Source organism: Falco cherrug, chromosome 3 (genome assembly GCF_023634085.1).
Source record: "Falco cherrug isolate bFalChe1 chromosome 3, bFalChe1.pri, whole genome shotgun sequence".
NCBI classification, from domain to species: domain Eukaryota; kingdom Metazoa; phylum Chordata; class Aves; order Falconiformes; family Falconidae; genus Falco; species Falco cherrug.
In genome coordinates, this window is record NC_073699.1 from 115,800,487 (window position 1) to 115,923,945 (window position 123,459).

General features: G+C 54.0%; 7 protein-coding genes across 17 annotated transcripts; 3 read left to right on the forward strand and 4 right to left on the reverse strand.

Annotated features, from left to right (window-relative positions):
• The first annotated feature begins 3,906 nt into the window (after positions 1-3,906).
• On the forward strand, positions 3,907-37,531 carry WASF2 (WASP family member 2). 3 transcript variants are annotated; one of them, XM_005433081.4, is made up of 9 exons: positions 3,907-4,011; positions 20,856-21,009; positions 24,994-25,128; positions 25,652-25,805; positions 26,926-27,043; positions 28,220-28,350; positions 29,923-30,078; positions 31,864-32,387; positions 32,864-37,531. In XM_005433081.4, exons 2-9 carry the CDS (start codon positions 20,880-20,882, stop codon positions 33,019-33,021), a joined length of 1,506 nt encoding a protein of 501 aa, XP_005433138.2. In that variant the 5' UTR covers positions 3,907-4,011; positions 20,856-20,879; the 3' UTR covers positions 33,022-37,531. The 3 variants fall into 3 exon arrangements, with proteins under 3 accessions (XP_005433138.2, XP_027669591.2, XP_055561071.1); XM_027813790.2 differs by lacking the exon at positions 3,907-4,011 and adding an exon at positions 19,769-20,551; XM_055705096.1 differs by lacking the exon at positions 3,907-4,011 and adding an exon at positions 20,622-20,645.
• Positions 37,532-41,213: 3,682 nt separating this feature from the next.
• Positions 41,214-45,924, reverse strand: GPR3 (G protein-coupled receptor 3). Its single transcript, XM_055706177.1, has 2 exons — positions 45,804-45,924; positions 41,214-45,106 (listed from the first exon to the last, which is right to left on the reverse strand). The coding sequence occupies exon 2, from the start codon at positions 45,088-45,090 to the stop codon at positions 44,104-44,106; it is 987 nt and encodes a 328-aa protein (XP_055562152.1). The 5' UTR covers positions 45,091-45,106; positions 45,804-45,924; the 3' UTR covers positions 41,214-44,103.
• A 2,291-nt stretch (positions 45,925-48,215) lies between these two features.
• CD164L2 (CD164 molecule like 2) lies at positions 48,216-54,470 on the forward strand. Of its 2 annotated transcripts, none has more exons than XM_055706178.1 (6): positions 48,216-48,557; positions 50,396-50,500; positions 51,082-51,159; positions 51,367-51,435; positions 52,135-52,300; positions 52,754-53,856. In XM_055706178.1, the coding sequence occupies exons 1-6, from the start codon at positions 48,473-48,475 to the stop codon at positions 52,767-52,769; spliced, it is 519 nt and encodes a 172-aa protein (XP_055562153.1). In that variant the 5' UTR covers positions 48,216-48,472; the 3' UTR covers positions 52,770-53,856. The 2 variants fall into 2 exon arrangements, with proteins under 2 accessions (XP_055562153.1, XP_055562154.1); XM_055706179.1 differs by lacking the exon at positions 52,754-53,856 and adding an exon at positions 53,863-54,470 and having other exon boundaries at positions 48,218-48,557.
• A 1,930-nt stretch (positions 54,471-56,400) lies between these two features.
• Positions 56,401-65,885, forward strand: MAP3K6 (mitogen-activated protein kinase kinase kinase 6). 3 transcript variants are annotated; one of them, XM_055705645.1, is made up of 28 exons: positions 56,402-56,877; positions 57,373-57,512; positions 58,199-58,222; positions 58,643-58,830; positions 58,948-59,116; positions 59,297-59,403; positions 59,526-59,696; positions 60,026-60,138; positions 60,291-60,450; positions 60,578-60,728; positions 60,930-61,037; positions 61,106-61,155; positions 61,274-61,369; positions 61,683-61,767; positions 61,850-61,983; positions 62,062-62,189; positions 62,290-62,426; positions 62,586-62,691; positions 62,848-63,005; positions 63,112-63,292; positions 63,369-63,531; positions 63,813-63,978; positions 64,077-64,262; positions 64,400-64,505; positions 64,751-64,979; positions 65,069-65,321; positions 65,442-65,518; positions 65,627-65,885. In XM_055705645.1, the coding sequence occupies exons 1-28, from the start codon at positions 56,577-56,579 to the stop codon at positions 65,679-65,681; spliced, it is 3,942 nt and encodes a 1,313-aa protein (XP_055561620.1). In that variant the 5' UTR covers positions 56,402-56,576; the 3' UTR covers positions 65,682-65,885. The 3 variants fall into 3 exon arrangements, with proteins under 3 accessions (XP_055561621.1, XP_055561620.1, XP_055561619.1); XM_055705644.1 differs by having other exon boundaries at positions 65,644-65,885; XM_055705646.1 differs by lacking the exons at positions 64,751-64,979; positions 65,069-65,321; positions 65,442-65,518; positions 65,627-65,885 and having other exon boundaries at positions 56,401-56,877; positions 64,368-64,503.
• Positions 65,884-72,454, reverse strand: SYTL1 (synaptotagmin like 1). 4 transcript variants are annotated; one of them, XM_055705649.1, is made up of 16 exons: positions 71,894-72,454; positions 71,089-71,346; positions 69,819-70,079; positions 69,345-69,490; positions 69,155-69,266; positions 68,811-68,850; positions 68,376-68,463; positions 68,087-68,181; positions 67,602-67,727; positions 67,356-67,522; positions 67,170-67,272; positions 66,901-67,062; positions 66,750-66,828; positions 66,575-66,674; positions 66,287-66,492; positions 65,884-66,169 (listed from the first exon to the last, which is right to left on the reverse strand). In XM_055705649.1, the coding sequence occupies exons 3-16, from the start codon at positions 70,028-70,030 to the stop codon at positions 66,030-66,032; spliced, it is 1,776 nt and encodes a 591-aa protein (XP_055561624.1). In that variant the 5' UTR covers positions 70,031-70,079; positions 71,089-71,346; positions 71,894-72,454; the 3' UTR covers positions 65,884-66,029. The 4 variants fall into 4 exon arrangements, with proteins under 4 accessions (XP_055561624.1, XP_055561623.1, XP_055561622.1 ...); XM_055705648.1 differs by having other exon boundaries at positions 71,089-71,138; positions 71,894-72,453; XM_055705647.1 differs by lacking the exon at positions 71,894-72,454 and having other exon boundaries at positions 71,089-71,459.
• A 4,737-nt stretch (positions 72,455-77,191) lies between these two features.
• Positions 77,192-86,334, reverse strand: TMEM222 (transmembrane protein 222). Of its 2 annotated transcripts, XR_008731203.1 has the most exons (7): positions 86,183-86,334; positions 83,714-83,798; positions 82,898-82,929; positions 81,800-81,896; positions 81,504-81,634; positions 80,138-80,482; positions 77,192-79,985 (listed from the first exon to the last, which is right to left on the reverse strand). XR_008731203.1 is itself a non-coding variant. In XM_055703753.1 (6 exons), the coding sequence occupies exons 1-6, from the start codon at positions 86,296-86,298 to the stop codon at positions 80,395-80,397; spliced, it is 549 nt and encodes a 182-aa protein (XP_055559728.1). In that variant the 5' UTR covers positions 86,299-86,334; the 3' UTR covers positions 77,192-80,394. The 2 variants fall into 2 exon arrangements, 1 of the variants encoding a protein (XP_055559728.1); XM_055703753.1 differs by having other exon boundaries at positions 77,192-80,482.
• Positions 86,335-86,900: 566 nt separating this feature from the next.
• On the reverse strand, positions 86,901-118,773 carry WDTC1 (WD and tetratricopeptide repeats 1). Of its 2 annotated transcripts, XM_014284942.3 has the most exons (17): positions 118,400-118,772; positions 117,299-117,361; positions 111,032-111,179; positions 108,819-108,902; positions 107,855-107,901; positions 106,494-106,605; positions 105,853-106,040; positions 105,021-105,203; positions 104,608-104,702; positions 103,435-103,550; positions 102,227-102,302; positions 100,836-100,932; positions 99,492-99,665; positions 96,027-96,262; positions 95,480-95,648; positions 94,866-95,058; positions 86,901-94,715 (listed from the first exon to the last, which is right to left on the reverse strand). In XM_014284942.3, exons 3-17 carry the CDS (start codon positions 111,137-111,139, stop codon positions 94,518-94,520), a joined length of 2,076 nt encoding a protein of 691 aa, XP_014140417.1. In that variant the 5' UTR covers positions 111,140-111,179; positions 117,299-117,361; positions 118,400-118,772; the 3' UTR covers positions 86,901-94,517. The 2 variants fall into 2 exon arrangements, with proteins under 2 accessions (XP_014140417.1, XP_005433133.1); XM_005433076.4 differs by lacking the exon at positions 117,299-117,361 and having other exon boundaries at positions 118,400-118,773.
• Positions 118,774-123,459: the final 4,686 nt, after the last annotated feature.

Consider the following 123,459-nt stretch of genomic DNA (forward strand, 5'->3'; position numbering starts at 1 on the left):
CTGCCACGCTGGCTTGGGGACCCGGCGGGCAGCGGGTGCCCTGGGCACCCCACACACCCTGGGCACCTCGTGCGCCCCGTGCACCCCAGGCACCCTGTGCCTCCCATCCAACCCATGTGCCCTGCTGCATCCTGTGCACCCCAGGCACCCTGCGCATCCCACTCACCCTGCGTACTCCATGTGTCCTGTGCATCCCAGGCACCCTGTGCCTCCCATCCAACCCGTGTGCCCTGCTGCATCCTGTGCTCCGCAGGCACCCTGTGCCTCCCATCTATCCCACACGCCCTGCTACATCCTGTGCATCCCACACACCCTGAGTACTCCGTGTGTCTTGTGCATCCCAGGCACCCTGTGCCTCCCATTCAGCCCATATGCCCTGCTGCATCCTGTGCACCCCAGGCACCCTGTGCATCCCATCCAACCCATGTGCCCTGCTGCATCCTGTGCACCCCAGGCACCCTGTGCCTCCCATCCATCCCACACGCCCTGCTGCATCCTGGGTACCCCATGCATCACATGCACGCCAGGCACCCTGTGCCTCCCATGCAACCCGTGCGCCCTGCTGCATCCTGTGCATCCCAGGCACCCTGTGCATCCCACACCCTGTGCACTCCATGTGTCCTGTGCACCCCAGGCACCCTGTGCATCCCACACACCCTGCGTTCTCAATGTGTCCTGTGCACCCCAGGCACCCTGTGTACCCTGTCCACCCCACATGCCCCATTGCATCCCATGTGACCCATGGACCCCAGGGCACCCTGGGTATCCCACATGTCCCATGCATCCCACACACCCCGTTCATCCCACGTGCCCCATTGCATCCTGTGTGCACCATGCACCCCTGGCACCCTGGGCATCCCACATGTCCCACACATCCCTGAGGCACATCCAGGTGCCCCATGTACCCTGTGCATCCCAGCACCCCATGCACCCAGGCACCCCAGCTCACAGCTGTGGTGCAGATTGATACCAGGTTGTTATGGTCCATGGGAATCAGGGGTGCAGAAGCCCAGAGCACACCAATGGGTGCATGTTTCCAGAGCATCCTTGCAGCTCCACTGCTGACAGCCCAGGCTCCTTCCCTGGAGGATGCAGCCAAAGCTGCTTTGCCCTCGCACTGACCCTTGTGCCACGCTGCCACATGCTCACACCCTCAGCCATTTTGTGAGATGCAGGGGAGCAGGACGGAGGAGCTGGGACAGGGACAGTTGGCAGGGGAAGGGGCACCCAAGGCTCCTTGGCAGAGGGTGGGTGACTCCAGAGAGCTGCTTGGCTGCCTTCCCCAGGCGAGGCCATGGCCTTGTGCAAGGCTGGGGTGGCACCTAGGCTCTGGTAAGTTGCCATCTCCTCCCTCCCATGGAAGATGTCCCCCTCCCCCCGCCGAGATCACAAAGTGAAAGGATGATACTGGCCCTGCTGGATCCCACCTCATTTTTGGCAGAAACAAAGCCCAGGCTGAGGGAAGAGGGGCTGTGATGAAGTCAGAGGGGGCAGCAATTTGTGCCAGGGTCTGTCTGGGGTTATCAGGGGCTTGGATGTGGCTGGAGCCCACCTAGGAGGGAGGTGTGAGGCAGAAGCTGCCCCACTGCCCTTCCCTATACCCCAGAGCATCATTTACCTGCAGCAAAATGCAGGGAGGCACCTGGCAGGCGCAAGCATCCCTCTTGCAGAGAAACAAGTGTCAGGGGGTACAGCGGGGGCGGGGGGTGGTGTTGGATCCTGCAATTTAGCAGGTATTATTCGGCAGCTATAAACAGAGCCTCTCACACAGCCGGGGAGAGATAAAGGTTGCAGTGCAGATACAGATTAGGTGGTTCCCTTGAGGCTGTGACACCTTGAGATAGAAGCAGATCTTCTTCAAGGGAACGGCTCGCTGGCAGCCTGGAAAACCTGGAGCTGAGCAACCTCCAGCAGCACCTTGGCCCTTGCCTTGCACCCATGGGGGGGTGTGGGGGTGTGTTGGGGCAGCACGGGGAACCAAGGGGTGCTGGGGGCACCGGCAGGTGCTGAGCATTGTGCCCAAGGTGGCTGTGCGTGTGGGGAAGCGATGCAAAATGAGCAGAAAATGGCTGTTTGCAACACGCGCACGTGCCTGTCTTGTCCAGGAGCCAAAGGAGACGGCGGCCACAGCGGAGAGACCCCAGCAGCGGGCAAAGGCTGTGCCACAGGGCAGAGGCGGCAGGAGCTGTGGACAGAAGGGACCAGCACGGCACACACCGGAGTGACTCCCTGGCAGCTCCAGTCAGGGCTGCTGGCGATGCCCACTGGCGATGCCCACGGCTGTGGTGCCCTCCACGGCTACCGTGTGGCTCCTGGCAGTGCCGACATGGATTTGTTTGCTTCCCGGTGGGAGTGATGGGAGCACCAGTGATTTACTCCCTGTGGTTCGGTTTAAAGCACGAGCACCGAAAAGATAGATGTCTGCACCCCGTGCCCTTCTTCCTGCCCCCGCCTGCTCCCCCTTCCCTCTTCTGCAGGTACAGATGAACCCAGCACTCAGCATCGGCAGTCAGGTAGGGAGGAAAGTTTTAACAGCCAGGTGCGCAGGCAGAGATGTGGCATGCCGCGTGTTGGTAATTTTTGATGAAGTCTTCGCTCCCGCTGTCGTTGAGGGGGCCGTTAGCATCGCCCTGGCTCTGCTGAGGAGTGGGTTGAGCTGCAGGACGCTGCCGAGGTCAGCCGAGCTCGAGGCCGGGCAGGGAATGGGATTTTCTGAGGCCCCATGTGCTTGGCCATGCTACCCATGGTGTGACACCCACCTGCCGCAGTCACAAGGTGATGTCCTTGTGGGACCAAGGCACACTGCAGTGTCCGCTCAGTGGGACCCGTCCCCGTGTGTCGTGTCCCCCCATACACACGCTGCCAGCCCCGTTCCTTAAGCCAGGCTTGTTTAACCCGTGACTTGACTCCCTGCCCTGTCAGGCCATGGGGAGGAACCCAGGTAGGAGCCAAAATCAGTGTCACCCAGCTGCTTCCAGCGGCCATCGTCCCTGCATGGCCAGCGAGAAGGGCAGCTGGCTGTCCCCATGGCAGCGACCCCCACCCTTGGTCAGGGCTGGAGGTGGATGAGGTGCTGGGGACCCCCACCCTTGGCCTGGGGGCTGGAGGTGGATGGGAGCTTGGGGACCTCCATGCTTGCTCTGGGGGCTGGAGGTGGACGAGGGGCTGGGGACCCCCACCCTTGGCCTGGGGGCTGGAGGTGGATGAGGAGCTGGGGACCCCCACCCTTGGCCTGGGGGCTGGAGGCGGGTGGGGGCCCTTCAGGTTTGCAGCAGGACAGGCAGCTGCCAGGCCCCGGTCCCGCTCGGCCCAACACTCGCACTGTCACCGCAACCCCCGCGCCCCACTGCCACCTCCCACCTCTTCCCCAAAGCCCCCCAGCCGTGTCCCCTCACCCCACCCCTGCCCCATGGCCGCGCCCCCCGCCCCGCCCAGGAGTGACACCCCCACTCCCCCAGGTGGAACTTTCCTCGCAGGGCGTGAGACCATAGAGGTGAAAGGAAACACCAAAGGCGAGCTCGCCGAGGGGGGAAGCAGGGGAGACACAGACGCCTTTCCTCTAAAACCACCTGGCAGAATATCGAGCTCTGGCCGTCAAAGACTCAGACAGATATTTTTAAAACGTTTTGGCTGTGCTTGGTGCCGTGTTTCTCCCCACTTCCTCTGGAATCAGTTCCAAAACTGTCCCGGGTTCCCCCCGTCTATCTCCCCTAATAATACGTTCCTCCCTGTTTACTCTCTTTGCGCGGCCGGCTTGGGTGGGGTTCTTCTCCTGCGCCAGTTTCGTACGCAAGTGGCGTAGGGCGGGTTTGATAGACAGCTAGGGATAACCAATAGCGCGGCAACGTCTCTGACTAGCTAGCCAATGGCGAAGCGGACCGGCGGCCGGGAGGAGGCGGGGCGAGACTCAATCAGGGCAGGGAGGGGGAGCTGTGGAATGGCGGACGGCCGGGCTGGCCCGCCCTGGTGGTAACGAGCTGAGGGGGACGGAGGGGACAGCCGCGGAGAGAGGTGAGTGCGCGAGGGGCGAGCGGATGCTCCCCGGGCCTCCCAGGCCGCCTCTTCCTGGGGAAGAGAGGGGGAGGCGCTGGGGTGGGCCGCTAGGCCCTTGCCAGATAGTGAGCTATGGGGCTGAGCCTGTCACTGTTTCCTGCCACATAGTGAGTGCCCGCCTGGTGCGGGCCCCGGTGCCCCGGGCCGGGAGGCTTGGGGCGGGCCTGGGTCCGGCCTGGGGACGGGGACAAGGAAATGGCTTCGTCCCCGGGCTGACACTTGCCCAGCCCCTCCCGGGGGCCAGGGCTCAGTGCAGGGTGTGTGCCTGGGCCGGGCTGGCCGGAGGGGCTGGGGCAAGGGGGAGGGCTGGCCTGCCCCGGGGGTGGGCAGAGGCCCGGGCCGGGGTAAGGAAATGCCGGGCTCCCGGGCTTTCCCGAGGCCTCGCCGGTGTCCGCTGTCCTGGGGCCGTTACGGAGGGCTGAGTCAGTGGGGAATGGCTTGGGGAAGTTGGGGAGAAGGGGGGTGCTGCAGGGTCCCCTCTAAGGGGGCAGCAGTGGTGCTGTGCTGGGGGGTGGGGGTCCCTCCCTTTCCGGGCTGGTTGCAGCCTTTACTGCCTGGGTTTGACATCAGTGCTTGTGAAAGCGTGTGCGTGTCAGCGTACAAAGTCTGGCTGGCTCTGAGCTGGTTCCCTCCTTGGTACAAGTTCTGGTGTTTGTGCTTGTGGAGTGTTGCTGCAAAAGCAGCTTCTCCCTCTGGGCTGTCTTCCTGCCCCACAAGTGGGTGCACCCTTCAGTATGTCTGCGTGTACTTTAGAGGTGGGTGTAAGCCCCTTGACTAGTGAGTAGCCACCCGAGCACGTAAAATCGAAAACTACTTGGGGTAAGGTTGTGTGGATGCTGTAGCATGCTTTGGAAGATGTTTTACCCGTTATTAAATCTCTAGGTGTGCTCTGAAAACAAGCTTTGGAGGGTGTAATGAGATATGGTCAGGTCAAATGCATTGACCTCCAGGTGATCTCAGACCATATTTCTTCCAGAGAAGAAATAAGTTGTTAGGGAATGCATTTAGGTTTGTGTTGGGGTCACTCCTTTGGGATACAAATAACCTGTGTCCTTCGGAGAAAGGTAAGAGATAGCAGCTCTTCCCTGTTAGCTGTTATTTGACCTGAAGGACCTTCCTGTGGTACGATTTTTTTTTTTCTGTCAAAAGTTTCACATTTGGTATTATTGTTTTACTTTCATTAGTAGCAACAACAGAATTGGGCATCTCTACATAGATCAAGCCACTGGTGGGACTGCGTGGTGTGTTAATGCCAGGAGTAGGCCTATTCAATAAGATGCTAGAAAATACTGAAAGTCTGTCTTTCAGCACTGCAGATGCTGGTGGGCATGAAATTATAGTGATAAAAAAACTCTTAAGTACAGTACACTGCCTGTAGACAGGGTCATAATTGATTGAGCCCTCTAAACCTCAAGCTTGTGTGTCCTTTCCAAAGATTTGTGAGATGGAAAAGCTGAAAGCAAAAGATGTGGGAAGTCAGCTCTGTGTGTGTGTGTGCTTCCCTGTGACAAAGCTGATGCAGAGTGTTACTTTATGGGAAGTACCGAAGTCTGTATGCTTGGTCACACGAAGAAGGGGAATAGTTATATTTTCCACCCATTTTAAACATCTGCAGAATCAGTTGCTACTAAATGCTGCAGGAATTTAAAATGCTGCGTTGCGACACTTTTCATTCCGATTTGCCCCTTATTGACCTTGAGTGGGTTTTTGTCATAGAAACCGATACAGAGTATAATCCAAAACTTGGTTAAAAACAAACCAAAGCTAACATCTATCCACTGAAAACACAGCATGTTGATAAGAGTGGCTTTGAAAATCCACTTGCATTCACAGCCAAGGACAAGCTTTATCCAGGAAGTGGGGTGGAGCAGCCCAGGCATTCCAGTTCTGTGCATTTTTGGGTTTTTTGTTGGGTTTTCTTTTCTTTTGGAAGGATTGTCCTTGAAAACATGAAGTTTGACAGAGAGAGCTTGACCCAAGCTTTAAACCCCCACCTGAGGCTGATCTTTGGTCAAGCTGCAGTTGTCAGTATGGTTCCTGGGTGGGTTGGTGACAGTAGGGATCAAACCCAGAACTTCCATCTTCCAAAGCATCAGTTTCTGCTTGGGTAAAAGCCTTGCTCTCTTTGGGGTGAGGAGCAGGTTTACCAGCTCCCTGTGCAGCCCAGCTGAGACAAGGTGAAGCCTTGCTGTACTTTATAAGTATGGGTTGTAAGAGGATAAACTTCCAGGGGTGAACTGAATATAAACTTTTCCCTAAACTGCATATTTTTACTGCTTTTAAAAAGAAATGTGATGTCTTTTATCTGTCTGGTAATAAGTCCAAAAAGTAAATGCCCCAAATTCCATTTTATTTATTTAAAAAAAAACAACCCAACCCTAACCTTCTGATGGCTCATGCCGGTCGGGCTCCTTCCCCTTCACAGCTGTGAAGATAAAACCTTTCCAAGCTGTCTGCTGCTGATCAGGTTTTTCCAAGCCGCTGCATGATGCTGTTAGCAAGACCCCTGCTCCATTTCACTGTTCCCGCACCCCTGTCCCCAGCCCTGCAAAAAATCAGCAGCGCAGCAGAGCAATGCCGCTGCCTGATCTCAGCCTGCGGGCTCACGCCCCGTTTCTTACTTTAGTTTCTGTCGGGTCTACAGTCCTAACAAATCTTTCAAACGCTGGTTTTAACAAAACTATGCTGGGGGTGGGCAGGAGGGTGCAGGTTGACGCTGCAGGAAATAAAGAAGGAAATAACGTGTGTTTCTGGCTACTTTATTTTGTAGAAGTCCTGTTTGAAATGTGCTCTGAAGCGAGTGGCTTGCTGAAGAAGGGTAGAGGCTGGAACTGCAGCCCTTGTGTCTTCAGAGATAACACTGCTGGAGTCTGAAGTAATGAGTTAATAGTAAAGTTCTTTTAAGCAGAGTATAAAACTGGTTTCCCTATGAATAATGTGACACACCGAACAGAAATGGTGTATTTTTAAGTTACAGCTCAGAAGATATTTGTGAGCAGTGATTCATTAAAAAGAATACAACCTTTATGATAACTACCAACCCAGTTTCTCAGCATGCTTTGAATGTATCTCATTCTTCAGGGCTGGTCTAGGAAAAGTTGATTTCATTCACAAAGGTTAGATAATCGTCTGGTGTGGGTGGAGGGGTTAAAATTTCAGTGATTGCCTCATATGCATATAGTTACAGCAGTAAATCCATCTCCTGGTTTTTTTTATTTTTTGTGGTGAATAGAGAAGGTTCTTAGGATTAGTATTTCCACAAAATCAGGTTAGTTTTCTTTGACTGACTGTAATAAGGAAGATTTCAACAAGTGTAAGACTCTGCTTTAATCCTTCCAGATAAAACTATCTTTTGGGCTTTCTGGACTCAAATATTTAATAACTTTAAATGTAAGGTTTCTGTTTGGCCTCTGCTAGGTTTGATGACAGTACTTAGCTCTCCCTGGGTCATCCAGGTGAGCAGTATATGTTGCAGCATGTGCTGCACAGGTCAGTCACAAACCAGGAAAAGGACTGAATAGCAATTGTGTTTGCATGTGTGATGTATAAAATTCCCGCTGTCCCCATACGGAAAGGGATGCCAGCACCTGGCAAAACCACGCACTGCCAAAAGCTCCTTCCGAGGGTTAAAATAGCCAGAATAGGCCCCTGTCTGATGGCTTAGTGCTGGGCTTGCTCCTTTATGTAGTTTCTCAAGTAATGCTGTGCAAAAAGCACAGGAGGCAAGCCAAAAGTGACAACTTTCACTGTGCAGAAGCCTAGGAAAGCAAAATGCAACTATTTTCCCAGGCTGTCTTATGGTGCGTTACTGTTTTCGGCAGCACTCTTGCTTCTAATGGGATCTGTAGTAAGAAATTGTGTATTTAGTCTCACTGTGCAAGGATAAATATTTGTGAGATCAGGCCCTTAGTTACCGTAGATTAACATTTATTTAAATATTTTAGGTATTTATAAACACTGGATTTAAAAAAAGGCGTGTGGAAGTGGCTTCTGGGTAATAAGCAAATGACTGCTCAGAACAGAACCACCCTGGTGACATTTACTTCCTTTGTATTTTTGCAACTCTGTGTAATAAAAAGACCGTGTGTTTTCTTTTTGAGGAGGGGAGGCTACCGGTGCTGCTGATCAGGCTTCCCTGCAAAGGGCGTGCTTGCTAAGAGGAGCTTCTACAGAAGTTTATCAGACTCAGGCCTGATTCTGATTTATATAAGACTTGGTTTTCCATCTGAAGGTCTGCAGGATTTTTTCTTTCCCTGCCTGGGAGGCAGTAGGGGGGAGGTCCCCTCCCAGAAGAACTGAAACGTGAACTTCCACGTTATTTTGTTGAGCAAGCAGCGCAGCGGCAGTGCAAGGCATTAATCACATTCTCCATCCTGAGCTCGCCTTTGCTGCAGTAATGGGCCTGGGAAATAGTTCCTGTAGATCCTACCCTAATTCTTGAAATAGCAGTAAAGCTTTCTGGTATTATATTGCTACTGGAGAAGTGGTGGAGCGTAGGCATATCTCAAGTATGCATCTGCCAGGGGCTTTGAGGAAGAAAAAGGACCAAGAATCTCAATTCTGTCTCCCACAAATGGGGTTGCTGGTGACCTGCTCTGTTCCTTCTGTGCCTTCTGTGTCATCTCCTCTTCCAGAGCAGTATCCCAGCCCTGTTTTGGGGAGAGGTGGTGGTTTAAAGGATGCTGTGGTGCCAAGAGAGGAAGAAGGGAGATGCCTGTGAAGCAGCAGCATTTAGCATTTGTTCTTGAGGGCTTAAGTTTCTGCATGGGAGGCTGTTGCTGTGCTGCCGCTTCAGAGGAGCTACTCTGAGATCACTGGTGACCTGTTGACTTGGAGGTATTGATTCTACTGTTGGAAGTGGGGCACAGTCGAGAATGGCATGGACAACATGCAAAGAGTTGTCCGCTAAAAATAATTTATTCTTACTGCTGCTGTCAATCAAACCTAAACCATGACTTTATTATTTTGGTTGCTGCTGAAAGTGCTCAATAAGCATCGAGAGCTTCTCTTATGTTGTCTGATGATGCAGCCTGATAACCTTCTTCTCAGAAGGTGCATGTTTAATGAGAGTGGCGATGCATTTGTTTGAACAACTCCTTTATGAAGTGAAGGCACACATAGCTTTGAGATTAAAGTCTCCTAATTGTAAAGTGGAGGGCATAAAAGGAAGCGTCTTTTCACCTAGCATATGATAAGTGCGGGAGTTACTGCCCTGGGATTTCATGGGTGCCGACTGTTTAGATGAGTTCAGAAGCTGATGAGACCAGTTGATGGAAGTGAAATCCATGAAGGACAACAAAAGGTAGTGTTTGTTTCCGTGTGGTCTTAAGGTATGGTGGGATGCTGTGGTGTGAAAAAGGACAGCAGAGAGAACTGTTGCCCTGTGCTTGCCTTGTTCTCATGGTCTTTTTCTTTACACATCTGATACCTGGCCACCAATGGGCAGAGGATGTTGATTTATCTGGAGGCTGGATGACCTAGCATGGCTATTCTGAAGTCCTGTGGCTTAGGGTTTCTTGTCTTGCTTGTTCGCTGATGTTTCCGATGATGTTGCAGAGCAACCTGCCTCTTCTGAGCCTCCATTTCTCCCTGCTCATAAAACTGGGCTAATGACTCTGACCTTTTGTTTGTAAAGCAGAAGGAAGAGGATCAACAAAATACTGGGAGCTTATTTACTATCATTACTGAAATGATGAGCAATGCCACTTTGCGGCACTTCAAAGAGGCTTCGCTTATAAGATGCTGGAAATCCCTAGAGAGAGAAAATGTTTCAGATGGAAAAGGAGGAGGGGGGGGCTATTCCTCCCATTCTCATCTCGGAAGTGTACTCTCCAGCAAGGCATGGAGGTGGTGTCTCCAAGCCATCTCCCCTCCCAGCCGGGCTATTTAAAATAGCTGCTGACAGTCTTTGCTTTTTTTCCGTAAGAGCCAGACGGACTGGTGTCACTGATCGCGTAGGAGTGAGTTCTGCGTAAGTTGTTCACATGCTGTGGAGTTTTGTGAAGTACTTTGTTGACCTATTGTATTACCACTAATAAGATTGAATGTGGTTTTAATTTCTCATTTCCTCTTTCACTGGATGCCCTTTTCCTACTTCTTAGAGTCTTACTTCAAGTCTGTATAGCAAAAGTCTTTTTCTGTTGCTCAAAGAATGAATGATGCTTTGCTTTCAGGCAGCTCCGCACTGGAGGGCTTTAAGTGGCATTCAGAGGAGGCTATCAGCCACAATATCTGATGTATTGGTGTAGCTGCGGTTCATGCATGGAGTGTAAAAAATGGGATTTAATTGGGAGGGAGGGGGAATAGCGGCCCTGGCTGAATGGATGGGTGAAAGTTCCCCGACCACCCCTTAGCCCAGCAAATAGTTTGTTGAGTGCTTGCCAGAGCGGAAGCGAGTTCCCTTTCAGACACCCTGCTTTTGTGCACCGTAAGAAAAAGCACACACTCTTATGGTTTCGGCCTTGCAGCTGCAAAAAAAAAAAAAAAAGTGAGAGAGAACTCTGCACACACCCAGATCCTGTTCTTTCAATACCAACAGCTGCTGAGCTGATCCTTTGCTGGAGGAAGGCATATAGCTATAAACACAGCTTGTGAAAAACCTTTACCTTCTGTCTAGGGCAGCATGAAGTAACTGGCCGCTTCCCTTTTGGAGGCTAAATTAAAAAAGCGTCTAATTAACTTATACAAAATAGCCTTTTTGGTTGCTATTGAGAATACAATATTGTATCAAGGAGGTTACATCTAGGGTCTGGCTTCACATGAGAGGTTTCCATAAAGCAGCTTATTATAGACCTTGTGGTGAGCTTTGATAGAAAGACTTGCATCCTTAGCATCCCTAATACGGTCTAATCTCTCTTCTCCCAAAAACATCACTTCATTGAACCGATCGTTTCAAACACTCTGAAATAGTTTTGGATGCTCCATAGCCTGGAGTTTGCACTGCAGATTACATAAGGTGAGATCACTGCTGGGCTCAGAACATGCAAAATGGAAACAACTACAGCTTAAAAAGAATATTTTTCTGACTGTCCCAAGGAGATTACATAGGCATTTGTCACCAAGTCCAAGCTGAAATTTGATGCTGCTCTGTCAGACCAGGGGGGCTGATTGAAACACTAGGGCTTTGCTGAAGTCTGCCTGGAAGGTTGTCCAGTCCCACTGGCTGCGTGGATGGAGAAAGTGAGTCCGAGGATTGTCATGCTGTTGAGCAAAACCAGAAGACTGCTACTTGCAGCTTCCTGCAGCTCTGCCTGAAAATTCCAAATGGCAACCTGGGATCATGTGCCGTGCCCGTACGTTGCACGCACAAAAGCCAGATTTGGTGTTGCTGTGGAGTTGCCTTGCTGGGCACCTCTACAGAACCACTGGTAATCCCAGCTCTGGGGCAGATCCCTTTTTCCCTAGCCCTGCTGGGTCTTCCCACCCTCGGGCAGGACAGACCGTAGGCGTGGGGAAGGAGAACTGCCTGGAAAACCTCAGACACGTGGTGGCTTTTGGTACTGGTGGGGTGGAGGGCTGCCTGTTCTGAGTTCATAGTGGTACCCATCTCACTTGACTCCTGAGATCCAGAAAGTATATTCATGGTTTTAATGTGGCATCGTATGTATTTTTTTTTTTAACTCTCCACAATAGAAAACCCATGTGTTATTTTGACTTCATTAAGACGCTGTTCATAAACCATTTTAATTTAGGTGCTCAAGGCTGTTCTCTTGTTTTTTTGTGATGGAAATCCCAGCAGATATAACACTTCTGGAAAATATCAGGGAGTCAGTGTCTTTTTTTTTTTTTTTTTTCCCTTCATGTCAAAGGTTAACTTAAAATATTAATGCTGCAAAGATTCATTTAAGATATTAAAACTGTTCAGGCAAGAATACATGTACATATTGTAATTACTTCCTTTTTCTTACAATTAAAGTAATTGGATTATATTTAATGAGCTATTTACATTTAATAATTAAGAAAAGACTTATCTTTCCAGTATTCCCCAAGTGCAGCAGAAGGGTGGGGGCACTCAGAGCTGTGATATAATTATCTAGGCGTGAGTTGAAACTGAAAGAGCAGTTGAGCTGTATAGAAAACACTTGGAACTGGTTTGTTCCTACTCTATCATTAATCAAAATAGTGTGTGTTAAAGGAGAGGAGGCTGAGCTTAGCTGCAAATGAGACAGAGTTTATCTGCTGAAAAGGAAGGTTAAAATATGTTCAGACTTCAGGAATAAGTCATTTAGGAAAAAAAAACCCACACCCTCTCTTTCCGTATTAATTACTGAGCGCTGCCCTAGAATGAAAATGTGCTGATGTATTGTGAGAGCTGTGCTTTGCACCGAGCGCTTTGTTAGTGCTAACAGGCACAAGCCTTTCCTCTTGCTGGAGGAGGCTGGTGTGAAGGAGAGGAAGAAAACATGCTATCCTCATTAGCAGTAATTCAGCCTGGGAATGAGCGATTCAGCGGTGTTTGCTTTAGCAGCCGTGCACCATTTGCAGAAGTTGGCCCGTGGTTCTGCGCAGGCATCCTGCAGCGACAGCATGAGGCTTGGGTACCTGCAGCACCTCCAAATGAAGCTGGTGGGAATGGTGCCGCTTGTGTTGCCACCTAAATTGCATCTTTTCTAGTCAAGACCTTTTGAAGTGAATTCAGTGCTGTTACAGACTTCAAGGCTTGGAAAATGAGATCTGGTGGTTTTTGTCCAGAGCTGCTTTTGCCTGGGTTGGGACAGAAACAAATGGATGACTTTGCCAATGAAAGCTCCTCAGCCTTGACCTTTAGGGACTGGTTTTTGGGGCAGAGTGGCAATCCTGTTCTAGTAGACATCTCTTGCTGGGGTTGCTGTGGCTGCTGACCCTGGTGGTTGTTACTGGTTGGGGGACTTGTTTCCTGGGACAGGTTGAGACGGATTCCTTTGGTCTTGTTGGCTTTGGACAGTGGTTTGGGCTCAGACCAGGTGTTGTCAGACCTCCTGCTGATGGACTGAAACCTGCCTGCTGCCCAGGCCCCTCCCCACATACTCCAAAAATGTTTGAGAACCTGTAGTGGGGTTTCTGTACCCAAGTACACCAAAGCTACCTGTTGATTGAAGCTTGCAATGCTGCTCTGTGTTGTCACTGACCTTGCATCCTTGCCAAAATTATTCATAGGTTTAACAGAAAGCATTCTGCTCCCTTTGCTGCTCCTGTTTCCTAGGAAGCAGCAAAGCCAGAGCTTTTCTGGTGCTGAAGGAGCCCTGCCTCTCTCCTGATGTATATCCTCACGGCAAAGACCTTGAAACCTTTCTGTTCCAGAGCTTTAATTCCTGTTTAATCAATAGTTCTGTATTCTGAGAATCAAATCCCTGTGACAGCTCTCTTTAATTGAGCTAAACTGCCTTTCTCTTGTCACATCTCTTCTAGAGTTTTATTTAAATGCATTTGTTCTGCCTGTATCCTAGTCAGGTATTGATAGGAACACCAGGTGACCCTCTTTGTTTAACTTGTTTTTCAGCTAAATGAATGGAAACATTAATTAGGGCAGTGGTGTGGTTTTTTTAGGAGTAGGAAAAGCCAAGAAGTCTAGGTCAAACTGCTGGCTGTATTTGCACGCCAGCAGAAGCTAGGAGGATCTGTATGTTCTCCATTAGTGACACCCCCATCCTTCCACCCCCAGCTTGATTTCTGCCAGCAGCTTCGAGCGAGTCCCTCTCCAGGAGAGCAGGCTGGCATTTATTCCAGCAAGATCATCTTCACTAAAGCTGATAACAAAAGTTTAAAAGGAAGAGCCAAATTTTCAGTCACACCTGTGCAATCCCCTTGAGGGCAGTAAATGATGATGATAATGTATGAGCCAGACAAAAAACACAGAAAATGGCTTTCTGAGCCTCTTTTGCATTTTTCAGAACCAGCAGACTAGAGGAGGGAGGGGGGAATGGGGGGAAGGGGGTGGGGGGGAAGAGGATTTTTACTCTGGGAACTGAGCGGGCTGGATGTTTGTTGTCTCAAGGACTCCACAGTGCAAGGTACAATGCTTCGTTATTCTGCAAGATCATGGCTGATGTTTCCTAGTGTCAGAGCATCACTGTGGAAATGTGCGGCACCGCTCTTGCCCCACGCTATTGCCGAAACACTTCTTTCGTAACGCTGGCAGATCGTATCTGCAAAGTTCTCTCGAGTTGGTGATTGAACTGGATTATTAACATACAGAGGGGTCGTGTGCGTATTTGTGCTATCGGCTAGCTGTGTTCTCCTGAAGGCCCTGTGTTTTCTGTAGGTCCTGCTTCAGCAAAGCTTTTGTGCGATGGTGGGTGAAAACACAGCCTGCGCTTTCAGTCTGAGCGGCTGGTAAGAGATGGTGGGCAACGTTTTCCCTGGCGCTTGGAGGTGTTTTACCCGTGCATCTCTACCGTGGCTTTTGGGGAGAATAGACCACTGTGAAAGGAAGCAGCCCTGCAGCTGCCCTTCACTGCTGACTCCTGCTCAGCTGCTGGCAGGCTGGGCTGTTAATGACAGATGAGCCTGTGACGCGTTTTTGGGAATGAATACTTGTTACAGCTGGCGGGATGGAGTAGTTTGTGGCATCACATGGCAGTTTGCTCTATAATTTTACTCCCTATTGCTCGGATGCCGCACTGATTGCTAGGTCTCTCTCTGAGCATGGAACTGTAGCATTTCTGATTGCTGCATCCCACTTCTCTGTGGCTGCATTGTGAGCTTGGATATAGCCCTGAGCACTCAGCAGAGCCTTCTGCTGAATTTTTCCACCCCCCCCTCAGTTCTGTGTGTGTGTGTGTGTGTCTGCTGCTTCCCTTTCTGCTAGTCTTTTGGGGTTACATAAAAGCCAGTCTCTTTCTGGCCATTACAGCTACATGGGGGAGTAGTTACTGCTGAGAGAAGCTTGAAATTTGAAGCAGAGTTGTCACAGACATTAGAAAGAACAGTCAGTCTGCGTTGGCAAGCTACTGAGTTAAGTCTTATTTCATACTGATGGGAATTTCAGATCTGATTATCTCCTTTCTCCCTCATTCCCAAACCTGCTGGTGTGTCTAATCCCCCGATGGGTACTCCTAAAGGCTGCTCTCCAAGGCGCTTAGCTGAAGGCTTGGTCTCCTTGACTATGCTGCTTGTTTGTGTCCAGGCAGAGGATTTTTGTGAGCCCTGCTGAGGGCAGGGTGATTGGTCACCCTGATGTACTTGCAAATCAAGCCTAATTTCCCTCCCCTTCCCCAAAAATGTGCTCTGTCCTCCTTAGGTGCTTTGTGCTACACCAGACACTATGACAGATGATATCTCTGCTGGGGTCCAGATTTATTTGCAGATGGTCCCTGATCTAAGAGGTTGTGTGTCACATTGAGTGGGGAATTACCCAGGTGACTCCCAGTAATGCTATGCTAGCTGGTCAAATACCAGGGAGGAGAACCTTGCCAGATCTCTCCCTCCAACTCACCTGTTATTTACAGCTCTTTGTGTGCGTTGCATACACACATCTCACCTTGTAGTCCTGCCTGCCTTCTCCTCTGCACCACCGTGTTGACTGTGCGATCTGCCTGCTGTACAAAAAAAAAAATAAAAAAATGAATAGGCTGGTTCCTCTCTTGCTGTGCAGTGCTGTTTTCTGCTCTGCTCCAAACTGCTTGTTAAGGAGTATTTGCTCTGAGTTGCTGTTTTCAGTTGAAAGAACTCGTGTTGGAAAGCAAATACTCAATCCCAAAATGTCCCTGTATTGCTTCTCAATACTTGTAATCAAAGTCTGTCTCCTTTATTGTTCGTAACAATTGTCCAATTCTACTGTGCCAGCCCTATTTATTAAAAATAGTCAATAAGATGCAGCTTTGTGCAAGGGGGTTATAGACTGGCAGTTCTTGTTTGAAACAAACCAATTGTACTTGATTCTAATCCAGAACTGGGATTCCTGAGTGATCTGCTACAGCAGAGCTCATGGGGAGAGCGGTCAATGACTTGCTGATAAGAAATCTTAGAGCAGTGCACTTATCTTGAATGTCATAGAATCCTAGAATGGTTTGGGTTGGAAGGGACCTTAAGGATCATCTAGTTCCACCCCCTGCCATGGGCAGGGACACCTCCCACTAGAATTTACCTCGTGCTTTGCTTGAAGTGCTGGGATTTGGAAAGGCAAAAATTGCAAGTCACAGTTTTGGAATTGGTTGGAGTTTTTTTTCCTCCCCTTTACGAGCCTGTGTTGCACCACGCTTGTTCCCCAGTGCCCCACGAGTATTTACAGAAATAATTACTGAAGTCAGAATCCACTTAAAAACTGGTGAGCAAGCCATTGGGGGCGAGAGCTTATTGCGGAGGGAGCTGCGTGTCAGATCGGCAGCCGTGCAAAGCAGCACTACACGGGGATCCTGCTTTCTTGGAGGAGTACAAGGTGTCAGAGACCACTGTGTCCGTGGTGGGAATGCCCAGGAGTTGATAGGAACGGTGATGGGGAGCAAAAGCCCAGTGAATCCTGGAAATGAGTTGCCAGTTGTGGCTGGAAGATTGGTAGGAATGTAGGAGTGGTGAGCTCAGCTTCCAGGGCTTTTGTCGTGCTCAGCAAACTTCTTTCTGGGCCGGCGCAGGGCTGTGGAGCGGGCCAGGGCTCGGCAACGTGTGCGTAAGCATTTTGGGAGAAAGGAAATTATGAGGAATTCTGGCAATGCCCGGCTGGAGGTGGGGCAGCATACAGCTGTGGGGAGGAGAGGGGGAAAGAGCTACAGGGCGAAGCTGGGCCTTTCGGATGGTTTGGCTTTTAGTCACTGCCGTCATAACAAGGCTTGGAGCCTTCTTTGATTCAAGCCGTGACTTGGAGACTTCAGAGGAAATGCTTGCTGTGAGCAGGTAGGAAGGTTCTGATTCAAGTGGGAGAGAAAAATCATTTGTTACGGTAACAAAAGCCCTTACTTCTTGTTTTTAAGAAGGTGTGAAGCACGGCAGTTGGGAGGATGAGGATTTTGAACATCAATTGATGCAGCAGTGTTTGTGGATTTGGCACCTGAGCAGCTTCAGCATCAGCCCATTTCCTTACAGCTCTCCCAACCGGTGTTACTCTGCAACCAGCAAAGATCACTTAACTTCTTTCCTCACATAGCTAGCGCTGTGTTTCAGTTGGATGCCTTTCTTTGTTTTCCATATTCATTAGAAATCTGTTGCAGACAGTTTTCTGTTTCTAAGAGGCAGTTTCCTTTTACTTTTAACATACTTGATCTCCTCTCCCATTACAGTGGCATTGGGGCAGGTCACCCATGCCGTGTGTTTCTGGCAGCTGCTTAAAAACAGCGTGTAGACCCCAAACTCTACTGCTGAAACAAATTTAATCTTCAACATTAATAAGCAAATGGAAACACTTATCTTTGCCTGATAGATAAGGATTTTTTGGCCTTGCAATTCATTTAACTTGCTTCTGAATGGTAGGATTTAGTTATAATGTATGGTCTGCGGTAGTTACGTGACAGTGACTAATGCTGATGACCAGTCTGGCTAGCTGGGGTGGAAAACTGCTGTGCTGTCATGCCCTGACCACTGAAAGTAAAGCGGTTCTGGATGGCCCTTGCTTGGTAGCATGCTGTCAATTGGCTTCTTAATGACTCTCTTAAAGAATAAAAGCAAGAGCCTCCTGGAAAGCTTTTTTAGGTCTGTCCGTTCCTTGTTTCATTTACTGTGCATCTTCCCTGCCCCCAGCCGTACGCTGTGTGCTGTCTCCAGGGTTTTCCTTCCTCCTTCTGCCTCTGCTCTTGTACCTTGTCCCTTCTCCACACTCGATTTTCTGCCCCACCTGACTGCTGTTCTTGAAATACACTGCTTAGTTTCCAATCCAGTCTATTAATCTTTGTCCCACCTACTCGTGAGGCATGAAGGTTTTACAGGAGCCCATTAGCTGTTACCTCTGTACCTACCCTCCAAAGACATGGAGAAAAACGTTCTTCTGGGGCCAGTGACTGCTCTTTTTGCTAGTGTTGGCACCAGGCTCTGGTTGTAGGTCCCAGGCTTCCTATCTGCCCGCCTCGCCCTACAAAAACATCTGAAACCTTGAAGCTCTTTGCCCTTCCGCTCAAGGGAAGGAAATTTTGCTTCAAAATGCTTCTTATCCCAGAGGCTGCTGGGTGAGCAGAAGGGTGGTTGTCCACAGCCCATCCTGTCCTCTGTGCCTCGCTCGTCTCCAGTGCTCCGTGGGGTTAATCTCTTGGTGTGACTGCTGCTTGCTGGATCCTGACTGGTTTTAGGAGCAGGAACACGGCAGCAGAGCCGTCCAGTCGCCTTGAGAAGAAGCGGTGCTGCCGTACTCTTGTGAGGAGGGCTGTCGTAGCGATCACAAGGGCGAAACTCTTGATTCTGCAGTGGAGTGTGGCAAGCTGTGCTGGGAGGGTGGGGGTGGCTGGCAGGATGAGCTAGGCTATAAAGGGAGTGCTTTTCTTAGCCCTTATCTCTGCTGTCTTGCACCGGTGCAAATTCATACTGTACGTGTGCTGTACCATTGTTATTTTTCCAAAAAAAACCCAAAAAAGCAACTTTCAGCACTAGTCCTTGCTCTTAGTTTCAAAACATGCGTTGCAGGCAAACACTTTCAGTGGGGATGCATGTAGACAACATATTCTGAGCCTTTGTTTATTTGTGGGTATTTGGGGCACTACTCCATTTTCTGCCCTGTTCTCCCCGTACTTGCGGAGGTTACTACTATCTGTGCCTGTCTGACCCGGCTGCACGCTCACATCTCAAAACCCACCCACCCCCCTCTTTACAGGCTTATTTTTCCTCTTGCTGTTTTCCTTCTGTCTGTCCTGCACCTTGGAAGGTTTCCAGCCGGGCTGGGTGGACGGGCTGTCCACTCTGGCCCTGCAGATCCCACCGTGCGTGCTCGCGGGCTGAGCCCTGGGGAAGCACGGGGGAGAAGCTTGATGCAGGCAGCCTGCAAATGCTGCCTTGTTTATGAGAGCTGCTTGTTGGTGCAGACTGCAGTCTGGGGGGAGCTGGGAAAGTTTGTCTGGCATAAACCGCTAAAGCTGACAAAAGATTGTAGGGCTTGGGCTGTAATCGATAAAACACGGGGTATTTGGAAGCGAAGGTCAGAGTCCTTCCTTAGTTCACCCTGTTCTTTAAATATCCCAGCAGTTACTGATGGCTGCTGCAGTGCTTGGACACGGTGAAGAACATCATGGGCTTCAGTCCTCGGAGAGCCTCTGCTTTTATTTATTTGGATGCAGATCTCACACCCCTCTCCTGTGAGGTGTGCGGTTTTGGGGACCCTTTCCTTGCACAGGAGCCAGCATGTGAAATCCCTCATGTAGAGGCGTTGCAAAATGGCAACCTACATCTGCTTGTCTGGGAGATATCCCAGCGCCTGGTAGCTGCTGCTCTTGAACTCCTCTGCCTTAATGGGTCAAATTTAGCAATTCAAAATCTGGGTTGTGAGGTAATTAGGAGGGATAATGCCCACTTCTTCCTCTTAACACCCTGATAGAAAAGCATCCAGGAAGGACTCCTGGACCTCAAAGATAAGCTGCCAGCTGCCACAGAGACTATCAAAGGGTGGCTCAAAGTCAAGAGCAAACAGCTGATTTTTTATGGTTCTTGGGTTTTTGCTGTTGGTGACAGGAAGCCATGTTCCCCAAGCTGTTAGCTTCCTGTTTTATTTTTACACCCAGCCCAAGCAGATCAGCATGCCTATCACATGGGAGCTGGCTGCTTCTCTTGGGTTGTTCCTCAGCTGACCTAGAAAAGTGATTCTTTCCCCTTCTAAATTAATCAAGAAGTTGGGATGTATTTGCTTTCACTTAGTCTTAAAGATTTCAGGCATGTATCGTGCTCCTTGTTCTGAGCTGTTTACCCAGGTTTCCTCCTCTCTTTTGGAGGCAGATGATCTGAGAGGGAGCCGTTTGTTGCTTCCAACGTTTCAGCCTGTTAGCAAAGATGATTTTTGTTAGTTCAAGGCACTGACCTGCACATAAAAGAGTTTTCTGTCCAAAGCATAACTTCCGGACACTTATGTTTTTGTCTTTTATTTTATTTTATTAATTTTTTTTAAAGAACTGGAAGTTTGTCCTGACTGTTGTACAATCAATCTTGACTTCTTTCTGAGCACACTCCAGTCCTGCATCCTGATTAGAGCTCCCTCAACTTTAAACTGCCGTAGCAGGAAAACAATGGTCCAGTGTAAACCTTGGCCCCGGGGGATTTCCCAAGGGAAGAGGGGTGCAGCCTGCAGGATAAGGAACAGTCACCAGAAAGTTTCCTGGTCAGCTGCAAGCGCTTCCTGTTGTTTCAGGAGAGCCCTGCCTGCTGCTCTGGGAGGGAGGCACCAAACCTGCTTTGGTGTGCCTGGTTGTTTTGGGGTTTGGTTGGGTGTTCTGGGTTTGTTTGTGGTTTTTTTTTTGTTTTTTTTTTTAACATCTCCAGTCTTCATCCACTCAGTTAAATCTCAGTTTAATTTATTGATCGCAAGTCTAAAATTTTTCTGAAGAAGAGCTTGTAAGACTCGCCAAAGACGCCGTGCGTGAGCACGGGAGGAAGGAGACTGCTCAGAAGCGGCGGATGGGTAGGAAGGGAACAACGGCTGTGGTAATGCCAGCAGCACCTTGCGTGTGGGCGAAGATGTGCAGTTTTCCATCTCTGCCTCTGTACCTGAGCTGGTGGGGCTTCGCTGTCACTGCAAGTCGTAGAACAGCAGGGTCTTTATTTCTGATGAACCGATTTTATAAGGGTGGGGAGGGGGGAAAGAAGGCTTATAAATAAAGCCATTTGAGAGCAGGAAAAACGAACACCATGGCTCTGGTGTGCCTGGAATTTGCGGTTGAGTAATCCTTTCCTGTTTCTTTTTTGGGTTGTTTTTCATCTTTCAGAACAGTGCCTGAAGCAGGTCCACCATGCCGTTAGTAACGAGGAACATTGAGCCAAGGCACCTGTGCCGTCAGACGTTGCCTAGCGTTCGAAGCGAGCTGGAATGCATGACCAACATCACCCTGGCAAATGTCATTCGACAGCTGGGCAGCCTGAGTGAGTACCATGGCGAGCCTGCGCGTTGCCCTCAGGAGTCGCTAGTGCTCTTTATTTAGCTCCCTTTCTACTCTCGTGTTCCTATTTCTCCCCCATCTGCCTTCCCTGGGTAATGCTAAAATGTTTTCCTAAAGAAATCTGATGCTAATTTCATATCCCTGGTCCCACTGCCTTCCTAGCTAAGAGAAAATGGGGAGGGGGGTGTGTGTATGTGTGTGTGCGTGCGTGTGTGAGAGGCTGCAGCGAAACTGCAGATGGAAGGATGGAGCACAACTCAGGCTTGTAAAATGGGAGGCTCTCCGAGCAGCCAGGATCTTGTGTCAGAGAATGTGCCTGTAATTGCACGCGCTACTAAATGGAGCTTGACTGTGTTGAATCTACACTGTGTCAGTAGTTTTGTTTTTTTTTTTTTAATGAAAGATAATTAAAGCGCACATGCAGAAGCCGCCTGTTTGCCCCTGCTGTTTGTTGCGTTGCAAGACCCAAAGTCCCCAGCCTGAGCCAAGCGTTGCCTCTGGAGTATTGGGGGTTTGGGGCCGCTGGCTCAAATGGCAGCGCGAGCTATAAGCGATGCCTAGCTCAGCTCTCCAGTGGGCTGACCGATAGCCTTGTGAAGGCTGGAGGGAAAACATGGCCTTACATGCCGTAGAAGAAACAAAGAATTATTTGTGGTCTCTCCAGGATGAGTCCTTACTCTGTTGAAATGCTCTGGATTCTGATTAGCCACCTTTGCCCTTGAAGCCAGACTTTGAAAATCAAATTAATATATTGTTTAGTGGCTCTGTGGTGTTTGCAAGCACTTCTGCTTGCTCTGCAAAGCAAGCCCCTTGTCTTCCACCGTAGCGTGAATGTGGCAGGGAAAGTTTCGGTGCAGTCTCTTTCCAGCAGTGAAGACCATGGCTGTCGCTAAAATCTGGGCCTGTGTTTGCTGCCAGTCGGTATCACATTCTGTTGGGTTGTAGAAATGTCACTGCACAGGCAAGACCAGTCTCCCTGCTCGCGTTCAACTGGCCGTTGTTGTTCATTTGTTAAGTCTCATAGCCAAGATGGTCGTGGAGTGTGAGTAAAATCCATCTCGTGCATGTGAAATGATGAGGAAGGAGGCAGTAAAGCTGTGCAAATCTCAGCTGCGGAGGAAGCTAATCCCAGTCCAAAGGCACACAGTGGGTTAGTGTGACAGAGCCGTGGTGGGATCCTTCAGGTTTAGACCTTCTTTGCACAGCTCAGATATTCAAAGCTTCTCTGCTTCTACCTCGTCAGAGAGGGTGAAGTGCTGGAAGCCAAACTGCAGCCTGGTTTCTTTATTGGGAAGGTACCCTGGGAGCCTCGCTGGCGATGTGGGGAGGGAGGTGCGTGCCGCTGGACCAATGGCAGGTTCCTTGAGGAGAGTGCTGGAGGGGAAACTCGGGAGAGGTGGCTCTTGCTGACACTTGCGTGCTTGTCTGTGTGCGAGGGGAGCGAGGCGGGTGGGGAGGAAATGCTGAGCACCATCTCTTATCCGCTTCCCTAGGGTCAGCAGTATTTTAAATGAAGCAATATTTAGGCTAACTGCTACAGAACGCTCGCGCCCAAATGACCAAACTCCTGCCCCCTCCTCCTTTTCTCTCTCTTACTTCTGAAAAATAAATCCGCTCCTTCCTCGTACGTTGAATATTACAGGAATGTAAAGCAGGTTCAGTAGGCTGTGACAGCCCTGTCAAGTGAATAATCAGCCATGCCTAGTGCACCACAGTCTCTTTACAAAGATGCAAACATAAATCTTGTCAAACTTTCATATTCCAGTGAGTTTACCCTTCGTTACTATCACAGCTGGTAGCACTTTGTATAAGTCGACTGTGCGTTTCTGTGTGATTTTATAGAATCCACAAGCTAAAGATGGAAAGACCTATTAAATCATGCTGTCTGTCTTCCTGCCAGTGCATGACAAAGATAATTCTGATTGTAAGCTGCACTTTTGCAGTCAAAGTAACTAAACCAAAAAATTAATCTCTGCCTTACCCCATCTAAAAGTGTACATGAAACACAGAACGGTATGTGGCATGCTGGATGGTGACTGTACAGGTGTGCTGACACAGGCAAGGGAATATGGAGCATCCCTTCTTCTCCCTCCAGTGTTAAGACTGGTATATGCAGTGCTGTTTATCTATTATTTTATGCTTGAAATGTCAGTGTTGCAAACAAAAAACTTTATTTTTTCCCTAGCACTTGTTGCAGTTCCTAGTGAAATAGAGAAATTACTTTCAGTTCTCATTAAAGTACAAACCAAATTGCAACTTTCTCTCTTTTTTTTTTTTTTCTTCTTTTTTTTTTTTCTGAGCTGTTGCTGGGAGGTCTCAAATTATCCCGTAGATAAATGTTCGCTCTCTGGTCGAACAGGAGGTCTGGTCTTGCGCTGATGTTGAACACTGAGAGCACTTTATGAAACCTGGCTATGGCAGGAGCTACTTGGCCCTTAGGTCTGCAGAAATAAAATCCTTCTCGTGAGTGTGGGGAAAGCTGGTTGGGCTTGTTAATGAAGCGTATATGGAGTTTGTATTGTCTAGGAGAGTGGAAGGAGAAGGTCAGCTGAAGTTAACTTCTAGCATTTGCTTTCTACAAACACTTCAAGCTGGTATTGCCACCAGAAGGGGTGGAGGAGGTTGATTTTTAACCTGGCTGGTTCCCCGTACTTGGCAGTGTAAGGAGAACTGCATGGGAGTATGAACAAGTAGCTGATATGTCAGTTTAGATAGCTGCGAGTATTTTTGCAGCTGGGCTTCGGGGGATGCCCTCGCATTGCCTTGTGGAAGGGGTGCTTGTCTTTTCGATGTGACTCATTGCAGACAACCAGATTTTTCAAAATTGCTGTTAAAGTTAGGCTTCCAACTGGTTATCCTTCCCTGAATGTTGGAGGGGATCTTTAGGAGTAACAGATTCCAGAACAAACTGTTGACCATATGATGATGCACTTCAAAACCAGACTGCTTATTGGGAGCAGCCTTGTACTCAACAGCCGTGGCTGGAAATGTTTCCCATCAGTGGGAGCTCCATGGGCCTGTGTCTGCTGTCAGTGCCAAGTCTGTTCTGATCAGCCTTGTCCTCGGAGTGGTTAGGGCTCCCTGTCTTGGGTTATGCCTGAGAGCAGAACAAAAAGACTGTTCTCGTCATAAGTTCGTAGGGTTTTTTTTTTCCCAGTTCTCCCATCTGTCTACCTGTGGTCATCTCTTGTTGCGTGCATAGATTTTTAAACTCTTAAGGACAGGGGATATCTTTTTGTTATGCTTCTAAGTGGTGCAGCGAGCTCCTCATCCAAGCCCCTAGGCACTCTCGCAGTCCAAAGGATGGATGATGTTTGTCATAGCAGCCCACTGGGCAATCCAAGCTGTTAAAGAGAGAATATCCTTGTTTGAGAAGTTCCCCTTTGGTTTTGATTTAGAATAAACGTGAATGCATCAATTTTTCAGACACTGCCACCTGAAGGAACAAAAGGGTCAGTGCTTTCGTCTGTGGTTGGAGCTCAGGCTTTAGGATCAAGGACTGGGTCTGCTCTCTAGTTCCAGAGTACTTTGAGCTTGTAAATATGTGCCAGTTACCCTGGAGGCAGGCCTGCTGGAGACTGGGAGCCTTTGAGATTCTCCAGAGCAATAAAAATCTAACTGTATTTGCTTGTGTAATAAACACGACAGCAGAGAATCTTAAAGGACCTACAGACCCATGCAGATTCAGACCAGTACAGTGTTGTCAGCCCTCTTTATTTCGTTACTTTAACAATGACTTGAAAGTATGTCTTGATTGTTTCTTTATTGCTTGAAGATCCCTTGGAAATGTCAGGTTTTGGTGGAGCAGAGCGTTTTCTTCCTGGATGTTAAACTCAACCCTGACAAACTTGAAAAGAAGCGTGGCTCGGTCTGTCTTTCTTTCTTCTTTCTTCAAGAACGCCCACTGGGAGACTGAATATGGTCTGATGCGGCTCACAAGGGTAATGTGGACACTTTAATATTCCAGGTAAATTTGCAGAAGACATATTTGGAGAGTTGTTTACTCAAGCCAACACCTTTGCCTCACGGGTGAGCGTTCTAGTCGAGAGAGTTGACCGCTTGCAAGTCAAAGTCACTCAGCTGGATCCCAAAGAGGAAGAAGGTAATGGAGTGGAGCGCAGTCCTTGCAGACCAAGCATGGTATAGGTTCTCATTGAGTCAGCGTGGTTGGTTCATGCACACAAAATGAACATGACACTGCGATGGGTGTTGGAATGTCTCCTCTTGGCCTAAGAGGGACAGTTTCCAGAAAAAGCACCGTGCTGCTCATGTCATGTGGATAGCCTTTCTGGCTGAGTCTGGATTGGCTTGTTAGCAAAGTCTCCGTGTGGAAACTGGCTTTTCAGCAGTTTGATAGCGGTGCGCTTCTCAAGGCTTGGTCACAGGAGTTCAAAACCATATCGGCAACTCTCAAGAGAGCCGTGTCTATACAGCAGTGGATCTTGGCACGGCATGATCTGAAATTTGCTGAGTTTCCCAAGAGATCTGTGGGAAAAGGAACCTGACCTTAAGAAGTGCTAAGCATGCCAAGAACTCCAACTGAAATCAGATGTTCACTACTTGGTCTTCAGTGTCATTGGCCTGGGTCAGGCTGTTCTTCACTTGCTCTCTCCTCTTTCTTACAGTCTCCCTACAAGGCATTAACACCAGGAAGGCCTTCAAAAGCTCCACTACTCAGGACCAGAAGCTCTTCGACAGAGATTCTCTCCCCGTGCCTGTCCTTGAAACCTATAGGACCTGTAATACTCCTCCACCTCTCAACATTCTCTCACCTTACAGGTATGGCTGCAATACCTTCTTGGCCCGTTGCTCCCTTGCGGAGGAGTACCTCTTCCTCCCAACCTGCCAAGGAGGTCATTTCCCACCTGTGCTGTATTGAAGTAGCCGTTTACAATGGGAAATTGAGTTGCTAAACCGAGATCCACCAGGAAATCTCCGTCCTCCGGATTACATGAAACTTTGCTTTTGGGGCTGTACAAATGAACGTAGCTAGAAAATTATATATTTGGTTACCTGCTGTCAGTTTTGTGACTGCCTTGGGGCAAGGCTTGGCTGGCACTGCATAAACATGCTAGGTGTTGTGCAGATGATGCATTTTTCTTGTGCTTCTCTGTAGCCCCATGGCTCCTCTCCAGAAAGCCGCAGTGCAAACTGCAGAGCATACATCTGTAAATGGCTCTCACCCAGGTGGGTGCAGCTGACTCCTGTAGATCTGGAGATGCTTTCTGTGGCCTTCTGTGCCTGGTCCGAGACATCCGATGTGACCTACGCTGGCTATGTACTCAGTTCTCCTGAGCAGTCCCACTCTGATTTCATCTTGTAGGTAGTAGAAGTAAAGGGGGTCAGAATACAGAGACTTAGCCCACATCCATAAATATCTTTTGAACAGGTAAAAAGTAATTACAGATAGCTGGAGGCAGCTGTCTTCTGCCAGACGCGGCTGCACTGCAAAGTAGGAGGAGAGTGTGTGTGTGTGCGCGCACTCACTTGTGAGTTTCAAGGACGCTGCTGGTCTGATTTAGGGTTCCTGAGCTGGAGAAGGCTTGTTGGGTTTTTTTTTCACACCAGAAATACAACAGAAACAAGTGGGAGTTGAAGTGAGAGACCTGCTGCTCTCCTGGTGATTGTTCAGAGCAGTTGAGCCCTTCAGGTGCTGAGTGATGGGGAGTTTGTGTGAGGGCAAAAGCAGTGGCAAGTGGGAGAGCCAGGAAGAGTGAGGCTGTGGGTTTGCAGCCTGTTCTAAAATGGGGGACAGAGGCGAGAGCGGTGTGTTTGACCTACTCGCTGCAGACTTTTAAAACTGTCATCTGGGGTTGTGCTTTGTGTTTTCTTTGGGCTTCAAACAGATGCATGACTTGGTTCCTGTTTGTGTGTTTTTCTTTCCCCCTCCCTGTTCTAGGGATGATGGCAAAGAGGCGCTTAAATTCTACACAGATCCTTCATATTTCTTCGACCTTTGGAAAGAGAAAATGCTTCAGGACACCAAGGATATTATGAAAGAGAAGCGGAAACACAGGGTGAGGAAATAGGAGATCTCTGCCCATAGAGGCATGTCAGGGAAGCATAGGAGGTGGGAAGTGTTAATAAATCTTGGGCTCCAAAGTTGCTATCCAAAATCCAGGTTTTCTCTCTTAAACTCTTTAGGGATCAATTCAGTGAAGTTTTTATCTGGTTTGCTCTCATCCTTGTTAATTAAAAAAAGAAAACAAAGATACCCTTAATCTGTTTTTCCAAATGCCACTGTCTTTGTATGGTTATAATGGCTTAATTTGTAGTCCTCAAACATAGCGCTGGTGCAGTCTGCAGGGGAGAAAGTTGTGTTGGAGTCTTTTCTGCACTTCTGATGCTGCAGAGGGGGTCTGGTTGGTGTTGAAGCAGTGCAAATCCCACTGCCCCAGCACTGCAGCGTGTAGAGTGGTGTAATAAATTCTACTGTGGAAGAGTAAAGAAAGGAGAAAATGTCCCTTCAGGAGTGCAAAACTAGGGCCTGATGTTAAATCAGGGGCAAGCAGGAGGCTTAACAAAACCGTTTAAGCTGAAAATGCCAGGTAGAGTTGCTGGTTTGGTTGCCTGGGGATTTGGACCCATGTTTACCAACACTGAAACTTACACCATAAAAGATTCAGTTTGAGCATACTTTATTTAGCTTTTGAGCAACTGGAGTATTAAATATCAAACCAGATCATGATTTTTCAATCAAAATAACACAGGAGAGATTTAGAGCACGTTAGAATGCAGAGCGCAAGGGTGGCTAAAGCCCGTTTTTTTGTAGACGGGTGTCCATATTGCACCCCAAAGCACTTAACAACAGCAAGGTGATGGTGAGATTTGGCAGTCTTGACACAGAGGCCAAAAACTGAATTGATATGGGAAGCTGAGCTTTCACTCTGCCCTCAAGGTGGTCGTGCCAGGGAGTAACGATGGCATCGTGTCTGGGCTGCACCGGGGAAATCTGATGTCTGTCTGTTTTGTTTTGGGGTTTTTTTTTTGGGTTTTTTTTTTATGCTATCTGTGCTCCAGCTTCTTTGTATGGGAGATCTTTGGAGCTTGCAGCAGTTGGGAAAGTAAATTAAAAATCCTTGCCCTCTTTGAGAATGTATCTTCTTGAAACTGCTATGAGTCTGTCATATCCCTCCCTATTCCCAGTGAGTTTAAAGCGAAATAAGGCTTCTGTCTGATTCCTCCTCCCTTAGAAAGAGAAAAAAGAGAATCCGAACCGAGGAAATGTGAATCCGCGGAAAATCAAAACCCGGAAAGAAGAGTGGGAGAAGCTGAAAATGGGACAAGAATTTGTTGAGTCAAAGGACAAACATGGCCCTGCTGGGTAAGCAAGTCTGGGGCTCTCTGCTCAGCTCCCCAGTGAGGGGGAGCGGGCGGGCGTTGTTGATTGTAATGCAGTTCACCCTGCTCTGCAGCTTCTCCAGATCCGCTGCACAGTGCGGATCGATACTGCCACTAATCAGATTCTCCAAAGTAAATCCGTCTGCTGATTTAAAATTTGCTAAATACATCAGGGAGCTGCACGGTTTGAACAAGGTGGCAGGAACAGCTTTTGTAGCAAGTCTGCTGTCGGCTGCCTGTTTTGTGGGCATGGAAGTGTTGAGAGCTTTGGCTCCCTACCCCATCACGATGCCCTTCCCATCACACCTAGCCTCTGGGCCGTACGCTGAGGAGTGGGGTGGCATCTCGGTGGTATTGTGTGACTGCTTTGTTACATTTCGCAAATGGCTCTTCACACCCTAAAGTTGAAGCGGGGGCTGTCCCCATCCAAGTATTTCGAGCTACAGATCTCTCTTCAGCGCTTCTGGCTTGGGAATACATTTAACTTTTGACACCAGCAAGGCTGGAAGCAGACAGAATTCCCCACAATGCACTTCTCGCTTGCTCTCTCCTTGCAGCTTCCTTTCATACAAGAAAAATCTCTCTTTAAATCACACTCTCCAGCTAAAAATAAAACTTGCTTTTAGTTTAATAGGAGAACAGGTTTGGTTTCTAGCAGAGGAATCGAGCAGCACAACAGCACCGTTTTCTTGCTCCTCTCTTCTCTCATGTGAGCATGTTCATGCATTTGAATTCACTTGAGGTCCAGAGCGCCCACGAATGGGGTGGTTCCACCACCCCACAGGGAGATGAGCTCATTAAAAGTTCAGTGTGAGAGTGGTCTCTTGCTCTGGTACCATTTCAGTTTTGGATACTTGCTTTTAATGGCATCACTGTTTCTTGGGTTCCTTTTTGATATTCTATTCTCAAGCTTATTTTTTGGCATCTTTGAGTGCCTCTTTTTTTTTTTTTTTTTTTTTTTTTTCTTTTGCTATTGATGCCCACTGTAACTGGGAGTCCTTCAAGTCCAGGTTGGTCAAAATACTTTTATAAGTGGTTTTTTTCTATAATCAAATATTAAGAAAAATATTTTTTTATTTTGGTGTTTTCTTGTTCACTAAGATATATACTCATGCTGTTCTGGTGTGTGATAGCCATCAACAAACATGAGAGCATATGGACAAATTCTAGCTGAAGAATTATGCAGAGCAAACTAAAACAGCTGGACATGGTTCTTCAAATAGGATGCTTTGAGAAATAGAGAGTTTTTTATTTTTTTTCTTTAAATATTGCTTTAAGGTTTTGTGTGTCCTGTTGTGGTGGTTGATAAGGTCCCACCTAACAGCAGGTCCCACTGTGCTGGGAAAAGCCATTCCTGCTAGAAAACCTCATTTCTAAACCTTGCAGGTTGATCCATCCACGTGGTTAATATGACTGCTGGTCGGTGGTTGAACTGCTGCACTGTGGTTTGTTGTAACCCTTCCAGGAGGCAAAGCCGTTGCGAGCGAGGGGAAAAATGAGCTTTAGACACTGCCTTGAACTCTTTAAATAAATTGCTTGCCTTGCTTTCACTCAGGTACCCCTCTAACATGGTGTATCAGAATGGCAGCATCGGTTCAAACGAAAGCATGGACGTGAACTGCTACCCGCCACCGCCGCAGACTGACTCTATTGTGCCACCACCTCCTTCGTTCCCAGATGACAGCCTGCCTCCACCCCCGGTGGAATTTAGGTAAGCCTACGGGATCCCTTCTGTCACCAAGGAGTAGTAGGTGGTGTAAAAGGATGACATGAGACAGGCTGAGATAGTTCAGCATAGCTTCCTAACGGGTGTTGTACGGGAACCAGAATGCTCCTGTCTGGAGGGAAAGTGCAACTGCAGGCAGGGACGGAGGCACAGGCAGCACAGCTCTCCGTAAATCCCAGCCACTGCTGTTGTTCACGTATAGAAGGGGAAAATGGGCTTGGGTGAGAACTAGAGTAAATTTACCTTGCTTTCAAAAAGACCAGGATCCCAATTAATGGTCTGGCTCCATTGCATGGGTTTTCCAATGCAGTTGCTCCAGAGCGTGTAACTTACGTTCCCGATAGAGCTTTGCAAAGAGTGGCTTCTTTCACCCTTTTTATTTATTTATTTTATTTTTACCGTTTGCCCTATGATCTTTGACAAACACACAACATGGGCCCTGAAGATGTAGATGTAGTTAAATTTAAAGGACTTGTGCACACCAGCTGACTTCTTCCCAGAGATGCTGGTGCAAGTTCAGGGCAGCTGCTTTGTATCAGATGAAATGGTGACTTCTAGTCACCTCTAGAGATGAGAATTATGTTCCAACAGTGGCTCAAGACGCAAAGAGTGAAACAAGAGAGTAGCCTTTTTTTTTTTTTTTTTAAAGGCAGTAAAATAGAGTCAAGAGTAACAGGAGGAAGTGTGTCTGATAGATGGGACTGCGTTAGCTTGTCTCCATCTAATCCAAAGGCAGCAACGCTGCAGAAAAGGCTCTTCTGATGTGTCAAAGAGACCAAGCACTCCACTCTGCAGCATGTTCCTCTAGGGCAGAGCAGAGCAGAAACGAGCTTTCAGATGAAGCTGACGCTGCCTTATGCAGTTGCTTAGATCTCTGCTTAGCCACAGAGATCTCCCCTCTCTGGTTTTGTTTTGGTGGTTGTTTTTAAAGAACCCTGGGAGCTAGGTTTGATCTCCAGTAGTCTGTCTTGGATCAGCACTGTGCACTGTTAAAAATGGTGACGTTTTTGTGGCGAATGCACTTTATTTTTCTGTCTTACCATGGGAGGGGATGTCACTTCAGGGCTTCCTTTACACATATGTAAGATATTACAGTGTCTTATGGGCAGCAGTGTTTTCTGGTGTAAACACGGCTTCCATAAGTGGGAGAGTCAGTCACTCATGAATCGGTGTTTTCCTTAAGAGCACATTGGGTTTCCTTGTCTTCCTCTTCACTCCCCATGGCGAGCTATGAGACATGGCTGCTGCGCTCCAGCTCTGAGCCATGGAATCCAGTGAAGAGATCTGTTCCTAGCAGGTGTTCAGAGCATATGCTTTCCTGGCACACCCACCAGTCCTTGTGCGATTTATCATGGTAGATGTCCCCGCTTGGCGTGTCATAAGTCTGACCTCAGCATGGAGGGGTAGCGGCTTTCATTGCTGCAGGAGCTCTTAAGCCAGGAGGCAGCTCTGGGCTCAGACATGACGCCTGGCCTCTGGCGGAGAGGTGAGATGGCTCATGTTCTTGTCAGCCTGGGAGATGGGACGAATGATAGCATTTCTGCCAGTCCCCAGAAGCTTTCCTTTGTTCTCGTGGTGTAGGCCAAAAGAAACACTGCGAGGGAACTAAACCCAAGAGTGAAGTCTCATGGAAACACCAGTTAAAGCTGGAACTTAGATTTTTGTCTGGACTGCAGCAGTCACACATGATTTGCATTAACATCGAGATTGTACGGTCTAATCTGGCCTCACAGCTAATAGCCTTATGTCTGTCTCCTTCTGTTGCAACAGCTATCCTGTAGACAACCAAAGAGGTTCTGGTTCTGGAGGGACCAAACGATCCAGCCTGGTTAGCCCAAGCCACCCGCCACCAGCTCCTCCGATCGGATCCCCCTCAGCGGCCAGGCCGGGCTTTGCTCCTCCTCCGGCGCCACCTCCGCCACCACCATCAGTGATAGGAAGCACCCCGCCTCCACCGCCCCCCTTGGGCTTCTCGACCCCGGGAACCCCACCACCACCCTCACCCCCTTCTTTCCCTCCTCACCCTGAGTTTGCTGCCCCGCCACCCCCACCGCCCCCTCCAGCAGTCGATTTTTCCAACGTGCTCCCACCTCCGCTGCCTCAGCTGGGCAGTGGGAGTGCGCCGCCTCCCCCGCCACCACCACCTCCTCCAGGCCCACCACCTTTGTCTTCCAGTGGCCTGGATGGTCCCCCACCCCCTCCTCCACCCTCAGACACCTCCTCCTCCAAGCCCAAGTCATCCCTGCCTGCGGTTAGCGATGCCAGGAGTGATCTACTTTCAGCTATTCGTCAAGGTAAGGTTTTGTTTCAGTACCAACTTTCTCCTTTGCTTCTGTAAAACCCCACGGTATCCGAGTGAGAGCCGTCACACGAGCAGTGGTGCGACTGCCTCGCTGCTTGAGACCTGTCCCTTGTGGTCCTTCCTTGTCTACCCACCCTGATGACCACCTCAGCAGGTTTTCTGCCTCCGCCTGCAGTTTGGAGACTGCAGCGCTGGAATTGGTGTGGTCGGTGCTTATGAGTGGATTGAATGGCAGTGGTGTTAACCCCTCAGCGGAGCACGGAAACGATTTGCTTCCCATTCCACCTGCCCACCCAGCCTGTCTTGGCTGTCATTCACCATCAGTGTTACCCCACAGCATGTCCAGTACTCGCTGGCAGAGGACAGGCTGCCTTGCCTAGAGGATTGTGTCAAAGGGATGGCTGCTTTGAAGATTTCAGTGTGACCAAAGCCTTTGCATGATCCCCTCTGTTGCCTTCTTCCCAACAGGCTTCCAGCTCCGCAAGGTGGAGGAGCAGCGGGAACAGGAGAAGCGGGACGTTGTAGGCAATGATGTGGCAACGATCCTGTCACGCCGCATCGCTGTGGAGTACAGCGACTCTGAGGATGACTCTTCGGAGTTCGATGAGGACGAATGGTCGGATTAACCACAGTCCCATCCCCGTCTCCCCCTTCTGTCCTGGGTTAACATCTTAAAGAATCAGGTGGCCAAACCTTCCACCACTTCCTTTTTCATCCCGTAACCAAAGATGTGCCAAGGGTTTTCAGACAACCAGCAGCATATCTCCCTTCTCCCTCCCCCTCTGGCTTTGGCAGGACTTTGTGCTCTGCCTTTCCAAAAGGCATCATGGACGCTGAGGATGCGGTGTTGGGATTTAGCTGGAGGGGGTGTAACGGTTGCTTATTTAAAAGAGAGCTAAACCTTCAGATTCTCGATGCCACCAGGCAAAGCACATATAAACCCTCCATCCTGAGGGATTTTTAAAGTAAAGATGGATGATCCTGTTGTGGCCGCGTGGCCTTTCAGATGAAGGACATTTTCAGCTAGTTTTCTCATTGCAACAGCAGACAGTTGATCTGATGGCTCTTCTTTTCCAGTGAATACTGGTAGTACTGCAAGAAAATGGGCTTTAAATGTCAGTTCTCTGCTGCATCCCACTGTCAAATAATCCGGTTTTGGCACTAGTGCACAATTCTTTCCCCTCTGACCCCCTAGTATTATTTCCAGACTACCCTGTGTGGGGTGCGCTTCCTGGCTCTAGGGCTGTGGAGTGCATTGGGTGCAATGTGAGGAGGGACTTTTTTTATTTTAAAAGCTGCCTTTACCTTCCTCAAATCTCCTGGACTGCTTTGCCAAGTCTGCCGAAGGAGACTTGCACAAAGGGATGCAAAGCCGGGGCAGAACAGTTGCTCGGCCTCCCGCTTCTGGGAGAGCAGAGCTGCTGCCCCACTGAGACACATCTGTGTGGTCAGCACTGAGCGGTGGCGAAACTGCCCTTTGCTGATTTCTCCAATTCATGCTGAGAGTGTGTTTAAAAAAGAAAAAAAAAAAAATTAAAAAAAAGTGCCTAGAGCAGGGAGATGGTGTGGGGAGGGGTTCTCTGAACACCAGCCGCTTTGGTTGCCTTTGGCCTGTTCAGGGCAATGCTGCAGTCACTTTGAAGAGGTGCTTTTTCTAGCCGGGTGACCATGCTTTTTACACAGGGACTTGAGTAGCAAATGCTGGTATTACCTTTGCTTCCTCCTCCTTTCCACCAAAGGAGGGGAGTTTGTGTGCCTAAAAATTTCTTCTGTGTGAATTGAGTTGCCCGTCAGTTAACATCGGACCTAACCTCTACGTTGTTTCCTGAAATTTTGTTATTCTAATTCGTTAGTTAATTTTAAGAAAGCATTTCTTCTCACTAACCCTATGAGTTCCTCGGCTGCTCACTACAGATACAGTACTGGCAGGGGGAGAAAATGGTGAACTTGAACTAGCTGACCTAGGTTTTATTGCTTTTTTTTTCTATTACCTTACGTAGAATATAAGCGTATCTTGGAAACCTAGAAACAAACACCCCTGATGTTACAGACGTGTATTTTAATTTGGACATGACTCTGTCAGGGTCATGCAGGAAAGCAATTCCAAAGCCTTTTGGAGATCGTGGGTCCAGCTGTTGTGGGGTGGGACCACCTGCATGTCCCATTAAGACCAACTCTCCAACCTCTTTGCCTTTCCTGTTGTACAGTATTTTGCCAGCCTGTGCCTGTTCTTCTCTGGCTTGCCTTGTTTAATGATGTTGCTGGTACCTGGAATGCTAGGCCCAGCCCGAGGCGGCCACGTTGCTGGAAATCCTTCTTGGGGTTTGATTGATGGCTTCAGTTGGTGCCATTGGGTTCTTCCTGATTTCTTGTGTGTGCACATTTTTAATCTTTGACGGCGCAGATGATGGCCCGGAGGATGGGCTTTTCTGGGGTGTGGGTCAAGCTGAGATCCAGTGCGACCCTGAGAGATTTACTGGATCGCTACACCGTCAGCTTTTGTCTGCAAATCAGCTGCTAGGCAGGATGCAAAGGGCGTAGACAGCGAGGCATCCTGATGGGCTGGGAACATCTGAGCAGCGCTAGTTCCAGGTTCTGGAAGAGGGAACAGACCCCTCGAGTGCTAGTGAGCCATTGTGCAGTGGAGGGACTTGGAAATGCAAACTGATTACTGCTGCAAGCTGCGTAAGGGGGGTTAGAGGAGAATTACAGCCTCTTGTTTTTCTGCTGTTTCTGTAAGCGTCCTCCTCTGGCTTCTCTCGGAGACAGGTTCCTGGGGAAAACGGACCTTTAAGCTAACCCGGGCTGACAGCGTTATCACACAGGGAAGCGAGGAGCTCGCAAATGCCAAACCTGGGTTAATTTTAAATTGCCTTAACTAGACTTGGCCCCTGTTGGGAAAGGGGAGCGAGTATTCCTGTCGCGTGAAATACAGAAAAGTGCCATATTCTCTGTGACCCAGATGGATGGTCTGTCAGGCAGGGCCGTGCCTCAGGGCATTAGGGACACGGTTGCCCCATGCGCTGCCTGTTGCACAAGGATGCTGTGTGGGCGATCTGGCATGGCTGCGGGTGGAGTCGGCTCCTCCGACCGCCTCGCCTGCTTGCAAGGTCTTCCTGGCAATGGGAGGGATGCTGCTTTGTCCGTGCAAGCCTGCTGTAACCACCCTCTGCTTTCAAACTCCCATCCCAAGGTGAGAATCAAAATGGCTGGATCTTAAACAGAAGGGTTGTGGACTGGTAGGAAAGATCGGTTGGGGTTTTTTTATGGTTGATTTTATATTTTTTTTTTTTTCATCTCCATTGTTTGCAAAAAGAAGTGGTATGAGCCTAGCGTGGAGATCCCTGAGAAAAACTAGTGTAAAGCGACCGTCTTTGAGTATCGTTGCAAAATCACAGAGCACTGGGCCACCAAGTAAGCTTAATATTTCTTAAACCAGTAGGGGAAGAGGAGAGGTGCCAAAAACAACCTTTGCAAGACAGAGCAGCTGTGCCGTAACTGCAGGCTGCAGCCCCATGTAGACCGAGGGCCTGTGCTGGGCTCCCCTGCCATCTTTGTCATTTCATGTTAACTTACTCCTTCCTCCCCTTTTTTTTTTTTTTTATTCCCGTGTAAGGCTGGGTTGAACGGCACGGCGGGCGAACCTCAAGCATTTCACAAAGCCAAAAGCGAGAGCTGGCAGCTGGGGTCCTCCCCGCTCTCCACCTGCCCGGGGGGAGCCCCCGTCTTTCCATTTCAGCCCCGAGCCGTGTCCGTACGGAGGTGCAGAGCCAGAGCAGCCATTTCATCTGTCCTGGGAGCCGTTCGCTGGAGGCGTGCAAGTTTGGGCAGGCCTTCCCCTTCCCGGCGCCACGCTCCTGGTTAAACATTCTCCCGGTGTCCTCGCCCGCAGTGCTTGGCTGCTGCTCCCGGCAGCCTCTCCCCCGCCGCCCCCCTGCCCGCTCGCTCGCAGGGAAAGCCTCGTCCCGGCTCCCCGGGCTCAGCCTGGAGCCTCATCCGCAGTCGGTGACCTTCACTGCTTTCTCCTCCTTATCAGACCCAGAGCACCAGACCAGAGCGAGGGATGGGGCTCCTGGAGGTCCCAGATGGCCGAGAAACTGTGCAGAGTGTCGTTTCAGGGAAAGGATTTTTTTTTTCTATTTTTTCTTCAGTCCATGAACTTATTTAACGTGCCTCTTTTGAAAGTACCTGCCCTTGACGGGCGCCGGAGGGGAGCTGGCTGGCAGGACCTTGCGTGGGGCAGATGCAGCTGCCCCAGCTCAGGTTTCCTTGCTGTGGGATTTCGGGGGGGGGAGGTGTGTGTGTGCTTTCTTCTCTTCCTTTTTAAACAAAGCCTTGAATTGGGAAGTGGATCCGATTGTTTTTATTACTGTATTAACATTCATTTTAATTCATTTCAGAAACTAACCCATTTTTCTTCCTGATTAGAATGTCGTAGAATTAGACAAGCTGTAACCCTCCTGAAGTGCCTTATTTTCCTACATGATATAAATATATTTATAAGAGTAATTATTCCACTTGTATCTTAGGGGTTTATTGCTGAGCAGATGTGGTGGGAGGAGAGATGGGAAGCACCCTTGAAGGACCCAGCCAGGCTGGGGGTCGGAAGGGTGATGTTTGACGGATACTCTCAGGGTGCAGGGGGTTACTCACTTCAGACCAAAGGAGTTTCAGCAGTGAAACTCTGCTTAGAAAAAAAGAAAAAAGAAAAAAAATACCACCCACAAAACAACAACCTCATGAGCAAAATACTGTAGACTTGTTTGGTTTTCTTACTCCTGCAAAATAAACACTGAGGGCCAGATTCTGCTGCCTCGCGTGCACGGGTGCAGCAGGCGTGAAGCTGCTGCTGCTGGGGGAGCGGAGCCTGGTCCGTGCCCGTACCTGTGCATCGCGGCGCAGACTTGCTGCCTCCTGTTTTCCCATGTAATGTCTGTCTGTGCTTTTCCCTGTCGGTTGCTGTGTAAGCCAGGCTTTCCTGCTGCTTTTTTTTTTTTTTTTTTTTTTAATAATCAGCTCAGTAACCCCTGGATGAAGATCCCCTTTTTTTTTTGTAATGTACATGTAAAAAAAAATAAAATTTTTTTTGATTTTTTTTTTTTTTAACTGTAAACTTGATAAAACCTTTCTCTCTGATCAGTGCCTGCGTGTGTTCCTCCGGGCATGTACTGGGGAGCTGCGGTGTGGTTTGTGGCACATGGACGTGGTTGGTTGGGGGCAGAGGGGCTGCTGCGACTTCTCTGTGTGGGACTTCGTCTGCCCAGCAGCACGGGGAGGTGCTGGGGCACCTGAGCAGCTGGTGCCTGTGCACCTTATGTCCTGCAGTGCATCTTCCAGGGTGTTGGGGTGTGATCTGGGGAGCCTGGCTGCATTCTGCATTTCAGGGAGGGCGCCCGGGCTGTGTCCTGTCCGCAGGTGCCTGGGCAGAGCGCTGAAGAAGCCAGCGGGTCCCAAGCTGTCTTGCAAACACCATCCGTGCAGAAGCCTCTTGCAGTACCGAAATGCAGCCGTGCCAAGGTGGGTTGAGGATTATCGATGGTGGTGGTTAGTGCTGCCGGCGGTGGGTAACAGCGCCAAGGAAGCTTTATCCAGGAGGAGCTACCAGCCTCCCGGGTGTGCTCCCTGCCATACGAAATGAGCCCATGCTCCATCTTGCAAGAGCAGAGCTGCTGCAGCTGGGGTGGGAGGGGGCTGCTTCTGCTTTTTTTTTTTTTTTTTTTTTTTTCCTCTCCTTTTTTTTCCTCCATTTCAGCTGCTCAAGGTCCCTTCTGCAGTTAATCTGCCTGGCCCTAGCCGCAGCAGCGATGGCTCCTGGCCCTGTGTTCAGGTGCCTTGTCTGGGCTCGGTACGTGAGCCTGTTGTGCGGGTCTATTTTCTTGCCGGTCGGTGGAGAGCAACAAAAGGATCCGTCCCTGCTGCTCCTCGTCCCTGCTTTTACTGCGAGCTTTGCTCTGCCAAATTCCCTTGGCTTCTAGGAGACACCCGTGCGCTCGCTCTGCAGCGCTGTGCCTTTCTTGGCTGACAATAGTCCCTGGCTGCAAAACCTCATTAGATTAATTGGCCTTGCCAGCTTCTGAACAAGCAAGCCCTTTAGTCGTGCTGGGGCACGGAGGGCAGGGGAAGGAGGGATCTCTTGAGCTTCCACGCTCCCTGGTGCTGCGTGTCCTGGCTCTTGGCTCTGTCTCGAATCCGGGAGGAGCAGCCGGCCCCCTGGCTCCCTGTCTGGATGGGTGCAGCTGTGGCCAGGGCTAACTTGGTGCCTCTGCTTTTTGGGGGTACACGCTAGCACTGTGGTTTTGGGGTACCAGCCCTTGAAAGTCATCTTTGGGGGTTGAGGGAGGTGTGTGTGTGGATAGTGGAGAGCGTTGTTGTGCTGGTTTACCTTCCGAAAAGACAGGGAAGTGCCAGGTGTGCCTTCCCAGGTAGCCCAGTGAGGAGATCAGAGGGTCCTGTGCTTCGCCCTCCACCTCCACCCGGTGCCGGGGGGAGCTCCTGGAGCCCGGGGAGCCCCCCCTGGCCCACGCTGTGCTTCTCCCTGGCGCGGGGTCTGGCTGGGTGCAGGAGGAGAAGCCCAGCCAGCAGCGTGAGGAACCGGGTGCTGGTGCTCTGGACGCCCGAGCCCTTTCCGTGAGAGCAGTTTCCTACGGCGGAGCTGCTCGGCCCGGGGGGAGTCTCCGGGGCACTGCGGAGCCTTGGCACTCTGGCCTTGGCCCCAGCCTTTGATGTGCTGCCTCTGCCTCTTCCACCGCGCTCACTCGGCAGCGCATCACAGCTGGCCGAGCTCCGGCTTCACAGGAGCCCCTGTCTCCAAAGACCTATTTAATTTTCTCCTTCAAGGTGGTGTCAGCAACACCCAGAAGATGCTGCCGGCTGCCTTGGACGAGTGGGCTGCGTGTCCTTTCCACCACTGACGTCAGCTTCTCTCCCTTAATTCCCCCTCTGGGACCAAAGCGAGTGCAGGCGCTGCCAGCTCTGATCAGCGTTAACAGCCTGCTCTCCCAGTGTGTGGCAGCGCTCTGCCTTGCCAATGTCACCCCCGACTCGCGCTGCCTGCCTTCGCCAAGCATCCCTGGGTGGTGGGAGAGCACTCCCCTCTTCCAACTCCCCGGGAAGGGCCCGCTGCCAGCAGAGAGTCCCCATTTCTTGCACGTAGGTGTGCTGAGATGGCAGCTCAGCCCCTGTAGAAATGGCTGACTCCTTCTCTCTCGCTCTCTTTCTGCCTTTTTTTTTTTTGCTTTTTTTTTTTTTTTTTTTTTCCTCCCTCCTCCCTGCCTTTGCTGTTGCCTACGCGGTTGTGTGGGGAAGGCAATCGGCTCCCGTGCTGCGGATGGCTTTATCTGTAACTCTTCCATCTGCTCACAGCAGCTCACAAATAACCACGGGGTGCCAGAGGAATTATGTATTTGGAGCTCAAGTTTCTGCAGTCTGGCAGGGCAGCAGCTCTGCGCTGGGCTCATCCGCTCCCGCAAAGGCCAGCGCCTGCATGTGGAGCGCTTACGGCAGCCGGCGCGGAGCTGGGGCTGCGGCCGGGGCCAAATCGTGCTCCCGGGGCCGTCTCCAGGCCTGGGTGAGTTGGACAAAGCCCCAGCCCGAGCCAGCGTGGGGACCTGGCCCTCGGCAGCCTGCCCAGGGGGAGCAGAGGGTGCTGCGGGTCCTCGTGGTGTGAAACCACCTTCTGCCTGGGACCTTGCAGCGGGGTGAAATGGGTGCTGCATGGTGCTGGAGACCAAGCGGCTCTCCAGCCTGCTCTTCGCCATCTCCCACGCGGAGCAGTGCTTTGGGATGGGCTCTCCTCCCCAGGACATGCCGGCTGATGCCTCCTGGTGCCACGGCTCCGGGGGTGGCTGGGGATGATGCTCCACAGCCGGAGCAGCACAGGGAACTGCCTCCCGCTGCCCTGCTGCCTTCGGCATTTGGTAAAACGCTTACAAGCAGGCCGCGTTTTCTTCATTTCCTGCCTGCTCCTGCTTCCAAGGAAACAAAATCCCCCAAGCCAGGGCTGAGGTTTCTCATTTAAATGTAACCCATTCCAATAACCAGAGCTGCTCAGCCTCCCCATGGCCCAGTGTTCCCAGCCTGGGTGCCCACGGTGCTGTGGGGGGGAACATCGGGGCTCATGAGCTCCACTGGGATGCAGCCATCACGGGCACCCCAGTAAACAGAGACCCGTCCCTGGGATGCGGTGTGGGCGATGGGCAGCTCTCAGCTCTGCCACGGGCTGGTCAGTCAGGGTCCAGGGTACTGGCGGGAGGTTTTGGGGTAGCAGCAACCTTCCTCCCCCCTCCAATCTTCCAAAGCCCCTGTGTTTTTGGTACCAGAGCTTGAGTGGAGGCTTCTCAGCGGGTGGGGGGGGGGGGGGGCTCTTGCCTGGCAGGGACCAGCCCTGGCTTTGCTGTGGTTACTGCCAGCGCTCTCGCCTGGCATCGCTGCTGCCAGCAAGGTGGTACAGGGCTGGTGCTTGCAGCCGCAGGCAAGCCCCCACTGCTGCCAGCAGGACAGGAGTTCCCACAGCAGAGAAGGGGGGAAAAGCCTGCCCAGAGCCCGCCTGCCCTCACTGCAGCACAGGCAGCGTTTGGAGGCAAGAGGCTGCCTGCGGCTTACAGCATCTGCTGGGAGCCGTGGTGCCGGGCAGGGGCTGCCAGATGTGCACGCACAGCTGGGGTCATGGCATGCCCACGCCTTTATCCTGCTCACAGCCTCTTAGCTCATAATTTAACCCCAAAGATGGGCTGCTGGTCCCCTCTGAGCCCCTCCTGCACATCAGTGGCGTGGGGGTGGCTGCTTGGCACTCAGGCGCCTTCTCGGATGGGTTTGGTTATTTATTTTTTTTAGACCGCCGCTTTCTGCATCTTTCTCCACCAAAAAAGGGAGCAGGCTGGGCCCTGCTGCGGGCTGTTTATCTCCCTGCTCAGTTCTGCCTGGTCCATCCCCAAAGGCCTGGAGCAGCTGGGAATGTCTCCAGACTCAGCGGCTGGTGTGCCGGGAGAGAACCAGCACCGCGGTGGGGCTGGGGTCCCAGCTTCATACAGCCCCACATTCAGCCTCGGCTTTCCTCAACCATCCTGGCAGGAGAGAATCGGACACAGGTAGGAGCCGAAGGTGCGTTTCCCAGCTGGGAAGCAGCACACAGGGCAGCCACGTGCTGAGCGATGGCTACCACGGTGGCTGATGGTAGCGGGGGACAGGGCTGTGAGGGGTGACATTCTCAGGGGACCCGTGGTGGTGAGCACGAGGGCTCCCAAATCACTGGCTGTGGGGGCAGCTGGGTGCCAGCAGCCCCTTTGCCTGATGTGGTGACATGTGGCTGGGTTGGTGGTGGCTCTCAATGCCGGGCTGTCCCTGTGGGCTCCCCCCAGCCCTGTGGGCTCCCCCCGAGGTGAATTCTGCCCCTGCCAGGAACAGAGGGCTGCAGCCCTGTGTGCACCATGGTGGGTGGGAGCCTTGGGGGGGGGGATGTTCCAGCAGACCTGCATGGTGCTGCCTTAATGCCGTGTGCCTGCACACGGTGTGGTAAACCGTGGCTCAGCACCCTGTCCCCAGGGGAGGTGGCAGGGACCCTAGGGAGCAGCAGAGACTGGCTGGGGCTGCCCAACGTGGAGAAGAAAGGGGCTACGGCCGCTCCCTCTGAAGACATCAGCAGGGGAAGCACGAGGAAAAGAAAAGCTATTTAAGCTGCTGTACAACACTGACATAAGAACAACCAGGTATAAACGGCCCGTGAATAAAGCAGGGCTGGGAATTACAGGATTTTTCACTGCTGGGGGAGGTGGGCTTGGGAATTATCCCCTGGCTGCAGGATGGAGGGTCTCAGCTCAGCCCTGGGCCACAACGGGTACCTCCAATGCCTGGGCTTTGCTCCTTTCCCCCTGGCTTAACCTCAGTGGGGACAAGGGGAGCCCCGAACTCCCCAACCCCATCCCCAGCGCTGAGCCCAGCCCCTGGAGAGCAGATATTGGTCCGCGGGTCCTTCAGCCTCCCCACAGCCCCATCTTCCCTCGACGCTTGCTGCCATAACCCCTTTCCAGCACTCCTCAGCTGAGAAGCAGAAGGAAATCTTTTATTTCCTTTGCAATAAACAGCACCAGCCCTCTGGGCTGCCACCAGGTCCCAGAGCCCAAGGTGAAGCGAAGCCTCAGGGGCCGGCACAAATTCTGCATTGCAGCACCCAGCCAGGCGCTGGCTGCTCTTCAGCCCTGGGCTCTGCCATATCCCGGCGTGTCTGCTGATGCACAAATGCCTGTAAGAAACCTGCTGCTCCCTGACCGGGGCGGGCAGGGGCACGGGGGGCTCTCGGGGCGCAGAGCCCTGCTACCGGAGGGGACAAGCTGCCCTAATTAGCTTTGCCATCATTAACCCTGTCTTCCCTGCAATGAGCGCTCTGTGCAGATAGCATGGGCAGCAACGATGGGCATCCCAGAACGTATTTGAGTGGTGGCTCTTGCAGCACGGGGACCTTGGTGCAGGGGTCTCGGGCAGACCCTCCCTGTGCCACCCTTGCCAGGAGAGGGGCCAGGGTGCAGGCAGCTGCCCGGGATTTTGCTGTGATGGAGGCAGCAGTAACAGCTGGATGCAGCCCCGCTGCCTGCTGAGCGCTGTGAGGATGAGGATGGCCAGGGCCTTCAGTGCTGCTGCCCTGGGGCTGGCTCCTGCTAACAGGATGTGATGGGTGGGGGGAAGTGCTGTCACTTGGGATTTCTTATCCAAGCATGGGGAAACGGAGCGGGGAGAAAGCCCTGCCTGGGCTCGGGGACCTCAACCTGCTGCCTCCCCCCTCCCTGGGAGACACTATCCCAACCCATCCCCTCACCAGCACCAAACAGCCACACCTCGTATCACAAATTACTTTTATTCCCCCACCCCCCCCGGTTGTAAACAAGAAGCAGCCCCCCCCCAACCCCTGCTCTGCAGCACCCACCAAGGGGTCCCCATTCCACAAGGCCTCTTCACATCCATCACATACACCCACCCCAAAATGTGCAAATCCAGTCCCAGTGCAAAGAAAGGCTTTGGTGGGGGAGCCCTGGGTGCTGGGGGAGGGGGGGCAGCACACAGGGGACCCCGAAGCTGTTGGGTTTGGGGGTGCAGGGCCTCCGGCAGCACCCTCTGCCCAAAGGCAGTGAGCACTAGAGGGCAGCAAGCCCCAGTGCTGGGCCGGCAGGAGGGAGGCATTAAAATCATATTAAATAATAATTAAAAATAAATAAATAATAAATAAATGGATGGACAGCTGGGAGAAGGGGGTGGGTTTGAATCCCCTCCTCCTCTGGCAAGCGAGTCTCTCCCCTCCCTTCCCCAATCATACAAAATATATTTTAACTATCTGAGGTAAATAATGAGGCTGTAAAAAAAGGAAGAGGGGAGCGAACGTTACCGGCATCGCACCCCCTTAAAAAAATAAAGCATCATAAATAGTTTTAAAGAAAATATGAGGATCTGCTCCCTCTCTCTCACGCGCGCACACATAAATATAGATTATATTATGGATAAAAAATATGTTTTTCTCTCCTGCAAATTCAAAAAGTGGAAAAATAGAGGAAGAGAAGGGGTTGTGCCCCAAAAGGACGGGGCTGGGAAGAGCTTTCTGATTCTGTGAGCTCCTGCCATGTGTCTCTGGGAATGAAAAGGAGGTGGGGGGGGAAAGAAAAAGGAAATCCCCCAACGGCAGTCGGTAAGTGAAAGGTGCGGAGAGGCGGGGGAGGGGGGACGTGTCAGACGTCACTGGGGGAGCGGGACCAGAAAGGCATGGTGGAGGAGAAGCACCCGCAGCAAACGGTCCACAGCACTTTCTGGATCTCCTGGTTCCTGAAGGCATAAATGACGGGGTTGATCATGGAGTTATAGGTGGCGGGGAGGAGGGTGATGTAGGTGTAGAGGGCTGGGTAGCTGTAATCCCCCAGGAGGCAGTAAATGGCGAAGGGCAGCCAGCATGAAGCGAAGGTGCCCAGGATGACAGCCAAGGTGGCGATGCCTTTTCGGGTGGTGACATAGTGGGAACTAGCCAGGAAATGTCTCTGGACAGCGATCTGGTGGGCGTGCCGGCAGACGATCTTACAGATCTGCACGTAGAGCTGGAGCATCACCGCAAAGACCATGAAGAAGGAGACGGAGAGGATGATGAGGTGGTTTTTCATTAGGGGCTTGACGACGCTGCAGGCAGAGGGCTCCTTCAGGCAGTTCCAGCCCATGATGGGCAGGAGCCCGTAGCAGATGGAGGCTCCCCAGGTGAGAATCAACATGATGTAAGTCCTGGTGACCGTCCTCTCCGAGTAGTAGGTCAGGGCGTTATAGAGGGACAGGTAGCGGTCGATGGTGATGGTCAGCAAGCTGCTGACGCTGGCCGTGAAGGAGGTGACCAGGAGCCCCACCGTGAGCAGGCTGACCGCCTCTGATGGGATGAAGTAGACAAAGGCAAAATGCAGGATCAGCCCCAACCCGGCCAGGAGGTCAGCTGTGGCCAAGCTGCCGATGAGGAGGAACATGGGAGCCCGGAATGTCGGGGTGTAGAAGATGACCACCACCACGATGGCGTTCTCGCAGGAGATAATGGTCCCAGAGATGCAGAGGACGACATCCCATGGGTTCAAGGCGAGGGGTTGCACCACAGACTCCAGGTCCAAGGAGGTGCCACTGCCGTTCCCAGCCGCCAACCAGCCTTGGTGGCCTCGGCTGGAGTTGAGGGGCCCTTCCTCCATCATGCTGGCGGAGGCTGACCTGCCACAGCCAAAAGCAAGAAAGCGGCCCCCTCAGCACCCGCTGCCCGCAGCGGGGAGCCACCCAAGCTGTCCTTGTGCCACCGGCCAGGGACAGTCCTGCCTCCTCCCCAGAAAAGTTGTCTCTGGGAGGAGGGGCAACGTGGCGTGTGTTGAGGGGGTGCTGTTTGCTCAGAGGGGGATTGTTCTGGACAAGGTGGTTTGGTCTTAATTCTTTTGCAAGCAAAGAAAAAGAAATATGTGAATAAAGGCGGGGGGCTGGCGGGGGGGATGGAGGGGGGGTGGTGGAGGCGGGGGGAACCCCCGCTCTGCCCACGTTAGTGCTGGGGTTCGTGCACTGCATGATTCTGGTGGATAATACAGGGGAGCAGGACCGGCACTGGCTCGCCCCCCCAAACTGACGGGATCCCAAGCAGCAGGTGAAGGGGGCAGCCATGCTACCCCCGGGACGGGCACCCCGGCGCGGGGAGGCTCCCTCCCGACCCCGCTCCCCCACGTCCCCACAACCTGGGGGGTCCCTCTTGCTCTTGCCTTGGGGTTCTGCCCCTCCCGGGGTGCCTGGGCGGGCAGCACAGCCCGGGGGGGTGTGTGGGGGACACACGACATCTGCCCCTTACCCCCTTTCCCATCGCGCTGCGCTTCGCCCCAGCGAGCTGCCCCCCCCCCCGGTGCCCCCCTCCCCGGTGCCAGGCACTCACCTGCCGGGATGCTCGGCAGCGGCCCGGGCTGCGCTGGGCTCCCCGGCCGGGGGCCCGCTGCCATGGGCGCTGCCGAGTTATAGTGACCGAGCCCCGCCGGGGGGGGCCGGGGGGGTGACTCACCGCCGCCCCCCCCCAGCCCCGTTCGCCCCGCTGTGACGTCAATGGGGCGCCGGAGCCAATCAGCGCCCCGCGAGGTAGCGCGGGCGCGCGCGCGCCGCATAGTAATCGCGACGGGGATGGAGTGGCCCATTCATAAAAACAGCCCCCGCCCCCGGCCCACGCCGCCCCCGGGACCCCCCAGCCCGGGTTCCCCCCGCCACGTCCTTGCGCAGCCTGTGCAGGGCCGTGCTGCGGGGGGGGGGGGGGGGGGGGCGGCGGCGGCTTGGCCCGCTAGCCCCCGCCCCACTGCAGAACTCCGGGGGCTCCTCTGAGCGTGGGGTGTGGAGGGGGCGGCCCGAGGGGGCTGGGGGGGCGAAGCTGGGTCCTTCCCGCTCCGCACAGCCGGAGGTGCGCAGCCCCCCTCCCCTGGCTTCCCCGGCGGGTCCCCGCGGCCCGGCTTTCCCGTGGGGACCTGCATAATTCATCGCCGGGAGAACCGGGAAGGCCCGGCCCGGCCGCGGGGGCGTTGCGGGAAGGGCGGCGGGCAGGGAGCCCACCTCCCCGGGGGGGGGAGAGGAAGAAGGAGGAGGAGGAGGAGGAAGAGGATGAGGCAGAAGGCGTGCGCACCCCCGGGACCCTGCTGGGACTCTTCCCCCGCGCCGGTGCCTCGAAGCCCGCAGCCCCCCAGCCCTTGCCCGGCCCCTCTGCCAAAGCACGGCGGGCCCCGGGGCACCCGGGCCGGGCTGCGGCGCTGCCGGGACCCCGCGGGGGTCGGGAACCCCCGGTGCTGCTGTGCCCGGCCGCGGCCGCCCCCTCGGCTCGGCCCGGCTCGGCTCGGCCCGGCCCGGCCCGGCGGGAGCTGTTCGCGGTGCTGAACGCCGCCGCCGGCGCGCCCCCCCCCCCCCCGGTATCTCCGGCGGCTGCGTCCGCGTCCCGGCGGCACCGGGGGGACCGGCGGGGGGACCCGCCGCAGCCCGGGAGGGTGTCGGTGCCCCGGGCACGGGGCTGGGGGGCTGCGGGGGCGGGGGACGAGCGGCCCTGGGGGGCGAATGCGGGGCGTGTGCGGGGCGCGTGCGGGGCGCAGGGTGTTCGACGGGCTGTGCGTGTGCGGTGTGCAGGGAGTGCGGGGTGTGCGGGGCGCAGGCAGTGCGGTGAGTGCGGGGTGTGCAGGCAGTGCAGTACACAGGCAGTGTGCAGGGTGTGCAGCGCACTGTGCTCAGCAGCAGTGCGCGCAGTGTGCACAGGATATGCAGGGTGTGCAGTGCGCTGTGCTCAGCAGCAGGGTGCGCAGGGAGTGCAGTGCGTGCACACACGGTGTGCAGTGCAGTGTGTTCAGCCGCAGTGCATGCTGGGGGTGCAGTGCGTGCAGTGCGCAGGGGGTGCAGTGCGCAGGGGGTGCAGTGTGTGCAGTGTACAGGCAGCATGTCCAGTGAGAGCAGCGTGTGCAATGAATGCAGTGTGTGCAGGGTGCACAGGGCGCTCAGTGCACTGTGCCCAGCAGCAGTGTGCGCAGTGTGCGCAGGATGTGCAGTGTGCGCAGGGTGCACAGGGCGCTCAGTGCACTGTGCCCAGCAGCAGTGTGCGCAGTGTGCGCAGGATGTGCAGTGTGCGCAGGGTGCACAGGGCGCTCAGTGCACTGTGCCCAGCAGCAGTGTGCGCAGGGTGCGCGGGGTGGGCAGGGTGCACAGTGTGCGCAGGGTGTGCGGTGCACTGTGCCCAGCAGCAGTGTGTGTAGGGTTTGCAGTGTACGCAGTGTGCACAGTGTGTGCAGTGCACTGTGCCCAGCAGCAGTGTGTGCAGTGTGCGCAGGGTGTGCAGGGTGCGCAGGGTGCGCAGGGTGTGCAGTGCACTGTGCCCAGCAGCAGTGTTTGCAGGGTCCGCAGGGTGCGCAGTGTGCGCAGGGTGCGCAGGGTGTGCAGTGCACTGTGCTCAGCAGCAGTGTGCACAGGGCGTGCAGGGTGCGCAGGGTGCGCAGGGTGCGCAGGGTGTGCAGCGCACTGTGCTCAGCAGCAGTGTGCGCAGGGTTTGCAGGGTGCACAGTGTGCGCAGGGTGTGCAGTGCGCTGTGCCCAGCAGCAGTGTGCACAGGGCGTGCAGGGTGCGCAGGGTGCGCAGGGTGCGCAGGGTGTGCAGCGCACTGTGCTCAGCAGCAGTGTGCGCAGGGTTTGCAGGGTGCACAGTGTGCGCAGGGTGTGCAGTGCACTGTGCCATGCAGCAGTGCGTGCTGGGGGTGCAGCGCTCGGAGCCCCCCGAGAGCAGGGCAGCCCCGGCTTTCCCACAGCCACGACAGCGTGCAGGCGGCGCGGGGGGACACAAGCACCTCTGGAGCGGACCCCCCTCCCCCCGGGCCGGGCCCCCCGGGGCGGGGCGGGGCGGGACGAGGCGGGGCCGCCCCTGCCCGCCCCCGCCGCCGCCGGGGCCGCCTCCCGCGGGCGCGCATCTGCCCGCGGCTCCGCTCCGCTCTCCCGGGAGCTCCGCGGCGCCGCAGCCGACACCTCCCGCTGGGACCGGGCCGAGCCGAGCCGGGCTGAGCCGCGCCTGGCTAACCGAGCGCAGCCGGGCCGGGCCATGGCCCCGCCGTGCGCCGGGGCGCTGCGCTGCGCGCTGCTGTGCGCGCTGCTATGGGCGCAGGGGCCCGCTCCCACCTGCGCAGGTACGGCCGGGGAGCACTGGGGGGACCCGCGGCCGGAGGCGGGGGGGGAGGAGAGTTTGCATCTTTGGGGCAGATGAACTTTTTTGGGGGGCTTTTTTTCCAGGGGTTCCCCTTGCCCCGGCCCCCACGGGACCCCCTCGCCCGTGGCGGGGCCGGGAGAGCCCCGCTCCCTCGGGTGGCCCCGCTTTGAGGGGTGAGTGGCTCCGGCTTCTGCTCCCAGCCGGGGGAGCTGGGACCCCCAGGGCCAGGAGGGGTTCCCGATGCGGGGCAAACCGGGTGCGGGGCTCCTCTCCGGTGAGCGGGTGGATCTTGTGGCGGTTTCGGGGAGGGGGGGGAAGCGGGGAGCAGAGCCATCATTCTCCTGCCCGGGGTGTCTGCAACTCCGGGCATTAATTATGCAAACCCCAGGCTTGCTTCTGCTCCCCTCCTCCCATCCCCCCGCAGCTCAATGGAGATATTTCCACCCTGACTTGTCCCACCGGGACCCACGCGTGTTCCCAGGGCACCCGTGGGGCTGGGGATGCCCTCAGCCAGCCCCGCTGCCCCCCTTTATTTGCCTCTCCCTCCCCACACCTGAGGGCAGGAGCGGGAGTTGACAACACTTAAACGCGCACAAACGCCTGTTCCTGTGCCTGCCGCGATAAAAATAACTTAAATTATAAACCTGCCTGAAACCCTTGTGAACAAAGTCCTACTTTCCCATTGGCTCCCGGCAGGTCTCTAAATGCTGGAGGAGGGGGCCCGGCGGCGTGGCCACCACGCCGTAGCCATGGCAATGGTCCGCAGCATCCCACTTTGTGCCTTACGCCACCAGTTGCCCCCTTTGCTTTTGCTGGGGGGGGGGGGGGGGCACTGGGAGCGGGAAAGAGCCTCTGCTATCAGCCAGGCATGGCCCCAGTGACCAGCAGGACCCTAAAAGCTGGGGGGGGGGGCGAAGCTGCCCACCCCAAAGGGGGGTGGTGTAGTAGGAAGCCCTCTGCAAAGTGCTGGTGGCAGGGCTGGTGTGCAGCCCATGCGGTGAGGCCAAGTGCAAGGCTGGGGTGGTCCCTGTGTGGCAGAGAGCCCTGGGGAGCTGGTCCAGGGGGGTGCCAGTCCCCAGCCCCCTCCTGGGAACTCTGTGGGGGTTGTTTGTCCCCTGAGAGCCTGGAAGCATGTCCAGGGTGGGAAATGGCTCCCAGCTCTTTCCCAGGATGGTGCAAACGTAGGCGTGGGACGCAGCGAGGTGCAGGCAGGGCCCGGCTGCAGCTCCCCGTTGCAGCCTCCCTCGCTGACAGTCATTGCTGTAAATTAATGATGAGCGTGTGCGTGTGGGAGAAGAGCTCATGGCAGAGCAGCTCCGCAAACACTGGAGTGACTCACCGCCCTCGCTGGGGTGATGGGGAGCAGGGGGTCCTGTGGGACACTGGGTGGGGGCAGGGGGCTGATACTGCTCAGGTAACCCCAGCCAGGCTGCTGGGAGCAGCTGAGCTGGTGCTGCTGCCTCATCTCTTATAAACCTCCACCAAAAGATCCTGGGCTGGGTGGGCTTGACCTGCACTGTGGCCCACCATGGCTGTGGGCGATGGGGTGAGTCCTGCGTGTCCTGGGTCACTGTGGATGCTGGGGGCTGTGGGGCGCAAGATGTCCCCTCCCTGGAGGGCTGGTGGTGCTACAAACACACCTGCAGCCTGCTGGGATGGGTCTGTCAGTGGGCTTGGTGCTTCAAGAAGTGCCTTCAGCCCTTGTGCTGCATCAGGAGAAATCCTCCTCCGTGGAGCAGAGGGTCCAGCCCTGACCCCAGCTGATGGGGGGGGGGAAGATGCTGGCCCTGCCCTCACCCTTTTGCCCGGCTTTGGCAGGAGAGTGCAGCGAACTGAGGTCCTGTGAGACATGCATGGCCAGCACCACCTCACACAACGCCACCGGCTGCATCTGGGTGGGCTGCGGGACCCCCGAGGAGCCAGGTGAGGGGGTGCATCTTGCGGGGACAGCAACGGGCTCCCACAGCCAGAGCTTACTCCGGGCCTGCCACCAGCCTTCCCCAGCCCCTGTCCCTGGGCTGGGGCTGTGTCGGGATGGTGCTGGCAGCTCAGCACCCTAGGGTGCCTGGTCCCAGCTGCCTTCCATGGCCAAGGTCCATCTCACCTGACCTATCCTGGGGGCAGGCAGGTGACCCGTGCCAGCCCAGCAGGGTGTGGGATTTTTGTGTGTGCTACTCCCAGCCACGCTGGGCTTGGACTAATGCTGGGAATCCTCCACTTTGCCCTCCATGGAGATGAGGGTGGAGCAGCACCAAGAGATGGAGATGGGAGAAAGCTGGATGTTGATACTTGTTTGGGGCTCTTCCCTATGGGGATGTGGATGCAAGCCTGAGCTTGCAGCCCCTTGGCTGGATGCCCACCCCTGGGAATGAGTCCCTCACCATCCCAAACCCTTGGGTGCCCAGGGCAGCCCTGACCCCAAATGCCATCGTCTGCACTGGGTGCCTCTGTGGGATGGTTTGCTGGGGGGTCCCTTGGGAAAACCCTGCTCCCTCTTCCCGCAGAGACAGGGAGCTGCGTGCAGAGAGGGGCAGCAGTGCGGGAGACCTGTGCACTCTACAACACCAGCACCTTGTGTCGAGGTAACTCTGCTCCCCTCCATGAAAGCAGGTCCTGCCAGACCCCAGCAGCACCCCCAGACCCAGCAGCCTTTGGGACAGAGGTGCTGCCACAGGTGCTGGGGCCGTGGGGATGAGATCCCACCCCCAGGACAGGGACATGGGACAGAGGATGCACAGTGATGTCCCTTGACAACCCTTTTTCCCCCCTCCCTCTGTCACTGCCTCCAGCAGCACTGAAGTCCCCCACCGAAGAGCCTCCATGGTCCCATAGCAAGGAGCCGGCAACACACTCCCCAAGTGAGTGGGTCTGGGGGGGTGGGAGGTGGTGGAATGGGGTGGGGGGTCCAGGTGCCCCAAGGAACAGCGGCCAGTGGGATGGGACAAGCCACTTCCCTCTGTGTTTCACGTGCCCTTGGGAGGGATGAGCAGAGCTGCCCTTGGGGTTGCATCTGCCTTGGCTGTGCCCCCGGAGGTGCCAGCGCTGTCCCCGGGGTCACAGCTCCATCCCCATCCCCGCTCTGCCCTGAGCAATGCTGCCGTGGGCCTGGGGGGTCGTAACACCCTGCAGCCCCCCCAAGAACCATCCCTGCTGCCATTCTTGCTGGGAAGTGCTGTCTCCAGTTGGGCTGGAGCAGAGGCTGGGAGCGGAGAAGGAGCCTCTTCCAGGAAGCAGGAACTGGAGAGCACTGGGCTAATTACAGCGGGTAACCGGAGCCCAGAGCCCTCTGAATTATTGATCCCACTGGGATCTTTTTGCTGCTGGCTTCTCTCCCATGCGGTGCTGGCTGCTCTGGCATGGGAAGAGGCCAAGCCTGTCCCTGCATCCACATGTTGGTGGGGACATCCCAGCCCCAGGCTGGGAAATAGCCATTCCTCCCCATGCAGCTGCTGGGGTCTGCGTGGACCCCACATCCCCTCTCCTTGGCACGAGTATCAGTACCCAGGGATGCCAACAGCACCTGTAACCCCCCCCACCCCATTCTTCTCTGCCATTAGGGACCACCACCACCAGCGCCCCATTGACAGGCAGCCCTGAATTTCACCCGCCTGGCTTTGACACAGCCAGCTTCATCGGTGGCATCGTGCTGGTGCTGAGCCTCCAAGCCGTGGTCTTCTTCATCGTCAAGTTCATCAAGTCAAAGGACAGCACCTACCAAACGCTGTAAGGCTCCCGTGCCCCCAGCCAGGAGGGAGGGGGGGGGACCCACACCGGTTCATGCCTGGGCCAAGCCCACCCTTGAAGCCATAAATGGGGGTCAGCCCCAGTGCGTGGGGCTCCGTGGCCCGTCTGGCCGTGTCCTGTCTCGCAGCTGAGTGTTGTTTCCCGTGGCTGTTCGTGCCGGTCCACCCTCACCCAGTGGGGGGATGATTTGGGAGATGGAGGGGTTTGTCCTCCCTGGCCTGTCCCCTTGCCGGTGTCCGGCTGTCCTGTCACCTCCTCTGTCTGTTGCTGCCTGGCTGCATCCTGGCTCTGAGCCCCTTGGGGAGTGCAGGACCCCAAATCCATCCCTCTGAGGCTGAGCCAAGTGGGGGCCTGTGCTCTTCGTGTGCCTGGGGCTCGCTGTGTCTAACGTGGGGGGCTGTGCCCCGTCTCTCTTTCCTTGCACGCTGCCAGAGAGGACAACCAGTAGGTTCTGGGTGCTGGCTGCAATGGGGAGGGGGCTGCTCCCATGCACCCCCTGAGCTTCACCCTTCCCTCGCCCCTCCCTGGGGGCGGGATGGCGTGGTCCTTCTCTCCTGGTTTGCATGAAGGGGGTTTCCCAGCTGGTTTGCTGTTTTCCTGGGAGTTGTTAGCAGTGGAAGGGAAGGGGGTGTCCCTCCTCGCCCCCCCTTTCATGCACGGAGCCCCTGGTGGGACACAGCTGATGCACGGCCCCTTAGCACATCCGTGCCACCCAGGCGAGGTGGCCCTGACTCCCCCAGCCCCACGGCGGCAGGGTGCAGCCCCAGCTCCCCCTGAGCACCCTCAGCAGGATGGGAGCTGCAGGGTCTGGTTTGGCCCCAGTTAAAAAGCACCTAGCAGCACCCCCCCCCCCCCCCCCCCCCCGGGCACCCCCTGCCCCATTGCTTCCCCACAGCCTTGGGGCTCCCTGGGAGGGGGGCTTGGGGTCTCCTTTTTCCCCAGTGGGCTGTCAGGTGCTTTTTCCCTTCAGCATTTTGGCTGGAGCACCCAGCCCCCTGCTCTGACTCCCCCCAGCCCCTGCCCACCCCGGCCCCCCCAGCCCCTTGGTGCCCACTGGAGAAGCGGAGCCAGGGCTCGCTGTGTGCTTTTGCTGTGCCTCTGTGTTGCTGTGGGGGTGTACGGGGGGGGGGGTCCCCAGCGCCCCCCCCCCTTTCTGTGTGCTGTTTTGGGGAGGGGTGTGCGTGTCGTGTGCTGTGGGGTAAGATTTGTAGCTTGGGCTGCCCCTTATTAAACTCTGCGAGGTGGTGTCTGTCTCATGTCCGGGGGGAGTCTGTGTAGCTGGGGGGGTGGGTGCCGGGGGGGGCACGGCTGCAGAAAGCCTGTGTCCCCCACCCCTCCCCTGTGGTAGCTCCCACCCAGTTCCCAGATGCAGGGCCAGCCCTTCCCCATGGCATCGCCACCCACGTGGGTGCAGCAGGGTGGTCACTGGGGCACCCCCTCCTGCACCCCACTCTCCGGGGGCTGCGAGGGGCTGGACCCCCCCAGGGCAAAGCCACCCGGGTCCCTTTCTGCTACGCACTCTTCTCTGTCCGCTGCCCCAGGATCTGAGGCCACCACGCGCCCTGGGCTGGGGAGATGCTGCCCTCGTCCTCCCTGGGGCAGGCGGAGAAGATGCCAGAGCTGCCGGTGTCCCTGTTCACTGCCGGTGTCCCTGCCTGGTGCTGGCATCCCTGTCTGGTGCCAGTGTTCCTGCCTGTGGCCAGACTGTCCCCTGCAGGGCCCCACACCACAACTATGCAATGCTGGCTCTGCCCCGGGGTGCCCGCTCTGCCCCAGGGGACACCAGGGTGGGAGATCTCACCCAGGCCTGGTCCCTGTCCCCACAGCGCGGCTGGGGATGCTCCAGCGGGGGTTGCACCCAGCGTGGCCACAGTTGCACCCTCTAGCTGCTCCCTGGTGGGGGCCGAGCAGGGTGGAGGGGCGCAGCTGGGCGCGGGGGTCCCATCCAGCCCTGAATCCCAGCCTTGGGGTCCCTCTGCCTGTGTTTGGCAGGAGCCTGGGGGACCCAGGGCACCCCAGGGGATCAGAGGACACGTGGCCATGGCTGGCAGCAGCGTGGCCCTTTGCTGGCCAAGCCCCCAGCCCCACGCCAGGCAGAGCCGGAGCTGGTGCAGGGGGGACAGAGACTCAATAAAGGATTTTCCTCTTATTCCCAGTGTCCGTGTCATTGTCACCTGTCACCCCAGAGCCCTAGTGGTGGGTGCTACCCCGGAAGATTTTGGTTGCAAACCCTGTACCTGCAGCTGGGGACGTGGCTGTGTGGCTGGTGTTGGTGGGTGGCCCTGAGTGACTCCAGTCCTCCCAGTGACCAGGGGAGGGGAATCAGTATGGGGATGGGAGATGCCATGCTGGAGGACAGAGTGACTCCAGTCCTCCCAGTGACCAGGGGAGGGTAACTGGTATGGGGAGGGGTGATGCCATGCTGGAGGACGGAGCAACAGGACATCGTCCCCTCCTGTCCTGGGGGGTCTCACCCCGTGGTGTCCCCCCCGTGCGGGACACATCCCCTTGCCTGGCCCCAGGGGGCTGCGGTGGGTAGAGGGGCGGCTGCAGGCCGAGGCTGGAGGAACTGGGGGAATTTCTGGCCTGGGCTCCCCTGCTCAGGATGAGGGTGGGCAGGCGGAGCCGGGGCTCAGGGGGAACCTCTGTGGCTGCATCCAGCCCCGCTGAGGCCCTTCACCCCAGGGATGGTGACGGGGAGGGGGGACACCTTCCTTCCCGCGGTGGCAGGGCAGGAGGCTGGGCAGGGTGCATGCCACAGCTGTGGCACCCCAGCTCTGCCTTCCCCGAAGTGGCAGCGGGGGCGAGCGGCAGCCTGGGCAGGCCCGGCTGCGTGCCCCACTGTCTGGGGGGCTCGGCATCCCCCTCCTCCCCCTTGCCCAGGCTGGTCCGGCTCTGCTGTGGGAACAACACTGGGATGGCTTGCCCGCCTGCACGGTGGCTTGTCCGCCTGCGCAGTGGCTTGCCTGCCAGCATGGATGGCTTACCTGACTATGTGGTGGCCTGCCTGCCTGCGTGGATGGCTTGTCCACCTGCACGGTGGCTTGTCCGCCTGTGCGGTGGCTTGCCTGCTTGCCTGGTGGCTTGCCTGCCTGCACGGTGGCTTGTCCGCCTGTGCGGTGACTTGCCTGCCTGCACCACAGCCCAGCCCAGGGTGCTGTGCCAGCCTGTCCCCTGCATCTCACCACGGACCAAGACTTTCCCAGCTGGGGACACTGCACTTCAAAGCCACGGGTCGCAGCCCTGCCCGCCGCCCTGCCTGCTGCCCCCTGCCCTGCCTGCTGCCCCCTGCCCTGCCTGCCGCCCTGCCTGCTGCCCCCTGCCCACCCTGCCTGCCCCGCTGCCGTCCCCCCGCCAGCCGTTTCCACCCCATCTCCGTGCCGCGGCCCCTCGCCCCGGCCAGGGGGATGCGGTGGGGGTACGGGGGGGCTGCCCGGCCCCGGGCGACTTCGGGGCCGTTAATTCAGCTGCGACACGTGCCGGGGGCAGGAACCGGCCCCGGCCCCCCCCCACTTCCCCTTCCCCTTGCTCCCGTTTCACAACCCGCCCTTTGCCACCCGTGCCCGGGGCGGGCAGGACCGGCCCGAGGGAGGCGGGGGGGCGGGCGGAGCCACCCTTGACTCACGGCCGGGCCCGGCGGAAGCGGCGCCCGGTGCCCGGGGCGGAGCGGGGCGGAGCGGAGCCCGGTGCGGGGCAGCCCGGGAAGGAGCCGGTGAGCGGGGCGGGCCCGACCCTCCCGGTGCGAGCCGGCCCGGTAGGGGGCTTTCCCGGGGGACACGGGGCTGCCCGGAGCGGGGTCTGCCGGGGGGGCACGGGGTTGCCCGGTGCGGGGTGTCCCCGGAGGGAACGGGGCAGCCCGGCGCCGGTTCTCCCGGTAAGCAGCAGGGCTGCCGGTGCGGGGTGTCCCCGGGGGGGAACGGGGCTGCCCGGTGCGGGGTCTGCCGGGGAGGGCACGGGGCTGCCCGGTGCGGGGTATCCCTGGGGGGGACCGGGGAGGTCCAGTGGGGAGTATCCCGGTAAGCAGCAGGGCTGCTGGTGCGTGGTCTCCCGGGGGGGGACCGGGGCTGCCCGGTGTGGGGTCTCCCGGGGGGGGGCACGGGGCTGCTTGGTGCAGATTGCCCGGTACCGGCTACAGGCTCTCCCGGGGGGGGGCATTAGGGCAGCCCAGTGGAAGGTTAGGGGCTTTCCCGGTAAGGACAAGGACAGCTCGGTGTAGGGTGCGGGGCTGTCCCCGTGCTCAGCGTGAGCCCCCACCATGGACCAGCCCGCTCCAGCCACGGAGGTACCAGGGCCCCCGCCGGTCACCGGGAGCTGCTGGCAGGACCCGCTGGCGGTGGCGGGCACAGCGGGCCGCCCGGTGTGCAGGCCCCGGGGCCGAGCGAGCGGGCGGCGGGCGCTGAGCATCGTCTGCGTGCTGGGCCGGGAGCCAGCCGCGTGCCCCGCGCTGCGCAGCCTGCGTGACGCCTGCTGTCACCTGCGGGCACGCCTGCACACCCTGCCCTTCGGCACCCTGGCGCTGGGCGACACCGGCACCCTCGACCGCTTCTACAACGCAGGTGAGGATGCGACCCGCTCGGCCGGTGATGTGCCTGGCTTGGCCCCACCGTGGGGTTTCTGTCATCCTGTTTTTCCTGCCGCTCTGCCTGGTTATCCCAGTTGGCCGGGAATATCTGGGCCGAGGCTTTCCCCAGCCCTGTGCAGCTCCCGGTGGAGCTCTTCCAGCTGCGCACTTGGGTGGTTCGCTGTTTGCTTTTCTGCATTCCTCCTGTTTGCTTTCCAGGGTGGCTGGATGTTTGCCGGGATGTCTCCCTCCCTAGTGTTAAACGCGCGGGTGTGATTTTTGGAGACCGTGCTTTTCCTTTGCTCAGGGTTCAACCCCGTGCCGGTGGGCCAGCGGGTGCCCCTCACCGTGGCCTTGGGTGCTGTGATGGCAGGGCCATCCCGTCGCTTAGGGGATGCGGACCCCCAAGGCCAGGGTGGTTGGTTCCTCTGCCCCGTTAATTAGGGGTCTGGCACCGGTGCCCTGAGCATCCCTACCGTCCTGCCTGCAGATGTGGCCGTGGTGGAGCTGAGTGACTCCATCTGCCAACCCTCCCTCTTCTACCACCTGGGCGTCCGTGAGAGCTTCAATATGTCCCACAACATTCTGCTGTGCTGCCAGGCCGACCTGCCCCTCCTCCAGGCCCTGCGGGTCAGTGGGGACAGGGACAGAGACACCCCCCCCAGCCCCCTGGGTGCTGCTCTCTGGGGTGGGAATATCCCCGAGTGCCTGGAGCATCCGCACCGGCAGGAGGGGGATCTCCATCCACCCCACCCCCCCGAGCCTGGCTGAGTTCCCATGGTCTCATCCTGCTCTGGCAGAGATTTCCCTGTGCCTGGATGGGATGAGGAGGGGGTGGCTGAGGCCTCCAGTGAGTCCCAGAGTTGGGTCAGGGTGCTTCCCTGGCCCCAACCAGCTGGGAATCTGGGAACAGGCTCTTTTCCCTGGGGAAAGCTGGTTCCTTGGAAGCAAAACCCTCTGCACGGAAGGGGCCAGTGGGAGGGATTCTTGCTGCTTGGGGGGAAAAAATGGAGCTGGGAGCACATCCAAATTGTCCCCAGGCATCACCCTGACTCAGGGAGCCCCAGGCACCCGTTCAGAGACTCCTTCCCTGTGCTGGGTTTGGAGGAGAAGCCGGCTGCGTTTGCAGCCCTGCCTGGAGTGCGGGGGGGTCCGCACGCAATGCTTGTGGTGTGGGGGCAACTGGCTGCCCTCATGGCTTGGCCCTGGCATGCCTTGTTAGCCCTGGATGCTTTCCATGTAACTCCTGAAATCAGCTGATTTCCTTTGCCGGGGAATCTCATTAAATCCCTCCTCCTCCTCCTCTCTCTCCCCAGGAGGACATCTGCCAGAAGAACTCGGTGTGTCTCTTCCCCGCGCTTGCTGCCGCAGTGCTGGGGGGTTCTGAGCGCCTCTCTCCCCCTAAGCTGCCTCCCCCCGGCCTCGGAGGGTGGACATTGCAGACAGGGAGCGAGACTTCTCCCCAAGTCTGAGTTGGAGGGGGCCTCATTAGCTCAGAGCGAACGCCAGGAACAGCAACGTGAGGGGGTAACGGGTTTTGAAAGAACCAGGATTGTTCACTCTGGAGTATAATGATGGCAGTCAGGCAAAGCTGGTTTGTCTTTCCTTGCTAACGAGCTATGGCAGGTGGTTGTGTTAGCGTGGCCTGTGTGGTCCAGGCAGCATGGGCAGGCCTGAGGGGAGGGGGCTGGGCTGGGGCACAAGGAGAGGGACTCTCAGCTCGGCTGGCACAGCCGCTCACCCCTTCTCCCCTCCCTCAGGACCTCTGTGGCAGCTACACCTTCATCCCCTACGCAGTCACCCCCCAGGACAAGGTCGTCTGCTGTGACGACAGGGCCATGAAGTGCCCGACAGAGCTTTTCCAGCCCAGCTTCGAGGCGGAGGATGCCTTCACCCCGCTGGCAGCCCGGCTCGTCCAGCTGCTGGAGGGGATCCCCACCAACTCCTGGTACTGCTGCCCACTCCCCTGGCTGCGGGCAAACCCCCATGCCCACCTGGGCTGGCAGGGCTTGGCAGAGAATTGCCACCACCCCAAAAACTCCACGTCTCTGCCCCCCGTGCCCAGTGGGTATTTTCGGGAGACAATCCGGCGGGATATCCGGAGGGCACGGGAGATGTACCGGGGGGAGCAGCTGAGCCGGGAGCTGGCCCGCATCCAGCAGCGCCTGGACAGCGTGGAGCTGCTCAGCCTGGACATCGTGGTGAACCTCCTCCTCTCCTACCGCGACGTGCAGGTGAGGGCTGGGGGGTCCCGGGGACCTTATCATCACCCTGGGGAGTGCTCCACAGCCTGCCCTTGCTCGGAGGAGCTTGCAACCCCCAGGGTTTGGCCAGTCTGGGGAGAGCATCACCCCCTGGAGCTGGGCACAGGCAGCCTGGAGGCCACCGGCTCAGCCCCGCCACTGTTACCGCAGGATTACGATGCCATAGTCTCGCTGGTGGAGACTCTCCAGGCGCTGCCAACCTGCACCGTGGCCGAGCAGCACAACGTCCGCTTCCACTACGCCTTCGCCCTCAGCCAGTGAGCAGTGGGGGGGGGGCGACACACACATGCACCCCGACATCCCAGTGGCACGGAGCTGGGGGGTCAGGGACTGAGGTGCTGGCGGTGCCGTTTGCCGAGCACCGGGGGTGTGTGTGCAGGCGTAACGGTGCCGGGGACCGGGAGAAGGCTCTGTCGGTGCTGCTGCCCGTGGTGGAGCGTGGGGAGGGGGCTGCGCCTGACCTCCTCTGCTTGTGCGGCCGCATCTACAAGGACATGTTCATCAGCTCCAGCTTCACTGACACCAAGATGAGGGACCAGGCTTTGTACTGGTGAGACTGGGGACAAGGCTGGGGGCAGGGCTGGGGGCTGCCTGCCTGCCTGTGCATGCCCCCGTGTGGGGGGTTTGCAGGGGCTCGGGGGGGGGGTTCTGAGCAGCGCAGCCCCATGTTCAGCCCCCTCCAGCAGCAACGCAGAGGCAGGTGATGCTAATTCCTGCTGGGCTTTTATTTTTTTTTTTACTTCTTTGTGGTTTTCTTCTGGTTTTGGAGTGCACCCCCATCATAGGGGGCAGCTCAAGGACCCCAAGGCAGCCACGTTTGGGCTGGTGGAGGGGCGGGGCGGGCGGTGGTCGTGCCCTCCACCCAGCATCTCTGCCCAGGTACAGCAAAGCCTTCGAGGTGGAGCCGAGCCTCCACGCAGGCATCAACGCTGCCGTCCTCCTCGTTGCTGCCGGCCACCAGTTTGAAACCTCCGTGCAGCTGCAGCAGATTGGTGGGTGCCCACCCATGGGTCAGGGACAAGGACCCACCGAGGGATGGGGACCAGGAACTGGGGTCCATTGACATGGAGGCGCTCGGGGGGCAGCTGTGCCTGGGTGCAGGGTTGCCAGTAGAGAGGTGATGGGCTCCTGCTCCCGTGTCCAGGGGTGAAGCTGAGCTGCTTGCAAGGTCGCAAGGGCAGCCCGGAGGAGCTGTGCTACTACTGGGACGTGGGCTTTTGCCTTGGAGCCGGCATCTTGGCCAACGACCTCAGCAAAGTCATCCAAGCTTCTGAGAAGCTCTACAAGCTCAACGCACCGGGCTGGTATGGCATGGCACGTGCCCACCTGGGCAAGGCTGGGTCTGCGATCCCCATTGTCTGTGCCCCAGGAGGGGGTTTAGGGGGTGTTGGGGACATCTCTCTCCTCTTTCACCCCCGCATGTCCCTGCAGGTACCTGGTCTCGGTCATGGAGACCTTCCTGCTCTACAAACACTTCCAGAGGAGCCCACAGGTCCCCTCTGCCCGGCAGGAGCTGGCTGATTTCTGGCTGGGCTTCCTCCTCAAGGCATGCCAGCCCTTCGTTGCCACGCCACACTGCCCGGTGAGGGGCCCCACGGAGCTGACCCCTCCTGCCCAGACCCCCGGCCATCCCTGGGGACCACTTGGTCATCTGGGCTCACCAGGGGTTTGGGGAGGCACCAAGCAGCCCACCGGTGCCAACCCAGGTGGGAGGATGGGGATGCAGGGATGCGGGCTGGGGACCTGGTGAGTGGGCTCACCCCAAAGCCCCCCTCTGCCACAGGTCCTGGTCCTGGAGCTCAGCAAGGTCCTGCAGCCAGCCCGGCTGGCACTGCAAGGTGGCACAGAGGAGCCTGCCCTGATGCTCACCCTTGTCTGCCCCACAGAGGAGGTAGGGATGGGGATGCGGGGGATGGGGGTCCCCAGTGCCCCCCTCCTCACCTGCCCCTTCTCCTGCAGAAAGCAGCATCAAGCTGGACCTTTGCGGCCACGGCCATCCGGGGCGTCAGGTAAGTGTGTGCCAGGTGCCCTTGCTGGCAGGACCCGGGATGCCCCCATGTGCCCACAGCCCCTCTGCCCACCCCATCAGCCCCAGTGCTGACGGGGTAGGGGGTCCTTTCCCTCCAGCATCTGCAAGTGCGACGAACGGGGCTGCTTCCTCTACGTGATGCACGCAGAGGAGGATTTCCAGCTCTACTTCCCCTCCCAGCAGCACTGCCAGTGGTGAGCAGGGTGATGGGGGGCATGGGGATGCCCACATTGCTGACGGGGGCATGGGGGACCCCCAGCCACTGCCCTGGTGAGCAGGGAGGGGTGGGAGCATGCTATTTCTTCCTTACCTTAAATTTTGGGGAAAGGGGTGTCCTAGGGACCCGACTTCTGCAGCTGGGTCCCACAGAGCAGGGTGGCACAGGCCCCCCTTGTGCCACTGGTGGGGGACAGACTGGGAGGGGGAGCAGGAGCCCCTCTGTTCTGGGGGCTCGGGGGGTCTCCAGCACCCTGCTGGGGCTCAGGGCTGTTGTCCTCCCACCGGCAGGTTCTGCGACCAGATCCAGTCCCTCCTGGCCGAGCAGGCGGCGGGCAGCGAGGAGGTGCCCAGCCCCACACAGCCCATCCTGGAGGTAGGATGGGGGCACAGGGTGACATGGGGTGACATGGAGCGCTGGGTGGCAACAGGTTGCCGCCTCGCCTCTCTGCCCACAGTACAGCTATGAGTACTCGGAGGCGGGCGAGCGGGTGGTCCTGGGCAGGGGGACATATGGGGTCGTCTACGCCGGGCGCTGCCTCAGCAACCAAGTGCGCATTGCTATCAAGGAGATCCCAGAGCGGGACAGCCGGTAGGTGCCATGCCAGGGGGTCCCAGAGGGTCCCGGGGGACCGTGGGCAGCCCCTCACCCTGGTGTCCTGGCACGCAGGTTCTCACAGCCCTTGCACGAGGAGATCGCCTTGCACAAGCACCTGCGGCACAGGAACATCGTGCAGTACCTGGGCTCCATCAGCCAGGGTGGCTTCATCAAGATCTTCATGGAGGAGGTGCCAGGAGGTGGGCAGCGCTGGGATGGGATTTGGGGGTCGAAGGGGGACACGTGGCCAGATGCATGGCCTAAACAGGGATGCTGCACCCCTCTGTGCCCCCTCTCCAGGGAGTCTGTCATCCCTGCTGCGCTCCAAGTGGGGACCCCTGAAGGACAACGAACCCACCATCGTCTTCTACACCCGCCAGATCCTCGACGGGCTCAGCTACCTCCACGATAACCACATCGTGCACCGGGACATCAAGGTGAAGGGGGTGGGAAACCACCCATGCTGGGGGCACGAAGCCTGACCCCTTCATCTCAAGGAGCACTGTGGAGCCCAGAGCCCCTGGGGTGATTCCCTGCTCAAGCTCCAGGAGCTTTTTGTAGCTTGGTTTTATTTTGGGGTGCCCTTCTCGCACCAGGGAGACAATGTCCTCATCAACACGTACAGCGGGGTGCTGAAGATCTCTGACTTCGGTACCTCCAAGCGGCTGGCGGGCATCAGCCCCAGCGCCGAGACCTTCACGGGTATGGGCAGCCCGGGACTGGGGGTGGTGGGATGCCAAAGACCAGGTGATGATGGGGTCTGCATCCTGGTACCCAGCATGGGAAGGAGAACGCACCCCAGGGGGAGTTTGGGTGATGCATACGGGCTCCTCTCACCCTTCCTCATCCTCTCCCCAGGCACTCTGCAGTACATGGCCCCAGAAATCATCGACCAGGGGCCACGGGGCTATGGGAAGCCAGCAGATATCTGGTCCTTGGGCTGCACCATCATCGAGATGGCCACGGGCAAGCCCCCCTTCTACGAGCTGGGCAGCCCCCAGGCTGCGATGTTCAAGGTATCCATGGGGTTAGGCAGGGGATGGGGGGGTTCCCCAGCCCTGAAATCACCCTGCTTTGGGGTGGCCGGTCCCTTGGCAGCCCCCACGAGTGCCTCCCCTCTAGGTGGGCATGTTCAAGATGCACCCGGAGGTGCCCAAGTCCATGTCGGACGAAGCCAGAGCATTCATCCTGCGCTGCTTCCAGCCCGACCCGGCCGAGCGGGCAACAGCCGCCACGCTGCTGCAGGAGCCCTTCCTCGCCGATGCCAGGAGGGCTCGGAGCCGGCCCGTGCCCCCGGCGGGGGGTGAGTTGGGGGAGGGGCAGGAGGGGGGGTCCTGGTATGAGCTGCTGAATAACCATCTCCATCATCTCCCTGGCAGGTGACCCCCCCCACCTTGGGCAGCAGGGTGGAGATGTGGAGGGCAGCGATGGGACCAGGGGATGTTCCTCAGCCAGGCAGGATGCCCCGGTGAGGGGCACAGCGGGCAGCCCCCTCCTCCCGTGCCACCCCGGTGAGGCAGCCTCCAGCCGCAGCAACTTGGGGTAGGGCATCCCAGGCACGGGGGCGATGGAGGGACCCTGGGTGGGGGGTGGCTTTCTGCCTCCCGTGGCACCCACTCCCCCTGCCATGTCCCAGTGCTGCACCCTGCAATGCCCCCTCCTTGTGCCAGGGCATCGCCTCCCTCCCCATTACAACTTGGGGGGCTTGCAGGAGGTCCCCCATGCCCTCTGCCAAGCACAATGGCTGTGCCCACCCCAAGGCCACTATCCTAAATGCCCGAGGCTGAGGGGGGACAGTGCCAGCCCTGCCTGCCTTCCCCTAGTACTGCCCAGGGCTCAGCCAGCTCCGACCACAGCCTGCGCTCGTCCTCCCTCGAGGAGAGCGGGGACCGGTTCCTCCTGCGGAAGGACAGCAAGCGCCGGGCCACGCTGCACCGTGTCCTTGCCGCCGAGGCACCAGGCATCATCGCGGCCTTGGAGGAGAGCCAGGTGGGTGCTGGGTGCGCGGGGTGGGGGCTCTGCACAGCAGCTGGACGGAGGGTGGGCATGGTGGCAGCCCCTGAGCATCATCTCCCTCGCCCACCCAGAGCACGGCAGGGGCGAGGTTGGGCTCGGAGCATCTCGCCCAGCTGCTGAGCTGCCTGCGGAGCTACATCCAGCGCCCCAGCCAGGACCAGCTGCGCCAGGACCTCCTGGCACTGCAGACCCGGCTGCGGGCAGAGGGGCTGAGCCTCCCCCACCTCCAGGCTCCCCTCTTCGGCTTCCAGGCAGCGGTGAGTGCCTGGGCTGGCATGGTAGGGTGCCAAGCGGGTGCTGCCCTGGTGCAGGCGATCCCCCAGTGTGGGTGATACCCTGGCATGGGTGACATCCTGGTGCAGGTGATGCTCTGGCACGGCTCTGCCCCTTCCAGGTGAGACGGATCCTGCGCCGGCATCACATCAAACCCCACTGGATGTTTGCACTGGATGATGCCATGAGCCAGGCGGTGCAGGCAGCTTTCACCATGCTGGTGAGAGGTGGGTGGCACTGGGGGACAGCTGGGACATGGGTCTGGGTCCCACCACCATGGCTGGCTGGCTGAGTGGAGGAAGAGGGTGGCTGGCGCAGGGTGGGCTGGGGGACTTGCGGGGTACTGGGAAGGGGATGTTGAGGGGGGACCAGCACTGGGGAAACCTTGGCCAGGCCCAGCTCCCCATTTTATCCCTGATGCTCTGGGGTCCAGGGCACCTCTCTGTGCCCACCACCACCTCTGCCCCCACAGACCTGGGACTGAAGGCCAGCTGTGTGGCGGGGGACAGCACCAAGGACACGAGTGACAAGGATGACTCTGTGCTGCCGAGGCTGTTCATCCCCAGGAGCCAACCCCAGCAGGACAGCCCCAATTCGGGGCTCAGCACTGGCCCCACCACCCAGCCAGACCCCCTGCCCTCCCTGCAGGCACCCTCGGTGCTGGTGGCACAGCTCTGCCGTCTCCGCATGGAGACAAGCAGGTAGGGCTTTGCCAGCCCTTGTACCTCCATCTCCCCGGGTGCCAGTCCGTGCCCCCGCGGGTGCCCGTCCATGCCCTGCTCTCCCCCAGGCTGCTCCAGGAGCTGGCCAAGAAGGAGCAGGAGTGGCAGCGGTTGATGCAGCAGGCTCTTCACCCCAGGGATGAGGACACTGGGGTCCCCAGCCAGCCCCAGCGCAGGGGCGAGCACGAGGAGGTTGCCCTGGGGTGCTTCACCCCTGGGCAGGGTCACTCGCCCCCGAGCCCCTCAGCCCAGGGACAAGCCGATCCCCTTCTCCTTGAGTGGCTGCAGCAGCATGGCACGGACCCGGTCACCACGGCCACGGTGAGGCCCGCGGCCAGTTGGCACGTGGAGCTACATGGGGGCTGGGGTCGGGTCCTGCTGGCGTGAGCAGGGCAGCCCCCCCGGCATTGCCCCCCCAACACCCCCCACCACCTCCCGCAGCTCCTCTCCCACGGCTTCACCCTGCGCGACCTCCTGGGCTGTGCCACCCCTGATGACCTCTTCTACGTGGGCATCAGGTACCCCCAGCCCGCATTGTCCCTACCGGCCTGGTTGGGGGGGGCGGGTAGTGGGGGCAGTGCTGGGAGACGGGGGACACACACGGCTTAGTCCCCTCCCTCCAACAGCCCCTGCGTCCCCGCAGGCGCGGGCTGGCGTACCGCCTCTGGGCAGCCATCCTAGAGCATCGCCAGACCCTCACCCAGCGGGAAGGGGAGTGAGCCCCCACCCCAGGGCTGGGACACGGCCCAGGGGCCCCAGGCACCCAGGGGCTGGCAGGACAGCGATGGAGGGGACAGCCCCACACCAGGAGCAGCAGCTCCAGCCCCACACCAGAGGGAGAACTCGGGGTACGGTGCCCACAGCAATAAACAGCTGCCAAATGTGCCCTCCGGTGCCACTTCATTGCTGCTGAAAGAGTAGGGGGCGTGCAGACCCCAGCCCCTCACAGTGATGCTCCAGGCTCAGCTCTGTTCCCCCGAGGGTCCCACAGTCTCGCTGGCCCCGGGGGGTCCCTTGGGGGGCTGGGGGCTATGCCCGGGGGACCAAATTGGTCCTCAGGGGCAGCAACGCTTCCACCCACTGGCCGGGCTGCTGGAGCAGGCGCCCCCACACTCCCCGCTCCTCCGCCGTCGAGTCCATCCAGCCCACTGGCAGCCCGTAGCTGCTCCCTGCGGAGAGACCACCATCGTCACCCCCCCCCCAGCCACCCTGCTGCTGCCACCACCCCCCTGCAAGCTGCGGGGGGGGCACCCTGGGGTGCCCGGGGCTGCCCCCCCCCCCTTCACCTGTGCCCAGGCTGAGCCGGATGCCACCCAGCTGGCGCTTGGAAAAGGCTTCGTGGTGCCAGAGGGTGAACTCGGCGCACGCCTCGGCCAGGTCCTTGGCCTGGAAGCCGTCGTACACCATGGTGTGGTTAAAGAGGGGGTTGAGGCTCCGCTTCACCACCCGCGTCTTCTGCCGGCTTGCCTTGCTGTCATCCGGCAGCACATAGCTGGGGGTGACAGCAGGGTGAGGGGACACACACACCCCCAGCCCTTCTGGGTGCCCCCCAGGGTGCCAACCCCCCCCCTTACCACTGCACGAAAGCATCCACGGTGCCGCTCTGCAGAGGGATGAGGCTCTGAGCATCCTTCACCCAGATGTGCAGCTCGCCCGTGGGTGGCAGCCCCCCACCTGTGGGTGGGAGGGGGTCAGGGGCACCCTGCCACGCTGGACCCCCCCACCTGAGTGCCCGTGGGCACCTCTCACCTTCCGAGCCGGCAGGGATGAACTTCAATGCCAAATTGAGATTGCCCCGGCTGGCGAGGCCGTCTGAGGAGATGGGCATCTGGGGAGGATGGGGGGGTTATAGGGGGCTATGGATGGGGGGGAGGTGGGCAGGTGGGGGCTGTGAGCTCACCCGGGGCTGGAGGCTGAACCACTCGGGGCGCGTGTTGGCCCAGTCCCAGGCGCCCAGTGCGATCTCCACCTCACCCAGGAAGAGGTTCTTGCCCAGGCTGTCGTGGTGCCACACGGAGAGGTTCAGGGTCCGGCCCTGCAGGTCCCTCTTCTCCAGCTTGTACTGGTGGGGAGGGGACACAGGCAGGGTGAGGTTATCTGCCCCCACCCATCCATCCTGCCTTGAACCAAGGGGAGCCCCCAAACCCACCCCAAAGCAGAGTTAGAAACCTTGAGGGTCTCATTGAAGATAGGATCCAAGCTCCTCTTGCGCACCGTCGTCTTGCGCTTGCTGCGGTTGGACTTATCCGGCAGCAGGTACGTCTTGATGTACCTGGAGCCAAAGGATGAGGTGGGTGCAATGGGTACCACCGTGGGCATCACCCGGGCATCGCCGCTCGTGGCCGGGGCACTCACGGGTCCGACCGCTGCTTCTTGGCCTCGGCCAGCTCGCGGCACCGCAGCACGTGGACCTGCAGCTCCTTCTTGGCCGGGTCGTAGCAGAGGGAGAACTGGACGCAGCCCCGCACGGCCACGCTGCCCAGCTCGCCCTCGCTGTACAGGCTCATCAGGCTGCCGCTCAGCTGCAGGGTGGTGGGACAGGGTCAGGGGGGCTGGAAAGGTGCCCCCCCCCCCCCCCCTCAACAGCCCCCAGCCCCGTACCGTGGAGGAGCTGAGGCTGGACACAGAGGAGCTGGTGGTGCTCAGCAGGCTGCTTGGGGGCACGTGGCCATTCTGCAGGGGCACATGGCCTGGGGATACCGGATCTGTCTGGGGGGTCCCTGGGCCCTGGAGATGCAAAGCAAAGAGGGGTCAGCAACACCCGCCCCAGACCCCATCCCCGGTGTGGGCTCCTGAGGGCTCCCAGCAAGTGCCTGGTGCTGGCTTGGCACGCCTCAGACGGCCCCCCCAGCCCCCTACAACACATACACCCCCCCCATACTCCATACCGGCCTATATAGCCCCCTCCAGCTCTATGTAGCCCCCTCCAGCTCCAGCTCCCCCAATCCCATACAGCTCTACATAGCCCCCTCCAGCCCACCCCAACACCATACAGCCTCCTCCAGCCCCCCCAGTCCCATACAGCCCCCCCAGTCCCATACAGCCTTAAATAGCCCCATACAGCCCCCCCAGTCCCACCATCCCACCTGCCCAGCACTGGGGCTGATGTGCGCAGAGTCAGGCTCTTCCTCATCTTCCTCCGTGCTGGATGTGCCGAAGGGGTTCCCACCTACCGTGTCGCCTGCAATGGTGTGGTGTGGGTGGGGGGGTTCTGATGCAGTAGGGACGGGGTGGGGGGGTCCCCTCTTTTTTTGACAAGAGGAGTGAGCAGACAAGTGAGGGATGGGGGACTATGATGGGGTGCTGGGAGGAGGGGGCTAGTAATCGGTGCTGGGCGGCTCCCGATGACAGCACTGACCCCCCCATCATGGTTACCTGGCTGGGCCGGGGTGTCCTGCTCCCTTGCCGGGACATCACCCTGCTGCAGGGGCTGTGACACCAGAGCTGGGGCCGTGGGGCTGCCCTGCGAGGTGGCACATAGGGGAACGGGTGAAAAGGGGCACCCTGGGCACCCTCACCTGCTCCCCTCAGTCCAGCCCCCTGGGTCCCTGGGGACAGGGTGGGGGACAGTCATCCCATGGGACATCGGTCCCCACACCACAAGGTTCAGGATCATGCTTTGTAAGACCAGGCACAAGGCTGGCCCCAACAGCAGCACCCTCCTGGGGAGCTACCGTAGCTCTGGGGCCATGGCAGTCAGGGTGACCCAGGCTGCAGGGCGCTCCCCCACTGGCTGAGCCCATCACCCGGGCATCGGGTACCGGCTGCAGGCTCTGCCCTGCCGGCTCAACCCCAACACCAGGCACCGACCTGGGGCTCTGCAGCCGCCTGCGCCTCCTCGGTAGGGGGACTGCGAGAAGAGACAATAATTAGTTTCTCTCGACAAGGAATTAGGCTAACGAGCACTTTCTGCCCCCCACCCCTGCAGCTATTTACGGAGCTGGGGGCCCGCAGGGCTGCAGAACCCCCTGGCTGGTGGATGGGCAGACACCGGGACGGTGCAGCTCTGGCGGTGTCACCCCCTGCACTGTGGGCTCTGCTCTGACTCCCCCACCTGACTCCTGCTGGGCGCCCCAGGACCATGCCACCCCCAGTGGGGTACTGGTAAGAGATGCCACCTGTGGGATGGGATGGGATGGAAGCCCCCCCCTCACCTCTCCTTCAGCTCTGCCACACCGTCCTCATCCTCATCCTCCCTTTCCGTCAGCGGCTCGCTGATGGCCTCCAGCTCGCCCAGGCTGGGGCCACACTCCAGGTCCCCCACTCCTGGGGACATCGGGGACCTCAGCAGGCTGAGCCCTGGCCCCTGGTGTCCCCCGCCCCGTGTCCCTGTCCCTCACCTACCCCGGGGCCGCCTCCTGCGGCGGATGGAGGCGCGGACAAGGTCGGAGCCCAGGTGGTGCCGGTGGCGCTGGGCACGGGCATCGCAGAACCAGTCCCCGGTGAGGGTCCTCAGCTGCACCGGGTCCGACACCGACTTGCGGAGCTTGCTGGTGGTGGGAGGGCGGCGTTGGCTCCCCCACCCCAGTGCTGCCACCGACCCCTTTGCCACTGCTCCATCACCCTTCCCAAGTGGATGATGGAGCCACCACGACTGGTCCCGGGGACACCAGCCACCATCTCCCACAGGGCTTGAGACCCCCAAGGCTGGTGTCACCCACCATGGGGCTTCACCCTGGCCGGGCTCAATGGATGCCCCATTCCCAGGGGAAAGGAGATCTCCCAGCCTGGCTGCTCTGTCCCCAAGGGTGATGGACCCCAAGCTGGCTGCTCTTGGGGGGTTCATGCTGTCCCCAAGAGGGGACACCCCCACCTCACCTGATGCGCCCCTCCTCGCGGCGGCGGAGCTGCCAGTCACGGCGCAGCACCTCGGCGATGGCACACCTCTCCTCCTCCGTCAGGAAGCTCAGGTCCAGCAGTGCCTCAGCCCCCAGCTCCAGTGCCATGGCGGGCCCAGGTGGGTGGCAAGAAGTGGGGGGCTGTGGCCGGGGTGGCTTAGGGTGCCGGGCATGCACCAGCGATGCCAGCATCTGGAGAGGGACCTTGGGGTCGCTTTGGGGTGGAAATCATCCTGACCCTCTGCAAAGAGACGGAGTGGAAGCTCAGCATGCACCCATACACACCTATTGCACCCCAAAACACCCCCAGGACCCCCAACGGGGACAAATCGAGGGGTGGGATGATGCCAAGGGCACCAAGGGAAGGGGCACAGGCAAGCCCGCGGGCAGGCTGGGGGAAGCACTGCCGCTCCTCCCGCTGCCGGCCCCATGCCAGGGCCAGCCCTGCCCGCTGCCGGGATCCTGCCCGCAGCCCGTGTTTGCAAAGGGTGTTTGCTCAGGGCCAGCTCAGCCCCTGCCCGCTTTCCCACGGCCTGCGCGGCTGCCACGGCACCAAGGCAGGTGGCAAAAGGGGGCTCGGCTGCCCCCCTGACGGGCTAAGACCAAACCAGGCTGAGACCATCCTCAGCTCATCACAGCTCCCAGGGTGGGGGGTGCAGCGGGGGTTCTTGCCCCACTGCCCGGCGTTGCCTCACTGCTGCCCTTCCTGGCCCTGGCACGGAGGAAGCTCTGTCCGGCCTGAGATGCCAAGGGCAGGAAATTGCAGCAGCGGTGGGGCAGGATCGGTGCTGCCTCCCCCAGCCCCCCACCGACCCCGGTGCCCCCCCCCCCGGGATGTGAGCACCGGCACTGCTGCATCCTGGCACAGCTGTGGGGCTCCCACCTCCACCGTGGGGCTCGGACACCAGTGGTCCTGTCCCCAGTCCCGAATGTGACCCTGTCCCTGCCCCCGGGTGCCCCTGTCCCCAGCCCTGGGGGGTGTCTGGTCTCAGGCATCCCCCAGAGCTGAGGATCCCAGCACAGGATCTGAGCACACCAGGGACGTTGGGTGGGCTGGATGCCAACCCCACCACAGACCCCGCTGTGAGCCAGCACTGGGGACCCCCCACATCACACACCAGGGACCCCCCACACTACCTGGAACACCCCCAGCACCCCACTCCCCATGCTTAACATGGGGAGCCTGTGACACCCACCAGCACCCAGCCAGGCTGCACCAGGGCTGGCTGGGGGTCTCGGGGGGCACTTACCAGCTGTCACCGGAGCTGGGACGATGCTGCCACTGCCTCCTCGCCGCAGCCTGCTCGTATCCTGTTTACTGGTGGCACACGGGGGTGTCCCCCCACCCCGGAACAGAGCCAGCACCCACAAAGGTCACCCAGGTCTGGCCCGGGTGCTGCCGTGGTCCCCCAGCCCCCGCGGGGACCCCCACAGGTGGGCACAGCAGGGCAGTAAACAAGCACCCACGCCGCTGTGCAGAGGGGTGCTGGGCACCCGGCCCCCCCACCCTGTATGGGAGACCAGTCAAACCAGTTAAACCTCCCCAGTAAGCCGCAGCTAGGGAGGGTGCACGTCCCCCGTTTTTGTTTGCAAGCAGCCCACCGCGACGGAGGGGGGTGATGCATGGTTTGAAACACATCCCCCTCCTCCCCCCTGCCCCCCAAATGCACCCAGGCTCGCCCCCCACCCCCAGGCCCCTGGGGACCGGCAGACCCCAGCTGCTTCCACCGCAGCCCAGGGTTGCGCCCCCCCAGTGCCCCCCAGCTCCCTCCCAGCACCAGGGGCCATCACCGTGGCTTCAGACCCCATCCTGCCCCACTGTCCCAGCCAGGCCTCTGGCACAGCATGGGGACAATAGGAGCCACCACAGAAATTTGTGTCCCTGAGCCCCCATCCCGCCCCTCCTCAGTGGGGAGCAGAGTGGGAGGGGGGCTGCAGCCCCCCCAAAGCAGGGCGAGAAGCCAGACCCCCACCCCGCTCACCCCGGAGTGCTGGTGCCCCCCCACCGTCGGGCAAGCAGTGGGGTCAGCCCCTCAGCCCCACGGCCACCCTTACCTGCCCAGGACTGCACGTGGGGGTCACAGTGGCTCGTGTCCCAGCACCCCACGGGGACCCTGGGGAAGGTGGGTGGCCCCCAGTCCCCACCCTCGGCAGGGTGCTGGTGGCCTGGAGCTGAGTCAACCGCAGCCGAGCAAGCACCTCCTCGCCCCGGCAGCACGAAAGCAGGGACTGGAGCCAGCAGCACCTGCCGGACGGGACTGAACTGGGCTGAACTGGGCTGAACTGGGAGGCGTCAAGCAGTCTGAGAAGGGGTGGTGCAGAGGGGAAGCACCCCAAGGTAGGGGGACCCCCTCCAAGGCTGGTGGAGTCTCAGAGCACGGGAATGGGGTGGGAGACCCCCAGCCTCACCCAGGGGTTCCTTGGGGGGCACGTGGGGCAGGATGTGGCCGCGGGGTGCCTTATGCGGAGCAGCTCTGGGGGAGCTCCTGGGCTGCACTGGGGGGAACTGGTCTTTGCTGGGCGTGGGGGCAGCAGTAAAACCCTGCAGCCCCCACCTCCTACCCCCATCCAAAAGTCCCGTGTGGGGCAGCACAGGGTCCTGGGGCTTTGCAGCACCCCCATCCCACAGGGTGTCACCAGCCCCATGGCTCCCATCCCGGGGGACAGCCCCAGCCCCCCAGCCTCACCGCACGGCCACCCCCAGCCCCACATTCCCTAGCCCTTGGCCACCCCCAGCCCCGCAGCTCCCATCCTGTCCAGCACAATCCCATCTTATTCCAAAGGGCCGGGGCTCCCAACCACCCAGGACAAACCTGGGTGCTCAGCACCGTGCCGGATCAGGCCAGCAACGCCTGGCAGTGGTAAAACCCAGCACCCAGGGCAGGAGCATCCTTCCCCGGCACAGCAGGGGCTTGTGCCTCAGTTTCCCTCGATCACAAGGGGAAGGTGGCTGGCTGGGGGGGGGGGGCTGTCAGGCTCCCCACCAGGCTCCTGCCATCACCCCGCCAGCTTTACAGCGAGACGGCAGCGCAGCTGGGGGAGGAATTGCAGCAGGGTGCAGCAGCCTGGCAGCACACGCTGAGCACAGGACCACAAGAAAAGGGGATTATTTTTAGTGTGGTTTCTAAGGAAATGAGACTTTAGCAACGGCTCTGTCTGTCTGTCGGCCACCCGCCCCTTCCTCCCCTCGCAGGGTGCTCGCTGCTTGGCTCTGGTGGGGAGAGGGCCCCAGATGCTCTGTGGGTGCTCTGGAGATGCAATGAGTGCGGCCAGGTCTCTGCAGGGGTGAGGGGTGGTGGCTCAGGGACTGGCGTGTCCCCACAGGGGTGCTTATGGGCTCATGGCTCAGCTCCGGGTCACCCCAGGTGGGCACCAAGTCCTTTCTGTGCATCCTGGACCCTTTGTACCAGCACCAGAATGTTTATCGGCTGGGACAGGAAAGGACGTGGCAGGATCCGTCCCCTGCTCGTGGATCTCTGGTGATGGATGGATGGGTTGTACCTGACCCCCCAGCGATGGGCTTGCAGTGCCCCTCCTTGGGCCACGGGCAGGCAGCTCAGGGCACACCCTGCCAGAGCCCAACCGGGGGCTGGAGGTGTGGGGGAGCAGTGGGTCACATCCTGCGGGGTGCGTCCCCACACCATCCCTGGTGACCCAGAGGTGCAGTGAGGGAGCGCCCACAGAGCAGAGCCTCCCTCTGCCCCAGGTGGCCGGAGGAGGCTTCATCAGCCCAGTGACACCCTGGCCACCAGCACAAGGCACTGGGCCAGCCCTTGGGGACAGATTTCCTTGCAGAGACCCCGGGGTGAGCCCGGCAGCCGCAATGGCCCGCAGCCCAGCTCCACCGCCTCCCGGAGCAGCACCCATGGGAGCAAACACCCCTGCCCCTGGGTGCTGGGTGCTGGCAGCACCCCGGCGGGTGCGCAGAACTGGTTCTGCCTCATTTCTGCGCTGGGTGTTTGGGCACCGCCAGGGCCAGCCCCAACCAGCGCTGGCAGCGGGGAGGGAGCAGGGGCAAGGAGCAAGTCCCATCCCACTCCCCAGCTCTGTTCCCACATCACCCCCAGACTTGTTCTTCGGGTCCAGCCAGGCTCTCCTGGGGGGAAACTGAGGCAGGGAGCACGTGCTGGGGCAGCATCTCGCCCACCAGTGGGCTTGCGGGTGGGGAGTGGGGCAGCACCCACAGCGGCACCGCCCTGGCTGTGTGAGCAGTGGGACCACCGGGCGAGCACACCCAGGGTGGTCCATGGGGCTGGGGGCATCAAGGGAAACCGGGGATTTTAAGGCTCCTGTGGGAGCTGAGCTCCACGGCCACCAGCTGCCACCTCAGAGGGATGGGGGCCCTGGGGTGGCCCCTAGCCCACATCCCCCCAGCCAGGGGGTGCTGGGGGCAGAAGGCCAGGCCAGGTGGGGGTCCCTCTCCCAGGGACTCTGGAGGGGAGGGCAGGGCTTCCTCCTGACACCTGGAGCCAACACAGGTGGCAGAGGCAGGAGATGCCGAATCCCCCCCCCCAGGCACCCCTGTCGCAGCACTATCCAAACTCACCGGCTGCAGCAAGGCTTTTACCATCCCATCCCAGTTAGCTTCCATAAGCAGTTCCCACACCTTGTCCCGGCACAACCACCGGTCCCCCACAAGGTTTCACAAGCTCATCACCCTGTCCGGGCTGTTTCTCCATCCTCTCCACGCCAGCCCACCCTGCTTCTTGCCTCTGCTGCACCCAGATTCTCCCTTCTCCAGGCTCCTCTTCCAGCCGGCCTCTCCTCACCCAGGCCCCTTTCTTCTCCCAGGGCCTCTCCATGTCCCCCCTGCACCCGGGGCACTCTCTCCTCCCTCCACTTCTCCCAGGTCTCTCTCCACCCAGTGCTCCTCTTCCATCCCCTCAGAGCTATTTAACTACTTAGCAGGAACCAGCCACAGCTGCACCTCATCCACACCAGCCCGCCCCCCCCCCCCCCCCCAGCCAGCCCACCGCTGTATGTTATCAATGGTCATTAACCTGCCCTCATTCCTCTATAATTCCTCTGCACACACCCCCAGAGCCTCCCCCAGCCCCAAATCCCCCTTTCTCTTTCTGCCCTTGCTTTTACACCGCCATGTCCCCCCCAGTGAGGGGTCTTCTGGCACCAGCCCCTTCCCAGGGACTCAGCTCCCAGTGCCCTCTGCCCTCCCAGTGCCTTGGACGTGCCACTCCAGTGCTCCCAGGCACACGGGGACGGAGCCCAGCTCCTCTTTTTAATTTTTAATCCCTGCAGTAGAGCAGGGACCTTGTGGCATTTCCACCTTGGCCTCTGGCTGGGAACGATGTACGAGGCCTGTCTGGGAAGATGTGGGCATCAAGAGCCCCCAGAGCTGGGTCTTGCGCCCCCTTCCCCTCCCCTGCCTGGGAAACACGGGACGATGGGGTGGCTGAGGATGAGGAGGGTCCTGCAGCCCTGGGGGCACCACAGCCCAGAGGCAGCAGGGCCGCAGGCAGCCCAGCCACAGGCGCTGGCGTTTTCAAAAGCTCCCACCCGTGCAAATGCTCAAGCGCAGTGTGATATTGCCCCCCAGGGAGCCCTTTGATCCCCCCACTCCTAAGGGGATGAGAAACGGGGCCCCTTCCCCTCTGGCCAGCTGCAGCAAAGCGACCTCACTTCAAAGGTGGCTCCACGCCAGCCTCCAGCGGTGGCACAGCCAGCAATGGGGCATCTGCTCCCCCCCACCCTGGGGAGGTTGGAGACCCCCAGCCCCACTCCCCACGCTGAAGAAGCCCCCACACCGTGGCTGCTGGGGTGGATCGGTCACACTCAGCCTTCCTGGGCAAGGGCAGAGGAGCGGGAGGCAGCGAGGTCCCTCTGATGTTCTGGTCCCGGCCATTTGGCAGATTGGGCCAGATCCTGCCACCCCGTTTTGAGCCTCCCTGGCTTCCAGCAGCCTCTGTCCCTCCTGGGGCTGGGCTGGCCACACTGAGAGGCAGGAGAGAAAAACGACCAGAGCTGGCATGGTCCGGCCTCCTGCTGTGGCCAGAGAGCTGTGAGCACCCCGGGCGCCCGAGTGTGACTATCTTGGCTCATCCAGACTGGATGCTTCCATATAATCCCCAGATACACGACCCGAACCGCGTGGCTCAGCTCCCATGCACCTCAAGCCAGATTCCTGCAGCTCCCCAGGCAGCAGAAGTGGGTTAGAAAAATCCTGCCACGCTTGGGAGGCGAGCAGGGACCCAGCAGCAGTGCAAAGCTGTGCACGCTGGGCAGAGCACGTTCCTGGGGGGTTCTGCATCCTCACCTCATGCTCCAGTGACAGCCATGTGCAGGATAAACCCCTCGGAGGCTGCTGCCATCCCTACTGCTGGCATTTTGCAGCCCCAGAGCCAAAGCAGGGGCTGGAGTTAACGCAGCTGCAGGAGCAGCGTGATTTGGATCGAGGGGCTGAGCAGGAGAGGATCCAGGTGGTGTTTTGTAAGATGGCTGCACCATTAAATCCCTGAGCCTCGTACACAACCTAATTTTAAGGCTGATCTACTTCCCCCACCGCGCAGCTTTGGCCTCTGGATATCAGATGTAACGGAAAATCGGCTGCTTGCATTAGCAATCGTTACAGCACTCGGAGGCCCAGCTTCCCTCGCTCCCAGTTCAGGCAGCAGCATCCTGCTGGGAGAGGGGAAAACGAGGCTGGCTCTTTGCATCCCACTCTGCTCTCCGCTCCTCTGTAGCTGCCGGCAGCCCCAGGCCCAGCACAGGCACCCCCTCCCCAGCAGCTTGCAGGGAAATGGGAGGCTCTGTTCTGGCAGGGGAAAGGCGCCAGGCGACCAGTGCCCCCAGCCTCCAAGAAAAGAGAGATGTCAGCCACTTAAGGGAAAGGGGAGCTACTCACAGCTAAAGCGATCAACCTGCAAAAGGGGGCTTATCTTCTAAGAAAGCATCCTCCTCCCCCAGAGAGCTTGGCTCCCCCCCATCCCGGGCTCTGCTGAGCAGGCAGAGGCTTCGGGATCCACCAAGGGCAAGAGCAGGCAGAGCCCCTTCTCCTCCCAAACAAGACAAAGGCTGTTGGCAGGTCCTTGGCTTTAAATCCTGCAAACGCTTCCTGAGTTGCAGCAATTGGGTTCCTCCTGCCCCCACCCCCCCACCTCCTTCTCAACAGCAGGTCTGAAAATAGGGCTGTGTTTTCCCCTGGAGCAGAGCAAAGGGCGAGTTCATAAAGTAAAAGGTGTGAGAGCTTCGGGGTCCGGCTCCTGCGGGCAGCCAGACACGCTGCCTTGGCGCAGGAGAGGGGCCAGAGCTCAGCAGGCAGGGGGGATACCAACCCCACTCCGGGCTGATGGCTGCATGGAGGAGTCTCCACAATAAGAGATGTGGCGCTTGGAGACATCCACAGAAACAAGTTTTATTTCCCCTACCGTCAGGATTATGAAACCACAGAAGCAGAGTTTAAATATTTACAAAGTAATCCAGCGCCCCACAGAGATCAAGAGAACAAAGGATGAGGGTACCGAGGGCTTGCCCTCGCTGGAGAGAACAGCAAAGCCACGGAGCTCTGCAGCACGTGCAAAGAACAGGAGCATAAAATTGGCATCTGGAAGGTGAAGGACATGGTGAACCTTTAATGTGGCTAGTTGAAGGGGGCACTGCGAAGAAGCCAGCAGTGAGATGAAGGAAGCTGCACAGAGAGGACATTCCTTCCCCACCCACTCCTGCCACCTCCCACGCCAAGCAGCAGCAGCCTACGCCCCTGTAGTGGGGTGCTCCCGCACTGAGCACCGCCGGGGCTTCGCCACACTCCCACCGCATCGCAGGAAGACCAAAAATCCAAGCAGCCCACCTGCCTCCCCCAGCATCCGACCTCTGCAGGCACCATCCTTCATTTCATGAGTACAGACGGCTTTGTGCGTGCAGCATGGACGTGCAGGCTGGCTTTGCAGTACCTCTGCTCGGGGCCTTGCGCTCCCGGTAGCCGTGTTTCCTTCGGATGCCCAGAGCCACCCTCCATCTCCGTCGGTGGAAGCGGGTCGGCTGTTCCGGCAGGACTTGGGCGAAGAGCCGCTCTCCTTCCCCGGCAGCCAGCGCTCAGACCCACTACAGGGCCCATTTGCTGCTGCTCCATTAAGGCTCCGTTCGAAACCCGGATCTGGTAAAAAGCATTAGGAGCAAACGACAAGGATTTTCACGGTGGGGAATGGCACTCAACATGTTTTCAGGAGTCCCAGGAGTGAGAACTGTGGCCAGCAGCCCCACTCCCAGCCTCCCCTGACAACCTGAAGTCTCAGCTTTGGCAACGCTTTTATAGCTTATCAATAAAACACTGAATCAACGTGTGAGACAGGCCTAAGAGTCTCTAGGTTATTGCTACTGCGTAAGACAGGTTGGCTTCAGCCCTGGGGCCAGGGACTCCGAGCACATCCTTGGCGGGTCACTCTGAGAAATCATACTTAAGTTAAAAAACTGAGGCAAAAGACTAGTCTCTCCTGTTCAACTGGCTAGTGCTCGGGCACGCTAGCCAGCAGACTAGCTGGGTGGAGGCCACAGCGACACAGGGCAGCTCGGGAAGACACCATCCTTTCATCGTAAGGTTCTCTTTGATCAAGATCTTGGCTTTTTAATCAGCTCCAGGCCCAGCACCCTCCAGCCCACTCTCCACACAGGCTTGAAAGGACTGCACAGAGCAGACACCAACAACTATTTCAGTTCCAGGTAGATGCACATATCCACCCGCCCCAGAAAGGCCAGTACCAGATGACAGAGACAAGCGGGTGCCACGGAATGGTTTAAGGGGTTATTTAAAAACGCCTGAGGAAAAGGAGAAAATGCAGAAACCGAGAAAGCCCAAGAGGAGTCCCCAGCCCTCCCATATGGCTAGAGTAGTCGGGGAGATGGGAGAAGATGGGGAGGCACGTGGGACAGGTCTGAGAGCCGGCAGGGTGATGATAAACAGGCTTCCCAGTCAGAGGAAGCCACAGAGATGGCACGCAGTCAAGAAAAGCTTTCTTGCTAGCCACAAGCGCTCCTTGAGGTTGAAATCCATCAGGTAGCAGAGTAGAGCTGGCCTTTCAAGGCACGAGTGGAAAAGCTGTTCTCCTTTCTTTGCAGTCAGAGGGGATCTGCTCAACTGCACAGAATCCTTCAGCCACACTTTTTTTTAAAAAGCCACCTGGCTCAGAGGCCCACAGAAAGCAGCATCTGCAGGCCAGAGCCTCAGCAAACAGAGAGCTGCATCCCTCGCCCTGGAAGAGGCTCTGGGTCCTGTCCAAATTCACTTCCTACCTAGCACTAGAGAACAACCTATGCCCCTACTGGCCCTCCTGTCTGATCCAGGGCTCAAAAGGGCCACTGGCACTCCAACGCTGCCAGATCAGCATTTCTCATATCAAAGCCAGTCCTGCAAAGTGCTTTTACCCCTGGTGTGCTCACCAAAGCACGACAAGAAAGTAAACAGACCTTCACATTCACCATCCCGGAACCAGCTGCAAGAAGGCCAGTGCCCCAGTTTGCTGCTGCAAAACCCAGCCGGAACATGGGTATCTTCCATTTCTTTCACCTCTTCTTTTAATCTCTGATGGCCCCACTAAGCTCAGGTCTCGGGTGCTGCTCTCACGGATGCTTTCAAAACCCTATGCTAAGCCTTCTGCCCCAGAAATATGTACCTGCTGCGACCGCCACCTCTGCAGGCTCAGGTATGCTGCAACACACAAAGTACTAAGGGATCAAAGGAAAGTAAGTGGCTCGTGAAAAGCCTGACGACAATTTTAGATATTCAGAGCACAGGGAGAAGCAGGGGAGCTATATTTTCTCTGGCACAAGCTAAAAGGGACTTAGCAGTAGACTCCCAACTCTGCAACAGGCCGTTGAAAGTGTGCAGACTGCCATGAGCCATACCCAAGCCAGCCGATCGACTTTCCTGCCTTTCTGGGCTCACCAGCAGGACCAGACGAATTTGCCCTGCCACAGAGCGTTCCTCTGCACATCTCCTCAGAGGAGCGTCCCGCCATCAACACCTTGCTGTCGCTACTGGGGAGACCGTCGGCAAGTTCTACGGCACTCTACATCCCCAGGAGGAACCCCACACCTCCACTTTGAAACATGTGCTACAGGAGAGTTGTGCAACCGGGAAACAACAACTTCTTCTGGGAGACGCGGGAAATCTGAGGAAGCATCTGATGAAGTCTGCCTAGAGGAAGAAACCAGGCGATCAGAGAGAACCTTACAAGGTGTATCTGCTTGTGCTCCTGAACCAGGAGGCAGGGTTTGCCTTGCAGCTTTACTTGGCACTGAAAGCAAAGCTGCCCGCGCCTCTCCTTTCCTTATTGCGTTTTTACCTACCAAATTGCAGAAAGGGAGCACATTCAGGGAGAGAGCAGGAGGCTTCAGGACCCCTGACACTGGGAAACACCATCAACAGAACGAAAACAGAATGAAAAGAAGCCGGTTCCAGGAAAACAAAGATGAGCTGTTTACAATGGAGTGGAGTTGCCACCTTCCCCAGAAAATGCCTCCCAGAGTCCCATGCCTCCGTCTCGCTGGATCAGTCACAGTTTCTTCCTTCGTGTGCCCACGGAATGGGGAGTTCACAGCTGCCATCACCGCAAATGAAGTGTGAGAACAATGGTCATGATCACCCCCAAGAAGAGGACAAAGGGAAGCCAGGTCTTCACAAATCCCCCTACACTGCAAAATGGAAAAAAGGGGAAGGGTTTAAACATTAAAAAAAAAAAAAAAAAATCAGCAGAGAAAGACAAAAAGGGGGAGAAGGATGTGAGAATAACAGGAGAAATCAGAGGGAAACAGATGCCCTTCCGACTTCCTTATCCACTGCTGGCACTGCCACACACCACACATCCTCGAGATTCAGTCGGTGTTAAAAGTTGAGACTAAATCAGGTCCACGAATAACTATATCATGAACAACAGGGCTGGACTCTCCTTCCAGCTTAAATTTGGGTTGAAGACTAGCACATTTCGTATCTGCACAGATGGGAATGGTGACAGGAGACCACAAAAAAAACCCCAACAAACCGCTACTACAGGCCTTTCAGACTGCTGGTGTATTTAACCGAGACAGCAGGGACTACACTTGCCTAAAAGCTGGTAGAGAAGCTTTTCCAGAACGGGGAAGAATCAACAGAAGTGGAGCAACTCAAAAGCTTTATGTAGGGTAGTCCTCGCAGAATCTCCTCTTCAGGCACAAGGAGCTGAAATGGAGATTAAGTGCCCTTTCTAGTATGGAAAGCTCGGGGTTTCCCTCTTCACTCAAGCTGAAAGCTCCAGGGCAGCTGGAAATCTGACTAGTTTTTATGTAAACAAGATTCAAGAGAGGGAAGAGAAACCAGTAATCCTTGGAGACAAGCCATTCTGTGACCTTATGTTCTGACCTAACCCAGCCAAAAGACAACACAGAGTGAGATTTGCTTTAGCTAACATTTCCCAGATTCCAGGCACCCTAAATTAGCTGCCAGATACAGTATTTCGGGAGCAGCATTTAGTGCAACCCAGTAAGCACTCTTGGTTCTTTTCCTAAGAACAGGCAGCAGGCAGTGACAGTACCACCTACCAGCAACATACACCCACATGTTGTGGGGGAGAGATGTAACTCCCCTTTCCACAGGACAGGCTGAAGCTTTAGAGGGTTAGGAAAAACGAGAGAAACAGAACCCCTCTGCCTGCTTAATCTAGACTGCTCCTCAGCTCACCTTACGTACTTCCCATACAGGAGTGAGAAGAAGCAGAGTTTCACCATGTTCCAGGAGGTGCTGTTATCGTATCTCATCAAGTTTAAGGCCAGAGCAACATGAGAATGGCAGTTATCACAGCAAAGGTTGTGCTGCAACAGAAGAAGGGGCATGGGATTAGAAATCCTGTTCCTGAGGCTCCCCAGCTCTGCAGCCTGCACTGGTGCAGAGCCACAGGTCCCACTCCTGCGGCAAGGACCCAAACAATGGGGAGATGTTCCCCCACACAGACAGGGACATCACCACCGGAGCCGTACCATTCGGTGCTTGTACTCCTCCGAGGCATCGTGTACAGCTGTGTCCCAGGCGTTGGGACCAGTGGAGTACACCTTGTTGGGATCCAGTTTCCAGTACCTAGAAGGGTGAGAACAGATGTCTTCACGTTACTGCTGCACCTTCACAACTTCTTGCTCTTCCCAGCAGGAAGATGCTTAAAGGACTGAAGAGAAATCTTATCAATGCATACAAGTATCTTAAGGGTGAGTGTCAGGATGGGGCCGGGCTCCTTTCAGTGGTGCCAGTGACAGGACAAGGGGCAGTGGGCACAAACTGCAACAGAGGTAGCTCCAGCTGAATACGGGGGAAATTTTCTTTACTGTGAGGGTGGCAGAGCGCTGGCACCGGCTGCCCGGGAAGGCTGTGGGGTCTTCTCTGGAGACATTCAAACCCACCTGGACGTGACTCTGTGCAACCTACTCTGGGAGAGCCTGCCTCAGCAGGGGGTGGGACTGGGTGATCCCCAGGGCTCCCTTCCAGCCCCAACCGTTCTGTGAAATCCACTGCCTCGGGAGTCCATAGAGCTGAGCTCTTCAAGACCAACGTTTGCTGCAGAGCGCAGCAGAAACTACTGCTCAGCACCCTCAGCCTGACAGCACCCCAGCAAAAGAAACCACAGACCTCAGGGGTGCAGACAAAACTCTGACCTGCTTTCACGTCCTGCGATACAAAACCTTCCAGCCATTCAAAACAGACACACAAAACCCAGGCACCTCTCTCCTCCCCTCAGAAAATCATTAACAGGATGTGAGTGACAACAGTTCACTAATATAGGGCAGGCAGCATTTACTTGGAGCATTTGTTGTTAACATTATATTAAAATGTTTTAGCCTTTTCTTTTCCTTTTTTTTTTTTTAATAAAGGCTCCATACATCTCTAGTTATTAATACCATTACATTGCTGTCACAATTCTAAAAAGATTTAATTTAATGTGGTTTCTTGAAAAGCAGAGACAGTCCACTTGAATTAAGGCATCTGAACAACAAGAAAAGCAATATTATAGCATGTCTGTCTCCATGAATTAAAGGACATCTGCAGGTCAGTTGGTTAGTTTAATAAAAACTAACAAGAGCACTTACTTCACTGGCTTCCCAAATGCCATGTTGTCTTCCTACAAAAAAGGAAAAATGTCTCAAGAGGACAACCCCGCGCAATATTCATGACATGCCTCTTGCTGGAAGGCCTCACAGCCCACGATTGCTTAGTGATAAAACTGTCACATTGCCTCAGCAGTCTCAAGACACCAATCTTATTTGTGCGTCTGGATTTAGATTTCAATTGTTTTCATACTCCTGTTTGGAGCATGAGTATATTTATACTCTATACACGGTGACATCATCTAGCTATATGGTGTAAATACTTTGTTCCCCCTCTTTTTTTTTTTTTTTTTAATTGTTAATACCTTGTTGACCCAAAGTTGTAAATGTCCCAATCTGTTCAGAGTATTAATTACCTTAAATTAAACCCCCCTTACTTTCAAAATCCACCAGACTATAAAGCAGTTTAGAAGACTGGCACATACCTACACTAAGCAGCATGAAAGTAACAGCCATGCTGAGGAAGCTAGAACACAGCTTCTACTACTCAGATTTAAGATGACTGTAAGGAAATTTAAGTCCAAAGCTCCTAATTAAGGGTCTGGACTGCAAGATTTTTCCTCTTCTGCTCACCAAACCGAACCAGTCACTACTCATCATATCCCCCAAACGACCTCCACTGGATAGCAGCCCACAGAGTAACAGCAAAGACCCATGATCTTCAGAAACTTCTAAAGCCATTACTTTGCAAAACTTTGAGCTGCAAAAGACAGGGGATGGTTCAAAAGTCACCAGCAAAGGTGAGAAGCAGACCAAGCAGAGATTCTCCTTAAGCACCTGGATCCATCATCTACTTACTGAGACAAAGTACGGCCCCGCAAAGTCCCGAATGACTCCAGTCGACGTGCAGATACCCATGTGGCCAATGATCGGGAAGAGCCACCTACCAAGGCAACAAGCAAACCATCAGGCTGAGGTATTTGTCCCCCGATCACACCGAGTGCGTGCAGCATACTGCCAGGAGACTGCTGGAGCGGCTGTACCGCCAGCTGCATAGCATGGGATAGATGGGCACAGTTAATGTGTTGTACGCAGCTGAGAGAAGAAAGCAGGTTGAGCCAAAGCCAGGCAAAGACCGGTAAAGACGCAGAAGAGGTAAAAGCGAAAAAGAAAAACGTGCAGGGAATACCCAAAGCTGTGCTGACAAGCAGGTCTAGTCAGCCCATCTGCGGGGCAGTCAGGGTCCAGGATTTCACTGTGACCGACGGCAGTTACAGCGAGCGCAAGACTCCAAAGGCCTGCACTACACATGGCCCTGGCCAGTGTCCCAGAACAAACCCATTTGTGTATGCAAGTATAAAGGTTAGATCCAGGAGAAACTGTCTTGAGATAAAATCAGACTGTCCACTTCAACAACTGAAAATAGGATCACCCTGCCCATCTTCCCATTCACGCTGCAGCTTTTCACAGCAAACTAGATTTAAACACCTCAGACAGAAAATAGGGCTCCTGGCTTCAGGAAGAACATTCCCTCCCCTAAATGATCCCATTGTTTCAAAGACCTTCTCCTTCCCGCTAGGTATCTACAGCCCTAGGGAGCAGCATATTTATATCCCAACCCCCTTCCATCATCATCGCTTAGAAGTAAACACTTCAGGGCAAGTTACAGCACTCTCCCACATTCTCAGGTTTGCTGACCTCTCTCCGATTTCTCACTCCTCTCTCCCTGAGGGACTGTGTGCAGTGACTAGTATTTCAGAAGAGACTACAGCAATGCTAAACAGCAACAGATTCACAAGCCACAGCTCATTTAGAGAGGTCCTAAAACTACCAAACTGCAAAGGGATTGAGACGGTTAGCTATTATAAAGAAAGACAAGCCGTACACACCAATAAGGGTAGCTGAGTTATAAATAGCATACAGCTCCTGTTGATAACATAACCCTACGACGTGGAGAAAGGGCTCTGCAAAGTTTGATGTTCTGTGCTTTCATCACTTACCCTCTGCATGTTCCTATCTGGTGCAATGCAAAGCAGCCAGACAGTTTGGCTATCTGTGCAACATTTTATCAGCCAGAAGCGATGGCTGAATATAACGCTGTCACAGCATTGCCACCTTCAAAGGTCTAGACGCTTCTTCCTTTTTTTAATCCTCCTCTCAGCACTGACTAGCTTTCAAGCCTCCATATCCAAGGATGAGAGGAAACATCAGAGGGAGAAAACGGAGCTATTACGTAGTCTAATGAGAAATCTTGCCAAATAACAGCACTGAAATTTCTGCTGCAAAACAAAACCAACAGGAAGATGCCACTATTCATCAGGGAATGAATCCACAAACGGATGCCCAGTGACTCTGGCAGCAGGACAACTCTTCATCAGTCCCAGTGGGAGATAAGATGGTTAAAAGCTTTGGAATGGCCTTCAGGAAAAGATTAAGGGTGGAAATTTTAAGCAATCAAAAAAGAAAAGAGGTAAAAACCAGTGCTGGTTTGAAGCTGTATGCAAGACAGCAACAGGAAAGTTGCAGCTTCTCCTCATGGAGGAGAGTTACGGTGCCATTCCCAATCCTGGCACAGACCACACCACGTCTTCTACCTGACTTTCGGCTCTGGCTCAGTAAACATTATCACCTGATTTGAACCGGGAGGGAAGAGGAAGGCATAAAAATAAGCCTTTGTGTTCCCAGACTACCCCCAAAGCCACATTTTGCAGCTTTCGTTTTCCCACGTTCTCCTTGGAGCCTGCTTACACTTGGCTGTCGGGCCTGGGAAGGCAAATCGACTTCTAACTCCTTTAAAGCAAAGCACAGAGGCTCTCCTCAAGGCAGAAGGTAGTCTAAGGTCCCCGCAGCCAAACCCTTGCTCCAAAACCATGAAAGACTTCCCACGTTTCACTGAATCCCCTCCATTCCCGCTCCTGTAGGGACAAGCCCGCTCACCACACAGCCTTCCCCGCACCCCCACGCCCTCGCTGCGGGGAGAGGAGCACCCTGCCCCACGGACAGAATCCCACAGAGGCCCCGACGCAGCCTGGCACTCAGTCACCCCAAAGCAGGCCGAGCCCCCCGGGAGCAGGCCAGGCAGCCAGTTACCCCGGTCTGTCTGCCCCAAGCGAGCCGGCACCCGCTTACCCCAAAGCAGGCCGGGCTCCCTGCCAGCTCCGGAGCAGGCTGAGCGCCCGGGCACCCCGAAGGGGGCCAGGCAGCCGGGCCCGGGGAAGACGGGGGGGGGGCCCTGCCCGGGCCCGGGCCCAGGCCCAAGCGGCCCACCAGGCCCCAGGCCGGCCGCCCGCCGCCGGAGCCGGCCGGGAGCGCAGGGCCCGCACTCACGTCAGGACGGGGATGGGGGTCCACACCACGCAGTAGGGGAAGCGGCCGCGCTCGGCATCCAGCCCGGCCCCACCGCCACCATTGAACTGCTTCATCTTGGCCTCCGCTTCCGCCATCACCGGGGCCCGCCCCTTGCCCGCCGCGGTTGCGTCACTTCCTGGAGACCGCGCCCGCTTCCGGGCACGGCCGGTAACCAGGAAGCGCCCGTGCGGGCCTCACCGCCCCGGGCCTGCCGGGCCCAGCGCCCCCGCCGCGGGGCCCTCCCCGTTCCCGGGGGGGGCGCCGGGCTGGAAGGGCTGCTGCTTGCCCAGGGGCGGGCCGGCGGCTCCCAGCCCCGGCACAGCCGGGCTTCGCCTCCCCCGGGCCTCCGGCGGCTCCGCGCAGGGCCCGGCTGTGTGGCCCAGCTCGGGTGAAGCTGCTCCAGGCAGGTACCGTCACCCTTCGCACCTACCTTGTGCGGCTTCGCCACAGGAACCGCAGCAGCGAGCTTCTCCCTGCTGCCCTTCCCCGGATCAGAAGCGGGGAGAGTCACCCCCGGGAGCTGCCGGGGCGAGGAGCCCCCTCGGGGAAGTGCCAGAGCAGAAATAAGCATCGCCCCGAGCCTCCCACGAGAGAGGAGGTACTGCAAGGGGAGGAACAGCATTTACAAATGGAGAATCGGATTAGAAAAATAACAATTGCTTTATTAGGAAGTTTAATTCAAACTACACGAGAAAGCTGAAGAAGAAATGTTTATTCCAGATTTCCACCCCACCACAACACACTCGGCAAAATACAGAGTGACAACTCACTGAACTAGTGGGAAGAACAGGGAGGACAGCGCTTGCCCCGGCCAGCAGACCCAGGGTGGGGAGGTTCTGCCCAGCGGGTGCAGAAGAGCTGCCGAGCGTCCAGCCACCCCCCTCCTCTTCGCATCCTTCCATGCTTTCCTTGGAAGCCGCTTATTTCCTCCTCACACGGACCCCTTGAGCTGCATTTCCCTCCAAAGGCCCATAGTTACCAGAGCTCTCCAGCACGGTTTGTGGTGTTACACAGCGTGATGCCAAGGGGGTTTGCTAATAAAACAGTCTTGTCCCCTTCCTGCACGTGGTTGGGTTCCTCCTCCCGCGTAGCTCCAGCACACGGAGCAGAGGCAATGCAGAGCCAAGCACTCTGCTCACAGAAGGTGCTGGCTTTTGTTATCAGCAAATCCCGTTAATGGCAAGAGCCACACTCCCAGCGGTCATCACAAACTTACAGCTTCCACGTAACAGCCCCACTTCTTACTGAAATTTCTCTCCATCAAAGACTTATCTCCATGTGTTTGGCTTTCCATTACCTGACTTTGTTCAATAATTAAGCCGAGTCCAGCCTTCCACATTTATCAACGTGTTCTCTGTTCTGGGGGCAGAACAGCACTTACGTGCTCACTGAATTTTAGCCTAGTGAAGCTTCCAGGTTGAAAGCCCAGGAGATCCGTAACCTCTACCTATAACAGAGGCACATCAGAGACACCGATTTCCAGTTGCCGACATGGCAGTAGAAAGCACTGGCTAACAGTCTAGTGCAGAGGTAGCCTACCTGCCCTCAATATACGCTAACTTGTCACTGGAGTACTCGGGCTTCACACAACTAGCTTAGTAACGCACTGAAGACTACATTTCCTCGCCTCTACTGAGCCCTCAAGAAATCATCTAACATCCCATCTCATTTCCTAGTCTAGACCATGTTTTAGGACAGCCCCCCCAAGACAGGGGGCTGCTTCAGAGGCATCCAGGTGGAAGCAGAGCCATCCACCACGGGCGCAGAGTGGCTCAGGTCTTGTCTCAGCGTGACGTGTCACTGAGTTGATCAAGAGCCTGAGATCATGCCCCTCGGAATCTGATAGTGAGGGAATTCACAAAACAGTCCAGTTCCAAAGGAGAAAAAGCTGAGGAAATACACTCTCGAGAGCAAAGCCATGCCCGGTGCTTGGGTTTCTAACAGACACTTCCTATTTTGGCACTTCGCATGGAAGATGCACACAAAGGTTGTGTGTTTCAGTGAACACCTTTTGTTCGATGAAGAAAAATACTTGCATTGATTTGCTCCAGGCTAACATAAATATCAGAGATTGTTAAAAATCTATGAATAGAGGCCAACGTTCACATCAGCTAATGTGGTCCTGGCGTGTTTGTCAGATTAGGCGATGGATTTGCTCTTCCTGCTTGTGTCTCAGAGGCTGCTAAGCAGCGTATCACCAGGGACCAGCTCCCTTGGCAAAGCCACGCTGCAGGGACGCCGCTGACAGCCTCAGTAGGACACATCTCCCTGCAGTGCCGCCTCACACCTTCCCCTCCCGCGTGGGCAGGGGCCATTTCAGACACCCCAGCTTATTCCCCCTAAAACCAAGCGCAAGGAAGGCAAACCCGGCTGCTGGAGCACGGGAAGAACACTGTTTTCCCCAGGCTGGATTTAAAAAAAAAAAATAAAATAAATCAATACAGCACTCCTGTACTGCACAGCTTTCTTTTGTGTTTGTCAGGCAAGCAGAAGGGCTCTCCATCCCCAGTACCACACTGGCAGAAAATGGGTGAGCTGTAGCTGACAGCAGGGTCTTCCTAGTGACAACTGGGAAGCTGCTGCTGTTCTACGGCTATTGATCTAAGCAGAATACAAAACACCTGAAGTCAGCAGGGAAAAATAGCTGCAGTTGGAAAAGAAACTGCGGGGGGGTGAGGCAGGGGGAGGGGGGGAAACAGGGAGGGGAGAGCAGGTAAGAAGTTCTCCATGCATAAAATTAAAGGCTGAGCTTTTTATTGCAGCTATCTTGCCTGACTACAATACTGGATCGATGTACAGAGCAGGAATACTGCCATCATTGTTTTTGCAATCTCTCATTTGACAAGAAACAAAAGGTTTCACTCCCACTTCTGCCAGCGAGTCGCCACCGATGGCTCCTCTCTCCCCTGTTGTCAGCAAGGAAGCAGCTCTACCACCCGGCAGCCCCAAACATCCTCAGGACAACGAGGACATTTGCCTGCTCGCTGCAGGTGCTGGTGCACCGCTCGCACCCCGGAGATGCGGAGCCGTTCCGAGAGGAGAGCCTGTCCACTCTGGGAAGGAGCGGCCCAGACCGCACAGCGGTTCGGTTTGTCCGAGTGCACGCCACCATGGCTGGAGCTGGAGCTCAGCCTGGGAGGGATTCGGTTACCTCCCCTTTCTACCCCGGCTCATCTCTGAGCCTGAAAGAAGCAGGCACCCAGCCAGCTCTTGTTCAGTAAGCAGCTTCCTTGGGAACCTTCCCTGTTGTGACAGCTCAAACATTACAGGGACTGCCAGAACCAAACCACTCAAGGAAGAGATCCCCTCCCCCTTCTGACATTGACAACTGAGGCAGCAGCAGGCAACACCGCGTGCAGGAGTCTATTTAAAATGTCACCGAGGCACAGGCTGATGGAGGACACCAAGGCGTCCTTCCCCCGCCCTGGAGGTGATGCTGGGGTGGGTTGCTTTGCGTTTTTGTTGTTCCTTTCCTGTGGTCTCTGCCTGCTGCAATCTGACAGCCTCTAATCGCTCAGCATGAACCAGAAACGTCACTCTCATCTGTATTGATGATGGTGCTACTCACAAGCGCCAAGAACATACGCAGGCTCTGCCACCCACCCCAAAAGCATGCCCCTAAGCCATCTCACCCCTCAGCTTTAACCTTCAGGTCTTTTCTGCTTCCCTGTCACTTGAAAGCTCCATTTCCCTCTCTCTCTCCCTCTCCAACTGACACAGCCAATCCACAGGGCAACTTTTAGGTTTAAAGAAAAAAACACCAGTTTCTCAGGGACAAGGGGCACAAGGTGGAAGCGCTCAAAGAGCCAAGTGCAGGTCACGATGATTTCTCAGCTATGAAATCCACGTAAAGGCCCACCTTCTCTCCTTACCAGCCCCAGAGAGGGTCCAGATCAGTCTCATCTCCTGCAGCAGCAAGGCCTGAACAAGCTACGAGGAGCATTAACAGGCAGAGGACTGAATTCCTCACTGCAACAACAGCAGGCAGTTTTCTGTCATCCTGCTCCCATTTTGCTCAGAGACAGGAGCCATCTCGAGCCCTTTGCAGACTTGTTCCTGGCACTGTGAACAGTTACATCAGAGAAAAGCAAACTCATCAGTAGGGCTGTGATTGCTCCTCTCCCCCACATCCCAGTGCGTATCGCTCCTCTCCCTCCTCAACCCAATTCCCTTACCCAAATTACAAATAAAACTCATTTTCTGGGTCCTTCTAGCCATTTCCACCGATGATTCAACCACTCAGCTTCCCCTTCCATGCTCCCTCTTTGTCCAACCACTCAGTCCAAGATCTGACCTAATTAGTTGATTGCCAATTCCAGCTGTGGATGCACACTGCTTTGTTAGAGCAGAGCTGTCTTTTAAAGCAATAATTTATATCAGACAGAATTTGAAATGAAGAGGCCTCAAAAGGCCTTCAGCTGAAAGATGTCCAACAGGAATTTTTAAGAGAAGAGGTCAAATGGATTCTGAAAATAGCAGGCTGGTTTTCTAACTCTTACTTAAGGCCTGGCATTGTGCAGCTTGGAGGGCAGGAAAGTATTTGGGAGGTTTTGCAGCAGGAGCCCAGAGGAGAAAGTGAGTTTTTGATAATCCTTTAGCAAGGGATCATCTCTGGGTCTAAATGTAGATGTCCGACACACCACGCTGAGTGTGAGACACTTTAAGGCAATAAGTGTGCTCTTTCTGACAGCGGAAACATCTCAGAGTATCAGTCAGTAACACGGGGGCTCAGGCAGGTGACCTTGGGTCTGCCTCACAGCCTAAGTCACCAGGGCTCTGCTTCTCAGGGCAAAAGGCGATTTGAGAAGAGCTAAAAGGCAAGGATGCACTGTTTTCCCTCCTCAGCTTTTTGCCTCCCCCTCGCTCACCTCTAACTCTTGGGTTCAGCAGGGACTTAAAGAGGATTTTATTAATTCTAGCCCCCACCCTGACCAAACATGATTCAGAAAACCTAATTCCATTACAGCACCATTCATCTTTCTGCAAGATGTGCACATCACTGCTCTCTTCCCCAGCAAGCCCCAGGCTGCTGTTCTCATCTTCACCCCAATCTCTGCAGCTTTGGCTCTAAACCAAGCCGGAGGTGGACGCTGCTCCTGAACACAGCCCCGGCTCCCGCTCCACCGCCAGATCTGAGCTGCCACACCTGGATACACTAACATCAGCACTGAGTACCCACCACGGCTCACAAGCTGTTTCAGGCTCCGCAGCCCCCTTTCCCACTCAGGTTTACTGGGGCCTCTATTCTCCACGAAGCAGCCCCGCTGAACAGACAACATCCAGCCCAAGCAGGCCACCCTCCACCCACCCTTGTCCACCTCCACAGTGGAGAAAGGTAGAACAAAGCCAGAACAATCCCCCAAACAAAATGACACCAAGAAAGAACTAGAACAAAGAAATGTTTAATTGCTTAACTCTTTCTCTTCCAGGGACCAGAGAAACAAGTTTTCTGCTCCTTCTAATGAGGGCAGTAAGGCTTGTGTGTTACCTCTACAACTGCAGGGGCAAAATTTACGAGATGATCATCTTTAGTACTTGAAAAAGCGAGAAGCCATGGTCATTGCAACACTAAGAGAATCCTAAAGTCTCCTAACGGAGAGCCCACTGCTAGAATACAAAAATAAAGGAGGCATTTCTGCATACCCCAGGCTAGAAAGAGTTAACCAGAAAGAGCAGGAAGAAGCTTTCCCAAAGAGGGGGTTGAAGTAAACAGCAGAGGTCAATAAAGCAACATCTCCCTACTTCCCCAGAATGTTTTTTCTTTCACCAATAAATACAAACTCCTCCTTAACAAGCGACAAAGCAGGTAATCTGCCCACAAAAAGGGGAAAAGGGGCTAGAGGCAGAAAGATTTTTCTTTCCCCTTCTCTCCCATTATTATTTATCTTTTTAAACCAAAGCAGCCATTAAAAAAAGCAATCCACTGCAGAGGCAGGGAATCTTGTAGCTTTCACACTGCAACTGGCAGGTAAAAGAGCTGCACTGTCTCACAAGGGTAAAACCAACAAAAAATAGCTGCCACAGCAAAAGGTGAATGGGGAGGGAGAGGTTTGTTCTCTTCAGAGCTTTCCACCTCAGTCTCTCAGTTTAAAAAATCAAAGTCTGCAGACATTGTCTACTGAAAGCTGAAAAAAAAAGTTTGAGTGGGAGGAGAAGAGGAAGGAGGAAAAAAAAAAAAAAAAAAGGATGCGTCTAGCAGGAAAGCCTTAAGCAAAAAACAGAAAAGGCCAGACCAGTCAAAGCAGCCACCCAAGTGAGAAGAATTTTCTGCTGTCTCTGAGTTTTGAGAAGCCTTGAGTGCTGGGGTACATCTGGGGTGGGGGAGCTTGTACACAACCAAACAGGTAACTGAGCAAGCAGTCAGATCCACCGGCGCCGGTACTGTGTGAAAACAGGCACACATGCCCTCAGCATCCCAGTGACAGCCTGGCCCAGGAGGGCTCTGCTCCAGCAGGAGATGGTGGGCAAGCCTGCCACCGCAGCCTGGCAGAGCACAAGGGTAGCCAGCTGTTTCTGGGTGCCCAAGGGCATGCTGCCACAAGACTGAGGTTCACTAGGGCTCGGTTTCACTCACACGTGAAAAAGTAGATGCCCTTCTTTGTCTGAGGGCCAGAGATCAGGCCCCGCTTGGTTCCACTGAGACTACAAGGCAGGTGTGTGGGACCTCTCCGCAGAGAACAGTGTCCTTGGAGAGATGCTGCCAGCTATGAGACTGACCTCTCTCCCTCCTGTACGAGGCTCACTCATCTCATAAAGACTGTTCTGGAAGGGAGAGGAAGCCCGTTACCCTCATCAGCCAGCACTGTGCAGTCTCTCTCATCAATGCCTGGCAGCCAGAGAAGGAAAGGGAGGCCTCTCATCTTTCTACAGCAGCAACAGGAAGACCAGGGATTGCACCACATGGAAGAACAGCCCTATTGCAGCACACACACATGCACACACACTCCCAGACACACATCTCACACCCCTGGGACCAAGGCTAGCATGTTCAGACCTTCAGCAGTAAGAGATACGAGACAGCACAGAGCAGTTAAGATCTCCAGGGGCTCTTTGGTCTTAGTTGATAGTCCTAAAAAAAACCCCAACCTCTTCGGATTCGGTTCTAGCACAGCTGTGTAAGATCTATTCGATATTTAGTGTTTGGCAACTGCAAGAGGGAAAAACAGGGCTGCACGTTACAGGAGAGGGGAAGGAATGAAGTACAGTGCTGTGTTCTAGGTGTCCTCCTGGCTCTGCAGCCAGAGTCAGTGTGTGGAAAGCGTCAAGAGGAAGGAGGGTTCCTGAGAGGACCACTAATCCGTCAGATGTTACGCCAACGATGAGGCGGAGAAGGCCCACCTAAGCCAAGACAGAGCAGCTGACCGCACAAAACCGCTGCTGTCTAAAACCTCGAAACTTTACTTGCAACTTATACACGGTGGCAACATTCTCAGCTCCAGCGCAGGTGACATGGAGAGAAGGTGAATACAGCTACACAGTTTGGGCAACAGAAAGAGAAACTCTGGAAGAGTGCTGTTACCAGCCCTTTTCCTCAGCAGCTTTAGCTACGCGAGTCCTAGGTCTCTGATGGAACCTGCTCCCATCGCTGTCACCTTTCTCCATGGGTTCATAGACCACAGAAGGAAGTATCTGAACTGAGCAAGCACGTCCTGCCCTGTTGAGCTGCACATACTCAGTGCCTTCACCAATTCATCAACTAAGATGCCCAGGGACAAGACAGGCAATATCCAGTCCTTAATACAACACAGCCACATCTGGTGACAACGTGTTAAGAGATGGAAGCCAGAAGAAAGATGTTACGGGACACAACAGGTGTTTCATGGCCAACAATCCTAAACCAGGGGCCTCTAGACAGGCTGGTAGCACAAAAGCAGAGTCAAGCTTTCAAAACCAAGATCACTGCAGTAAATTCATTCCATAACCCCTGCCCTAGGTTTGTGTTTTATTCAGGAATTTAACATCCCCTCTGCAAATGCATGAATCGGGCAACATCCCCCTGTACCAGATCATACAGCAGCTCTGGGAAAAAAATCACCAGCTTACACTGCTTATAGACAACTCAGACACCCCTGTTGGGACTAAATTCCACTAAAGGCAAACCCCGGACTGCACTGCCATGCTGCTCAGTAGCGTGACGGGAGAAGGAGGAGGTGGTGGCGATGGTTTAAAGAGACGGTCGCTCCTGCCCCTGCCAGCTTGTCCTACTCTGTGCATAGTGCGAAACAGTGCAGTCATTCATCAGAGAAAGTTCAGGACCAAGGAAACTAGGTTCCCTTTCAGCCAAACAATTAGAGGAAGGAGAGGCAGTTCTGTTTTAGCTGGGCCGGCACTGGACTTGCCCCTCTGAGCTGTCTTCATCATCTGAGCCTCCAGCCCCACCACTGGTCAGTCCTGTAATCCGGTACCCCATGTTCAGCAACATCACCTCCAGCGGGTCTGCATTCATTCGTCTCTGGTTAGCTTGGGAAGCACCTTCCATGTCTACTACCACACGGCCATTAAGGGTTTCACTCTGCAAGACAAGAAGGGAGAGAACTCAGCGAGGCAGCACTAAGACCAAAGAGGGGCTGTTACTGCTGCTGCAACTATCAAGAGAACCCAGTAGGAAAGGCCAGTACCTCTTACATCTCATGACAAGACAGTCTTTCACCGTGGCTCTTACCTCTGGCCTAGGGTTCCACAGTCGTACAACTGGGTCGATGCCACTGGTAGCCAGGAAGCAGTAACTGGGATGAGGCTGGAGACAATTGACAATCGACTCGTCTCCCTGCAGCACTCTAACCAGGTTGGTGGTTTCTTTCTCCCAGATGAAGAAGGAGCCGTCATCTGACCCACTGACTATGTACTGTGCATTGCTAGGGTGAGAGGAGCAGAGACTGGAGATCACAGCTCAGAGCCAAAGCTAGTCTCTAGTAGACAAGAGAATCTCAGTTGGCTTCTACAATCAGCAGGCTGCCACCCCTCACGCTTATGGATCCAGATAAAGCTTTCTGTGTTGGTTCCCTCCATCCCCGGGATTCACGTTTTCAATCCCAAATGGATTTCCTGAAACGCTAGCCCAACCGGGTCCTCTGTGGATCTGCTACTCAACCAGCTACTCATGCAGCCACACAAGGAGGAGGGTTTCTGTCATCTTTTTCAACCCTGCAAACCAGCGTCAGCATCATTTTATGAACAGTCACATGGAGCTACGCATGAAGCTTTATCCGATGGAAGAGAGCACTCTGCTGCTGCTCACACTCCTGTCCTGCATCCCTATACGCTCTGCCAACATACCTGCCAAAGAAATTGGCCTCTTTGATGTCTGTAGTAGTGTTACAGTGGCCACAGTATCGGAATTTGTAGTCGTAGCTGCGCTCCCTCAGCACCATCTCATCCTCTGAGATGGAATCCTTGCGGCCTGTGGCTCGCAGCCGGATGGGGCCACCCCCTTTCTTGTCTTCAGCTGGAAGGACAACAGATTTCCCTCATCACAATTTGGGGAGGAACACATTCTAAGCAAACAGCACTCCAGGAGACCCCAACAGCTTTAGAGAACAGTTAAGGACAATTCCAGCAGGGAGCTGGGCTTAGAGCACACGCTTCCTCCCAGATTATCTCCTGGGTACATCAGACTCCTTTTATCATAACTCTTGCTCAAGAGCAAACCAGGACCAGGCACACGGCAAGAACAGGCTCAGGCCAGTTTTTGTGCATAGTAACAATCAACCTCCCTCAGAAATTGGAGCTTTACTTCAGAGTGGCAGTTTAAGGAGAAAATTCCTTGTCCGATCATTAGATTTTAGTATAACCTTGAAGAACCACACCGAACACTGGCACTCACCGTTATCACTCTTGGAGAAGAGGGCTGCATTGATGTCTCTGTCTAATGCATCGCAGGCACTACTATGTGCTTGTTCTGGGAACTTCCCTTTAAAGTCATCCAGACACTCCAGTGCTTCTGCCACGTACTTGAGTTCAAATAGACAGCGGGCAAGACGGAAATGGGCTTTCAGGTGGCATGGATTCAAGGATATGGCCTTCAAGCAGTCTCTTAAAGCATCATAATGGTCCCCATCCCTGAAGAAAAGGGAGTGGTGGATTAGACAGCCCAAGCAGAAACAGCATACATTTTCCACTGCCGTTTCCCAGCCCTCATCTCACTCCAAAGCTTGCTGTTTCCAGCTCTCTCCACGCAAGCGGACACCCCACAAGCTCGCCTACTAACAGCGTTTGCTGCTTCTCAGGGGCACCATCTGACCAAGCCCCGCTTCCCAAACGCACCCCCACACCTACACAGCCAGCCCTGCACTGTGACCACACAGGGGAGCCCAGCAAGTCTTGACCTGCCATTTTAAATCCGCCAGAGCAGAGCTCACTGCTGTAACACATTTCGGGAAGTCCTTTGAAGATGGAGGATGCACCAGCCCTCTGGCCAAGCAGACACAAGGCCTCTCCTGCAAGGCAAGCGGGGCCTCCACAGAGCACGGCAGCTCACGCGTGCCCCTTGGTGGACGCACGGCGTGGCAGCACGCATCCCTGCCCACCGCGCACCCCTGCCCACCGCGGCCCACGGGAAGGAGCGACAGGACCACCACTGGGCTTCACAGCCCTGATGGCCAAATCCCTAAAGCAGCAGTCTTTTCTCGCTTTTATAGGAAAACCCTTTAAGTTTTAGAAAGCAGCATTATAGCAGACTAGTATCATAATGGATATTTATATCCTATTTACAGTTACTGGAGACTACGCTGGACTTCCCTAAGCTCCACGGCTGTGGGAATAAGAATGCCTCTGGGAGCAGGGGAGACTTGATGAGCCTTGCGTGCTGGTACTCAGTTCAGCCTGACAGAGGCTGAGAAAACAGCTTGAGCTGATGCCTGATGTACCAGCATCGAGCCTAAACTGTTCAATGGCACCAGTCTGTCTTAAGAGAGTGCCAAGTCTCCGTATGATGGCTAATAACAATAATGGTTTCACACCTGTAACCTACGTGCACTGCACCTACCCAAGTCTGAAACAGTCCCAAGAGGCAGGGGGCAAACTGCCCTGTGCCCTCCACAGAGTGACAATTTTAGGTCATGTGGAGCCTTTGTCAGGGAAGAGGTGCTCCCATGTCTCTACTTATTAAAGGGAGCTCCAAATCTTTGGGTTATGTGCTAAGCAGTGCTTATTCAGTGCCACAAGCATGTTCTGCAAACCATTCATCCTGTTTGCTCTCTCCTGTCTAGGTGGATTTTGGCCACATTTTACAGCTTGCTAGCACAGTACAGAAGGTGGAGTGCCTTACCCATGAGAACTGCAGCAGAACAGAAAAAATATGGTTCTTGAGGGCTGTCTTAGCAGCACTGTGTCTGTGTTAATCCAGGAGGCTGGATGCACAGCATCAGGCCATTTTTATTCAAAGAAACAGTGAATGCAAGTTACCTGTTACGATGACAGACGGGTGTCTCACATTTTCAGAGCTGACTGGGCTATTAGCTGCTTTGCCACCCTCAAAAATCCTTCAACCTCAACTACAGTGTCCGACTGCCCAACAGACTGGTGTGAAAACGTACATGTTGAGATGTGAAGCAGACAGTGACTTCTCCCATTGTTACAGATTTGACTCAGCTTGTGCAAAAATGCTCTAACTAGAAATCAGCTAAGTACTGTCAACATAGACTGCTCAAAGCAATCTGGAGAATGATGCAGTTGGCTTTTATGAGCAAATTTTTAAAGGACAGCCTTAGAAGTGCTGCAGAGTAGGAGTAGCATCTTAAGGGAGATGAGCAAGGGGAGGTTAGGAAATTACAGACCTCCCTTTTTTCTAGATCTCTCCGTTAGTCAGAGAATGAGGCCAAAGCAAGACCTGCAGTATTCTGCAGGGTGGCCTCTAGCTGCTCCTGCTCCAAAGCTCCAACGTGCAGAACACCTTAGAGTCACACAGTCATTCAGCATGGGCCACTGTCCAACTGCTTCACCCTCCTTCTCGGTGACATCCCAGCCACCTTCTGCCATAACCAGTAGCTGTTCCTAGCAGAAAAGTGCCCCATCTTTTCTGCACCTGAGAAGGTATCAGCTCAATACTATTTAAATTCTAATAGCTGCATGCGACAGAAACCCATTGTGCATATATTTGCACGTCTTCCTGCTACCAAAAACTGCAGCAAAGCACTAGCTGACACACAGAAAGGTTCAGATCTGCCAACATCCTTCGGGAAAAACGATTCCTATAAGAAAAATGTCATTCATGAGATCAGCACTCAGCTTCTGTCTTCCATTCCTTAATCCCAACCTATTGTTCTTCTCCTCTGAACACTGAGGTCTTTTTGAGGCAGCTCCCAAATCTCTGCTATTGCAAAACAGCCAGTAGGCCAGTTACCAACAGTCACAACAACTGCTGGCTGCTCTTTATCTTGGCAAGAAGATAGGAGAATTCATACTGGGGATTTCAGCAGGGGGAGGAGAAGGATATCCTCACAAAGCAAATGTAGATGAAGGACCACAGCTATTTTAAATATGTTAATGGCAAGTCATGCTACTCAGTCTTACTCTGCTCAAGGGGACAGATACTAAAATAACTCGGCTGTATCTTGCAGATGCAGCTCTGGCTATTGGTCAGAGAAGACATTACCTACTGCAGAGGCTAACAGTGTATTTTGCAACAACCAAGACAGAACTCCCCCAGACTCTGAGGCACCAGTTGCCACCTCCCCAGATCCCTCAGAGGTTTGTTTCCAGTCAAGGGGAATGTGGGTTAGCTGGGGTAACAGGGGAGCCGCCGGGTCACATCTGACTATCTGCAGTACTAGTTACTTGGATAAAGCAGCAACCAAACCAACTCCAGGTAGTCCTACAACAATCTTATATCATGAGGTATGGAGTTATAAAGCATAGTAACCATTACCTCATCCACCGACAGCAGATTTAGAGCCACACTCTAATGCAGATCAGAACATCCAAAGAAATGCAAACACCCTTGGAGACACTCATAATGCTGTTACTCAGATGCGGATTTTTGGTTTCTTTTTCAACACAAAAGGAACAGAACGTTACTCAGCATGCCAGTAGGCAAAAAGATGAGCTACTACCAGCTGTGCTTGCCTGTGCGGTATCTGTGGCTGTAATTTCTCCAACACATGCTGCTGTGTAATCCCCTTGTTCTGTGCCAGAGGTGACCCACTTATGGCTTGATCCAACGACCCCAACCCTGCTCCGCACACAGGGAAGGCAGGTGCTTTGCAGTGGACAACAAGGTATCTGTGGTACTCGGAAGTCAGGCGCCAGCAGTGCCTGTGACACTAAACTCTGAAATTCTTTGCCTCCTTACCACTTGCGTTTCATGTAGGCAGCAGCTCTGTTTCCATACAGCATGGCATTATTGGGGGCTTTCTGGACTGCTTTGCTGTATAGCTGGATGGCTTGAGTCCACAGCTGGCAAGCAAAAGCCTCGTTGGCTTGCTGCTTGATTCTCTCCAGATACGGAGGTAACTCCACCTGGGGACTGAAGTGAAAGAAGAAAGGAACACAGGTAAGTCTCACACGCTAATGCTCTGCTAACTCCAGTTAAACGTCTGCAGTGTTTTGTTCTAGCTCCACAAGTCCAGCAAGCGTTAGCTAATACCAGAAGTTTCAGAAAAAAGGCAGAAGAGACCCTGAACCTGAATAACCTGAATTTAGGAGGAAAGTTTCTATTTGATCATCATTTGGCTGTTCCCGCTTTTTTCTTTACATAGACATATACTCAAAATTAAACAGTGGGCATTTTAAACACCTAATCCCTCAGACTTCACCTTTGCTTTGACTGCATAAACCACATTTCCAGTCTTCTTTCAGCAACGTATAACAAAATGCAAATTCAGAAGGAAACCAAGCATCTGAGTTCACAGGGCTGCACAAGGCCCATGCTCAGCAACCCAAAAATTCCAGCCACATCCCTGCTGCCGTGGTAGAGGGGCCATCTAGAGGAAACAAGCTGAAAACATTCAACAAAATGACTTTGGTGGAACCTAGACTACCCATATATGGTATTAAGCAACTGTCTCGACTTTTAACCATGTCTCATCAGCTGGAGGGAGAGGCAGCAAGATGTGCCTCAAACCTGCTTCTGCTTTGCCCCAAATGCATTTTCCTCTTAAAGAAAGCAAGCAGCGGGAACAACAGAAAAGGGCTCTCCATCCATTCCTAGCCCACATGCAGACTGAAGGAGTAATGACTCCAATGTCATTGTAGTAAAGCAATTTTGGCTGCTTCAGTTCAGTTTGCAGCAGAAAGGTGCTCAAAAAAAGCAAAGGGAAGCAAGGCCCTTTCGACCTGACAGCCTCTCCCACTTACTAAGACACAGTTCCCGCAGGTCAGGAAGTAACAACCACTCAGGACGACTAAGGAAACTTTGTTTCCAGGCCTAAAAAATAATTTCTTAGTTTTGTCCACAGTAATTCATCATAAGAGGGGAACAATCCTCATGGACACCATTTCTTCCAGGACACTTGCCTGATCTGACTCTCGTTCATAGCCCACGTGCCAGAAGCAAATACAGCTCCTAGGACAGAGGCCACAACAATGAAATCAACATGCCATGAGGATTTGCACTTCACGGCTTGTTTAGCAGCACCTAACCCTGGCAAGAAGAAGAGGACAAGAACAAAGCCATAAGGCAGAGCTGTCTCCTTACCTCACATGTGCTCTTCCTTCGGACAAGCGGAAGCCATTGCTGTGGAGATGGATGCCATTTGACACTCCATTGGTAGAGGTTTTTCCATTCTGCACTTCTGAAGGTTAGGAGGGAAAAAAAATCCAATATCTATCTATCTATATAACTATATATATATATCTCTCTCTATACTAAGCATCAATGTAGATTATAGAAACTAATACCTGAAGCTTCAGGGTTTATTTTACAGCAGAGCCAAGCCAACACCACTGCCCCATTCAGAGCAGAAATAAAATTTCCATGATTCCAGCTTATATTTCTACAAATTACATTTATGTTGCAGCTGGGAGTGCTCCTGCAACCATTTCACAGACTGGGAAACTGGGGACACTGTCCAAGCAGTCTACTGAACTGCTCAGGGATTTCAGTGTGCAGAGACGTGCAGGCACATGAAGTTTAGCCTTTGTACTGGTACCGCCTTTCACAGCCCTTGCCTGAACTTTCTGTGCCCAACAGGGTGGAGTGTTTGCTGCAACTGTACCACTGTGAGCCTGTTCAAACGCTGTCCTTGCCATTTAAAGCGTGATCTCACCAGATACCACAGTACAGATCACCCACATGCATTCAAGACAGAAGAGTAAAGCAGGCAGGGCACGTATTTGCCACCAGGATGTGAGTGTTATCTTGAGGCCTAAGGCACACCGAGTACACAGATCAAACTCTGCCAGAGCACGCTGCGAACAGGGAAGGGGCTGAGCCGGGGACACTCCCTGGTAAGAGTCAGCCTCTGCCCGGGGAACAACACTGCAGCGATTCACTGCGTGCTGCCTGCAATATCTGTGTACAAACAGGCCCTGTAAGGAACAGGGCCAGGGATAAAAAGGCTTCTGGATATACTTACTCATCAAATAAATGACTTTTTGACTCAACTATCTCACCACCAGGAGGGATATTAGTGCCAGGCCAGATTCTTAGACTAGGGGAAGAGATCATTCTGTCTCCTTCCTAATGGGTATATAAACGGGTAACAGATGTATTCTACATTTTACTATTAAGTTCAAAAAAATAAAAACAATGTACCATTTCCATGTTCACAAAGCTTTCCCCCTTAGCTGAAGGCTGGATACCAGGACCTCAACCACTCTACAAAGTCTACTTTATTCTTTCAGAACAGCTTTACGCATTCTCCTTAGCTGACACACACGTACAACTCCCAACAGCTCACTTCTCCCCTCCAGACACCCATTTTGTCACTGTGTAGAAGGGTTTTAGAGCTCAAGGTATGAAATGCACTGCAGAAACACCTCAGCAACAGCCGTGCCCTACTTAATTTTCCTAGTTTCTGCCCACTCTGAGCTGCCCCCTGAAAAAGAGTTGTGTAGTACGTGATTTCACAATCGCATCATACTTACCCCCTGAAGTATGGCATTTCTTTGGGAGGAGAAAAGTATATGGTCGCTGTTTGTATGTTAGATCAAACAAATAGACCTAAGGAATGAAGAAAGAGAATGAAACAGTAAAAGTCAGCAAAACATAGATGCTCAAGTCACAGAAATAAACCAGGGCTAGACGGGTATATGGTTCCACATTTGTGCTTTTCTATTTCCAGTTTTCTAACTGGGAATCTTGTTTATAGATGGGTACATACAGGATGACAGCAGTACCAGTGGTGTGTTCCATTCCAGCATTGGGTTCAGAAAGAATAATGCTGAGAAATGGGAGCTGTGTCTTTCTGAAGGTAAGAAAGCCCTCTCCACACCTACAGAACTTAACAGATGACCTGACCACAGACCAACCTGCTCAAAAAGCTTCAACTCCAATAAGATATTTTAACTATTTCATTAACACAGTGATCATGAAGAAATCAAACATTCATTGACAGAAAAGGGGCAGCACACTAAACCAAGGCAAAAGTCTAAGATGAAACCAGGATTTCCTGAGAAACTTCAAAAGCAGCCCTGCAAAGCCCTAATTTAAAACTGTACTGGTATAGGAACTGACAGCTCAGATCAGACCCACAATTCATCTAACTCAACACCTTCTCTTACAGGGAATGAGTGCACGTGTGAGGAAGATCTGCAGAGGACAACCACAGAGTAACCTGCCCACAAGCGAAGTTCCTCCTTAATCCATGCTGATTAACGCTGTCAGGAGGATTTTCTCATTTCACTGATAGGCTTTACAAAAGATCCATGAATATCACCCTGCGCTTAAAATTAAAGCAATCAATATTCCAGGTGAAGGCCTTTGCTTCTCTAAGTTCCTTATTCACTAGATTCTATTACAGAAGCAGTTTGATGTTTCAAGAATGAGTTATGAAATCTTTTCTAGGTCAGCAAAGGTCAGTTCCAGAACTGTTTTTCTTCCTCTTTCAGAGAACGAAACGTGAATTGGAAAACGAGAACAGAATGCGGTTTAAGTTTGATCCGCAGTAGCATAACAAATAAATTCCTAGTACCAAGTATTTAACCTGAATGAATCAGAAAGCAGTTTAAAAATCAATCATATTACCCACAGAGAAGTTGCTATACCCATTTTCAAGAATGCACAACAACGTACAGTGATCCAACACACACAACCAAAGGTGAAGCTTTCTGCCAAACTGTAGCTGTCTCCTTACCTGCTCCCCTCCCATGTTGACTAAGAGCTCAGTGCCATCAGGACTGAAGGTGACGTACGTGGCCACCAGAACTCTCAGCCGGTTGTTGTAGTCTGGAAGCTTCACTGGAAGGTGCCCTGTGGAGAGAAGAGGGCTGTAAGTATTAGCGTAACTAGTAACTGCTGTCTTTGTCCTACCCCAGCTGCTGCCTTTTACAAGAGGTTGTTAGGAGAGTAATGTCATGAAGTGCATACACCTAAGTGGTTTTCCTTTTCCTACTGCTGTTTATTGAATCATTCCATTAGCCACCAAAACACATAGATGTGCACAGCTGCCTTTTCACAAGTTCTAGATATCAATTCTGCAAGGCCATCTCCATATGAAGTGAAGACTGGATTATAACTAGCTTGCTAACAATGAAGTCTGCAGAACACAGCAAATCTCAGTTTTAGGGACTCACTGCAGATTTGGCTTCTGTGATTTGTGGCCATCTGCAAACAAATACCTCCATCTTCAACCCTCTAATCAGGTTTCCTTAGTAAAGCCCTTGGCACAACCAAAGCAAGGCTCCTAAATATTCAGCTCACACGCAGGTTCTTTTGCTTCAGACAGCAGATGTGTTGCATGACCAATTCAGGGGACCTAAGGAATCCTCTAGTGGGACTAATTTGAAGCAAGACTGTCAAAATTGGGTCTGCTGAACATGCTGGTCTAAGATATTCTAAAAAACCCAAACATTTTGGGGAAAAAAGATAGTAAATAACGAGCACTGGAGAAGATTGTCACTAGACTGCCCAGATACCGCATTGCTGATTCGTCATCTGCAGGATGAGGACAAGCCACTTCTTTGCCAAAAAGATTTTGAACAGCAGCCTTGCTGGGACCATTTCCAGGAGAAAGGCTACAGCGCCCAGGTTATCTAATCCTTGACTTTCCAATAAAAGTACAAAAAGACATTTACACTAGACAAGAAGCAAGGCCAGCTCACCACCACACACCACTGCCAAATCAGGGAAAGTGGGCAGGTAACATAAGCAAGAATTCACAGCATAGAAGTGAAATAAACTGCAATTCCATGGAACATCTCTGTATCAGAGAAGAACTCTTCCCAGCTGTGGTTTCTTGTGTGATGGGTAGAACTCCACTCCAGGCATTAGAAGTCCCATCAGTCACCCCCAGCACAGGTCCCAGTACCTGCCACGTAGTATTGCGCCGCACCATCTGGGAGGGGTTTCTGTCTGTCACAGAATGTGTGTACTCCAGCTGAAGGACTCTGCTTCATGTTTTTTCTAGCCAAAAAGAAGAACAGTCTTATAACCACAGCATTCAACTGCTGGAAACCTGACCTATGCTGACACTTCTTGTTCACACGTGAGGGCAAGGCCTCATGCCTGTACAGCTGTGCAGTCACAAGCCTGCTTCACACCACCCCAGTGCACTCACACTGGTCAAAAAGACTGTGGGTGACAGAAAAGGCTGGGTAAAACTTCACAGTGAGACACGCAAGTGCCAGATCATTGCAATTTCCCCTTCCCACCAGAGCCTTGAACAGATTTCTGTACATTTCACGGCTGCCCAGAAGGCCCAGAAAAGCTAGTTGCCATCACCTGTGGTTGTGGATCATGCGTATGTCGTAGAGCCGTACAAAGGGTCCACTTGCTCCTACTGCTAAGTAGTTGTTATCCTGGGGGTTGACCGTCAGGCATTTGGCCTCCACCAGCTGCCCGCAGTACTCTGTCAGGTCTATCAGGACTTCGGAACGTTTGCTGTTCTCTCGCAGATCGTACTGTCTGCAAAGGGAAGGGAGAGTCAGGCAATCCATGTCACTAGACAACAGCAGCAGTAAGACAGGTCAGCTTTCCGTGGTGACCAAGCTGAAGACCACTCAAAGCAGCACCTTTATACTGCTCAGTAGTGACCTACACCTCATTATCTGGCTTGCGCATGATGAGGTGACACAAACGACATTAACAGTCATTTGTGCCACAGGTTACTGGAAGCATCTCAGTTCAATACACAATGTCAAAATAACCATGAACACCAATTCCCTAATGTGCACAGATTTATTCAAATTAAACTCCAAGTCGTGACCCCACAAACAGTAGCTTGTACGAAAAGTGGAACAAACTCTCGTAGCAACATTACTCATTTAAGCATCTCAATGACTCTGGAGGGAAACGTCACTTATTGTTGTATCTCCCTTCCATTTGACATGTTCCTTTCTTGGCCTCCCTTTTCAGTGGAGGAAAACAAAGGAACTGAAGAGAGAATTTATCAGCGGAGTCTACATTTCAAGATGAATCCTTCCAGTTTCAGGAAAGGGAGAGATTAGCTTAAGCTCTTCAGTATAGAGACAGTCTCTTTTCAGATCTGTGCATAGTACATACTGCAGTAGATCCTAATCCAATTAATGTGGGGGCAGAACAACTAGTTCTGTACCTGATTAGCCCATCTTCTGCTGCACTCCAGAAGGTGTTAGGCCACATGGGAGCTGTGGCAATCCGTTTAACTCTGTTGGTGTGATCTCCAAACATGTGGATGGTCTCCTTGACAGTCAAGTCATGGACATGCACCTTGGAATCTGCAGCTCCCGTGATGAGGATCCGATCCCCTGAATGTGGCAAGAACTGTGGGAGATAGATTTGACATTCAAACTTGAGAAGTGCTGAGGCTGTTCACATAGATACCGCTGAGCTGTCCTGGCAGCTTACAGAGCAGCTTGCTTTAGGAACACGGGACGACCCATGTTATTACCTACATTTACACATACGCCCATGTGCACACTCAAAGAGTCACCAGCTACAGTAGCACACAAAATAGTCTCTTCATCACACATCCCAATTGCTACAACCATTTCCTTTGAATCTACAGAGAGAATGAGATGAGCCTGGGAGATGCATAAACTAAGAAGTGCAGGTATTAGATCTAATGCAATTCTTTCCTAACATTAGAAATACTAAATTATTGGGGGTGGAGGTGAGCAGGAATTGACTGCAGGAGAACGTTTTCCAGCAATGATCTATTCTCCTGCTGCTTAGGCTGCTGATTTTGTTAGCTGTTCATTCCTTCTAACCGCATACCTTGACAGAAAATATGTTTGCAGTATGTCCCGTGTGCATAGAAAGGAGTTTCTTGTGGTGCAGAGGATCCCAGACAATGGTATGCTGGTCATCAGAGCCAGAGGCCAACAAGCTGAAAGAAACAGAAGTATGCATCACATATTCTTCTGCTCTAAGCTGTGACCAATTTCTTAGAGTGGTTTGACCACAGACAGCCATTAAGTTAATTCAGCTCTAAGAAGCCCACTTCCTCTCTCTTTTCCCAGCTATGCGCTCTTGTTGCTCCCCATGCGCCAATCCATTCAGCCTGTTCAGGGAGCTAAACCAGCCAAATATCAACTCCATAGAAAAGAAAAAAAAAAAAACAGAAAAAAAAAAGCGAGTGTTTTTCGTTGGTTTAGCTCATTGAACCAGCTCACCACAGATTCAGATGGCCCAGGGGAAAACAATAGGAGCATTTGGTCAACAACAAAATGCAGAGCCTCCATTTTCCTTATTAGCCTGGCTGCGTTAACCGTGCCACATCATTCCCGAACCCAAGCCAAGGCTTTCATTCCTGGACTTCAGATGTGCCCAAGCAGTCCCAAGCCAGGGCTCATTTAGTGATTCACAGGCAGTTTTTTAAGTGTAGGGTGTGGCAGGGGTGCTGCAAGGCGCTGTTTGCCTTGTACAACTACCTTCACTTCAAGTACAACTACCTTCATTTCAAGCAAAAGAATCTGACATCTGCAACTATCAGCTGTTTTAAACTTATTTCCTTGTAGCCAGATCTCTTTCAAGCACATGAAATTTTCACTGGTAAATAATTCTGAAAAGTACCAGACAGCAGACTTTGGATCTTGTAAGAAGCGTGTCAAGAAATACACGTTCGTTCTTCCTTCCATCCAGTCATTTCTCATGCAGATACTCTTCATTCCACGTGATTAACAGAAATGGTCTTACATTTAGTTTGCCTCGAAAACTGCAGAGGGGTAAATGCTCTACCTCTCTCCCTTATATATATCTGTGTCCCCCAGCAGAAGCTTTTAACGGCATGGTGAAGGGGGTGGGGAAATGTCACCACCAGCTGGGCAAATCCTAAAGATCCATTATAATCCATAATACCACTTAAGAGAAGAGTAGCAACCGTCAATCTCCACTGCTTAGTCTGACCATTTCCCTTCTGAACTCACTAGAGGAGCATTTCTAATAATATCTGGATATATTTAACAAAATAAAGCTTTTTTGAAGCATAAGCTCTACTATAGCCCCAAACTTTGAGCTTGAGCTCCTGTTTAATAGAAATGGGAAGCAGTGCTTATGATAAAATGACCTACATCCTACTCTTGGGAGAACCTGGGGTTATCAGTTTGTTGATCCCCTGAATCAAGCCAAATACTTACTCTCCTTTTTCATTCCATTCTAGACAGTTGACACACCCAGAGTGACCCTGAGCAAGAAAAAAAGGGAAGATGGTATTACACAAATTTCAGACTTATCCAACAGAGCTGTTCTAAGGACACAATGAGCTCCCCGCATATAACAACTTGTTCCAATACAAGCAGGTTTTGGTTTTTTTATTCCAGCTCTGCAAAAAACCACCCACAGGACAGATAAGCATCTCCAGAAAAGACAGACATGCTATAGCAGTTGGGGTAGAAAAGGCAAAATGAAACAAATAACAAAAAAAGTAGCATTGAATAAAATGGCAGTTTAGTCTCACAGGCTACAGATTAAATCCCGCTGTACACATGGAAAGGTGACTTTGCTTCAAAAGCCCTTGGCTAGGCTGACAAATTACATGTACAGGTTCTCTGGGAATGCAGGGAAAATGCACTTTCGATAACTCTTTTAGAAGCACCTTGCTGCTGGGTGACTATATCATCCATCTTCATCCAACTTAACTGTACCAGGAAAGACTAGGGGAGCACCGAGTAGCATTTGATACGGAAGATGCAAGTGAAAAGGGGGACAAAAGAATCCTTTCCTCCTCCAAACCAAGACAATCTTAAGATCTTCCTAAGCTGTGTCAGACTGCAATACAACAACCTACTCTTTAGGCCACACACTGCACTCTTCAGCATTGGAGCTGAGTATCTTGAATCGTTCATAATTACTGTCTTCAGGCACCACTGCTGGGATTAGCTGGTACAACCCATTAAAGGCTCGCTTGTAGGTGCATTAGGTAATGCAGAAAGCTCACACAAGATCTCACTGAGCTATTCCTGGCTCTAATGCAGTTTAGAGGACTAAGCAATCAGTGCCTATCCCATACGAGAGAATTCCATACACTCTTGCATGCTGCTGTTTCTGCAGAAAGTTGTCCAAGCAGCAGCTCAGTTTGCTCTTTAAACACTGTCCACTTACCTGCAATTCTGCTTCTAGGCCCAGGCGACGAATGAATGGATCAGTGACATGATAGTGTCGTTCGAAGCCCAGCGCACCCCTCTCCTGCACAAAGCAGACAAGCACCACACTGACTACAGCAAACAAGACACTCCTTTTCCCCTTTAAGACTCAAGAACTTGAAAAACCAAGCAGGGACCTTGCCCGCTATTAGGGTGTCCGTAGCATCAGGTACCTGTCCTGTAGCAGGGAGACATCATTTACATCATCCCCAGGTAGGCACTTTGTAATCCTTACCCCTGAACTGGTTTTAAATGACTTTTATCCAATTGCCAGGCTTCAGCAGGGTAGCCAAGACAAGGTGTGAGAGGCCCACACTAAGACAGAATAAGTTGCCTGCTTTGGGCCAGAAACAGAAGATGCAGAAGAGCCTGGGAATGCCTGTCATTACCCTTTGGCATGGATTTCAGAAGCAACTCGCTCCTGACGACTGCAGTACTAGACCACAACTGCTCAGAAGTCTGCCATTACGCAGAATCTGTGCTGAAGCACCACCAGCACGGGGCAAAGTATTGGGGAATGTAACTGAACAACACCCTTTAGAGATGGCTTCTTTCATCAGAAATGGTGTAGGAGCGCGTAGCTGCAGTACCACAGCACAGCCTGTTCTACAGGGAAGGGAACAGCTGCCACAGAACTGCGTCAGTACAAATGAAGGTGAAGAAAAGCAGGACAGTTGTTTCCCCTGTGATCTCACAGGGTTCACAGATGCATTAGCAGATGGCTTCGATGAAAGAAGGCCAACTGCAGAGGCAGGCATGAAGAAAAGGGAATGCAAGTCATATTTTGGATGGAACATCTAATGTCCAAGGAGGTTCCTTCCTAGGACCTGATCCAGCCTTGGTTCTGTCCCATGCCACGCTACAGTCACGTGAAGACAACTTAAGCCTTCGTTATCACCTTTTATAGATGAGAACACGAATGTCAAAAATTGCACTGATGGCACTAGGAACATGTTTGTAGCCACAGAGCAGACAAAGAACTAGCATTCGACATTACAGCTCTGCAGACCAATGTTAACAAATGAACTCCACACAACAGCAGCTATTTGAAAATGAAATGGAGACAAATATAAGGGGACTGGAGGAAAAACAAAACAGGCTTTTTGTAGTAACTTCTATTACAAGCTTCAAACCCCTTGACACATTTTTACGGATAGCATTCCCAAAACGCTGCTAGGCCCGGTGCAAGGTGCTGTGGTTATAATTGCCTTGCTATTGCAACCTCAGTGGCTTTGTGAGGTCTGTGCAGTAGGATATTGCTTTTCCTACAAGGAACTGACAGACTTTGCAATCTTCCCAAGGTCACACATGAAAGTCTTAACAGAGCAGACAGCGTGAAAAAGTCCCAAGCTAATGCTCTAACCACAGAACCATCCCTTCCTTGTTAGAGCAGCAAAATAAATCCTTGCACACGGATTAAACTACAACCTTATAAGACAAAGTTTGGTACCAAACTGTAAAGTGAAGTGAGCATTCAAGCTCCTAGTTCCTCATTCTGGCCACTTTTGTGAATGCTGACTACCAGCAAAGCTGCAAATGATTTAAGGCCTCAGAGCCCAAGTAATAATTGCCTATTGTGTCTGCTGCAGCTAGTCCTTTCACGTTAAGAGATATTTCACAAATGCAGCCATCAGATGACTGATCCAACCACTGCAGAAGTTTTTCCCCTACACAAAGGAAGCAACACACCACTCTTTAAAGAAAGAGACAGAAAAAGACTGAGACAGAGATCATTAGCTTTACTACAGTCAGAAAATACCTTTGATGGCAAGATCACACGAAGAGAACACATAAAGAAGCAGACAGAAAACTCATGAGGGAAGATAGCTAAGGGTCCTTTATGGTGCCCAAACACAAGCAGCCATATTTCTCTCTCCAACATTGTACTTAAAAGGAACAGACCTGCTCATGTCAAACTAGCATGGTGTGCTCCTGCTAGGGAGAAGAACTGTATTTCTGTTATGTCATACTTCATCCCAGCCCTTCATTAAGGATAGTAACAGGTCCTATGTGTTTGTTCTCTTAAGCTTCTTATACAGCTTATCAATATATAAGTAGCAGAGATCTTTTCAGAAGTAAAGGCAACACCACAAGCACCTCCCAATCCAGTATGAACACCGATTCTCCATCTGCTCTCCACCCAACACAAGCGAGCACTTGGCTAACACATACCTTGATCTGTCTGTGGATGATGTCTCTGGTAATGTTTGCTTTTGCCATCTTCTTGCAATGGGGCAGACGGAAAGAAGCTATCGGAAGAGCTGCTGTGCATCCAAGCATGCCAACAGGGCAAAGATCCACACTAAGAGCATTTAATTACCTGCAGGATAGAACAGGGAGGGTACAAAGGCAGGCATACAAACATGTTAGGCCATTCATACACAACGTCAAGTACTTTATTTTCAAAAAAATAGCGGTGGCTAAGAACTGAAAAGTTTTGTATGAAGGGTCCGTGAAGAAACTCAAGGATGGGAAGGAACAATGTAAGACTGAACAATGTCTGACTTAAGAAGCCATCCCTAGTTTGTGGGGAAATTTGCAACGAGAACTCCAGCACTGCATCAGCCTAGAAAAGCCATGTTTCTATGCTAGCAAAGACCCTGCAAGTCCCGGGTAAGCATCCTGTTTCACAGCTTGCCTCCCACCATTACATGTTTACTCATGCCCAATTTCACATTTGTTGGCTCTACAACCAACAAGACTTCTTATATTGTGAATAAACAAGGCATCAATATTTTTGGCCACCTCTTCTCTCTCATTTGCTACATTTGATTATCAGCCAAAAAAACCCCAACCCAAAACAAAAGGGCATTAGTGTTCCTTAGAAATCACAACAGCCAACCACCAGGTGACACTGTCATCTGAACACCCCATTACTTTAGTAATAGAAAAGGGGTGACCATATAAAGTTGTATTTCCAGGCAAAATTAAAGAGTTTTTCACACTCTTGATGGAGTTCCATATTTAATGCACTAACCTAAACAATTTAAACCCCATAGAATTAGCTACACCTGCCTGAAAACATTCAAATCACTGTGACTGTCACAACCCTGCTCTGGACAGGCTGCCTAGCAAAGGACTGGTTAGTCTCTGAGAAATGATGTAATTCACCTCATTTACATACTGCAGGCCCTGCACTGTGCCATTTCATTATTTCTACAATTCTCTTTAAAAATTAAATTTAAATATCCGTTTTGTCCTATGAACCCAATAGTTTTAAATTCTGTTTAAAAGCATTCATAAGCAGAACAAGCCAAAATCTCCAAATGTGTCCTCTTTTGAATGAGGAAATGCCGATTCATTGAAACAAGAACATTTCACAGAAACACGGCAACAAATAACTCCGCTGAGGTCAGGCAGAAGTTTTGATAAACCTGCCTGATTATCTACCGGTTCATCTGTCAGGTTGCTGCAAAGCGAGGGCTTCCATCGTTAGCGACTTGAGGGCTGTGCAGCCATACTGCAGCTTCCACTGCACAGCAAAACCAAGGCTTCTGCACCCCGCGATCCCTAAAGTCCTGGGCTTCAACTTCAATTTGCTTTCAAAAAATTGTTAGTGTGCACACACAGGCATTTCCCCATGGGTAGGAAGGTCCAAGAATTCACGTTTCCTCACCGAAAGCAGAGTTTGTCCAAAGTGGAAGCTTAGATTGCTTTCCTAACACTGCTGGCTCCTCTGTGCAGCTCCACAGTGAACACTGAAACATCACTAGACCTACCGATAGCAAGAAAAGCCATACAAACAAACTGAAAATCGGATTTTCTTGCAGTGAGCTCCTAAGTAGGATTTTTAGGGTAGCCATGGGATCTCTCCAATATAACAGCCAGAGAAAAGGCAGAGCTGTCTGCAGGTCTCTGAAGACGAACAGTCCTACTGCAGACAGCAGAAGACAAGCAGCCCTCACGGTTGCACCCCAGTCCTCTTCTGTATGTATGATGAGAATAAAATTCATAAAATTCCCACAGTGAGAACGCCATCCTTGAACACAAGGCAAGCCAGGACAGCGGGAGGACTCCACAAAGCAAGCCTGCTCCCAGTCCATACCCAGCGAGGGCTAACGAGGCTGTCCTTTCACTGGGACCGATTCAAACCCCAGACATATACGTAGCAGGCCAGACTCACCACCATCCAAGTCTAGTCTCTGCAGCAGATGTGTCCAGTAAGCCAGTGGCCTCTGTCACACATCTCGAGTTCACTGTGGCAGAAACAGCTCAACTCACCCCCCCAGATGTTGGAGCAGTCAGCCGAGATCTTTTTGCACCCCTTCATCTGTTCTAGTGCATAAATTGGGGCTCCCCTAGAATCCACTGGCCAGCCTGAAACTGAGCAGTGTGCGTGTATCCGTTCATCACATACATATTTAATTCACATTCCTTTTACTCCAGAAGTAGCACCAGGAAAGACGGGAAGACACCTCATGTTTTAAGCATCTTTAACCTCACACACACTCATGTTAAGTAACAAATAGTTGCTTCACTCCCAGGCTTAACAGCAAGAGGCAGCACTGTGACTGCATTTATCATCAGTATTTCACACTAATTCTTGTAGTAGGATGATTAAGCTATCAGATTTTGATACCTTCCTCTGGCTTTCCACATGAGCTTAGCGTGGGTAATTGTTTTGCCTGTTTATGGAAGCAGAGTCTATCTGGAGACAACAATAACTGCCCTTAGGAACAGCTCACAAGCACGGGAAGGAGAGGAAGCAGGTACCTGCAGCAAAGTGCCTCGGCACAAGGGCAGGTGGTTCCTGCTGGCTCTGGAGCTCAGAGGTAAACAGGGGAAACCAGGACAGATCCATGGCTACTTGTGTGCAAGGCCAGATCGACATAAACATGCCAGCTAGGCTAAATAAACTACATTGCTGGAGACATCCACAGGGATGTGGTTGCCAAGCATGCTTTTTTTGCGAAGTTCTGTAAGCAAGAGGACTGCTAACTCAAACAGCAGCTTCCAGTTTGGATAGACTAAACATGCTGGGATGAATGGTATCTGTGATCTCTCTCCTGCAGTCTCTCCAGACGCTCTTACCAGCTAACAAGCCTCCACCTGCCCTTCTCCTAGGCTGGATCCTCACAGACTGGCCTCCTTAAACCCTCAGTACACAAATATTTTCTCCATCCACAGCTGCAACAGGGCAGAGACCCTCCATTGTTCTGCAGTGCCTCAGCTGCTCACCCCCTCAGGCAAGGGACTCTGGTACTCATTGTACAAACCCCAAGATCTTCTTACCTCTAATTTGTATCCCAAGGCTCCCCTCCTCCTCCTATTAAACACACCAGCCACCCAACCTCACACAGCACTTCTCCGCAGGAACCCGTAACCAGTGACTGATGACAGTTAAACAACTTCTCCGGAGAAGTGAATGATCCATTAACCCAAGGTACATGGTCAAGAGACACGAGGGACAACATTCCAGCATCTTGTCCACAGCTTTCCACTCTTCCTAGTGCTTCCCCACAATGTGCCCAGACTCCATCTGCAGTCCCCCCTCTCCAAGCAGCACCTGGCTGACTACTCTTCCTCCCTACCAGGCAGGGACTGCTTGTCTTCCTCTTTAAAACCAGTTTAGTTTTCTTTTCATCTTAGGACCCCAAAGAGCCCTAATACCATGCCAGAGCCAAGCAGGCAGTCACCACCCCACTGCTCTCTTAAGAGCCCTGGAAGTATTTCTGTCAGACTTCCTACCTCTAGTCATGGCTAATTTCTAAACAGCTCCATTTTATTCAACTCCTATCTAGCAAGAAATGGCACCAAATGACCTGAAGGACACGCATGGAGAAATGCATGTTCATGAAAAAAATACAGATCTCCCACACTACAGACACAAATAACCCATAACAAGAGGCCAGTTTACCGCTAAGTAAGTTACTGCAAAACCACTAACACACTATAAATCGACTCTTTGAGTGTATGAATAGGATGCTCAAAGGGAACAGACATCCAAACCCCCCAAAACCTACCATCCTTAAGAAAGACTCAAATTCCCTTGCTCTTCAACAAAGTCCCCACTGCCACAGCATTTTATACCTTTCAGAACTCTGAGACACACACACACTGGCTGGAGGAGACAGCAATACAGAGGAGCTTGCTCTATCTGCATGTGGTTTTATGATTACAGGTGGGTTGCGGCACTTCCCAACTCTCTGGACAGGTCATTGTCAGCTGTGGTAACACAGAGGTGTTCTCAACAGACTGTCATTCAACAAGAGATCAACACATCTTAACTTTATTTCTTAAAAGATACGGGTGAAGAAAATCATCCATGAAATCAGCCCTTTAGTTGACAAAGCAGAGTAAGTCAGAGTTTAAACAAAACACCTGATGCAAAACTGATGTTAAACATGCTACTATCAGCATCCAAGGCTATGCTAGCAAATTGTTCGGTGTCTAGTATACCTGAGATGCTGGTGCATGCTTTTAACATTCGATCATTAAAAAAAAAAAAAAAAAAAAAAAGGGACAGGCTTGAAAAAAAACAGTCAAACAGGAATGCACAAGCCTAAGATGTCTCTCTTGCCTAGACAGGGCTTGGTTTGGCTACTGAGTGTTGTAAAATGCTTAAAGGTCTCCAGGAATACTTGTATATGCTTGGCCAAGACTCCAAGAGCCTTTCTTGCTTTCATGATGCTATTTTTTTGTTGCTCAACAGGTACTCCACAAAGGTTTTGGAAATCTGAAATTACCGTGGAATCACGAAGAATTATGAAGTCCCAAATTCTCATTCCAGGTCAGATCTTGTCCATTAACCACAACTGGTCACAATCCCAGACTCACATTCACCACAAATATAATAGTTACCTAGTTCTCGAGTTAATACGTGTAAGAGCTCCTACTACGAAACAAGCATTAAGTGCTTTTAATGCTAAAGATTATATTGACCACCCCACTGTACATGTAGATCAACAGTCTCTAACTATGTTAGAAATTGACCCTGGCATAAAGCATAAAATCCTCTAAGATTTGTAGGTCTTCTGGAAAAAGATATAATCAGACAAGAATAAACTGCGCCTCCCATTTCTCAGACACATATAAGCTTCCAATCATGAAGCCCCTTCAAAGAGTCTGTCCATTTGTTAACACTAAAGGCATGTAAATTGGTATAGGATGTTCCTCTTCCAGCAAAACCTCTGCTTTTTATTTCAGCAAAACCGCTGTGCAAATTCTGTTCACTTTTAGATATATTGTTTCCAAAACCATTCATGCAGTTCTCTGGCTTTCAACTAAACCTGCACAAGCAACTCATGAAACGACAGGATTAAGTCCCAGTGACGAGGAACAGTTCAGGGTAAATCTGCACTATTGCTACCAGTGATGACCCCACAAGCAGCTTCACTTTGCTACACATAAGAGATCATCATGATCTTTTTTCACCATTTATTAGATGACACCGAAGCACGTTTCTCCATCACCCCTCCAGAGCATCTGTGCACTCAATTCCAAGCAAGGACAACAACCTCACATCCCTCACTGTTACAAACCTGCCTGAAATACCCCAGACAGGACTGAAAACCTGGGATCTAGTTACAGCTGTCACCTCATCCACAGTTACAGCCTCTTCTCAAACTATATACACCCTGAAGCATAAAGAGGACCATCCCACCTGCAGTTCATTTGTGGACTCTTCTGCTCCTGCAGTGCAAAGCTCCAGAGGCAAAAAAAACTTTCGCAACACTTGGCCTTTAAATCTACAGTCAAAAATTAACAAGCCCCACATTTCTGTAGGCTGTGGGCTCAAAACTTGCTAGGCTGTATTTATGCGGACAGTAACTTAAGAGCCCCTTAAACTCCTGCAGAAGTACACTTTCCAAGGGTGCTTTGGGGTATGGGGAGGAAGATTCTCTGGCTTTCCCCAGCTGGCTCTTCGAATTTTTCCAAAACACTTGCTGTAAGTCTGGAAACAAAGCCTTGACACTGATAATGCAAACAGTTTAGTCATTTTTATATTGAACAGTCCCAATGCAGCTAGGATTTGGGGGGTTGCTCCTTTGCTTGAATGTATTTTCCCCTCACAGAACCACCTGCACACACACACCCCACCTCACACGCACAGTAACACACTGACACAGAGAACTGCTCTGCAGAGACAGGCTTCAAAGTTCAAACCTGGGGACCACTGCCCTTCAAAAAAGCTCCATCAACACTAAGAAACTCCACAAAGCAGCAGGACTCATTCTGAAATCAGAAATCCTAAATAAGCAATCCAATTCCTAACTGTCTAGATGCGCCCAAGTTTCTCAGCCTCCAAATTCAAGGTCATTGAAAAAGCAGCACTCTGCATGCTACAAGCCTTGCAGATACGCAACTCAGCCCAAAGGAAGATTCCTATGACTCTTCCCTTAAGCATCTATAAATTACTTCACCCATCCAAATACCACCTCGGACCCAACTCAGCAGGCTTCTTTAGCCTCACAACTTTTTTTTCCCTAGCCTCTTTACCTTGACTTTCCAAGAGGTCACGGATCAAATCAAAATATATACGTAGATCTTTTTTAAACAAACCTAGAGAAATGAGAGGAAATGACCTGGTTAGCAGCAAACACCTAGTAAAAAGAAGGTTTTGCTACAGCTGAAGGAGTTGCCAGGAGCAGCAGTTGCTCCCCAGGACAGATGGCTCAGAACACGGAGCCAGCCAACAACAGAGGAAGGAGCTGCTCACAACAGAGGTGGACAGGAGAAGAGGTAGGATCTGAGACCTGACAGACCCTGCACAAGAGAAGGGTAATGTCAGGGAAACTTTGAAATGCCCGGAGCCGCTGGCCCACGCAGTGGTTATAGCTCAGGCAGCAGCCCTCTAAGCTGGCATCCCACCTCTAGCCTTCATCCTCCAGATGACACGGCCATCCACAGGAAGAATGGGAAGATGCCAGCCAACACCTCAGCACAGCACAAGTAACACCCCGATGCCCAGACCCACATGGCCCAGTAGCTCCAGGAAGGAGTCTGGACACCGGGCAGAGGAGGAAAGGCGGATCTGCTCTCCATGGAAAGGGGCTCCAGGGCACCCACTGGGGCAGGGCAAGTTCCACTCGAAGGCTTTAGCAAGGGAAAGGTGAGCAGGGCAGGGTCAGCCCTTCGGAAGAGGGAGAAGACCCTGACAACAGGGCATTGCCAGTTCTGGGAAGGGGAAAGAGAAGTCAAAAAGCAGGGACTACACCTGGCAGTGGGGCAGGAACCAGCCAGGGGGTGCAGGTATCAATGGGGCTGGGGGGAAAGCAGGGCTGGGTTAGAGGAGGAGGGCAGGCAGAAGGGATGGGGAAAATGGGGGATGAGGGGCTGGGTAAAGGAGGGCTTCTTGAGAGGGATGGGCAAAGAGCTGCGTGTAGAGGGGTGCCTGAGGGGAGGTAATGGGGGGGTGGTGCACCTGACAGGGCCTGGGCTGGGGGGCACTGACAGGGGAGAGGGGGAGAGCAGGGCGGGGGGGTCTGTCAGGTAAGGGAGGGAAGGGGCGGGGGTCGTAGCTGCCAGGGAAGGGGTTCCGGGGGGCACAGCTCCGGGGAGGAGGGGCTGCGGGGCGGGCGGGGCCCACCGGACCGTTACCTGTCAGGCCTCCCGGGCGCGGGCGCAGCGGGCACTGGAAGTTGCGAGGCTCCATCCATGCGGGGGGAGAGCGGGACCGAGCGGATGGGGGAGGGCACCAGAAGGGCCCCGCAGGTACTGGGTGCCGTCCCCGGGGCGCGGGGAGGGCCCTCAGGCGCGGCCCGGCCTAGGCCCCGGCCGTACCCCCCCGCCCCTTCCCCTGTTTACCCCCTCCAGCTGTCCGGGGCTCAGCAGCACCCCCCGCCGCCGCTCGCCCCGCGCAACTCTGCGCATGCGCCACGCCAACTGCGCCACCACCCGCCTCGCACCCGCAGCGACCCCGACTCCACGCAAATGGCGTAAGTCGCTTTCGGGAATAGCTCCCCGGCCTGCCCTCCCGGCCGCCACTGCCCCTGATGGACAGCTCCCTGAGCCAACGGGAAGGCAGAGCGCCACGTGAGGGCTCGGCCAATCGGTGTGGAGGGGAGGGAAGGAGCGCGGCGTCGCGAAGGGGCTGCTGGGAGTTGTCGGCGAAGGGAGTTATGGCCGCCAGCCTTGGGGCCTTCGTCTGCCGCGCTGAGCCTCAGGGCCTGGTCACATTCCTCCGTCTCTCCCGCCAGGCCTTGCCGCGATTCTCCTTCCCCCATCCCCAAACCTGCGGGCTGCTTAAAGCCAGCCCTCGCTGCTCCCGGCTCCACTCAAGCTTGCAGGCCGCAGCGGGGCCTGGGCCGCAGCTGCCTCACGAACTCGCCCCAGTGGGGGCCCGGGCTGCGCCGCACCCGCCCTCAAGGACGGCCTGGGTCGGGGACTTGGGCTTTGCGGCCCCCGTTTCCATGACCCTGTGGTCGTCCCGTCGCTGCGGCTAGGAGCCATCCCGCACGGATCACCCTGCCGCAGGGGAAGCCGCCAGGCCAGTGCCTCCGCAGCGTGATCTCCAAGCAGCGGGTTGTGACCGAGTCCCTGCGGAAGAGCTGATCCCTGCCCGCCGGCGTTTGGTCTTTCTACCAGCAGTTCGTAGAAGTGAAGTGCACAGCTCCCGCCGGCTGGACAAAGTTTTTTAAGGGAAAAAAACCCAGGAAACTCTCTGGAAAGAGCCAGGGGGTGGCAGTGTCTGCAAAAACCTTCCCTTCACCTTGCCTTTCCAGCTGTCCAGCACACCCGGCCACTGGCTCTGGGGACCCTGCCACCAGACCTTAGGGCAAAGGCAAGACTGGCATTTCCACTAGTCCTGATTATCTTAACACACCCTTCTGAAAAGAGGGTGTGTGTAAAATAAATCAAAAGTTATTAATTCATCCCTCCATAATTTATTTCCACAATTAAACATTCCAAAGTCTATTAATAAAGTATAATGGCTTCAGTTTTGATTTAAAACTTAATTCCATGGCTCCTAGATAATCCCAGCTGCACAACAAAAGAAAATTGCTACTTGCCTCTTCTGTGTTAACAGAAGGAACAAAAAGCCCCTTAAATCAGATATTACATGGAAGCGTGAGGACTCTCCCGTACACCTCCAGACTCATAAATGACAGATCACCCATTAGCTGTAATGATTTGTCTTCATCTCGTAACCTATTAACTTATTCAGCTGTTGTCAAAGTTCTTTACGGAAGATAATTGTTAATTGTTGCCTCTGCATCTGTCCAGACTCTTAATTAAACAAATAATAACTGGGATACATCACTATCATCCTTACAATGGGGTTTTATCTTCTTTTCTCAGATGCCATCCTCATGGGGTTCTAAAGCTCTACATAGAAAATCAGGCAGGCTTTGGATGCCCTTGACATGTAAGTTTTACTTGCTGATGGAGAGAAAATTGGGGCACAGGAGCTTGATTTTTTTCCAAGCTGGTGACGGACAGACGTAATGGTGACTGAAGCCAAGCAGGACCAGGGGTACAAGGACAAGAGCTGTAGGTTCCTGCCTGCAATCTAAAAGGGAACTGGAGGCACGATGAGGAATGTAAACAAGGCATCCTCCTCCCAGCACCTGACCTCCTGCAGGATAAACATCACCTTGGAGAGTATCCTCTTGAAACAGGGCTGTGGGGTTTTCAGTCCAAAGAAAGGCACGGGGAACAAGGGATGAAATTTCCTGAGAGTTGGACTTGCCTTTCTTACAGTGTTTGAGGGAAAACCATTTAAGTCATGCAGAAGGCATTTTTTAATGCCTGTCCTTGATCTGTGCTATACACAGAAAAAATAGAAAATTCAGCGTAAAAAGAACACAACATACACACAAAAATTATTTTTTACACCCCGTGCTACATAGTCACAGCACGCACGTACACAGGTTCATAGACAGATCTTATTCTGTGAGAGAGAAGCAACACCATTTGTCCTGCAGACATCTGGCCAGCAAGCACTGGAGCTGGAGCAGGATTTGTCTGCAGGTTGAAGTGGTTGGACTAGAGCAGCTGAAATAAAATTCAGAGTCGTGCATCCTCTACTTCCTACTTCACTGTGCTGTCTATTGGGGTAGACAATAGAAAAAGAAAATCATTTGAGAGAGAAAGCCTGACCTGCACCCACTTTGCTCAGCAATCACAAGCGGGGATGGGGGAACAGGGGCAAAGTGTAAACGGGAAGAGAGGTAGTGGTGCCCCCCAGTTCATCTTTATCTAATAAATGCACAGAGGATGAGAAAGAAAGATCTGGGTCTAATATAGAAATGGACTATAAACATACAGACACGTTCTTCTAGCCAGTGTGGGCTACAGCCATATATATACAGCAAGATCTGCACTCCTGGGTTTTTTGAGCAAATCTGCTGCAGATTCCTTGCACGACTTCAGAAAACACTTCCCTTTGGCATCTTCCTGAGTTTACCTCCCTGTGCAATGTAAATGATGTTTAGCTTTTGAAGATTAACATCTGCTGGAAAATATTTAGACCCTCTGATCAAAGCTACAACAGAATAGCAAAGCTTCATAGAGGACTCTCTTAATACAAAGGCCAAATTCTGCATGATTTACATGTGAACATAACTGGGCATTTGCTGGGTACTGCAGCAGCATGTGCTGGGTTATGAAGCTCTGTACACTTGCATGGCCTGGACGAGCAGGGGGAATGCAGGTGTCTAGGTCAGAGAAGGTGCCAAGCTGCACAGCTGCTCAAGGTGCAGGAGGTGTGAAGTATTTCCAGGGGCCAAGGAAGACAATTATGAATTTAGCTATATACACAGTCTGATTTTGCTCTCCAAGATACAACAGGGTAAGCTCTGGTGTATTGTAACTTATGTAATTTGCTTGATGGGACATTTTTAAAGCTCCCTCTGCCTGTTCATGTGGTTGTATTGCTCTCCCTTTGCAGGTTAAGAAGCTTAATCCTAATTACACTCCCTCCCAGTGCAAGTTCCAAGAATCACGGCGAGCATCTCAGCTGGGCCATGAAAAGCTGGAGGTAACTGGACTGCTCTCCTAACACAGAAGACACAAATAACTGCAAAAAGCCCCAAGGCAGCTCAAGCCTCAAGGCCCTGTTTGGGATATTTGCCACTGTCAGAGTGCTGCAATGCTGATGGATTAATTTGGGAACACAGATTTAACTGGATGTCTCCAGGTCTTCATCTCCCAATCCGGAGGAAGCAGGAATATCTTTCCACTTTGTCAAGAACTTGCACCAACTGAACTCCTTTGCAGAGTTCAATAGGTTGCCAGGCCCTTGTCCAGCCAGTAGCATTCAGCCAAGCAAGTTGGGAATGTACCAGCCAAAGTAGCAAGAGTTAATCTGATGCTGCGTCCCCCATTGGCAAAGATATAATACCCGGTTCAGACAAACCCACTAAGGTTGTGACTGATCCAGGCAAGAGGAGGCAGAAAAATCTGACTCAATTATTTAATGGGAATATTGTATCAGTGTTAGCTTCTAGGAACCGTTCCCGAAAGAAAACACCGCCCCCCCCCCCCCCCCAGTGTTTTTTCCTGAACAAGTCTAGTTGTCTGCATGCTGCCAGTGCACGGTCCTGCTTCAGCTGAATCGAGTACCAACTGCTGTCGTCTAGGATCAGGCTTCTCCCCCAGATATGACTAAGCCCTTTCAAAATGAGAAATGCTCAGGATTTCTTGTTTAATTGCTAAAACAGATTAATTTGACTATCCAGAACATAACCAAGCGGAAGAGAGGAATTGACACACCTAGCTGGTTCCTGCTCACGTTGATGATTCACTTTAATTGACGGGTCACGTTTGTTGATGATTTCCACCAAAGAGCTGCAGCAAGGCTGCTGCGCTCCCCTCCTGTCTGCCAGGAAGGTGAAAGGCCACATTCCCTGCAGCCTGCCCTGAGCGAGTCCAACCACCAGCACTTTGGGAGCTGACACCATCTTAAAACAAAAATGTAACCAATGCAAACCAGCAAGTGTAACCTTCAAAGCTCGAGTTTTAGCTACCATGTGACATGTCAAGGGCCTATGCCTTTCCCCGCAGAGTACTCCAAGGATTAGGGGCTGCATCTTCACCAAAAGGCTCCTCTGCCCCCTGAAGTTTAACTAATAAATCAGTTCAAAACTCCCGCTGGTTCTGCTTGCTCCAGTCACACACACGTGACACTCAGGAAGTAGGTAGCAGAGCCAAGAAATCAGGGTGGCTGAGCCCAGTCACACGGTGCTGAGCAACCCCCCCACACTACTCCAGTGGTTTTACTAGAGCCTTATCAGATTTCCTGGTGACTCAGACTACGCTGCTGACCCATGCAAAGGGCATGATGGTACCAACAAGCACAGATGAGGTTACAGCACCATGTTGGTCCAGAATAGCAGCCAATGCCCACCAGGCCCATCCCCCTAGAAGTCATTGCTCCACAAATCCCACCGCTGAGGCTCAGCAGACCATGGCTGTCCCTCTCCAAGCTTCAAACACAGAGGAGGCAGGTGGCTGCTCTGCTGGCCCCGTGAGGCCTGGCTGGGCCATGCACCTGAGGTCTCCCTGCCACTCCCACACTGCTGGGCATGGTGTGTTGCTGTGTCACCCCACTGCACCCCTCCAGCAGCGGGCACCTGCCAGGCCAGTCTGCAGATCCTGTTTCCCTCCCTTTCTTTCGGACTCCCTTGCCCTTGCATTAGGGCCTCTTTGACTCGTAC

What these genes read in the sequence shown, in the direction of transcription:
- WASF2 (XM_005433081.4), top strand. Translation starts at nt 20,880, where the DNA reads ATGCCGTTAGTAACGAGGAACATTGAGCCAAGGCACCTGTGCCGTCAG. An exon ending in AAGAGAAGCGGAAACACAGG is followed by an intron (nt 27,044 to 28,219) that starts GTGAGGAAATAG and finishes CTCCTCCCTTAG; the next exon opens with AAAGAGAAAAAAGAGAATCC. An exon ending in CCACCCCCGGTGGAATTTAG is followed by an intron (nt 30,079 to 31,863) that starts GTAAGCCTACGG and finishes CTGTTGCAACAG; the next exon opens with CTATCCTGTAGACAACCAAA.
- GPR3 (XM_055706177.1), bottom strand. Translation starts at nt 45,090, where the DNA reads ATGATGGAGGAAGGGCCCCTCAACTCCAGCCGAGGCCACCAAGGCTGG.
- CD164L2 (XM_055706178.1), top strand. Translation starts at nt 48,473, where the DNA reads ATGGCCCCGCCGTGCGCCGGGGCGCTGCGCTGCGCGCTGCTGTGCGCG. An exon ending in GCCCGCTCCCACCTGCGCAG is followed by an intron (nt 48,558 to 50,395) that starts GTACGGCCGGGG and finishes CGGCTTTGGCAG; the next exon opens with GAGAGTGCAGCGAACTGAGG. An exon ending in CGGGACCCCCGAGGAGCCAG is followed by an intron (nt 50,501 to 51,081) that starts GTGAGGGGGTGC and finishes CTCTTCCCGCAG; the next exon opens with AGACAGGGAGCTGCGTGCAG.
- MAP3K6 (XM_055705644.1), top strand. Translation starts at nt 56,577, where the DNA reads ATGGACCAGCCCGCTCCAGCCACGGAGGTACCAGGGCCCCCGCCGGTC. An exon ending in TCGTGCACCGGGACATCAAG is followed by an intron (nt 62,427 to 62,585) that starts GTGAAGGGGGTG and finishes TTCTCGCACCAG; the next exon opens with GGAGACAATGTCCTCATCAA. An exon ending in CTCTTCTACGTGGGCATCAG is followed by an intron (nt 65,519 to 65,643) that starts GTACCCCCAGCC and finishes GCGTCCCCGCAG; the next exon opens with GCGCGGGCTGGCGTACCGCC.
- SYTL1 (XM_055705649.1), bottom strand. Translation starts at nt 70,030, where the DNA reads ATGCTGGCATCGCTGGTGCATGCCCGGCACCCTAAGCCACCCCGGCCA. An exon ending in CCGCAGGAGGCGGCCCCGGG is followed by an intron (nt 69,267 to 69,344) that starts GTAGGTGAGGGA and finishes CGATGTCCCCAG; the next exon opens with GAGTGGGGGACCTGGAGTGT. An exon ending in AGGCGGCTGCAGAGCCCCAG is followed by an intron (nt 68,464 to 68,810) that starts GTCGGTGCCTGG and finishes GCCACCTCGCAG; the next exon opens with GGCAGCCCCACGGCCCCAGC.
- TMEM222 (XM_055703753.1), bottom strand. Translation starts at nt 86,298, where the DNA reads ATGGCGGAAGCGGAGGCCAAGATGAAGCAGTTCAATGGTGGCGGTGGG. An exon ending in GCATTTGGGAAGCCAGTGAA is followed by an intron (nt 81,897 to 82,897) that starts GTAAGTGCTCTT and finishes TCACCCTTCTAG; the next exon opens with GTACTGGAAACTGGATCCCA. An exon ending in AGGAGTACAAGCACCGAATG is followed by an intron (nt 81,635 to 81,799) that starts GTACGGCTCCGG and finishes CTTCTGTTGCAG; the next exon opens with CACAACCTTTGCTGTGATAA.
- WDTC1 (XM_005433076.4), bottom strand. Translation starts at nt 111,139, where the DNA reads ATGCTTGGATGCACAGCAGCTCTTCCGATAGCTTCTTTCCGTCTGCCC. An exon ending in GAATGGAATGAAAAAGGAGA is followed by an intron (nt 106,606 to 107,854) that starts GTAAGTATTTGG and finishes TGTTTCTTTCAG; the next exon opens with CTTGTTGGCCTCTGGCTCTG. An exon ending in GGCGCAATACTACGTGGCAG is followed by an intron (nt 103,551 to 104,607) that starts GTACTGGGACCT and finishes TTCTCTCCACAG; the next exon opens with GGCACCTTCCAGTGAAGCTT.